At 42.6% G+C, this 144,179-nt stretch overlaps 2 protein-coding genes across 5 annotated transcripts; one reads left to right on the top strand and one right to left on the bottom strand.

The window, feature by feature from the left end:
• The first annotated feature begins 32,757 nt into the window (after positions 1-32,757).
• RAB33B (RAB33B, member RAS oncogene family) lies at positions 32,758-50,226 on the top strand. Its single transcript, XM_052654753.1, has 2 exons — positions 32,758-33,363; positions 48,743-50,226. Exons 1-2 carry the CDS (start codon positions 33,115-33,117, stop codon positions 49,181-49,183), a joined length of 690 nt encoding a protein of 229 aa, XP_052510713.1. The 5' UTR covers positions 32,758-33,114; the 3' UTR covers positions 49,184-50,226.
• A 7,104-nt stretch (positions 50,227-57,330) lies between these two features.
• Positions 57,331-137,537, bottom strand: SETD7 (SET domain containing 7, histone lysine methyltransferase). Of its 4 annotated transcripts, none has more exons than XM_052654877.1 (9): positions 137,066-137,537; positions 136,229-136,361; positions 126,768-126,897; positions 112,153-112,354; positions 107,278-107,467; positions 101,534-101,615; positions 98,989-99,106; positions 97,339-97,496; positions 57,331-57,477 (listed from the first exon to the last, which is right to left on the bottom strand). In XM_052654877.1, exons 1-9 carry the CDS (start codon positions 137,093-137,095, stop codon positions 57,471-57,473), a joined length of 1,050 nt encoding a protein of 349 aa, XP_052510837.1. In that variant the 5' UTR covers positions 137,096-137,537; the 3' UTR covers positions 57,331-57,470. The 4 variants fall into 4 exon arrangements, with proteins under 4 accessions (XP_052510837.1, XP_052510834.1, XP_052510835.1 ...); XM_052654874.1 differs by lacking the exon at positions 57,331-57,477 and adding an exon at positions 85,911-91,541 and having other exon boundaries at positions 137,066-137,536; XM_052654875.1 differs by lacking the exons at positions 57,331-57,477; positions 137,066-137,537 and adding exons at positions 85,911-91,541; positions 136,581-136,676.
• Positions 137,538-144,179: the final 6,642 nt, after the last annotated feature.

Raw genomic sequence — 144,179 nt, 5'->3', positions numbered from 1 at the left:
TATTATCACCCTGCCTATTTAACTTCTATGCAGAGTACATCATGAGAAACCCTGGACTGGAGGAAGCACAAGCTGGAATCAAGATTGCCAGGAGAAATATCAAGAACCTCAGATATGCAGATGACACCACCCTTATGGCAGAAAGTGAAGAGGAACTAAGAAGCCTCTTGATGAAAGAGGCGAGTGAAAAAGTTGGCTTAAAGCTCAACATTCAGAAAATGAAGATCATGGCATCTGATTCCATCACTTCATGGGAAATAGATGGGGAAACGGGAAACAGTGTCAGACTTTATTTTTGGGGGCTTCAAAATCACTGCAGATGGTGATTGCAGCCATGAAATTAAAAGACCCTTACTCCTTGGAAGGAAAGTTATGACCAACCTAGATAGCATATTAGAAAGCTGAGACATTAACTTCGCCAACAAAAGTCTGTCTAGTGAAGGCTATAGTTTTTCCAGGGGTCATGTATGGATGTGAGAGTTGGACTGTGAAGAAAGCTGAGCACCGAAGAATTGATGCTTTTGAACTGTGGTGTTGGAGAAGACTCTTGAGAGTCCCTTGGACTGCAAGGAGATCCAACCAGTCCATCCTAACAGAGATCAGTCCTGGGTTTTCACTGGAAGGATTAATGCTGAAGCTGAAACTCCAGTACTTTGGCCACCTCCTGCGAAGTGTTGACTCATTGGAAAAGACTTTGATGCTGGGAGGGATTAGGGGCAGGAGGAGAAGGGGACGACAGAGGATGAGATGGCTGACTCGATGGACGTGAGTCTGAGTGAATTCTGGGAGTTGATGATGGACAGGGAGACCTGGCGTGCTGTGATTCATGGGGTCTCAAATAGTCGGACACGACTGAGCAACTGAACTGAACTGAAGTCATGTCCAACTCTTTGCCACTGTGTGGACTGCAACGTGCCAGACTTCCCTGTACTTCACTGTCTCCCAGAGTTTGCTCAAACTCATGTCCGATGAGTTGGTGATGCTATCTAACCATTTCAACTTCTGTTGCCCGCTTCTCCTGCCCTCAGTCTTTCCCAGCATCAGGGTCTTTTCCAGTGAGTCAGCTCTTCGCATCAGGTGGCCAAAGGATCGGAGCTTCAGCATTAGTCCTTCCAATTAATATTCAGTGTTGATTTCCTTTAGGATGGACTGGTTTGATCTCCTTGCAGTCCACGGGACTCTCAGAAGTCTCCAGCACCACAATTCGAAAGCATCAATTCTCTGCTGCTCAGCCTTCTTTATGGTCCAACTCTCACATCCATACATGACTACTGAAAAGGCCATAACTTTAAATATATAGATCTTTGTTGGCAAAATGATATCTTTGATACAATGTCTAGGTTTGTCATAGCTTTCCTTCAGAGAAGCAGGCATCTTTTCCTTTCATGCCTGTAGTCACCAGTGATTTTGGAGCCCAAAGAAATAAAATCTTTCACTGTTCTCACTTTTTCTCCATTTGCCATGAAGTGATGGGACCAGATGCCATGATCTTAGTTTTTTGAATGTTGAGTTCTAAGCCAGCTTTCTCTCTCTCTCATCCTTATCAAGAGGCTCTTTAGTTTGTTGCTTTCTGCCATTAGAGTGGTATCATCTGTGTTTCTGAGGTTATTGATATTTCTCCTGGCAGTCTTGATTCCAGCTTCTGCTTCATCCAGCCTGGCATTTCACATGATGTATTCTGCATAGAAGTTAAATAAGCAGGGGGACAATATATAGCCTTGATGTACTCCTTTTCCAGTTTTGAACCAATCAGTTGTTCCATTTCCAGTTCTAACTGTTGCTTCTTGACCTGCCTACAGGTTTCTCAGGAGACAGGTAAGGTGGTCTGGTATTCTCCTCTCTCTAAGAATTTTCCAGTTTGTTGTGATCACACAGTCAAAGGCTTTCACATAGTCAATGAAGCAGAAATAGATGTTTTTCTGGAATTCCCTTGCTTTCCCTGATTCAACCAGTGTTGGCAATTTGATCTCTGGTTCCTCTGCCTTTTCTAAACCCAGAAGTTCTAGGTTCACAGAATGCTGAAGCCTAGCTTGAAGGATTTTGAGCATGACCTTGTTAGCATGTGAAATGAATGCCATTGTATGGTAGTTTGAACATTCTTGGGCATTGTCCTTTGGGATTGGAGTGAAAACTGGCCTTTTTCCCATCCTTTTCATCATAGGGTATTGAAATGCAAAAGTCAAGAGATAACTGGAGTAACAGGCAAGTTTGGCCTTCGAGAACAAAGTGCTCATGTGTAGGTATTATTTTCATTCCTTTATGGATGAAGAGATGTGTCTCAGAGACGTTACATGACTGGCTAAAGAGTATCCAGCTAGTAGTAGAAAGCTGGTTCAATGGACCTGTGTGCATCTTTCCTTGTGTTCCTTCTACCATTGAAATTAGAGCAGAACTTGAGCCCAGGTTTTTCTTTCAAGGCAAACTATAAACTACACAGTATTCCTGAATCACATTATTTTGCTTAAAGAGCTAAAAGTGAAAGTGAAGTCACTCAGTTGTGTCTGACTCTTTGCGACCCCATGGACTGTAGCCCACCAGGCTCCTCCGTCCTTGGGATTGTCCAGGCAAGAATACTGGAGTGGGTTGCCATTTCCTTCTCCAGGGAGTCTTCCTCCTGATCCAGGGATTGAACTCAGGTCTCCTACATTGCAGGCAGACGCTTTAACCTCTGAGCCACCAGGGAAGCCCCTTAAAGAGCTATTACTGAGGTTAAATGCCTTGGGTATTTAGAACTGTCTTAGAAGATAGTTGCTGCCATTTAAAAAAATGGATATTTTTCTAAACTGTGCATTTTTGTACAGTATTTGTTTCTCCTTTTTGCTTTATACAACATATTTTATGTTGACACTGCTTTGTTTCAAACTTAACCTTTTTTCCCCCATAACCCCTTTTTATGTTTGGATTTCCACTCAGTGGGAAGTGAATTTTTAACATAGTGAAGATCTATGTTTACGATCGTTTACCAGTTCCTCCTTTATCCCTTAAGATCCCTTAAGGTCATTTACCAACTCACCATTTATTCCTTAATTTACATGCAGTGAAAGAAACAACTGCAGTTGCTGAGATACCCATAGTAACCTGGCCAAGAGCTGTAAGTTATAGATGTATTGATTATTAGAGATTGTCAGGCTGTCTTGCTAAAGTATTATGATTAAAAACTGAGATAATTGAGTCTATTTTGTCCTTTCACACCAACTACAATATTATACTTCAAACCAAAGAGTGACTCTTCCTGAATAAAATGAGAAAAAAATTACCACTAGTGAAAAGTAGCATAAACTCACAATTCTAATGTTTGTTACATTTTGTAGTTAGGAAGTCCTTCACAAACTTTGCAAAATCAGTTTCCATAGAGTAGTGGGAAGTGAAGCCAGGGAGGGGTTTGAAAAGAAGATGGAGATGGTTTGGAATAAACAGCTGACTAAAGACAAAAACATTAGTGAACAGTGTTAACCACTGAATTGATTTTGGAAATCATGAAAGTATAGTGATTTTCTGATTGTTTCTAGTACCTCAGCTGAATGGCTCATAGAACAAGGCATGTTACAGGACTGACCGAGAACTGTGAGTTCGATGAGGTACAGAGAAGATAGATGAGGATGAAGGGAAGCGGGCTGAGGGCAGTCGTGCCCAGCAAAATACAGCGATGTTCTACAAATGTGTGTTGGAAGAGAGCGGGGAAGGGAACATATGAAGAGGGATTGGAAGCACCAAGTAAAAACCAGTTATGGAAGGAAATGGAATGAAGAATGACCTGGAAGCAAAGGCAGTATTACAGGAATGAAGGTCTTGATGAGCTTGTGGATCAGGCATAGTGAGGGCACTTTGGATGGAAGGATAAGGGTACTAAAATCACTCCGAGCTACTCCATAGCAAAGCAGAGACTGCAGCCCACGGAATGAGGTTGAAGTAGCCCTTGATCTGCGATGTTCGGCTGTTCAACAGACCATCCATACAAATATGGAAATAGGAAATGTTTCATGCAGTGAATTGAAGTTTAAAGGAATAAAATGATCCAGGTATAATGTTATTCTGGAGAATGACCTGGAGATTAAGATGTGAAGGACAAAAGCAAGGCAAAGAATAGCAAAATTGGATGGAGTAAACTTCAAAAGAATGCAAGTTTTTATAGAAAAGTGAAATGCTTTAGAAGGGACTATGGGACAAAAAAAGGGCAATACCAGTTCTGAGCTTTGTGGAACATACAGCTTGGAGAAACTGCCAAGGAGACAGTGTCTTTGAGAAAGAAGTCTAGGAAATAGAGCCTACAAAAAAGGCTGTAAAGATATAGGTGAGTTTACTTATTGCAGAATAGGTTGCCAAGGCCCACACCAAGGGCCAAGGGAGGGTTTTGTGGGGACGGTGGAGATGAGGGGTCAAGAAGGCAGGCTGTCAGGCACGCAGCAGTCAGGAGATGAGAAATGACAGGAAGCTGATGGATGGGTGAGGAGGCTGCCTTTTGAGCAGTGACCAGGAATGAAAAGTTGGGATGGAACTATGGTTTCTCAGCTTTTTATCCAGTTGTTTTGAACAAAACTGGTTAACTGAGGGTCCCAGGGAGTGTTTAGCCTTATCTTTGTAGGAGTGTGGTGTGGTGGTAATTGCTACTGCTTTGCAGGGATTGCTCTGCAGAAAGTTAAGTGTGGAAGTATTTGGCCTAGTCTCTGCTGGACTTCCTTGTGATTTAAAACAAGCTGCCATGGATTTGCCATACTCTGGCTGGTGTGCAGCACCCCATCTTCTAGAGAACAGGACCCCTGGACTTTTTCTATAGGACTGCACCCTCTTTAGTATAAGGATGAGTATCTGTGCTTTACATAATATGCAATTCCCTTTTTTCCTGCTTTTGAAAAAGATTTCATTCGCCAGTCTTTTGGCGAGAGTATGATACAGTAGTGCCAACATCCGCTGGATCACAGAAAAAGCAAGAGCTCCAAAAAAACATCTATTTCTGCTTCATTGTCTACGCCAAAGCCTTTGACTTTGTGGATCACAACAAACTGTGGAAAATTCTTAAAGAAACGGGAATACCAGACCATCATCTTACCTGTCTCCTGAGAAACCTGTAGGCAGGTCAAGAAACAACAGTTAGAACTGGACATGGAGCAACAGACTGATTCCAAATTGGGAAAGGAGTGCATCAAGTCTGTATATTGTTACCTTGTTTATTTAACTTATATGTAGAGCACATCATGCAAAATGCCAGGCTGGGTGAAGCACAAATTGGAATCAAGATTGCTGGGAGAAATATCAATAACCTCAGAGATGAAGATGACACCCCCATTATGGCAGAAAGTGAAGAGGAACTAAAGAGCCTCTTGATGAAAGTGAAAGAGGAGAGTGAAAGAGCTGTCTATTCAAAAAACTAAGATCATGGCATCCAGTCCCATTACTTCATGGCAAATAATTGGGGGAAACAATGGAAACAGTGACAGACTTTATTTTCTTGGGCTCCAAAATCACTACAGATAGTGACTGCAGCCATGAATTTGAAAGACGCTTGCTTCTTGGAAGAAAAGGTATGACCAACCTAGACAGCATATTAAAAAGCAGAGACATTCCTTTGCCAACAAAGCTCCGTCTAGTCAAAACTATGGTTTTTCCAGTAATCATGTATGGATGTGAGAGTTGAACCATAAAGTAAGCTGAGAGCCGAAGAATTGATGCTTTTGAACTGTGGTGTTGGAAAAGACTCTTGAGAGTCCCTTGAACTACAAGGAAATCAAACCAGTCAGTCCTAAAGGAAATCAGTCCTGAATATTCATTGGAAGGACTGGTGCTGAAGCAGAAACTCCAATACTTTGGCCACCTGATGCAAAGAACTGACTGATTGGAAAATACCCTGATGCTTGGAAAGATTGAAGGTGGGAGGAGAAGGGGACGACAGAGGACAAGATGGTTAGATGGCATCACTGACTCAATGGACATGAGTTTGGGTAAACTCTGGGAGTTGGTGATGGGCAGGGAAGCCTGGCACGCTGCAGTCCATGGGGTTGCAAAGAGTTGGCACACTACTGAACGAACTGAACTGAACTGATGATACAGTGGAAAAAGCGACTCATACACTCTTGGGTCTGAATCCTGAAAGCTTCTTAGCCAGTTTACTTAACATTTCTGAGTTATATGTACATCTTGGAGATAATGGAACCTTGTATGTCAAGTGCCTTAAATACAAAAAGTACTGAATGAAATTTTTCCCAGGAGAGCCTTGAGCATGAGGCGGTCAGAGGAGACACAGTCACCTACCCACCTTATCCGTAGTGGGGCAGCCTAAGCCACACTGTGGTAGTCACATTCACACCCTTAGGAAATCTAATTGGTTGGGCCCTTCTGTATGTTTCTTAAGTAGCTATATGAAAGAGAAATTGAACATTGTCAAGAATGATTCAAAAATATTCAACAGCTAGATGGCAATGTTGTCTTTGTGTCTTAAGTGAAGAAATTGATCAAATTTTCTCTGTCAGTGAATGGCCTGGTTTTACATTATTGCATGAGGTAATAACGGGACTGTTTATTCCATTATCTTCTTATATTCTGAATTTAAATATTCCCTAGCATTAATTCCCTAATAAAGTTGAGCAGTTTCAGTCTATAGAAATAAATGTTGTAGACCATTGTACCTTATGCAAGGTATTTAATTATTTAATAGTTAATACCTAATCATTTAAGTGCCTTTGTCCTTTTTCTCATGATTATCTTATCTGGTCTGGAAATTAAAACACACACATACATACATCTTATTAAAACATTACACTAACCATTTACTCAGATTTGACGTAGAGTGGTATAAAAGAGGAAGTTGATGGTCCTCAAAGGGAGGTATATTTTTAAACACAGTTTTATTGAAGTATAGTTTACATATAGTAAACTCCTCTTATTTAAAATATACCACTGACACATGTGCACACCCACGAATCATCACCACAGTGAACATACCCATTACCCCAGAAAGTTTCCTCAGGCCCGTCTGTAATCCTTCCCTCCCATCCGTCCCAGCCCCCAGCCTCAACTTTCTATGTCTGTAGGTTAGTCTGCATTTTCTAGAGTTTTATGTCAAAGATCATCATACAGTGTTTACTTTTTAAAATCGGGTTTCCTCCACTCATCATAATTATTTTGAGAATCATCTGTGTTGTTGTGTGTATCAGTGGCTAATTCCTTTTTAGTGTTGAGTGATAACCTCCTAGAGGTGCTCTAGAAAAAACAAATTTGAGCTGTTAGATGAAGAAATTACCATGAAGCACTGGGGCTTCTGTTTTTCAGACATTTAAATGAAACTTTCTGATCAAAATGGTCTGATACTAATCTGTATAGTTTTTGATTAATTTATTTTAATTGGTGGATAATTCCTTTTCGTATTCCACGACATGAGTCGACCATGGGTGCACATGAGCAACTATATGCCAATAAAATGATATTGGTCTATATTAATATTGTGCCTCATGTGCTCTTTCATCATTGCTCATGAAAGTCTCAGGTTTAGCTTTATTCATCATGTGGTCAAGAGGCCCACACTGGAGGCTTGTTAAAAATAATATGAAAGTTGAAAGAACGGCCCACTTCCATTGTTGTACAGTGTCTTACCCAAGTGGAAACCAGCACGTCATAATTAAAAAACTAGAAATCTGCTTTCTTTTAATCTATGAACAGATAAGTCACTGGATTATTCACGGTTCTGCAAACATTCCCCATGCTTTCCCATGTCAAGTCTTTCCGTACTTCTCATTCTTGCTGAAATGTTCTTTCCTCAGTTACCAACTGAGCAAATTCTGTCCATCTTTTTCTCAGCCAAGTAGAATTTCTTCTCTAATCTTTCTTAGCACATATCATCTTTCTTTTATTCATCTTTATATGTAGTGTTAACTTAAACTTTTTTGACTGTTTATCTTATTTTTATACTATTGTAAGCTCTTTAAGGGCAGAAATTACATTTATTCATCTTTAAATCCCCCAAAGTGTATATTAGATGCCTGGTTGGTACTCAGCATATTGCGATAAACAGGAAAGTCATAATTAGTGCCATTATCAGCCTTCTTGAGGATTGTGCTAGGATTCCAAGGGGAGCATCCATTGGACACTTAAATACATTTGGAGCCATGTGAGCTTTTTACCGTGTCCTTCACCGACATTAAAAACAGAGTGTTGTTGCCATGGTACTGTTATTCCACCATGTCCCAGGCTTGTGGTCTTAGCATTAGAATGGGTACTTTTGATATGACGGACATTTAAGATGAAATCTGTATTATATATATAAGCGGAATTTTGACAGTTGCATACAACATCTGTCATTGGCAACAAGCATAGTCTCGCTTCCTCTTACCTTTGCAATCTGATTTCCCACAACTCTCCTGGTCACAGCTCCCTTCCAGCCAAACTAACTCACACCAGCCTTTAAAGCCGGAGCTTTTGCCCGTTCCGTTCTTCTGGCATGGAGCTCACCGCGCAATTCCCACTCCTTTCCGAGCACAGCACATGTCTCACTTTCTGTGATGTGCCCCTGACCGTGCTAACCCACAGTGACACTCCCCTCCTAGAAATCCAGCTTGACCGTCCTTTCTACTCACATCAGAATATCTGATGTTTGCGTCAGCTCAAACTTATTTAATTCTTATTTGACGTTTTTATTTACAAAGATTTTTTTATTCCAGCGTTTTGTTTGACAGGTACTGAGTGTGATAGGGAAGTGAGGATTAACTGGCCTCTCGAGTCTAGGAAACTCCTATGAAAAGAGTGTTTCAGAACTGGCCCAAGCAAAGGCCTAGGAGGCACAGATTATGAAGAAGGGGACATTTGGCAACTAGGTCTCAGTTCAGTTCAGTTCAGTCGCTCAGTCGTGTCCAACTCTTTGCGACCCCATGAATTGCAGAACGCCATGTCTCCCTGTTCATCACCAACTCCCAGAGTTCACTCAGACTCACGTCCATTGAGTCGGTGATGCCATCCAGCCATCCCATCCTCTATCGTCCCCTTTTCCTCCTGCCCCCAATCCCTCCCAGCATCAGAATCTTTTCCAATGAGTCAACTCTTTGCATGAGGTGGCCAAAGTACTGGAGTTTCAGCTTTAGCATCATTCCTTCCAAAGAACACCCAGGACTGATCTCCTTCAGAATGGACTGATTGGATCTCCTTGCAGTCCATGGGACTCTCAAGAGTCTTCTCCAGCACCACAGTTCAAAAGCATCAGGGGTGCATTTTTTCCTACCCTATGTCAGTAGCGACATATGCTACTCACAGCCTTTATTCAAGCCTCTTTGATTTACCCAAATATGTTGATTAAACATCTCTTGTGTGCCAGGCACTGTGCTAGACTCTGGGTTTGGGGTTACAATGGCAAGAGATTGAACAGCCTCTTTGCACAGGAAACATATAGTCTGAGCTATAGGCCTGTTGAATGGTCTGAATGTTTGTGTTCCTCCAAAATGCTTATGTTGAAATCCTGGCTCAAATCTGTACCAAGGTGATGGTATGAGGAAGTGAGACATTTGGGATTTGACCGGGTCATGAGTGGGATTGGTGCCCTTATAAAAGATGCCCCAGAAAGAGTTTACTTACCCCTCCCATCATGAGAGGATGCAGTGAGAAGTCTGCAGCCTGCAAGGGGGTCCTTGCCTGACCATGCTGGCACCCTGATACCAGACTTTCAGCCTGCAGAACTGCTAGACATAAATTTTTGTTGTTTATAAGTTACCCAGTCTGTGATGTTTTGTTATAGCAGCCTAAACAGGCTAAGACAGCAGTAAATAGATAATTATAATATTTTATATTACAGTAGGGCAAGTAGAGGGTATAATAGGAATATGGACAATGGAGGTGGGACAGGTAACCCAGACTTAGGAAGATCAAGGACTGCTTCATGGAGGAAGGGCTGAGTAAGCTGAGACCTTACAAATAGGTGTGAATTATGAGGAGAGGGGACAAAGGGCAAGAGAAGAGAAAGGGAGTATTGTAGGCAGAGAACAGCATGCTCAGAGTCCCAGAGGCAGAGTAAGGAAGACAGAGACATTGAAAGAAGCCTGCTTCTTATCTTGTAGGGCTGTTGTGAGGTTTAGCTCTTAGAACAGTGTCTGTCACAGAGTATTCCATAAATATAAGAAATCATTACTGGGCCTGGAGCATAGAATTAAGGGTGAGGATGAAAAGAGGTGAGAAATAAGGCTACACAAGTAAGCAGAAAACTATAGATTCTGTACCAGGCATTTAGCCTTAATCCAGAAGTCATTGGCAAACTCACAGATCATAAATAGTGGAGTAGAATTCCTGCATTTTAGAAAGATGGGCTGGGGCTAGTAGCTGGGAGACAAGGCAGAAGACTGTTGTAATCACAGTCTGAACTAGATGTGGATAATGATCATGGGGAAATGTGGGTGGATTTCAAGATATTTGGAAGGTGGATGTGTCAGTTTCCTGGACTACCATAACAAATCACTACAAACTTGGGGAATGAAACAGCAGAAATTCATTCTTTCGCAGCCAGAAGTCTGAAAGCAAGTGTCCGTCGCAGGGCTGGCCATCCTTGTTCCTCCCGGCTTGTGGCCTCATGACTCTGGTAACTCTCTCCATCCTCACACTGGCCTTCTCCCCGTGCCTGCATCTCACGTCTCCCTCTTCATCCTCCTCTCCTTTCTCACATAAGGAGCCCGGTCATTGGATTTAGGGCCCGTCCAAAATCCAGGATGCTCTTATCTCGAGACAATTTTGATCATACCTGCAAAGAGCCTGTTTCCAAATAAAGTCACATTCAAAGCACCGGGAGTCTAGGACATGGATATATGTTTTGGGGAGAGGGGGACACAATTTGACCCAACGTAGAAGAATTAATGGAACCCTACTGATTGGCTGGATGGGGGTGAGGGGTTTGGAGGGGAAGGGGAAACCAGGGGTGACATCCATGAACAACTGGGTGGCGGATGGTGCCGTTTACTAAGTAACAGTGGAGGAGAAACAGGTTTAGAGGAAGAAAGTGACATCTTTATTTTGAGGTGCTTGTGGAAACCCAAGTGGGGTCAGGTAGCGGTTGGTCATGTAAATTGTGAGTCCCGTGGATGGAGAGGAGGGCTGGGCATACAGTTTCGGGTGATAACTGAAACTATGGACATGGGTAAGATTGCCAAGGGAGAATCTGTAGAATAAGAAGAACCCTGATCAGAATTCAGACACACAAGAGTTTTGGGGAGGGACAAGAAGAGTAGCAGTCAGGGAAGGAGTAGAAAACATTAAGAGAGGAAAGCCTCGGAAAAGGCCAGGGAAGAAAATGACGACAGCAGGAGTGAGCTGTTTCTAAGGAGTTTAGGGGAAACCAGAATGAAAGAGGTGAGACGGTGCAAAGAGCAGAAAGAAACATTGCAAAGAGTTTGGCTGTAGGAGCAGGTGAGACTGGCAGGTGATAGAAGATGCAGACAGAAGATTTTTTTCCATTTAATTTTTACTCAAGATGGGGTAGACTTGTGCCTGCTAGCAAGAAAATTCTGTAGGCCGGAGCGTTGAATTAAAGGCCAAGTCAAAGTCATTGAGGAGGCAGGACATAGATGAGACATTATCCGCAGATAAGAAGGAATTCTTTGGCTGTCCAGTGGTTAGGACACTTCCACTGTAGGGGGCCTGGGTTTGATCCCTGGTTTGGGACCCAAGATCCACATGCCCTTAGTCATGGTCAAAAAAAACAGGGAAGCAAACAAATTAAAAAAGGAAAACATCTCTTCTGCTTAGTGGAGGAAGAGGGGAAAGGATGCCTGTAGAAGGAGGTAAGTTTGCTGATCTGATGGCAGGTGGCTATGTTTTTTCATTTATTCATTCAACAAATATTTTTGAATGCCTGGCACATGCCAGGCACTGTTCTAGATGCTAGCAGTACAAAGAGAACAAAACAAGGTCTCCGTCTCCATAGAACTTACATGTCAGGCAAGTGGATACAGAAATACATATGTATGTATTTTTCAAAGCCCCAGTAGTTGGTCATCGCTATGAGAAAACATAAAGAAGCTTAGGGAGGGAGACTTGAAAGGGTATCTGTTTAAATAAGGTGTCTAGGATCAGCCTCTTTGAGGCGGGAAATGAAAAGGCAAGGCATTAAAGGTCTACAAGGGTCATTCCAGGCAGAGGAAACAACAGATATACAGGCTCCGAGGCAGGAGTATATTCGGCAGCATCAAAGAGTAATAGGAAGGAAGCTCTCTGAAACTAATATTGTAAATCAGTTATACTTCAATTAAAAAGAAAAAAAGTAAGGAGGCCAGTACAGCTGCAGCAGAGGAAGGCACGAGAGAGGTATGAGAATGGTAGGCAAGGTTCTGGTCACAGAGGTCTAGTAGGCTTTGGTGGGGATTTTAGACCTTTAGTCTGAACGTGATGAGGACCCTTGGAAGGTTTTGAATAGAGAAGTGACCTGATATAATCTGTGAACAAATAATGGGGCTGCCTGTGCAGAATAGATGGTAGAGAACAAGAGTGAAAGTAGGGAGTTCGGGTAGGAAGTTACTGCACCGTCAGATGAGCGATGATGATGGCTTGCACCTGCACGGTAGTTGTGAAAGGGTAAAAAATCAGTCCAACTGGGAATCTATTCTGAAAGTGATGCCCACAGGTGTTACTGAGAGACTGAAGATGGAATGTGAAATAAGGGAACTTAGGAGCCTCAGACACCTCAGATAGAACACTGGCTAACATAGAATTGATTCCTTCAAAGAAACCCCAGCCCAGGTGTATGAAGAATGTTTGGATGAGATAAGCACATTACGCAGGGAGAAGGGGAGGAAATGTACTGGATATATTTGCTAGATGCCTATACTGTGTGATTTTTGTGTGTCAACTTGTTGAATCCTCCCCATCACCTATGGTAATGTTATTATTCTCGATTTTAGAGATAAAAATTATAATTTAGGTTAGATTTAACAGTTTATTCAAGTCATCTTATTTGTGAATTTTAATTTGATTAACAACTAAGCTCTTGTCACTAACTTAGAAAATAACACTTTAATAGCACTTAGTATTAAATTTAATCAAATTAAAATATTTAATCTATTTTGAGGCAAACTGGTACTTAAGAAAAGTCAGTTTTAATTAGATGATAATTCAAAGGTGTGTATCATTTGGGGAGCAGTTCCGAAAGACTGTTTAGGTTTTCAGGGCTCTCAGAAGCGAATGGCGCTAGTTATTTCACATTTCTAATCTCACTTTCTGAAGAATCATCCCTAGTACAATTTTTGCACTTATTAGGTCATATGCCTTTTTTTTTTTTTTTTTTTGATGCACAAAGATAGAGCTAGAGACCATTTCTCCTAAGAATTTGGGCAAGAGCTAGGAGAGGGCAAGAAGTTCATGAACACGTGCATGTTGCGATGGTAACTCTTCAGCTCTGGTGAATGAAAACTTAAGGGCGGGAACATACCGTGGAGAAAGCTGGAGCAGGGGAACCCAGGGAAGCCTACCTATAGTCCCAAGATTCCTTAGCATCTGGACACTGAAACCATGCAGAGTAAGTCTGTTTCTATCTGGACAGGATTCTTACAAGCAGCTGGGGCAGGGCTACTTTGTTTCTTTATATTGCTCTCCCTTAATGTTTATACTCTTTTTAACCTGGAGGAATTTAACCCTGGACATGTGGGATATAATGGAAAAGGCAAGGGCGATTCAGAGACTAAGATGGCACCTTAGCGGAGGTTTGGGAGAGGAATGTGGACCTCAGAATGCCTGCGCTGCCCCAAATGGGCAACCTCAAGTAGGTAACTTTCTCTGAGCCTTAGATCCTCATTTGTTAAATAGGGATAAATGAGAGTAAAAATAGGAACTACCTCATAGGTTCCTAGGAGACTAAAATGAGTCAGTCTATAAAGTACTTAGCCAAAGGGCTCCACACGAGTTTGTTACTATTAATAAGTTTCACTATCAGTGTGACTCTAGACAGACAGCTTAAACTTTTGCCTTTTATTTCCTCAGCTGTACAATGATCGATAGAACTAAGTGATACTGTAGATTTCTTCACAACTTTATAGTTATGACGTTTGTTATGTATGTTGTTTCTTAGGGTGATAGGAAAGAAGTAAGAAATCTTCCCATGGTAGCCACCAGGTGGCGGTAGTGAGTTTCACGGACGTCCCACTTTGGGGGGGAACTTCCTATTTTTTTCAGTAAACAAACAAAAAAAAGTTTAATCACTCATAATCTCTATTCCCAAGGAAATACCAATAAAATTTTGATGTATAACCTTCCATCCAGGTTATTTCTTCACATATACATGTAAATTATTATTTTTCAATTTTATGAGAAATGGGGTAACATATTTTGTTTTGTAATCAGTTTTTTTTTTAAACACAAAATTATATGGTGAACATTTTCCATAGCAATTGATGTAGTTCTACATCATCATTCTTAAAAGTTCCATGGTATTCCACAGGTATTTGTTTAAACCATAATTTGTTTGAACTATCCTCTACTTAGCAAACACTGATTGGAAAAATTTCCAGAAGTGAAAGGCCTGGGCTGTGCACCCCTTTTCTGTTTTTTTGTTTTTGCATCTGGTAGAGCAAGGTCCTTTATTAGCGCCTTCCTTCAGAATTTAATTGACTATCTAAAGCCTTTATTCTTCTTGATGAAATTTTAAATCTTTTAATCAAATTCTGACCCTCTGTCTCCCCTAAAAATTTCACTGGGATTTTGATTAATACTGTGTTAAATTTACAGATTAATTTGGGGGGGGAATCTGCATCATTCCAATATTTTGCCTTTTGGTGTACTTCTCTAGTCACTCAATTCTGTCAGAAAAATTTCAGTGTTATTTAGTTTTCATTTAGTTTACTTCAGGATATTTTTGTTGTTGCTGCTGTTAATAAACACTATCTGTAAAAATATTTTTCTAATGGCTTGTGCTGGTATGTAGAAACACTATTAATTTCAGGGCTATTGATTCTGTAGTTGGCCATGTTACTAAACTCACTTAATGGGTCTAATACCCTTCTCTATCCTTTCACTCATTTTGTAAATACTCACTGAGTGCTTACAGTGTGCAACGCACTATTCTGGGTCTTGGAAGTAAGCAGTTAAAAAAAAAAACCTGTTCTCAAGATCTTTACATTCTACTGAGAGAAAATACTAAACAAATAAATATATGACAGGTGGTGCTAAGTGCTAAGAAGGTGGGAAAGCATAGTAAGAGGAGGGAAACTGACCATAAAAAAAACACTATTTTGGATAATGTGTTTAAATACGCCCGCTCTGATAAGTTGAACTTTGAGGAGAGACCTAAAATGATGTTGTTTTTCTTGGGTTTTCCCAGTAGATATTTATGTCCTCATATGCCCCCCGCACCCCACCCCACAGCAGGGTCTCCATGCTCCTGGAAGGCTGTCTGTCCAGTGGCAGTGACACCGAAGATCTAGCCTGTGAAGGAGGCTTCTAGGGTTTTCAGTGGCAGTGTTTCGACACTGTCAGTGTTCAAAGATTTAAATAATGGCTCCGGAAGTCTTTCCAGCCGCAACCCCAGGCAGATTTTAGAGGCTCACAGTTCAGTGTGCTGCTGGCCAGTTTACTCTTCCCTTCCCCTCCCAAGTCACGGGATCTACCTGCTTCACCAATATAAGCTGCCTGAGGGGAAAACCCCAAGAGACCATTATTGCAGGCTACAAGCTGTTTGAAAGAACAATCCCAACTGGCTATAATTTCCTCTTTAAAAAAATTAGAAATAATTCCATCATAACTCATTGCCTCTTTTAACAGGTCAAGCCCGTCACATGGAGCTTTAAAGTAACACTTCTGTGTATTTGTCGGCTGTGCGGGCCTTGGCCGCCGCGCGGGCTCTCCTCTAGCTGTGAGCAGTGGCTGCTCGCCAGCTGTGCTGGGAGGGCCTCTCGCTGCGGTGGCCTCTCTCGTGCAGCACAGGCCCTGGGGTCCGCAGGCTCCAGCAGCTGAGGCCCCCAGGCTCTAGGAGACAGGCTCAGTGTTTGTGGCACTCAGGCTTAGTTGCTCCAAAGCATGCGAGATCTTCCCGGATGAGGGATCAAACCCCTGTCTCCCACCTTGGCAGGCGGATTCTTTATCACTCAGCCACCAGGGAAGCCCTTAACCCCATAACGCTTTGTTTAAATCTAGCCTAACTTCCCACTTCCCTTAACCTGTTTTGATTCTTTCATTGTGCTGTTATCAGTCAAATCCCCTATTATCCTTAACAACTTTTCTAAACATTCCCTTTACTCTAACCCCAAACCTAGTCATCTCCTGTAATACTGTTTCCTTGCAATACTCTCAAGTTGTAGCTGTTTTGTTCTGCTTTAAATCCTTCAGGTCCTGCTTGCTCCCAATTCCAAACATTTCCCCTTCCTTCGAAAATCCTAGTTCCTTTGAGGTGCATACCGTTACACGACAGCCTGAATCAGCCCAAGTTGTGTCTGTGTGCTCAGTCACTTTAGACATCTCCAACTCTCTGCAATCCCATGGACTGCAGCCCGCCAGGCTCCTCTGTTTACAGGATTCTCCAGGGAAGAATATTGGAGTGGGTTGCCATGCCCTTCCCCAGGGGATTTTCCTGCCCAGGGATCGATCCCATTTCTCTTAGGTCTCCTGCATTGGCAGGTGGGTTCTTTACCACTAGCAATACCTGGGAAGCCTGCTAAAACAAAAATGTACACATTCTCAATAGAATGCAAGGGATACACAGAGGCTCAAAACAGAAGAATCAAAATGTCCAGGATACAATCTAAAATTACTAAGCATACAAAGAACCAGGAGAATCTCAACTCACATGGGAAAAAGAGATGTCAGTGCTGAGAACACAGATAGTGGACTTACCTGACGAAGGCTCTGAAGCAGCCATTTGTTGGAAGACAGCTCCCCATTGATCTCTTGTATTTCTGCATGTCATTTGGGCAAGGGCATTAACAGCTTTTTCCTGATTTTTTCAGGGATGTTTGTGTAGCAAACATCCTTAAAAGACAGAGATAATGTCTTCCTCTGGGCCCAAGGGGAGATTTGTTTGCTCTCTAGAATAAAAAAGATGAGCTTCTCTCCATTACTCAGTTGGATAGGTTTGCGAGTCCTTTATTACAAACTGGAGTTTCCCCATAAAGTTCCTCTCCTATCAGGAAACTCACTGCATACACAGGTATCACCTAGTCCTCCTGACATTCTTGGTAGGAACTGGGACTCAGGAAACTGTCAGAAATCCTGATATTCTACATCCCACTACTGCAGTGAGTGATAAATTGTCCTTCGTCTCTGATTCAGGAGACTCACACCTTCACCACTATGCATTAAACTGCAACAGCCTAACTTGTTAACTTCTAAGTAAAGTAAAATGCCAGACCTTTCAAAATTCTGAATTCTGTTATAAAAATTCTCTTAACAAGCAATAAAAAAAGCACTTTTGAAACCAATGCAAAAATAAAAAGTATCAGCAAGAAACAGAAAATATAAGGAAACAAATGTTTAGTTTAAAATTGAAAAGTGTAATAGCCAAAATTAATTACAAAAATTCACCACATGGTCTCAGTAGCAGAGGAGATGACAGAGGAAAGTGTCAGTGAAATTGAAAACATCAATACAAATTATCCAGCCTGAACAACGGGGGAGTGTGTGGGGCGTGGGGAATTGAATAAACAATGAATAGAATCTCAGGGACCTGTGGGATAATAGCAAAAGGTGTTGAAAATTTTTTGAATACATAATAAATGAAAAGTCTCAAGTTTGGCAAAAGATATAAACCTATTGATTCAAGAAGCTCAACAAAGCCCAAACATAATGAACATAAATCTGTGTCCAGATACATCTTCATCAAAATGCTAAAAAAGACAAAAAAAAAAATCTTGAAAGCAGCCAGAGAAATGCAACATATTACTCCAGGGTAACATCAGTTTGAATTACTATAGGTTTCTCATCAGGAACCATGCAGTCCAGAAGGAAGTAACACATTTTTAGAGTGCTGCAGTAGAAGAATGGTCAACACATAATAGTATATGCAGTAAAAATATGTTTCAGAAACTAAGGTGAGATAAAGGCCTTCTCAGGTGAAGGAAAACTGAAAGAACTCATTGCCAGTTGGTCTGTTCTGAAAGAATTGCTAAAAGGAGTTCTTCAGACAGAAGAGAAATGATACTAGGAGAAAACCTGGAACATCAGGAATGAAGAAAGAGCACAGGAAATGGTAAATATTTGTATAAATATGGTAGATTATTCTCGAGTTCATAAAACTTATTTGATGTTAAAAGCAAAAATTACACCTTTGTCTGAAGGGCTTTTTGACATGCGTGCTAAGTTGCTTCAATTGTGTCCGACTCTGCTACCCTATGGAGGAGCCTACCAGGCTCCTCTGTCCATGGTATTCTTTTGGCAAGAATACTGGAGTGGGTTGCCATGCCCTCCTCCAGGGAATCTTCCTGATCCTGGGATTGAACCTGTGTCTCTTAAGTTTCCTGCATCGGCAGATGGCTTCTTTACTACTAGCGCTACCTGGGACATATGTAGATGTAATTGATGACAACTAGAACATAAAGGCGGAGAAGGCGATGGCACCCCACTCCAGTACTCTTGCCTGGCAAATCCCATGGACCGAGGAGCCTGGTAGGCTGCAGTCCATGGGGTCACGATGAGTCGGACATGACTGAGCGACTTCACTTTCACTTTTCACTGTGGGCTGCCGTCTATGGGGTCGCACAGAGTTGGACACGACTGAAGCGACTTAGCAGCAGCAGCAGCAACAACTGCTTACATAGCATTAACATTCTATTAGAAATTATATGTAATCTGGAGATGATTTAAAGTGTATGGGAGAATGTATGTATTAGGTTAAATACAAGTACAACTCTATTTTATATATGGGCACTGAGCATTTATGGATTTTGGTATCCTCAGGGGATCCTGGAAACAGTTCCCTGAAATTGAGAGTGTTTTTTATGTGGCATATAGGTAGATTTTTTTTTTTAATTTTAGTTTCTATCTTTGGTAATTTTAATTGTTGTTGTTGAGTTACTAAGTTGTGTCCGACTCTTTGCAGCCCCATGGACTGTAGCATGCCAGGCTTCTCTGTCCTCTACTATCCCCCAGAGTTTGCTCAGATTCACTTCCAGTGAGTCAGTGATGCTGTCTAAACCATCTCATCCTCTGTTGCCCCCTTCTCCTTTTGCCTTCAGTCTTTCCCAGTATCAGGGTCTTTTCCAGTGAGTCAGCTCTTTGAATCAGGTAGCTAAAGTACTAGAGCTTCAGCTTTAGCAACAGTTCTTCCAGTGAATATGCAGGGTTGATTTCCTTTAGGATTTATTGGTTTAATTTCCTTGCAGTCCAAGGGATGCTCAAGAGTCTTCTCCAACACCACAGTTTAAAAGCATCAATTCTTTGGTGCTCAGTCTTCTTTATGGTCCAACTCTCATCCATACATGACTGCTGGAAAAACCATAGCTTTGACTATATGGACTTTTGTAGCAAAGTGATATCTCTACTTTTGAATACACTGTCTAGATTTGGCATAACTTTCTTTCTAAGGAGCAAGTGTCTTTTAATTTAATGGTTGCAGTTACTCACTGTCCACAGTGATTTTGGGGCCAAGAAATGAAATCTGTCACTGCTTCCAGTTTTTCTTCTTCTATTTGCCATGAAGTGATGGGACCAGATGCCATGTTCTTAGTTTTTTGAATGTTGAGTGTTAAGCCAGCTTTTTCACTCTCCTCTTTCACCTTCATCAAGAGGCTCTTTAGTTCCTCTTCACTTTCTGACATAAGAGTGTTATCATCTGCGTATCTGAAGTTGTTGGTATTTTCCCAGCAATCTTGATTGCAGCTTGTAATTCTCATTCAGCCTGGCATTTTGCATGATGTATTCTGCATAGATGTTAAATAAGCACGGTGACAACATACAGCCTTGTCATACTCTTTTCCTAATTTTGAACCAGTCAGTTGTTCCATGTCTTGTTCTGTTGCTTCTTGACCCATAATACAACTTTCTCAGAAGATGGGTAAAGTGGTCTGGTATTCCCATGTCTTTAAGAATTCTCCACAGTTTGTTGGAATCCACATAGTCAAAGGCTTTAGTATAGTCAATGAAGCAGAAATACTTGTTTTTCTGAAACTCCCTTGCTTTTCCATGATCCAATGAATGTTGGCAATTTGATCTCTGGTTTCTCTGCCTTTTCTAAACTTAGCTTGTATGTCTGGAAGTTTTTGGTTCACACACTGCTGAAACCAGCTGAGCATAACCTTGCTAGCATATGAAATGAGTGCAATTGTACAGTAGGTTGAACATTCTCTGGTATTGCCTTTCTTTGGGATTGGAATGAAAGCAATTTTAATACATATATATTTTGATTCTTGATGTATTTAAATTTATTTCTACATCCTTTATGTTTACCTTACTTTTTCTGAGCTGGGTTTTTTTTTTTTTTTTTTTTGCCCTTTTTTGGGGGGATTTTTTAAAAAAATTAACTTTTGTTCAGAGTTTTAAAATTCCATTTTTCTCTCTTTATTTAGAATTGGTATACTCTATGTTTGTTCTTTTTAGATGTTTTCTTGTACCGCTAATTTAACAAAATGTAAACAGTATATTAACCCTTCTTCTAAACAAAACAATGATCTTAGAATCATTTTAACTCCATTTACTACTCTTCCTCCCAACACCTACATGCTATTATTTTTTATTCAGGATACTAGTTCTGTCCATTTTTTAAACCTCACAGATTACACGTTTTTTAGACAGTGTTTAGCCTGGTATGCTGCAGTCCATGGGGTCGCAAAGAGCTGGACACAGCTGAGCAACTGAACTGAACTAGATTGACAAGTTTGTTTACCTTTGATTCACTCTCAGTTCTGTCTTGCATCGCAGACTATTCTAGGATAATTCCCTTGTAAATTTTTTTTAAAGTTCTCACTTTATGCCAGGCTTTGTTCTAATTGCTATTTTTTACTAACTCATTAAATTCTCATAGCAGGTCCCTGAGGTATATACTGTTACTGTCAACATTTTACAAATGAGAAAACTGAAGCACAGAGATGCTAACTCACTCGCCTGATGGCTGAGCAGCTAGCAATGGCTGAGCAGGGGCTCACACCGGTCAGTCTCCATAGTGAATACTCCTAACCTGTTTCAAACACTGATTCCCGTGTATCACTTAGGAGTTCCTTTAATGCGGGTCTCTGAGGTAAACTCTCATTTCTCATTTATCTTAAATATTTCTTTTTTACTCTTGTTCTTGAACAATAGCTTGGGTAAGTACACAATTCTGGCTGACCTATTTTCCTTTAGCACTTGAGAGCTATTATTCCATTAATTTTTGGCTTCCATTGATGCTGAGAAATCCATTGTCATTTTAATTGTTCTTCTGCTAGTGGTCTGTCCTTTGGCTGCTTTTAAAGTCTTAAGAGTTCTTCATTCGTTTACTATGTGTCATTATGCATTTCTTTTTATTTATCCTGCTTTGGTTATGTTGTGACTCTTAAAACAGCAAGTACCTGTTTTCATCCTTTCTGCAAAAAAATGTATATATTTATTAAATATTGTATTATAATATTTGATATTACATGACATTTTATATAAATATTTGATTAATTTAATAAATATTAAATATTTACTATTAAAATTTTAATCTCATTAGGACACTAGTAACCAGTGAAGATAGAGGGTAGGGGTTGACTGACAGGAGGCCTGAGGGAACTTTCTGGGGTGAATATGTTCTGTTTTGCGTTATAGCTGTATATGTGTGTGTGTGTGTGTATGTGTGTGTGTGTGTCTGTGTTAGTCACTCAGTTGTTTCTCACTCTTTGCGACCCCATGGACTATAGCCCTCCAGGCAAGAATACTGGAGTGGGTTGCCATTTCCTCCTCCAAGTTATAACCATATATGCACTTATAAAAACTCACTGAGTGATGCATTTAAGATGTGCATTTTACTATATGTAAAATTTACCTAGGGGGGAAAAAAGAACTATAGAACAATATTGAACGCTAGTAAATGGAAACACTGAAATTTTTAGGGGTGAGGTGTGCGACTTACTCTAAAATGCACCAGAAACAAACAAACAAAAATGCACTGATGGATGGGGAAAAGAATGAATGCGTGCGTGCATGCTCAGTCATGTCTGACTTTTTGCCACCGCATGGACTGTAGCCCACCAGGCTCCTCTGTCCTTGGAATTTTCCAGGCAAGAATACTGGAGTGGGTTGCCATTTCCTATTCCAGGGGATCTTCCCGACCCAGGGATCAAACTGGTGTTTCTTGCATCTCTTGCTTTGGCAGGCAGATTCTTTAAATGATAGAGCAAATGTAACAAAATATTAATTAGAATTTAGGTGGTATATACGAGTGTTCACTCCACAATTCTTTTAACTTTTCTGTGTATTTGAAAAGTTTTGTAAAATGTTAGGGAAGACCACTGCCTCTTCTTTATTCTACTCTATTCTTCTGAGACTACTGCTAGTTATACGACTGACCCTCTCATCCCAGCCTCCACCTCTTAATTATCTCTTTCATATTTTTAGTTATTTTCATATTTTATATTTTAGTTAAGTTTCATATTTTAGTTATTTTTAGTTGGGCAAGAATCCCTTAGAAGAAATGGAGTAGCCATCATAGTCAACAATAGAGTCCAAAATGCAGTACTTGGATGCAATCTCAAAAATGACAGAATGATCTCTGTTCATTTACAAGGCAAACCATTCAATATTACAGTAATCCAAGTCTATGCCCCGACCAGTAACGCTGAGGAAGCTGAAGTTAAATGGTTCTATTAAACCCTACAAGACCTTCTAGAACTAACACCTCCAAAATTTGTCCTTTTCATTATAGATGACTGGAATGCTCAAGAAGGAAGTCAAGAAATACCTGGAGTAACAGGCAAATTTGGCTTTGGAGTGCAGAATGAAGCAGGGCAAAGGCTAGTAGAGTTTTGCTGAAAGAATGCAGTGGTTGTAGCAAATACCCTCTTCCAACAACACAAGAGAAGACTCTATACATGGATATCACCAGATGGTCAATACCGGAATCAGATTATGTCCTTTAAAAAAAAATAGTTGGCAGATAATTGCTTTACAACGTTGTGTTGGTTTCAGCAGTACAGCGGCGTGAAGATCCCTCATTTTTTTAAACATTTGGAACATAGATATTCTATACTTTATCAGTTCTACTACTGTGGCCTTTGGCGTTATATGTCTATTGAATATTATTTCTGCATATACTCACTCATAAAAGGTTGGTTTCTTGGTGCTTGTAGTTCTTTGTAAGCTCTTCTGTTTTTTTTTTTTTTTTTTGGCCATGCCACTTGGCTTTAGGATCTTAGTTCCTCAACCAGGGATAGAACCTGGGGACTTGGCAGTGAAAGAGTGGAGTCTTAAACCACTGGACTGCCAGAAAACTCCCTTCACCTCATTTCTTGACCTTAATTTTGGGAATCCTCTTAACCTAAACTGGGGATGTTTACTTTCAGAAGGTTTTGCTTCTCTGCTCATAGCCAGGGAGCAATACAGACTTAAAATGAATTCAGCTCCCTTAGAGAATCTTGTTTCAGTAAGGACTCTCATGCTTGGCTTTCCACCTGGCAACTGGGCCAGGGCAATGTATCAGCATAACAGCTGATATCAGCATAGGTCCTCATGTGTGGTGGTAGAAGAGATTCCTTAGGACTTTCTTAACTCTTGAAATAATAGAGCATTTCTTAGGCAGATTATACCCATTCTATAGGAGGAGGGCCCCTCTAAGAACCTTACCAGCCATGCTTCTGAAAGAAAATATTTGACTTTATTAGTAAAGGATGTATTCAACTTCCTCATTTATCAAAGATTTTTAAATTAAAAATGGGTGTTAAATTTTAATATCAAATGCCTTTCGGCATCTGTAGAGAAGACAGATAAGATTTTTCTTCTTTAACCAGTAGTATTAAGAACTGTTTTATCTCCTAGATTCATTGCCTGTGCTAAAACTGGAACTATGTTCTTTAAATATTCTTCCTTTGCCAGTTGGTACAGTGTTAAGCTATGTCAGTAGAGAGTGCTGGAAAGAATTTTCCTCCTTAATCCTTGCTTGCTTGTTGCTTGGCACTTGGCCCACGCATAGCTTCTCCTGCACCCCTCATGTTGCAGTGCCTGCAGCTTTTCCTTTGCCTGGCTCCTGCACTCTCGATGGCTTCCTAGTGCCTGACTCCTGCAGTACAAGCGTGTCCCCCAGCACCAGGCTCCTGCAGTATGGGCAATTTCTCCAGCACTCAGCAGCTCTCCTAGATCCCCTACCTTCAGACTATTTTGGAGCAGAGCGGCTCCCACAAGACTCCTACCCGTGAACAACTTCCTCTGGCACCCCAGAGGGTACATTTTCAATGAATTCCAGAAGGCGGATTTCCAGTGTGCCTCACTGGTACAGAAGCAAAGCGAACTGCTTGTCAGTCGGAAGCCATGGCCTTGTCCCCTGTGGGCTTCCCTGGTGGCTCAGTGGTGAAGAGTCTGCTTCTAATGCAGGAGATACGGCTTTGATTCCTGGGTCAGGAAGACCCCCTGGAGGAGGAAATGGCAGCCCACTCCAGGATCTTTACCTGGGAAATCCCACGGACAGAGGAGACTGGTGGGCTACAGTCCATGCAGTCGCAAAAGAGTTGGACACAACTTAGCAACTAAACAACAACACAACAACTTGTCCTCTTGCAAGGTCTGGATCTCAGCCTGGAGTTGGGGCATGGCCCAGGTGTACCATGGGGAATCTATCTTAGCCCTAGGGGTAGTAAGTAATTCTTTTATCTGATATTCCTATAATATTGAGTTCTCTTTACTTTCTACTAGCGAATCTGTTGTTATCCCAGTCTCATCATAGTTATAATTCTCTATATTAAACTGCATGGTCAAATTACTGTGGTTTCTGTTTCCTGATTGGACCTTGACTAGTACTTTCAGTCATTTCTAAATTGACTGAAAATTTAAAAAAATTCTCCAAGTTTATGGTGTATCTTGGTGGAACGTTCCATATGCATTTTGAAATAAATATGTACTCTGCCATTGTTTGATGTAGAATTCTGTAAATATTAATTTGGTCAAATTAGTTGATAAAATTGTTTGAGTCTTCCATATCATTGCTGATTTTTAAAATCAACTTATCTATCGAAAACTGTGAGGTAAACTTTGAAATCTGTTATAATTGTGGATTTGTCTATTTCTCTTTTCTGTTGTCAGTTTTTAATTCATGTAATTTATAGCTTTGTTACTATACCTTCTTGATGAATTGACCCTTTTATTATTATGAAACATCCCTCTTTATCCCTGGTCTTGAGGACAGGCCAAATTCTTTTTTCTAAAGTCTACTTTGTCTGACAATAATATAGGTATTCCAGCTTTATTGTATTTGCACATCTTTTACCATTTTACTTTGAACTTAACCTGTGTCTGTATGTTGATGATGACTTTTTTGTAAGAAGTACATCATATTTTGTAAACAATACATAATTGGACCTTGCTTTTTTATTTGGAGCGGTTTGTCTTTTTAATTGCGTAGTTTAGACCACTTACAATGAATTTAATTATTGATATAGTTGATATTTGTTTTCTATTTGTCCAATCTACATTTAAAATTTTTTTCTCTTTCTTGGCTTCCTTTTTGAGTCATATGTAGAATATTCCATTTAATTACTCTATTGACTGCCTTAGCTACTCTTCTTTCATCATTTCTGTTGTTGCTCTAAGTTTTACAACATGCATCTTTAACTCATCATAGTCTACTTTTATTAATCATACTATAATACATAGTATAATATATCTATATGTTTACTTCTGTTTTTCCCTCTCATTCTTTGTGATATTATGGGCATATATTTTCTTTCTATATGTTATAATCCTCATAGTATACTGCTATTATTTTTGCTTTAAACAGTCAACTCTGAAAGAAATTTTAAAATGAGGAAGGAGTCTTTTAAAATTTATCCAAATTACCATTTCTGGTGCTTTTCATCCCCTTGTGTAGTTCTGCATTTCCACCTGATATCATTTGGCTTTGATCTCAAGAACTTCCTTTAATATTTTACATAGCATAGGTCTGTTGTGACACATTCTCTTGGCTTTTATTTGAAAATGTCCTTATTTTGCCTTTGAAAGAAAAGTTTGCTCCATAAACAGATTCTAGATTGACTTTTTTTTCTTTCAGCACTTTAGAGATACTGTCTTGTTTTTTCTGTTTCTGATATATAGTAAGTAACAATTCTTTGTTCTTATGTTTTATTTTATTTTATTTTCTGGCTGCTTTTAAGAGTTTCTCTTCTCACTGGTTTTCAGCAGTTGATCATAAAGTGCTTTGATGTTTTCTTTTTGTTTATCTTACTTGGGGTTCATGGAGCTTCTAAGATCTATGATAGTATAGTTTTCATCAAATTTGGAATTATTTGTTGCATTGTTTTTTCAAATACTGCCCTCTCTCAGGGGTACTCCAATTACCTGTATATTGAAGTGAAAGTGAAAGTTGCTCAGTCATGTCCAACTCTTAGTGACCCCAGAATATTGAAGTGGGTAGCCTTTCCCTTCTGCAGGGGATCTTCCCAACCCAGAGATCAAACCCAGGTCTCCCGCATCGTGGGCATATTCTTTACCAGCTGAGCCACAAGGGAAGCCCAAGAGTACTGGAGTGGGTAGCCTATCCCTTTTCCAGTGGATCTTCCCAATACAGGAATCAAACTGGGGTGTCCTGCATTGCAGGCGGATTCTTTACCAATTGCGCTATCAGGGAAGCTCTGTATATTGGACCACGTCATATTGTTCCCCATGAAACTGAAACTCTTGCCTTTGTAACTATGTGTTATAATCTTTTTTTTAAATTGTGCTATAGTTTGAATAGCTTCTATTGCTGGCTTCAAGTTCACCAATCTTCTACAGTATCTAATTTGCTGTTAAGGTTCTACAGTGATTTAAAATTTTTTTCATATATTGCATTTTTCATCTCCAGAAGTTGGATTTCATTCTTCTACATATCTTCCATTTTTATCACAATGTTCATATTTAACTGTAAATTCTTGATTATATTAATATAGCTTTTTAAATGTCTTATTGCTAATTCTGTGATCTCTGTCATCTCTGGTTCTGTCAACTGATTTTTGTCTTGGTTATGGGTCAAATTTTGCTGAAGCTTCACATATCTAGTAATTTTTTGTATACTGGTCATTGTAGACATTATTTTGCTGATTGTTGTGTGTGTGTGTGTGTGTGTGTGTGTGTGTGTGTGTGTAAGTGTTGAGTCTTGTTTGGGGAGGAAATTAAGTTATTTTTGGATCAGCTTGATCCTTTCAAGGCTTGTTTTTATATGTTACTAGGAGAAGGCGAGGGCAACCTACTCCAGTACTCTTGCCTGGAAAATCCCATGGACCGAGGAGCCTGGTAGGCTGCAGTCCACAGGGTCGAGATGAGTTGGACACAACTGATCGACTTCACTTTCACTTTTCACTTTCATACATTGGAGAAGGAAATGGCAACCCACTCCAGTGTTCTTGCCTGGAGAATCCCAGGGACGGTGGAGCCTGGTGGGCTGCCATCTATGGGGTTGCACAGAGTCGGACACGACTGAAGCAACTTAGCAGCAGAAGCAGCAGGTTACATCTAGAGTAGCTTTTAATCTAGGGCTAATGTAGCCCTACTGCTAAAGTTATAAGCCTTCAGGTGCCTCTACTTAATTTCTCAGTGTTCAGTGAGGTATTTATTCCAGCTGGTAACTCTGAAGTCATCCAGTCCATTATGAGCTCTGGGAATTTTTCCATTTATAGCTCCCTGGTAATTGTTCTTTTCTTGGTAGTTGATCTTTGCTTGGCCTTGCACAGTATTACTCTACACATGCTCAGATTTAGCATGTGTAGTCACAAGCAGTCAGCCAAAGACTCAAGATTTCTGTAAATCTTCTTAAAGAAGATTCCTTTCTCTCCAGTATTCTTTCAAGCACATTCCACAAATTGCATCTTTTTTGCTAACCACGATATCCTTAGCCACATGTATAGGGCCTGCATGTTATGTGGTAGGTGCTCAACAAAATACTTTTATGAATACATGGGCTTGTATTCTTTTATATTTAAAGTTTCCTTTATCAGAGTCTATCTCCTTTTTCATTTATTTTTCTTGACTGCACTGGGTGTTCATTGTGGTGCACAGGCTTCTCTAGTAGCGGCACGCAGGCTTAGTTGACCTGCAGCATGTAAGATATTAGTTTCCCGATTAGGAATTGAAACCGAGTCTCCTGCACTGGAAGGTCGATTTTCAACCACCGGACTACCAGGGAAGTCCCTCCTTTTTCATTTCTAACATCATCTCTCCTGTGTTAAAATCTTTGCTACTTTTGTTTTGCCATATTTATTTTATTGAACATGTCAAATAACTAGCTCTTTTCTTTTATGATCTGTTCCATATTTCTGGACTCCAATTCACTGTGGTCTACTATGATTATTTTGCCTGCTGTGCCTTTAAACTTTGTGTTTTCCTCATTTAAGATAAAAGGCAGTGTAATGTAGTGGTCAAAGGACTGTGTTTGGTTATTGACTTTATCACTTATTAGCTGAGTGAACTTCAGGAAAACAGTTAACTCTCCGAGCCTCAGATTCTTTATTGATAAAAAAAAGGGAAAATGTTAGTTGCTTCATACGAGTTAATTTTTATAGAACACAACAGTGTCTGACACATTAAGTAGTATATAAGTGATAGGTAAACCATATTTTTACTATGATTTTACTAACATTTACTAATATGATTTACTAATTTTTTTTATATTGGTTAGTATTAAAACGTTGATCTGTGATTTTCCTTTATGTACTACTTAAGCTGAATCCTTATGTTGTTTTATTGTTCTCATTGTCATTACTTTCTAAATAGTTTGTAAATCAGCAATTGTGATTTTTTTCTCCTGAAACAGAATTAGAGATTTTCCTTTTAGCTTCCAAGTATAGTAGATAAATTTTCTTTTTTCCTTCTACTTAAAGAAAAAAGAAAAAGAAAGAATAGCTTGTTTTTACTGCTGTGGTATCAGACAGTATAACTTAAAATTGAGATTTTTCTGTGTAGTTATTTAGAAATAAATGTTTATAAATGTGGATATTAAAAAAGTACATCATCTTCAAGGTAGAGAAAGTTTAATTTTAAATCTCCTAGTTACTTAGATCATCTTCAGAATTATCAGTTGCCTTTGTTATATCAAAAACAGGGAATGCTATATAATCAAACATTCTAAAGGTGAGGAGGGAGAAAGGGAATGAAATAAAGGAAACAGCAAAGACCACCATGACTGGGGCATTTGGCATATATCAAATATTTGTAAGTCTTGCTTACTCATAATTTGTGTTTATTATCGAGAAGAATGGCACTACCACAGGCACACTCACCTTTAACTTATTGTCCACTACAAGAAGACCTTCCATCCTAGCTCCTTGTCAGCCTCCACACTTGAACACATCTAGAATTTCTAAAGTCTTCTCCCCTGCCCCAACCACAAGCACAGTGGAGATATACAGAATAGTTAAATTTCATAAATCCTCAATGATCCTGCTTATGAAGATGTAACTTGAAGAATTCTGAAACACAGAATTCTGAAATTTACCTATAAAATGTTGATGGTAATTTGCTACTTAGATGCTAAAACTAAAGTCCTTTTGTTATTTATAACGTAGTATCTCTCATAAAATATTTGGGGTTACTATTAGCCAGTGATTTGGTAATCTGGTGGAGGCCAACAAGACCAAAGCTATACTTCTCTGGGGAACTGGAATTCTGTCTTTAAGGGAGAGATGATTCCTGATGTCAAATGGGATGGACAGGAAACCAGAATTAGCAGAAAACCCCTTATATTGGCAAGTGATTCTCAATGAAAGTGGGAAAGGGACATAACACCCCTCAGGGGCATTTGGCAATGTCTAGAGTTGATTTGGGTTGTTCCAAGTAGGGGTGGGGTACTACTGGCAGGTAGTGGGTAGAAGCCAAGTATGCTACTAAATATCTTATAATGCATAGGACAGCTGCCCACAACAAGGAATTGTCTGGCTTACTGACAAATACTGCATGATATCACTTATATGTGGAATCTAACAATACAACTGACTGTATATCCAAAACAGAAACAGACTCACAGATATAGACAACAAACCTGTGGTTACCAAAAGACAGAGAGACACGTGAGGGACAAACTACTATGTTTATAAAATAAACAGTAAGGATATACTGTATAGCACAGTGAATTATAGCCATTATCTTGTAATAACCTATAATGGAGTTTCATCTGCAAAAGTACTGAATCACTATGCTATATACTTGAAACTAACATAATAAGTCAACCATACTTCAAAGATTTACAAAAAAAGAATTATCTGGCGCAAAATGTCAGTAGTGCCAATAAAGGCAAGCAGGTAAACTCTCTTTTGTCCTCTGTACTCAGGCCTGAACTTAAACAGGGAAGTTTTCTAGGAGCTACTCCTTGGTTAAGACCAGTTAAAAAATGGCCTCTGCCACAGGGTGGTGGCATCTCTTAATAAATAAAAGTTGACCATAAGTAGTTGTATTTTGTACATAAGAGTACCCTTATTTTGTTAATATCCAGTTTCTATCTCCTATTAGAAAAATACTTTTAAATAAACCATCTTATCCTAAACTATGTATAATATTCGAGTTGTACCATTAAAGGATCCAAATTCAGTCTCTTCTCAGCTGTGTAGTAAAATATGAAGGAACGGAAGGGTTACACGCTTATACTTGGAGGCCAAGTGGTAGTGGTGGCAAGCAGTGAAAAACTCCAAGAACAAATGAATTCTCAGAAAACAGGGCTGCATAATCCATCCACTCTTCCCAACAGTAGCATCTTCTTCAAGAGTCAAACCTGGAGGTTCTGGAATTATTCAATAAAAGGAGAGTAACATACACTTTACTCACACAAGGAATCTCTCAAACTGCAGACTAGAAATACAAAACTCTTCGTAACAATGTCAAGGGTCTTTTCCATCTAAGTGGTGCTGAACTTTGTATAACTGGTAAAGGGTGCAAACTGACAATGCTTACACAAGAAACTTCTCACTAAACTCATTTATTCATCATTTGCTGAGTAACAATGAGCTCTCCGTCAGTAGTCAAGAGCTGACATTCTAGTTGGAAGGCACAACACATAACCATGAAACAAAGAGCGAAGACAGTATTGCTGAGACCAAAGAGCGATACCCCAAAGTGTACTAGATTTAGAATAAATCAAGAACATTCTGAGCTGAAGTAATCAGGAGTGGCTTCTCAGAGATGAGACTTTTGAACTAGGATATGAAATGTGAATAGGATCTAAATAAACAGACAAGAAAGAGACTAAACCAAAAAAAAAAACAGAATACAAAAAATACAGAGCAAGGGTTTTGTGGTGTAGAGACAATGATGCTTTTTCACGATCCTTTAAAATTACCTGATTATCCAGTTTTGAAGTCTTCAAATGTTTTTTGTTATTAAATCTTCAGATGCTACCCTTTAACTGGGATAAGTAGAGTTGATTAGAGGAATATTTCTAAGGCTCTCTAATAGTCTCTGGGACGATTTATCTTTATGGAAATACAGTCACAGGTAAACGATTAGGATTTTCCAGGCCATGTTCTGGTTTCTATAACAGGAAACTGACTAATGTAATTTACTCACCTGGTACACACATTCAGCCAGGTATGTAACCTTCTTCCCCCTAGCTAACATAACTTGGTATATCAGTAACTGTATAAAGTTTTTCTACCGCAACAGAAATTATTGTCGTATTAAAGGCTTTTGCAAATTGCTGCAGCTCGGCATGCTCAGCCTTTACCACTAATTTGCTCTGACCACATTTTCATTTTATGGACTGAAAGGGCTTTTGGTTCTCTGTTGTTCCCCTCATTCTGTTTAAGGCATGCCATGTCTTCCTCGCCATAGACCTTGAATTTACAAACTATGCGCTCAAACCGAAAACAAAACACCCCCAAAACTCCAGTCTTATCAGAAAACAAAACTCCTCACAAAAAGCAGTATTTTTGCACATTTTGGAATTATTCTATGACTTAGTGTATGGTAGGTTTCCTCGGAAAACTCTCAGTGATCCGGAGAATCCTCTTTAAGGCTGGGTGATCTCGTCTATTAATATTTTCCTGAGATATATGGCTGAAGACAACTGTGTGTGCTCCGTAATATTCAACGGCTACATCATCATCACCCAGGCACGAAGACATAACTTGGGCACAGTAGGTTATATACTCTCATGAGAGAGGCCATCTAGTACCAGCTCCTGGGTTCAATGCCACCAAGCGGCCCTCCTGTGATCTTCTGGGCGGGGGCCTTGGGCACCTGAGTCCCGCGGATATCGGAACATTGCTTCGGCGCCTAATGAAATTCTCCGTGCGAAGGCGGCAGGCGGCCTCGAACTCCCGCTTGCTCACTGACAGCCCTGCTCCTGCCGAGACTCAAGCTCCGCGCGGCCGGAGCTGGCCTCTAAGGCTTTCCCGCGCCCAGGCGCGGGCTTCTGGCGGCGCCTAGCGCCCCTCAGCCCCGGTCGCTGTCTCATCTCCAGCGATCCCGAGAGTCCGAGGGGAGCAGGGAACGCGGAGTCGGCCCCCAGCTGCAAGCCGAGGGCCCCGCCTCCACTTCAAGTCCGGGGAGCCCAAACGAGAAGCCAAGGGCAGCGCCGAACCTTCCGGAGACCTCGCACGCCCCCGTCGGGCCCACGCCAGCGTCGAAGCGGCTCTCCCGCCCTCTCGCGAGAGAGTGCCCGGTGGTCCCTCCTTCCTTTCAGCCGTCTCTCCCCGCCCCCAGAGTGCTCGCGCCGCTTCCTCCCGGGGGCGGGAGCCTTGGACGTGGCGGGGCCGGGCCAGCCAGGGTGCCGGGCCCGGGGCGGTCTGCTCGGCTTCTCAGCAGCCGGCCTTCCGCGCCCCCGACAAGCCCCCGACAGGCCCAGTGCCTTCGCAGGTAGACGGGCCCCGGCCGGACGGACGCTGCGCTGGAGCCGTAGGCCGGGCGGAAGGGTCAGCGAGCCTGGGCCGGTGGGCACCACACCTGCGCGGGCGGAGGCCGGCGGGAAGGTGCGCACGCGCGCTGCCTGCGGGAGGGCGGTGGCTCCGGGGACGCTGAGCAGCGAAACCCGCGGGCTGGGCGCGCTGGGTGGCGGTGGCGTAATCTCGCAGCCTCTCAGCGTCTCCTTCCCTCCGCCTCAGTTTGGGGCGGGTCAGGAGAATGGCTTCGGACATAGAGTCGTCGCTCGAGGCGAGCTTCTCATCCAGCGGTGCAGTGTCAGGGGGCTCAGGGTTTCTGCCACCGGCTCGCTCCCGCATCTTCAAGATAATCGTGATTGGCGACTCCAACGTGGGCAAGACGTGCCTGACCTACCGCTTCTGCGCCGGCCGCTTCCCCGACCGCACCGAGGCTACGATCGGGGTGGATTTCCGAGAACGAGCGGTGGAGATTGATGGGGAGCGTATCAAGGTGAGCGGATGGGAGACTGTCGGGAGGAAGGTTATCCCGGGATGACACGTGTGCCAACCCCTTCGTGGGTTAATTGCTGGGGCCCGGTGCAGGGCGTGCGCTTCATCTTTTCTCACGCTGATGTGAAGATGGGAGTTGGAGTTTGGAAGGATTTGTATATAGCAAACTTCTAAGGCAGTGTTTCTCAAACTTTATTGTGCAGGAGATTTACCAGGGTTTGTCCGCGTCCCCCCCCCCCCCCCCCCCCTCCCGCCAAGTAAAGATTCTGATTTGGTCAGGTCTCCGGTGTTGCACTTCACCTAGTCAGTGGAGCACACATCGCGTAGCCAGCGTGTAGGACTGACTTATGGGCCGGGTCTCACGTGTTGGGAGTTGGTGAAGTAAGGCCAGAGGAAATACAGTGAAATTTCTCAGGCATGGGAATTTCATTTAGTAAATATTATTTGTTAAACATTCATTTGAATACTGCCCTAGGTTTTGTGGAAGTAAAACCCCCGTTGCCTTTGAGGAAGTACCTAGGTATTCTCTTGCATGCAGCTTTGTTACAGTAGTTTCCCGATGACATTGAGTTGTCTAGAAAATTATGTTTTCCTGCTGAAACATTCCGTAGTTTGTACTTGGTTCCTCATTGGGTTGCCAGACCACATTCTCGGTGCCACCCTCTTTCAAGTCTGAAGTCTTATTGATGGCTCCTGAGACTGGAGAACACAGTAAAAGTGGAGAAGGTAGTAAGCGCAAGGCCAAGCCTGGGATTCTCAGGGATTGGAATAGAAGCACTGGAGAATAAGCTATCAGTGACCGGATTGAGGCCTAAGGTAGTGTAAACCTTAGACACACTTCTTCACTCTGACTGATGTTCAGCCACCTGCTGATACAATCCCTTAAAACAGGTGCACTGGAGGAACTACTCTGCCTTCCTTATACTGTGTTTTTTAACTTATTTATTTTTTGCTTTAAATTAGGATGTTCATCTTTACCTCAGTCCACTGTGGGGGAAAAAAAAAATAGGCTCACTTCATTCCCACACCCACATTCTTCAGACATGAACAATTTAGTTTTTGGTTCCCCAGTCTAGGGGCTTCCCCGTTGGTGCTAGTGGTAAAGAACCCACCTGCCAATGCTGGAGACATTATGAGAGTTGGGATCGATCCCTGGGTCAGGAAGATCCTCTAGAGAAGGACATGGCAACCCACTCCAGTATTCATGCCTAGAGAATCCCATGAACTGAGCAGCCTGGTGGGCTACAAGTCCATGGGGTCACAAAGAGTCCGACATGACTGAAGCGGTGTAGCATAGCATAGCATAATCTCTGGCCCATCTCCCCACCCCCAGAGGGGTTTTACTGCCAATGATAGGAAAGGAGAAATAGGGTTGAAAAGGCATCAGTCCTCTGTAGGCCCTTTTGCCTTTTAATCTTAGCTTTAATTTTCCATTGTCCCATTCAAGCTGGGAATGGTGGTCTTTTGGATGCATTGTATTAGGGAGTTAAGAAAGATCTGCATACATTGCAAAGAAAAAGGTAGAATAAGAGGCTGAATATTTTCCATCAGAATTAAGTTAGGTCCAGGAACCTCTGGGAGAGGAAAATAATAGGACTTCTGAGGTTAGAGGGGGATTTTGTTTGGCAGAAGGAGTTCTGAGAGAAAGTGCCTGGGTTTTGAAGCCCAGCTGGCCTGGCTCAAATCTGAACCTGTGAAAGTGCTATGTGTCCTTCGTAGAGAGATCAGCACTACCCAGTTTTCAATGTAAAGTCTCACATCGCAGGAACCCTCTCAGTCTTAGGCAAATTGGCGTGGTTGGCTAGTCTAGTGGTTAGGCAGTTTCCTTAATCTTTCAGAGTCTGTTTTTCTCCTCTGAAAAATGGGGATAATAGTACCCCATCAGGCTCACATGAGGGTTAGATGAGAACAGATAGAAGGTACTTGGCTCAGAGTCAGTGATCTTAAGAAGATTCTTCTCCCCTGATGGTTTAACATCATGATTTCTCTTTGGCACCATCAATTCTGTGACTGCACAACCAGAGTGAAACAAAGATAGAGTAGGGCATAGGCAGACAGCTGAAGGCAAGGTGAAAGTGAAAGAAAGGGAAGGTGAAAGTGAAAGAAAGCGAAAGTGAAGTCGCTCAATCGTATCCGACCCTTTGCGACCAGTGGACTGTAGCCCACCAGGCTCCTCCGTCCATGGGATTCTCCAGGCAAGAAAACTGGAGTGGGTTGCCGTTTCCTTCTCCAGGGGATCTTCCCGACCCAGAGATCGAACCTAGGTCTCCCTCATTGCAGGCAGACGCTTTACCCTCTGAACCACCAGGGAAGCCCAGTGGACGCAGGATAGTAGCAAAGTAGAGGGACTGGAGGCAGGCTAGGAATCGGGGTTTAGTAACCCTTTACCTGCCTCCAGGTTGCCATTTATACTTTAGATCACAGATGAATCAGGTGCAAATTTAAGAGATACTTACAGCGTATTAAACATATGAACTATGTCCAGTGTGTAACATCGAAGGCTTAGCTTCCGAGATTGGTGCTGCCGGTGATAAGTGAAGCAGAACCTCAGGTGGGATGAATCTGGGAGCACAGAGTTGATCCTTCTGGTTGAGAGGAGCAAGGAGAAAACATTTTTCTCTGTGATTGTCCTTCCTGAGCTTTAGTCTAACCTCATATGTTGATAGAGCCCCTGAGTTGGTATCCTAGTTGGTAGAGACACTGAATTTCTTTTTCTTCTCTCTAAGGCCTTATCTGTTGACTTGTACTTCCAACTGTAAGATTTGAGGTTTTTATTGTGGTCAAAAAGATTACAGAGATTTCTGTAATAGAAAAAGATATGAGTATTTTGGTGGGGGAAAAGTTCAAGGTGTTTTTTGGTGTCTTTAAAAAAAAATGAGGTGATACAGAACAGCTTTATTCCATATATTGCTGCTGCTTTTTTGTTAACCTATATTATGTCTTTAGTGCTGCTGAGATGTTCATATTATCTCTTTGGAGCATTGTAAGCCTAACCTGAAATGACATTTCTTCTAACTTTTCATTTTGAAGTGAAAGCTGGAAAGCCCTATGTTACTTTATTATTTCTTAGTAAGTAGACATTATTTTTACGTGTTTGGTAAAAGTGAGAGGTTGTGTTAAATGTTTTATGGACTATAAATTTTTCAGAAGATGTATCTTACAGCAGTGCTGTTTCAGAATCACTTAAAATGTTTTATAAAATGTGATAAAGTCTGTTTGCTAATCTGTTCCTAAGTACTATATATGTATAATGGAAAGTGTAAAATCTTGTTTGGAGAATTTTGAAAGTTGGATAAAATTATATAGTTAATTCCTTAAATAAAAATACATTTGGTATTTAAATCAAGGTATTTAATCCTTATGCTCCTTCTGTCTCTGTGTATCCTCACCATGGCAGCTATTTTTCTTGCATATCAGCACGTGACAATGTCAGACACCAACAGAATCATTAAAACCTAGTGTTGGATTTGATCTCTGTCTCTCACTAGGGATCCTCAGTTCCTACCTGAATATTGGGATAGCTTACCTGTCATTTGTAGTGAATGAGATTTTACATGTTAAATGCAAGATGTTAATATTAACTAAAGAAAAATAATCAGGGCCTCTCCCTCCATAGGTAAAGCAAACATTTAATGAGTAAACATTTAATGGAAAGAAGACATTTTGTTAGGCAAAAATAATTATAATACAGTGCAGGAATCAGCAAACCATACTTGAGGGCTAAATACGGCCTGCTGCTTGGTTTTCAAATTTATTTTTCTGTTTTTTTTTTTAAGTGCAATATCGTTGATATACAATATTATGTTAGTTTCAAGGGTCCTACATTGTCATTTGCTATTTGCATACAGTATGAAATGATCACCACCGTAAGTCCAGAAACCGTCTGTGCCCTGCTGCTTGTTTCTATGTGGCCTCCCAGCTGAGTTCAACATTTGCAGATGACTGGGGAAAAAAGAACCAAAAGAATAAGATTTCATGACAAGTGAAAGTTACATGAAATTTAAATTTCAATGTCCATAAATAATAAAGTTGTATTGAAACACAACCAGGCTCATTTGTTTATATATTGTGCTTGCTTTTGCACCACAGTGGCTGAATTGAGTAGTTGTGACAGAGACTGTTAGAACTGTGAAGCCGAAGATAGTTAGTATTCTGACCCTTTACAGGAAAAGTTTGCTGAACCTGATACACTGCATAGATGATTTGCTGTCCTACATAGGGATAAAATTTCTATACCTAAAAATATGATTGAAGGCAGGAGGAGAACGGGCTAACAGAGGATGAGATGATTGGATAGCATCATTGACTCATTGGACATGAGGAAACTCTGGGAGATAGCAAAGGACAGGGAAGCCTGGTGTGCTGCAGTCCATGGGGTCCCAAAGAGTTGGACACGACTGAGCGACTGAACATCAAGCACAACAGAAAGATGACTAGCAAAGCCAGGCAGTAGGTGACTGCCCAGTTGTTTCTGGATGTTAGTGGAGGGCTCATTCTCACTGGAGGGATTTTTTGATGAGTAACATTAGCGGGATGCTCCAGCAGGATTAAAGGTTCCCGTGGAAAAGTGGCAAGTGAGAATTGCATAGGTGTTGGTAGCCACAGTTCTGAAGAGTTTCTGAACAGCTAGAATCTAGATTTCATTTTGTATGTGTGCTAAAAAGTCCAAGTGTTTTAGGAAGATAAATGGGGCAGCGATTGAGGATGAATCCTGAGTGAGCCTGGATCTGCACCTTGATGAACTGGTTTTCTGTCTGCATTCTCTCCTTTGGTGGACTCTTGACTTTGGGTATCACTTCTATGAAGATAACTTCCAAAGCTTTGTTTGGCCCAGCTCTCACTCTTCATCTGTCCCTCTGTGTTCCCTATTGTTTTGTAGACATGGCTATTTGAATAAGCCCTCCCTCACCTCAAAATTCTGAGGTGGGTGCGAATTTCCTCTCAAATCTGCCTCTTCTGTTTCTCCTCTACGTCGTGAGCTACAGGGTCCTGATGTTGTCCTCCTCATCCCAGAGGCCTCACCATTCTCCTAGGCTCCCTAAATCCAGTTAGTTTCTTACATGGATGATTTCTCTCGTCCATTCTTCTTTCAAAATCTTAGTTCATCTTTTTCACCCCCTATGCAATGGAATACTCCTCAGCCATAAAAAGGAACAAAATTGTGCCGTTTGCTGAGATGTGGATGGACCCGAAGACTGTCATACAGTATGAAGTAAGTCAGAAAGAGAAAAACAAATAACATATATTAATACATATATCTGGAATCTAGAAAAATGGTACAGATGAACCTATTTGCAAAGCAAATGGGGACTTAGTTCATCTTTTTTATGCTCTGCTCTATTGTAGCAGTTCAACTAATCTCCCAACCCCAGCCCTCAATTAATTTGTTTTATACATTGTTGCCAAAATGCCAGATTAATGTTGCTCTTTAGGGAGAAGAATCTCCCCTGCCTCAGATGCCCAGAGTAGTTCTCCACTGTACTGTAAAAAGTTCCAACTTTTAAAATTAACATAAGACCTTCCTTCTCTTGCTCCAGACTGCTTTTCTAACTTAACTTCCCCCACTCCCCCCCCCCCCCCGCCATTAATTCCCTCTGAGTACCCTATAGTCCAGCCAGTTATTTGCTTATCCCTATGTTTTCCTGTTGCATTTCCCACTCCTCGCCTGGAATAACTTCCCTTCCATATTTCACCACATGTAGTTCTTCCTGGTTCAGCTCGGTGTGTCTCTGTCGGGAATCCCCCGACCTCTCACCCTCCTTTCTAGTTCTTCTTCCTCTCAGCTTCCTTTAGCACCTTGCCCGAGTCTTTAAGTCTCTGCTGTGTGTACTGTATGTGTGTGTGCCTCCTTTATTAGTCCTTACTCAGTTTTACTCAGGACCGAGTCCATGTCTGATAATTCCATAGGCATCTTCCAGTGTCCAGCTCAGGTTCTAAACTATATAGGGCTCAGATAAGTGTTGCATATATTGGAAACAGGAGATCAGTTGGTAGCCTGCCCTGGAAATCCAGAATTGGGGTGATGAGGGAAGCTCATGGAAAGAAACAGATGACACAAGAGATATTTTGATGATAAAGCCCAAAGGCCTCAGTAACTGGCTTTTTGTGAAGAGGAGGATGAGGATCAGATGACTGAGGTGGTAGGTCTGATTGACTGAAGGTAGGTAGTATCTTTAGTAGAGATAAGGAATACAGACTTCCCTGGTGGCTCAGACGGTGAAGTGTCTGCCTACAATGAGGGAGACCCGGGTTCAGTCCCTGGGTCAGGAAGATCTCCTGGAGAAGGAAACAGCACCCCACTCCAGTGTTCTTGCCTGGAAAACCCCATGGACGGAGGAGCCTGATAGGCTACAGTCCATGGGGTCGAAGAGTCAGACATGACTCAGCGACTTCACTTTCACTTTCATGGAAGATTGATTTTTGAGAGGCTCTGTAAAAAAAATTTTGTGTTAATCATTTCTTTGTTGAGATGGTGTTATATTCAAATGGAAATGTTGGATTGGCAGCTAGAAGTGTGGAACTGGAGGAAATAATCATGACTATGAAGTTGAAGTTGGGGCACATAGGTAGATGAAGACAAAATGCCCAGTGTAGTTAACATGCTGAGAGTGGACTAGAACCTGCCTTCAGAGTGTAATGAAGAGGATATGCCATGAATGCTGAACCCAAATAGAAATCAGATTATTTACCCTTCTCCATTGTTTTGTCTTAATCTTTATTAAAAGTAATCCAATGTTTATAAATCAAAGGATATTTTATAAGACATCTTACACCTTACCTAACTAGAATTAAATTGAGAATTCATCTTAGAAGTGGTGATGTGCAATATTGTAAAGTAATTAGCCTCCAATTTAAAAAAAAATTAAAAAAAAAAGAAGTGATGGTGGTTAGCAAGATACCAAATCGGTCCTCTTGGTTTGATCCGCACTGGAATTCAGTAAATGGGAGTATTGTCAGTTGGGGTACCCTACAAAGGAATCTAAATCTATGACTCCTTAACTCAGAAAACTGGGATATTTGAGTCTGCAGTGGTTTGGTCTTGAGTCCTGTATGGTATAAGCAGTCTCCATTTTCACAGACCTAAGCCATTCCACTATCTGAAGGATCCCAGGAACCAGGCCAGAGCTCCCATTGTTCTTCCAGCCTGATCAGAAGCCTGTGATTCTTATAGCTCTTCTTTAAAAAGTAGCAACATTGGTGTTTGTACTCAGATGTGAGATGTGATGGAATTATTAATTTTCCAGGGATCTTTCATCAGTAGTTAAGGTCTTTTGTTTTAGAGTCTGTGTCAGATTTCTGTATTCAAATTAGCTTAAGCAAAATGAGATTTTTTTTTTCCCATATAGCTGCAAACGCGTAAGAAAGTACTTCTTTTTCTGTCAGTTCTAACACCAGTACTAAAATGGAGACTGGGAGATTCTGCTTGGGGACTGGGACATATGCCCATCCCCAAACTGTGGGGGTGACATGGGTGTGGAAATGGGTCATGTGCCTGGCTGGGGACTCACGTGAATCGAAGGCAGAGGAGGGGTGGTTCCCCCAAGGAAAACAGTACCCAGTGAAGAGCCAACTCACTGGAAAAGACGCTGATGGTGGGAAAGGTTGAGGGCAGGAGGAGAAGAGGGCGAAGAAGGATGAGATGGTTGGATGGTGTCACCAACTCAACAGACATGAGTTTGAGCAAACTCTGGGAGATGGTGAAGAACCATGAAGCCTGGTGAGCTATAGTCCACGGGTCGCAGAGAGTTGGACATAAAGACTGAAAAGCGAACAACAATAAACAGAATTGGGGTTGTATGCTAGACTGGGAAAACCAACACTCATCTGTAATAGAGTCACTCAGCCCAGATTTAAATCCTGGCTCTTAAGACTGTAGTAGTACAGCTCTTTCAACCATCTTGGAACCTGTGGAGGCCCGCTGGGAACAGACTTCTAGCACAACTCTTAATAATATGTCTGGAAGACTGTGGTCCAAGGCCAGATTTGCTGGCTGTAAGCAGGGTCTCTGGACCTGGAGGGAGCATACGGCCCTTTGTAAAATTGAAGATGTTTGTGCTCAAGATGAAACTGAAGTCTGTCTAGGCAAGAGATGTACTTATGTGTACAAAGCAAAAACAACACAGTAACTTCTGGTGGAAAACCTAACAAAAGCAGAGGTATGTGGGGAAAGGTAAGTGGCACTTGTGGAGACAGTGGCATGATTTGTATAAAATTCTGAAGCAACCTTCCTGTTAAGGTCCTTGGATGCAGAATCTCTGTGTTGCTGTACCCATCAAGAATTTAAATTTGTCGAACAAAAAGTAAATAAAAGTGTGGATTTGTTTAAAAAAAAAAAAAAAAGGCTTCATAGCATAACCGAATCACTGTGGTGTGCACCTGAAGCTAACGCAACTTTGTAAACCAGTTAAATTGTAAACTGTACTTCAATTTAAAAAAAGGCTTCATAGTCTCTGTGTCCTCGGGTGAGTTACATAACCTTAGCAAACCTCAAGTTGCTCATCTGCAAGACTGGGTAATTGTTACATTAGGGCCATGTACATTAAATAAGGACTCAGCATGGTGCCTGGAACATGCTTGGGCTGTGCAAAACCCCAGGTAAATATGAGTAGTTTAAGTTCAGTTCAGCTCAGTCGTGTCTGACTCTGCAACCTCATGGACTCCAGCACGCCAGGCCTCCCTGTCCATCACCAGCTGACGGAGCTTGCTCAGACTCATGTCTATCGAGTCGGTGATGCCATCCAACCATCCCATCCTCTGTCATTCCCTTCTTCTCCTGCCTTCAGTCTTTCCAAGCATCAGGGTCTTTTCCAGTGAGTCAGTTCTTCGCATCAGGTGGCTAAAGTATTGGAATTTCAGCTTCAGCATCAGTCCTTCCAATGAATATTCAGGACTGATTTCCTTTAGGATTGACTGGTTTGATCTCGTTGCTGTCCAAGGGACTCCCAAGAGTCTTCTCCAACACCACAGTTCAAAAGCATCAATTCTTTGAGTGAACACTAATACCTTCGGGAGAGATGGTAATAATGGAAAATGCATAGATAAGCAGAGAAAGAATAGAGAGGGACGATAGCTAAGATTGCTGTTTCCAAATTATGTGTATTCTTTACTCTTAAGACCGCAGCTAATGAAAAGAAGATGAGCTTATTATGTTACGTAAATTAGCCCTGATTTTAAGGTTAAAACAGGCTTTTGAAAAGGTGAGTGACTGGATCAAGGTCCCACAAATTGGTGGCTGGGCTGGAATTTACAGCCCAGCTCTTGCTTCCTTTCTCTCCTTGCTGACTTCTTTTAAAGTATTTCTAGTCACACAAAATGTGTCACTTCTCCTTGTTAGGGAAGCTAAAATTATTTTTAAAATTTGCCATGTGGATCTATTTGTCAGATGTACATATTACTACTCTGTACAGTATGCTAAAAGGAAAAAGCTCTGTTACAGTGTTACTAATACTAGTTATGATGTTGATTTACATCATCAAGCTATTAATAGAAGCTTTTATGTAATCATCAGATGATCTCTCATACAGGCTGCTTAGAAGCAAAAATAATAAAAATGTATTCTTTGAAAGAACAGTGCCATGCTTAGTCACTCAGTTGTGTCCTACTCTTTGCAACCCCATGGACTGTATAGCCTGCCAGGCTCTGCTGTCCTTGGGAATTCTCCAGGCAAGAATACCGGAGGGAGTTGCCATGCCCTCCTCCGGGGGAATCTTCCTGCATTGCAGGCAGATTCTTTATCATCTGAGCCACCAGGGAAATCCAAGAAGACTGGGTAGCCTATCCCTTCTCCAGGGGATCTTCCTGACCCAGGAATCAAACCGGGGTCTCTTGCATTGCAGGTGGATTCTTTACGAGCTGCAAGTGAAAGTGAAAATCACTCAGTCATGTCTGACTTTGCGACCCCATGGACTATATAGTGCATGGAATTCTCCAGTCTAGAATAGTGGAGTGGGTAGCCTTTCCCTTCTCTAGGGGATCTTCCCAACCCAGGTATTGAACCCAGGTCTCCCGCATTGTGGGCAGATTCTTTACCAGTTGAGCTCCAAGGGAAGCCCAAGAATACTGGAGTGGATAGCCTATCCCTTCTCCAGGGTATCTTCCCAAGCCACGAATCAAACCGGGGTCTCCTGCATTGCAGGCGGATTCTTTACCAACTGAGCTGTTACCAGCTGAGCTACAATAAAAATGTGGTCTTTGAAAGAATAGGGGAAGAGGAAATTTGATAGCTGATCAGAGAAAGAAAGATCATTTGGGCTAATACTTTTATCTTTAGTCAAGCAAAAAAGTATTAAATCAGTTTGCCAGATCATTTCTCATTTTGGTAATAAAGCTACTAAAAAGAGCTTTTACGAATAGTAAGAAACTTCTCAAGATTTAGCAAACAGGTTGCCGTTTGTATTGGAACTTGATACTTGGATTTAAAGTAGGGATTCATGAAATATTTTTAAAGTATATTTTATGTTGTCTTTATAGTGTCTCAAACGGGAGAATATCTTGTAAAAGCACATTTGAGTCATTCTCTTTCCTAAGAAATTAAGTATTAAATTGGGAATAATTGCTCTGAAAACACTTCCTAACTTAACATCTGCCAGATATAAGCATGTCACTTCCTTAGTTTCCAAAGTGTCATTTTCTCTTCTTTCCTAAGCATTGTGAACCACTGCACTCAGAGCTAAACCTAAAGATTTTTCTAGGTTATCATAAGGTTTGTTCCCCATTGGGGAGCTTTATCTGTCTCTCAGTGATGGTTCTCTCTAGCCTTCGTGGCTGACGGTTTTTATCCGTCGTCCTGTCCTCTCTTTGCCTTCACCTCATTGCAGACCTGAGAGGCACCAGACAGCCTAACAGTGTGTCCAAGGCTTTCACTTGTTCTTGTAATTCAGTGAGTGAAATTTTGAAGCTTCCTTTTAAATTCAGTTGACCCTCTGTATGTATGGGAGAATATTTGGGGAAAAAAAATTCCCCAAAGCAAAACCTGAATTTGCCCACTGCTGGCAACTGTTTACATAGCATTTACATTGCATTAGGTATTATAAGTAATTTAAAGATGACTTAAAGTATGTATACAGATGTAAGTTAAATGCAAATACTATGCTATTTTATATAAAGAACTTGAGCATCTGTGGATTTTGGTGTTAGATTTTGGTAGGGGTTCCTGGAACCAATCCCCCATGGATACTGAGAGACAGCGGTATTTCTTTGTAAGTGACTCACTAACATAGTATATACTTTTAAGGCTCTCCGGTAAAGTGTGAGATGTTATTATCCCACACTTCTTGTTTCCTGGAAGTCTTGATATGATCAGAATGTTTTGAGTAAGATTGATGGGAAGAGGCTTATTGTTGGGTCATTTCCTAGCTTAAGCAGTTTTCTTAAGGATGAATATCCTCATCATCACCACTTGCATTTATTGAGGACTTTCACAGTTCTTTGAGACAGGTCTAAATTCTGCATTTTTTTTTTTTAACTTTAGTTTGTTAAAACAAATGTGTTTGTTATGGAAAACAGAAAAGTAGAAATAAAGGGGGGAAAATTTGCCTTAAAAACCATTTAAAAAATTACTTTTAATTGGAGGATAATTGTTTTACAGTATTGTGTTTTTTTCTGCCTTTTATCAGTATGAATCTGATACTGATGCTGCCTTGGGTAATATATATGTCCCCTCCCTCCTGAACCTCCCTCCCACCTCCCACCCCATCCCACTCTAGGTTGTCACAGTGTACTAGGCTGAGCTCCTGCACTATACAGCGACTTCCCACTAGCTCTCTGTCTCACACATGGTAATGTGTATATTTCAGTGTATTTCAGTCCTGCTCTCGCAATTCGCCCCACCCTCTCCTTCCCCTGCTGTGTCCGTGGGTCTGTTCTCTATGAAAGACAACCATTGTTCATTGTTCACGTTTTGGTCAGTTACCTTCCTGTGTACTTTTAATTTTTTTAACTTAAATATGTCCTCTGGTTAAAACATTATAAATCATTATTATTCATCGATGAAATGAATTTTGAATACTTGAGCTGGGAAAACGTTATTAAAAGAGGAAGAAGTCAGTTCCAGTTCTTTGGACGGCTTTTATATAGATCATCCAAAATATCTTTCTGAATGTTAAAGATACCGTTTGAAGTGGGATTTTTTTTCATTCTAAAACACTGAGATATTTAAGATTTGTGCTTTGAAGATAAGCCATTCAGTGGTTTTTAGTGTATTCACAAGCCTGTGTCACACCATCACTTACGAATTGCAGAACATCTCACCAGTCCCGAAAGAAGCCACTTATCCATCATCAGTCACTGCTCATTCTTCCCGTTCCCTCAGACCCTGGCAGCCACGAGTCTGTTTACTATCTCTGGAGACTTGCCTTATGGTGGATGTTTCCTATCCATGGCATCTTATGATGTGTGCTCTTTTGTGTCTGGCTTCTTCATCCATGTTGTAGCACGTGTCAATATTCCATTCCTTTTTATGGCTGAATAATGTTCCATTATTCCCTGGTGGCTCAGAGGATAAAGCATCTGCCTGCAATTCGGGAGACCCAGGTTTGATCCCTGGGTTGGGACGATCCCCTGGAGAAGGAAATGGCAACCCACTCCAGTATTCTTGCCTGGAGAATCCCATGGACAGAGGAGCCTGGTGGGCTACAGTTCACGGGGTCACAAAGAGTCAGACACGACTGAGTGACTTCACTTCACTTTAATGTTCCATTATTTCCTTCTCCAGGGGATCTTTCTAACTCAGGGATTGAGCCAGGGTCTCCTGCATTGCAGGTGGATTCTTTACCACTATAGTGTAAACGTAATTTTTATATGCAGTAGGAAACCAGAAAGTTCATGTGACTTGCATTATTGTGATATTTGCTTTATTGCAGTGGTCTGGAACTGAATCCACAACATCTCCAGGATATGCCTTATATTATATTTCTATCTTGAACAAAGTGAGACTTAGGAAGAAGGGGAGACTATTTCAAAAATGGATACACTTGGACTGAGAACAGCTACCATTAAAAAAGATGAAAAAAATAAGAACTGAAAAATTAAGATAGCCTGAGAATGGTGATCAGTTTTCCATCTCTAACCACATTTTTAAAGTGTATTCATTAATTCATTACATCTTAATTGAACACTTACTGCCATGTTTCAGCACTTCCTCTTTTATATACTACTTACTTTGGGGGTCATCTACAGTATCCCCTCAGTTTTCCTCTCCTTTGGTATTGCTTTCAGTTCACTCATTCAGTGATGTCCGACTCTTTGCCATTCCATAGACTGCAGAATGCTGGGCTTCCCTATCCATCACCAGCTCCTGGAGCTTTCTCAAACTCATGTCCATGGAGTCGGTGATGCTATCCAACCATCTCATCCTCTGTCGTCCCCTTCTCTTCCTGCCTTCAGTCTTTCCCAGCATCAGGGTCTTCCTTTCTAATGAGTCAGTTCTTCACATCAGGTAGCCAAAGTATTGGGAATTTCAGCTTCAACATCAGTCCTTCCAATGAATATTCAGGACTGATTTCCTTTAGGATTGACTGGTTTGACTGATCTCCTTGTGGTCCAAGGGACTCTCAAGAGTCTTCTCCAGCACCACAGTTCAAAAGCATCAATTCTTTGGGGCTCAGCTTTCTTTATAGTCCAACTCTCACATCCATACATGACCACTGGAAAAACCATTGCCTTGACTAGTTAGACCTTTGTTGGCAAAGTAATGTCTCTGCTTTTTAATCTGCTGTCTAGGTTGATCATACCTTTTCTTCTAAGGAGCAAGCATCTTTTAATTTCATGACTGCAGTCCCCATCTGCAGTGATTTTGGAGCCCGAGAAAAGAAAGTCTGCCCCTGTTTCCATTGTTTTCCCATCTATTTGCCATGAAGTGATGGGACCAGATGCCATGATCTTAGTTTTTTGAATGTTGAGTTTTAACCCAGCTTTTTAACTCTCCTCTTTCACTTTCATCAAGAGGCTCTTTAGTTCCTCTTTGCTTTCTGCCCTGAGGATGGTGTCATCTGCATATCTGAGGTTATTGATATTCTCTAGAGAAGTCATCTATTTAGGCTTCCATACTTGGAGTATCTATAAATAATACAAGTCTTTCAGTTAAAAATTATCTAAGGGACTTCTCTGGTGGTACAGTAGATAAGAATCCTCCAACCAGTGCTGGAGACACAGGTTCGATCCCTGGTCTTGGAAGATCCTACGTGGGTCAGAGCAGCTAAGCCCATGTGCCACAATTACTGAAGCCCGTTTACCTAGAGCCCATGTTCCACAACATGAAGCCCCCACTTGCTGAAACTAGAGAAAGCCCATGTGTAATGATAACCCAGTACAACCAAAATTAAAAAAAAAAAAAAAAGCTGTCTGAGCATCTCTGTCCCTAGTCTTTTCCATTGTGATTAGTACTCTCATCATTTAATTTTTCTTAGGAACGAAGCACAGGCACAATAAATTCCATGTTTTAAGAGAATCATAACACATGACTTGTATTTAGCTTTAGATATCATTCCCCCTCTGCCACCCTGTATTTCCATTGGGAGGTATTGGAATCTTTTTATTGGTAGAGATGTTTAGGTAGATGGTAGAGATGTTTAGAATAGATAAGTGATTTCCTAGTCATTTAAATTTTTTTAAAGGGGCCTGGATTTTGTCAGATGTATATATATGTTGATGTGGGGGGCCAGACCTCATGACTTTACACATCTATCCTAATTCTACTATTTTAAATTACATGAGTGAAAGGCAGGGAAGGGCATGTTGTAACCAAATTTGTGGAAATTAGACACTTAACATGTTTTTAAAATCTAATATCTGTTTCTTTTAGCATTTTAAAATCAATTTTTGAGGTATAATTTTTCCAAACAAACTTGACTTACTGAATTAAAGTGCTAAATTGAAGTACTTGTTCTGACGCTTGTGTTAATCATGAAGTAACTGGACTATTATCATGACATTTAAATCACATAAATAACACCAAAAAGGCATTTTAGAAGGGAGCAACGGAGAAGGCAATGGCACCCCACTCCAGTACTCTTGCCTGGAGAATCCCATGGATGGAGGAGCCTGGTGGGCTGCAGTCCATGGGGTCACTAAGAGTCGGGTACGACTGAGTGACTTCACTTTCACTTTTCACTTTGATGCATTGGAGAAGGAAATGGCAACCCAACCCACTCCAGTGTTCTTGCCTGGAGAATCCCAGGGACGGGGGAGCCTGGTGGGCTGCTGTCCATGGAGTCGCACAGAGTCAGACACGACTGAAGCGACTTAGCAGCAGTAGCAGCAGCAGAAGGGAGCAAAATAGTATAAGCGAAGAAGTACAAAGGGCCGTGCAAAGGTAGTGAAATTTTTCTATGTGTGTAACTGGATGAAATTTTCAGTTTTTCTCTTCTTTTTTCCACTTTCAGATCCAGTTATGGGACACGGCGGGGCAAGAACGATTCAGAAAAAGCATGGTCCAGCACTACTACAGAAATGTGCATGCTGTCGTCTTCGTGTATGATATGACCAACATGGCGAGTTTTCATAGCCTGCCGTCTTGGATAGAAGAATGCAAACAGCATTTGCTAGCCACCGACATACCACGGATTCTTGTTGGAAATAAATGTGACTTGAGAAGTGCCATTCAGGTACCCACAGACTTGGCACAAAAATTTGCTGACACACACAGTATGCCTTTGTTTGAAACCTCTGCTAAAAACCCCAATGATAATGACCATGTGGAAGCTATATTTATGACCTTGGCTCATAAGCTTAAGAGCCACAAACCCTTAATGCTTAGTCAACCCCCTGATAATGGAATTACCCTGAAGCCTGAACCAAAGCCTACAATGACATGCTGGTGCTAAATCACAGTCTTTATTACAGTATCTAATATTGACTAAAGAAATACTTCCGAAGTATGACAGTGATAAGTCATAGAATTTAATCTCAGATACAATGGATCATCCTGACACGTTACTGTTTATCATTGTCATGCTTATTTTTGTATTTTGTGTCTACTTAATCAAGTTTGTCACTGTGACACCGCAAGGAATAAGTTGTTCAGGTGAGGTTGAAATGAAGCAATATTAGGATGAATCAGAACATCTTTGCGTTGAGAGCTTAAGGAGGAGGCTTCATTTGAGAGCATAATGGGATTTTAAGAGTCAGTGATTGTTTAATCCTGTGTTCCTGAAATTGAAAAAATATGTTAAGGGTTTAGGACACTTACTGGTATGTCCTTTGAATAGGAAGTATTCTCAATAGGATAAAACTGGTATTTGCCTCTCCATAGAGTTCTTTCTTTGTATTGTTAGTATATTAACTGCATTATTACTGGTACATTTTAAGAGCCAAGACTGCAGATCTGGTGGAAGAAGACCTAGAATGTTTTCTGGTTCTCAGCCTAGAAAGAATGACTTTCCCAACAGTTCTAGATGTTTGATCTTTGTAATCAGTGTCAATCAGGTCTATAAAAATATTATCATCATTTTTAAAAAGTAATTCTATAAAATATGCAGAAGTAAATCAGATTTTAATGCAAATGAAATGATGTCATAAGGTGCTTTATACTTTACTTTGATATATTTAAATAGTAAAAAACTAACTGAAAGATTTGAGAAAGTTATAGTTGAGGGGAAATAAGTAAACACGGCTCCTGGCTGCCACAAGACACCTTCCAATCCCTGGCTTTTAGTCATTTCAAGCTGTGTATCTGACATAGGATCTCATGCTCCCCCCATCCCCAGTCAACTTAATGCCTAAACACATTCATCTTCTCTTCCATTTGGATTGTAACTCTGAGGGCATACCTATAATTGCTGTTGAGTCTACATTTATTTCTGTAATAGAATTGTGTCATAGTATACTGCTGTTTAAATCTTTAGATTTTATGGTCACAACAAACTACTCCTCCTCAGTATGAAAAATAAATTAGGTATTAAAAAATACCTAGTCAATCCCTCAGTGGTGGAAAGAATATTTCAGAAAGTATTTTGCCCTAAATACTTTTGTTTTGAATGTAAGACTTTGCACAGAGGAAATAATAAGCTTGCATATGAAGCTATTACGTGAATGGAATGTAAGCCATGAACTCTAACTGAAGTGTGCACATTCACTAATTTTGAAAGATTGCTGAATTTACCATTTTAGAGGAAATTAAACCGAAAGGTGATTATACTTAAAATATTTTCAGAATGTGGGAAACCAATGAAATATGTGATCTAATCTAGTTTAGAATTTTTTACTTAATCATCATGGTGGTCCTGGCTGAGTAATTTAGTTATAAAAACAAGATAATTGTATTAAATAAACTAACTGAAAATAATAATTAGAGGAAATAATTATCCTATTTTAAACATGAGACCTTAAGGAAAGAGAAGTTGTCTTTGTTTTTAATGGGATTAATCCATTTTTCTTATGCTAGAATTAAAAGTGGTTTGACTTTATCTAAATTGATATTAATTTGTAACTATTTTTATAGTAAAACAATGACAGCTGTTACAATTGTTGTGAGTGTTAACAGTTTTTTAAAGAAGGGAATCTGTTTATTGCTTATCAAAACATTTTCTAAAGTGGGGGAAGAAAGTTTACAGACTTTCCAAGCACATTTATGTTTTTTCAGTGCTGTTATTAATAATTTTTTAAAAAGTAATTTAATTTCATTTCTTTTTGTAAGGAGTTAGTAGTAAATATCCTTTAAAGTTCTCTGAAAGGACTTATTTTTTCCACTTTAATATTTATTAATTTAAAAATATTTGTACCCCATTGGTGGTGATTTGTTGTTTTAATTTTTTCGATACATGTTTTCATTTTTTAAAAGAACATATTTATCAGTTGAATGGGGATGAAGCTTTTAGATATTTTCCAAAATATTTATAAAACACTTCACCAACTATTGACAAATCACTTCCAAAATGGTGGCTATTATTAATTTTTAAAGCACAAATCACAAGTTTTATAACTTCAATGTGAGTTTATTTTAACTGTGTCCTATAGTTAAAAACCTCAGCTATGTTTTGGAAAAGTCATAGTTTGGGAGAACACCAAAGGAAGCTAATCCAGGCTGTAATAAAGTTAGTTCTTAATGACAGTGCTTTATTGACAGTATGTTGCTAATACATTTCTTCATGAAATCTAAACCAGAGTTAAATAATTTTGTTGTAGAGTAGCGTCACTGTAATTTTGCCCTCATGAAGTTCAATAAACCAGCTTTGACATAAGGAAATTGTAGCTTATTTTCTTTCTTTGGTTGAGTAGAAAATAAAACAAAAAAAAAGTTTCTTTTTTTTTCTTTGGCTTCTAGGTAATGTGTAATATATTAAACAAACAAAAACATTCGTTTGAAAATTTATTTGGAAATGCATTCAAGGTTAAAGAAGTTTTCAGGTAAAATCCCTAAATTTTAAAATGAGCTGATAGGGTAGCTTTTTTATTTGTGAGGCTGAGTAGTCCACCTTGTTCAAGAACAAACACTTCAGTGCAATTGGCAGATACCACAGGAGTGATTGACATTTCTAGATTTAGAGGCCAAAGGATTTAGAAGAGTGAATAACTATAAAACCTGTGAGAAAGAAGATGTGCCAAGTGTGAAATTACAGTCTCTGTATCAGATAACTGCTTTAGGAGAGTGTGGCCTGGGGCTTGGGGCCTCTGCAGCTCATACTGCTTTCCCTGGCCAGTTTATCTCATATATGTTCCTCTTCTGTTCAAACACAAAATTGCATTATTCATGAAAGACTGCTTTTTTAAGTGAATAATAAGACAGTAGGTTGGTCTTTTGGGGGCAGACTTACTAGAGCCTGTGTATGTGATCGTTCAGTCACTGGTCGTGTCCGACTCTTTGCGACCCCCTGGATATTGTAGCCTGCCAGGCACCTCTGTCCGTGGAATTGTCCAGGCAAGAATACTGGAGTGGGTTGCCATTTTCTCTCCCAAGGGATCAGTCTTCCCGACCAGGGATCAAACCTGAGTCTCCTGCCTCTCCTGCATTTCCAAGCTGATTCCTTACCACTGCGCCACCTGGGAAGCCTCTGTGGCAAACGCTAACACTGCGTTTGCTGAAATAACCTGATTTGTCTAACGTTTGTCAAGTACCTGCTATGCACTTTCCAGTTGTGTTAGGCGGTGAGCTGCATTGATAGACAAGATTGTCCTTGAAGAACTTAGAAAATAATACATAAACCAGTAGGAATTCTACAATGTCGTGTGGTAGATGTAATTAAAGAGGCAGATACAAAAGGCAGCACAGAAATGGCATGACCTTGTGGCTCTGGTGCAGAGGAGTGAGTGTGTGGTGAAATGAAGGGGTGGTCGGAACACTGGGAAATGAAACCAGCAAGGCAGGGTGTGGTTGAACCTCCAAGTTGCCATATATAGTGGAATTAGGACTGACTTGGGTGCAGGTATCAGAAGCTCAGTTCACATCAGCCTGCTGCTGCTGCTAAGTCACTTCAGTCGTGTCCGACTCTGTGCGACCCCATCCCTGGGATTCTCTAGGCAAGAATACTGGAGTGGGTTGCCACTTCCTTCTCCAATGCATGAAAGTGAAAAGTCAAAGTGAAGTTGCTCAGTCGTGTCTGACTCTTAGCGACCTCATGGACTGCAGCCTACCAGGCTCCTCCGTCTATGGGATTTTCCAGGCAAGAGTACTGGAGTGGGGTGCCATTGCCTTCTCCACACATCAGTCTACAAGGGTACATTTATGGCCAGAGTCTGACTTGTCTGACTTTGGGTCAAGCTGCATCCTTGTCCTGGAGTCTAAAGAAGAGCTGGGATGGAGCAGTTTCCTATCTGTGGTCTCAACTTGCTGCATACCTTCATTCTCTCTCCATACCTTCATTCTCTCTCTCCTTTGTTACTGGATTTCTCCACTTTTCTGGTTCACTTGGCAGAAAACATGGCCACTGACAGCTTCTGAGCTTTTGCATGCTGCAGAAATCCAAAGAGAAACTGACTGTCAGTCCCAAGTTAAAATGTCTAGGATGACTTGGCTAGATTCAGGAGCCCAGCGTTAAGACCAGTAGCTAAGAAAAGATCAGTTAGCAAATTTCCATGTTTGGGGAAGAAGGAATTTTGGAGAACTGAAGGGAAAAAGCCACACAAAATCATTTGAGCTTTACTGTTGAGACAATGGGTTGTTCAGTTGCTAAGTCGTGTCTGACTCCTTATATCCCCATAGACTGTAGCACGCCAGGCTTCCCTGTCCTTCACTATCTCCCAGAGTTTGCTCAAACTCACGTCCATTGAGTTGGCGATGCTATCGGTAGAAAAAGCATTTAAACATGAAATGCTTAAGAAAGCATGAAAGCATTTTAGCAAGGAAGTAAGTAAAATAATCAGATTTATGCCTAAAATTCCATTGGCAAGGGGAACATTGAGAATGGAGACACGGGGGCCAGTTTACTGTAGTAGCCTAGAAGAAAGAACTTTCAACTGGGATGTTGACAGAACAATATGCCATACAGCACTTATCTCCCTCTGGCTGGCTTATTTCACTTCGCACGAGGCCCTCCAGATTTATCCATGTTGTCTCAAATGTCCTGATTTCCATCTTTCTAAGACAATAATATTCCTGCATGGGAGTATATGTATCATATTTTCTTTATTCATTTGTCAGTGGGCACTTAGATTGTTTCCATGCCTTGGCTATTGTGAATTAAGGATCCAATGAGTATGGTAGTACAGATCCTTTTGAGATAGTGATTTTTTTGCTTTGTATACCCAGAAGTGGGATTGTTGGATCATATGGTAAGTCCATGTTTAATTTCTTGAGATATCTCCATACTGTTGTCCACAGTAGCTGTAGAGTTTACTTTCCCAGCAGCAGTACACAAAGGCTCTCTTTTCTCCATATAGTCCTCCTAAGAGATGTGAGGTGATATCTCACTGCGGTTTTGATTTGCATTTCCCTGATGATTAGTGATATTGAGCACCTTCTCAGGTACCTGTCAGCCTCTGGTATTTCTTCTTTGGAAGCATATTCAGGCTCTTCTCCTACTTTTACACTATTTACTTACTTTTGCTATTGAGTTGCATGAGATTCTTGTGTATTTTGGATATTAACTCCTTACTGGATATGTGGTGTGTAAAGTTTCTGCCATTCCACAGGTTGTCTTTTAATTTGTTGATGGTTTCCTTTGCTGTACAGAAGCTGTTTAGTTTCAGGGAGTCCCACTTGCTTATTTTTGCTTTTGTTGTCATGTAGTCATTTGCTTAAAGAAAGGGTCAACCAAAGTAAAATCCACCAAACAGAAATCAGGTCTCCCCAAACCCAGATACTCATCTGAAGTGGTGTGTTCACTCTGCGGGATGCTTGAAACACAAGTGGTTCATCAGTGTTCCTAGCGTTTATGTCTGCCAGTCCCGTTCCATCACGTGTCCTCTAGGTTTGGCTTACTGACAGAGAGCCTCCAGTTTCTCAGGCCCGCAATTCACAAACTTCTTAAGCAAATATAAGATTAGTAAATGTTATCTGCTTTGTGGAGTCTATTAGTTCACTGTATATCCACAGACGCTGTACTGCACACAGTTAAACGTTCTGAAAACTCTGGGAACTTCATCACAGAAGGTCACGTGTATCATAAACGGGACAAGGAGGCACTCCCTAAGCCTTCGTCCTTCTTGCTCTTCTCTTCTAGCTGAACACCCTTTCCCTTTATGAGCTCATCTTCAGAGGGCTCTTGATTCCCCAACCCACTTCCAGGGCCTTGACTTGGCCCCTGAATTCCTGTGGGCCATCTTCCTTTTAGGGTACCAGTGAAACACGCAACTAGATATGTCAAAATCCAAACTTATAATCCCCTGCCCTAAACTTTTCCCCTGCTATGTTTCCTCAAAACCCCCAGGCTCTGTTTGAGGCGTCCTTTCCTGCACCTCTGGTGTCTGGTCCCCCACCAGGATCCATTGCTCAATGAGTTAGTATGTGTGTTCTCCAGTTGTTGTATAACAAATGTTTCCGCAACTTAATAAAACCACACTTGTGTGTTACCTCTCACTGTTCTGGTGAGTTAGGAGTTGGGGAGATGTCCAGCAAGGCAGTCCTAGCTTGGGTCTCTCATGAGGCTGTAGGCATCTAACAGCTGGGGCTGGAACAGTTGGCACTCCCCAGACATCTCCTTCTGTCTGGTATCCCCACATGGTGGCCTCAAGTTAGCCAGACTTCTGCTAGGATGGCAAGAGTTACCCTGAGCAACAGCCCCAGATATACCTGCAGATGCCCAGGGTCTCTTCTCACTTAGCTCAGAAGTCCTGCTCTATTGTCTTGATCGAGGAAAACCTGCTGGGGAAAGAAGATCTAAAGAAAGAGAAAGAATGAAGATGGATTAGAATAAGAGCTGACTCATTGGAAGGGACCCTGATGCCAGGAAACATTGAGGGCAAGAGGATGAGATGGCTGGATGGCATCACTGACTCAGTGAACATGAGTTTGAGCAAATTCTGGGAGACAGTGAAGGACAGGGAAGCCTGGCGTGCTGCAGACCACGGTGTCACAAAGAGCTGGACACGACTTAGTAACTGAACAACAACAAAGAGAATAAAAGGGAGGCAGGGAAGGGAATAATAGGAATCCTAAAGGACAAATATAGAGGATAAAATGATGAATCAAAGAGGCACTGGTGGAATGCTGTAAAACAAAAACCCCACGAGAAACCTGCCAGGATTGAGTGTGGGGAGACATAAACTCCAACTCTGCACGGAGGCCTGTCAGGACACCTGTGGACCTTTCTTAAAACCATCGCAGAGAGTGACCGTGAGTGTTTTGTTCAGATGACTCCCTGCGTACCTCATGGCAGTCTTATTAAAAGACTGGGACTGAGATGTGCTGTATGTTTTCTGTCACAAAAAGATACGATCCAAATTCCTGGCCATTTCTATAATGATGAGTGTCTGGAGTGTATTTCATACTAAAGAATATGCTACCTTAATAGCTGTTTTTAGAAAAGCACTATTTCTTCCTAGTGGGTGTCTGAAAATGTTTTTATCTGACGTGCTTTTATTTCTAAAGTGTGTGTCACCTATAAAAATTCTATCTGAGCATTCTGAAAGTTAGAATTTTCCATTCTGTTTAAAGTTCTTCCAAACTAAGACTTTCACTAGACTTTGGATCTGTTTGTTAAAATGAAATAATTAGTTTGCAAGAATGAATTGGGGAGATGGATATCTAGCAAATGGTTTCCAGTAAAAACCTTTGCATATCTGGTAAGTGGAATTGAGAACTCAGCATCAAGGTTTAATTAGGCCTGTGAATGATGTTCTTCTATTTGGACCTAAGGATCTTCATGGGTTTTTAATTTTTTTCTTAACTTTGGTAGTCATAAAATGTGAGTATCAATGTGGGCTCAGTTTATAAATAGACTTTTGCCATGCTTTATGTTGAAGTATTAAAGATTTTCAAAATAATGAAGCATATTTAATCCTACCACTTTCACTGAAAATTATTTTCAGCTAAATAGGGCTGTGTGAGAGACAGAATAAAAAGGCTCTTTAAGACTATGTGAAAAATACAATAATTGTTTAAAACTATACTTCATCTCATCTCTTAAATTTCTATTTTGTGTGTTTCTTAATCTCCTTAAGGTTATCAGTACAGATTGTAGTTACAGTTTTTTAAATTAAACAGTTGCAAATTCCTTTGTTTTGTTTTTTTTTTTAACATATTTATTATTTTTTGACCATGTGGTGTGAAGGATCTTTGTTCCCTGACCAGGAATTGAACCTGTGCCCACAGCAGTGGGAGCATGGAGCTGTAACTGCTGGACTGCCAGGGAAGTCCCTTGATTGTGGCTATCGTTTTAGGGGAACCAATGGATGGTCACTGGAAGTGTTACCAAAGCGATCTTGGGTGTGCTCGCCCACGTGCACACTAAAGCCAGTTTACCAACACAAGGCTGCGGTGAAGAAAAGTGCAGTGTTTAGTGCAGGGCGCCAAGTGTGGAGTCCAGGGTAGCTAGTATTTGAAAGACTCACACTCCCCAAAGGCTTTCAAGATTTTTAAAGACATAGTGAGAAGGGGATTGTGGGGTTTTGATCAACTTATGGACATCCTTCTGACTCGTGGTGAGAGAGAATGTCATCAACCTTCTGGTTCCAACTGGTCTGGGATCTGTGTTCTTTCTCTGGGGTCAGTTGACTTCTTCCCCCTGTTGGGGGGTTTCAGTATCTGCAAAACACATCAAAGGACATGACTCAGAATATTGTTTATAACCCTTGAGGAGGAACTAAAAGTCCTTGGCTTGGCTTAATGGCTAAAAAAATTTTTCTTTTCCGCCTTGCTTGACTGTTTTCCTTTTTTTCCCCCTGCATTTTCTTACTTCTCCGATGAAGTTTTCCTTTGACTAAAGTTTTTTTATACAGACAGAAGGTCAGTGGAGGACATGGGGGGAAATCTATTTGGGGAAGGCCTCAGCAGATCCTGCTTAGTTACGGAAGTGCTGGTCACACACTCTTTCTGATAAGAGTGTCTGGTCTGAAGAGTTTGAAGACCACTGAGGTGCACACTTCCATCAGCATCTGTGAAACACCCTGAGCTGCTGGCACGCATGTCCTCCTGCACTTTGTGGATCTGGGCTGTGTCTCTCTATGAAAGAAGGCTGAACACCGAGTAATTGATGCTTTTGAATTGTGGTGTAGAGAAAACTCTTGAAAGTCCTTTGGACAGCTAGGAGATCAAACCAGTCAATCCTAAAGGAAATCAGCGCTGAATATTCATTGGATGGACTGATGCTGAAGCTCCAATTCTTTTTGGCCAATTGATGCAAAGAGATAACCATTGGGAAAAAAAAACCTAATGCTGGGAAAGATCAGAGAAGGCAATGCCACCCCACTCTAGTACTCTTGCCTGGAAAATCCCATGGATGGAGGAGCCTGGTAGGCTGCAGTCGATGGGGTCAACTAAGAGTTGGACATGACTGAGTGACTTCACTTTCACTTTTCACTTTCGTGCATTGGAGAAGGAAATGGCAACTCACTCCAGTGTTCTTGCCTGGAGAATCCCACGGATGGGGGGAGCCTGGGGGGCTGCCATCTATGGGGTTGCACACAGTCGGACACGACTGAAGGGACTTAGCAGCACCAGCAGCTGGGAAAAATTGAGGGCAGGGAGAGAAGGGGATGACAGAGGATGAGATGGCTGGATGGCATCACCGACTCAATGGACATGAGCTTGGGTAAACTCCGAGAGTTGGTGATGGACAGGGAGGCCTGGCGTGCTGCGATTCATGAAGTCGCAGAGTCGGACATGACTGAAGCAACTTCGCAGCAGCAGCATCTGGGAAAGACTGAGGGCAGGGAGAGAATGGGGCAACGGAGGATGAGATGCTTGGATGGCATCACGATTCAATGGACATGAATTTGAGCAAACTCTGGAAGATAGTGGAGGACAGAGAAGCCTGCTGTGCTGCAGTTCATGGAGTCACAAATTGCTGGACGTGACTTAGTGACTGAACAGCAGCAACTCTCAACGACGTGGGAAGAGGCAGGAGCCACTGGCTGGGGATTTGTGCTAGGCATACTCCCCTTAATTCATCCCTCCCTAGGATATCACAGGGGGAATGAGAAGGAACCACTTGCCTTAATTCTGCTGATGGTAGCCTTGATTATCTATAATAATCTCCGCATTTTCACAGTCAGCATCTAGTCTTTGAATGTCATTTGTTTCCTCCACAGTCACCCACTTTCCCGAAGTGCTCGCCATTTGAAAATCACTCATATTCAAACAATTCTTCTTGATTCGTTAATGATTTGACTCCAAGGGCTTTCAAAAGGAAAAAATATTCCTGATATGATGGTTGAGTCATGCCTGGTGAAACGAGCAGTTCAAGCCCGGCACGATGCTAGAGCAATACTGCATTCAGATTTTGGCGAGAACATGTGTCTTCTGGGAATTTTGTTACATGAAAGTAAAAATGAAGTCACTCTGCTTTTAACTCCTTTGCTAAGGTAAAAAAACAAAAACAAAACAAAATCAAAGCAGGCTTTCTTAATGTTAGTAAACTTAAAAACCCTGAGGTCCTCATGTTTATCTCTTGTATTGTGATGGCAAGTGAGATCAGGTTCTGCCAGCTGAACCTGGGCAAGACCCTACAAGCCGTGTTACACGTCCCTCAGCTTCAGTTTCCCCATCTGTAAAATGGGGCCAGTAACAGTCTGTAATAATACCTACTCCCTTTTATGCCTTAACATAGTTGTTATTAAATCTATATATGCTAATGAAATCCTCTTAGAAGTGTAAGACTTCTTTCTTCTGCTGTTGACAAAGTTGTTTCTGATACAAACTTCTCTGCTTTGTATTGTATTTTGTCTGGTGCGAACCATTGTCCCCACATTTCCTACAGCCAGAGTCTCTTTTAGCCTTATGAATTGAATTTAGACCAGATACTCTTGATTTCTGCAATGGATATCCTCCACTGCAGAAACGGAATGAAACAAACAAAAAGCCATCAGACTCTTCCAAACTGGTTGTGCCAGTCTGGAGTTCCTGACCAGCACAGAGCCTTGCTCATATTATATCTGGTTACTGGTTGTTGGTTTTTTTTTTTTGGTGTATGTGGTATTTATTTTTTAATTTAAAAATTATTTATTCTTAATTGGAGGATAATTGCTTTACAATATTGTGTTGGTTTCTGCCATACATCATCACGAATCAGCCATAGATAAGATATATCTCCTCCCTGTTGAACCTCCCTCCCACTTCCCGCCCATCCCATCCCTCTAGGTTGTCACAGAGCACCAGATCTGGGCTTCCTGTGTCGTACAGCAGACCAGCACTGAAACATACATTACCATGTGAAACTAGGTAGCCAATGGGAATTTGCCCTATTTGGCTGCTGTCTTAAAGGCTGTTTTCCTCGGAGGTGGCTCATTAACACTGGACTGCATAGGCAGGAATCTCTCACCCTTGCCGCCCTTGGAAACTCAGGACTTCTTTCTTCAGCCCAAGTTTTGGAACTTGTGCAATGGCAGCTGTCTCAGGAGGAGGGACTTCCCAGGCTTAAATGGATCTCTGTTTTGGAGGCCCTTCGCTGAGTCACCCATTTCTAACTCCTGCCTCCACAGGCTCTTTACTCTTTAGGCAGCCACTAAATGGAGCCTAGGACAAAGAGCTTTCTGAAGACCGATGACAATTTTTGAGACCTAGAAAAAAAAGGGATTGACCCCAAAATATAAAATAAAACACAACTAAGAATCATTTAATTAAATGTCTACAAACTAATAATTAGGCTATTAGCAAAATGTTAATATTCAAAAATCATGATAATTTTAAAAAAGGAGGGTAGATTATTCCCCTTCAAAAGGACCATGTACCATGCTTGCTGAGAAATTGATTACAAATGAAATGGCTGACTTGTAGCTAAATTGTTAAAACTTTTTTATCTCAGAAAAACAGTACTGTAGGTGCATTTTAATATATTTGATATGATGTAGAGGGCTTGGGAATTTGAATGAAGACTGTATATATATACTAGATGGCATTACAGAATGATTGTTAATTTTCTTAGTTGTGATAATGATATTAAGATTAAGTGGAAGAATCTCAGGAGCTACTTATGGAAGCATATTTAGGGGTAAAGTACCTTGATATTAGCAACTTGCCATCAAAGTGTACTGAAAAATAATAACTATATGATGGGAAGAAGGAAGCACTAATTCCATTTCTTCTGCTTATGGGTAGCCTTGATTATGGATAAAAATGTATGTATCTTTGTGGTCAGTATCTTTTATTTGAATGTCATTTGTCTTCTACACAGTCATCCTTTTCTCTTCAGTGTTTGTCATTTGAAAATTACTCAGCATGTCAGCCACCCACTTTCAAAAGTTTCTGAAAAATGATAATAGGAAGTATATGTGTGTTTATATACACACACATGTACAGGATAAATGCGGTGAAATGTTAACAAGTGTTCTGAAGACTAGAAAAGCAGGTTAGAGGAATAAGAAGGACGGAAGCCGAGGGGCATTGTTTGGATAGCGCAATTAGGAAGCCTTTGGGAGGAGTGACATCTGAACTGGACCTGAGTCAGATATGAATGAACAAGATATATGAAGATTTGAAGGAAGTATTTGTTGTTGCTGCTGCTGCTAAGTCACTTCAGTCGTGTCCGACTCTGTGCGACCCCATAGACGGCAGCCCACCAGGCTCCCCCGTCCCTGGGATTCTCCAGGCAAGAACACTGGAGTGGGCTGCCATTTCCTTCTCCAATGCATGTAAGTGAAAAGTCAAAGTGATGTCGCTCAGTTGTGTCTGACTCTTAGTGACCCCATGGACTGCGGCCTCCCAGGCTCCTCCATCCACGGGATTTTCCAGGCAAGAGTACTGGAGTGGGGTGCCATTGCCTTCTCCAATGCATGAAAGTGAAAAGTCAAAGTGACGTCTCTTAGTTGTGTCCGACTCTTAGTGACCCCATGGACTGCAGCCTCCCAGGCTCCTCCATCCACGGGATTTTCCAGGCGAGAGCACTGGAGTGGGGTGCCCTTGCCTTCTCTGGAAGTATTTGTCAGGCATATGCAAAGGCCCTGAGGCAGGACTTCAAAACACCTGAGACTGTCCAACAAATTTTTTGCTGTTGTTAATCTAATGACAGTAAAACAGACTTTAATTATTTTAAATTTGTATTTCCCTGTTTACTAATAAGACATTTTTAGTATATTTATTTTCATGTGTGCTTCATATTTTTTGTGAAATTCTTATCTTTTGTTTATTGTTCTATTGGGTTGTCTTTTTCTTATTGGTCTATAATCCTTATATTCTGGATAATGACTCCTTTGCCCATTATATGTGTGGCATTATCTTCTTCCTATTTATGAATCTTTTCTGTCTTTTTAGGGCATCTTTCAAGGAATAGGTGCTATTAATTTTAATTCCACTGAGTTTATCAGTCATTTGATTTATGGTGTGCATTTTTGTGTCTTAATTAAGACCATTTTTCTTACCCTGAAGTGAAAAAAGATGTCCCACTAAGCTACTCTAAGTGTTTTATGATTGTTTTTCACACTGATGTCTTTAATCTGCCTAAAATTGATTTTTATACAGTAAAAGATAGAACCCACTTTTGTATTTTTTCCATATTGAATATCTAATTTTTCTGGCACCATGTATTAAGTAGTCACTCTCTCTCTAATGATCTGTAGTGATCACTCTTTGTCAATAAGGGCTCCATATATTCTTGGATCTGTTTCTGGGCTAATTTTATTCCATTCATCTATTTGGCTGTTACTGGACCATTAAGACTACCTGTCTTAATTTCTAGAGCTTTATATCTTGATATTTGGTGAGGCAAGTCCCTTGCCTTTATGCGGAGTCTTGGTTATTTTTTGACCTTTGTTCTTCTACCTAAAATTTCCATTCAGCTTGCCAAGTTCTATGAAAAGCTCTGTTTGGATTTTGATTGGAATGCTCTGAACTTAAGGGAATTGACATCTTAACAGAGTTGGGTCTTCAGAACGGTACGTCTTTCTATTTACTTAGGTTTTTTATTTTTTAAAATTTATTCATTTATTTGGCTGCATTGGGTCTGTAGTTGCTGCGGGGGTGGGGGGGGGGCCCTTCTTTGCAGTTGGCAGGCTTCTCTCCAAGTTGTGGGCTGTGGGCTTAGTGTTGTGGCACACCGGCATAGCTGCTCCAAGGCATGTGGGGTCTTAGTTCTCTGACCAGGGATTGAACTTGTGCCCCCTGCATTAGAGGGCAGATTCTTAACCACTGACCCACCAGGGAAGTCCCCAGATGTTTCTTTAGTCTTTCAATAATTTATAATTTTTTTCTTAAAGGACTTGACAGGTCTAAGAACTTCATTTTTTTGTTATTTTTTGAAGGTTATCTTTACACAGCTTCTAACTGTTTTTTGCTGTTGTTTGAAAATGCAACCGATATCTGTGGATTGATTTTATCTAGGAACCAGGTAAAACAATAATTCTAATTATTATAGATTCTTTTTGGTGTTTTACATAAATAATAACTTGCAAATGAAAACAACCTTTATCATTATTTCCAATTCATATACATATTTTACCTTTATCTTTTTCTTATTGCACTGACCGAGATGTCCAACACAATATTAAATAGGGAGGTGACAGCTGACATATATGTCTTATTCCTGATCTTAAAGAAAACGCTTCAGACATTTCACAGAATATGAGGTCTGCTGTAGGTTTTTCATGGAAACTTTTTCTAATGTGTGTTTTCCAACACCACCAAGCAATTCTCCAATTCTCAGCAGACACTGACAAGTTGTCCTACAAATTTAACTAAATTCTGACATTCTCAATCTGGAGATAGGTCTCACAGGTTAGGAGCTCAGTCTCTGAAGACAGCCCCCACTTCACATGCCAATCAGAAGCAAGTCCAGGTTGTTACCTGTGCTTCTGGCCAACTGGCGGTAAACTGGACATTCCCATGACCCCTCCTCGGCTTCAGTTAACTTGCTAGAGACACTCACAGTACTCAGGAAAACCATTTTACTTTCTAGATTACTTTCTAGTTTATGACAGGATCTTAAAGGAATGAAGAGATACATGGGGTGAGGTCTGGAGTGTTCTTGAACACAGGAGCTTCTGTCCTGCGGAGTTCAAGATGGGCCAGCCTCTGGTCACATGGATCCATTCTGATTCACCAACCCTGAAGCTCTCTGAACCCCATAGTTTAGGAAATTTTATGAAGGCCTAATTACATAAGCACAATTGATTAAATCGTGGACCATGGGTGATTGATGGTGAATCAATCAGCCCCTGTCTCCTCCCTGGAGGTTAGGGGATGGGCCCGAAAGTTCCAACCCTCTAATCACATGGCTGTTTCCACTGGGAACCAGCCTCCATCCTTAGGTGACCTCCAGGTGTCCAGAAGTCACCTTGCATTGACATAAACGTACATGTGGTTAAAAGAGACTTGTTATTAATAACAAGACACCAATTTTACCTTTGTTGTTTAGGAACTGAGGGCAAAAGATCAAATATTATAACAAAAGATGCTCCCTCTGTTTTTATCACTTAGGAAATCCCAAGAGTTTGGGGATCTGTGAGCCAGGAACTGGGAATGAAGACTGAATATACATTTCTTGTTATAAATCAAACATCACACATTTTCCCCCTTCTTTTCCTCATTAAATTCCCTCCAAGGTCACCTGTTTGTTTTCAGTTTATAACTTTATTATTCTGGTCCATCCTCAGCCAGGTGCTTTAAGTATTATTTCCTTCAATCTTGACAATAACCCTTATGAGGTAGGTATTATTCCTTCTCTTAGAGAAGTAACTTTCCTAAAACTATATGCTACAAGGGGATTGATCGAAGCTTGTCTAACTTTGCAGGCTCTTTTCATCCCAGAAATCTTTGCTACCTCTTGAGTTGAAATTTATTCAGTACAGGGAATCCCAAGGAGATGAATCAGAGCAGTTGGTTTGAACAAAGGAGGCCTATTAGGAGGGGAAGTAAAGAGGAATGGAAATTTAAACGGACAGTGAATGACACCTCACAGGCATGTGATGCTGAGTTTGCCAGAAGCAGGCATTTCATTTTGACTGGCTGGGTCACCTTCACTTCCAAATGTCTCCTCCCAAGAACCCCTGCGGTGCTCAGAGCTGGGGCAATCCACACAGCTATTGGGCAACACTGTAAGCCATCCATACTTCAATTTTTTACGAAAGTGAAAAAGCAAAATCAAACAACAATCAAAAAACCCAAACAGATATTGGGCAATGAGAGTAACACAGTATTTTTTTTTACTACATTCCATTCTTGGCCAATCACAATTGTTCCCTTACAGTTTTGGGGGTTTTTTGGCTACCAAACTGGCTTCCCTGATTATCCGTTCCTGGAGTTCATCCAGTGGTTATACATGTTCTGTGTTAGGCACTTGTTATTCCCACTATGAATTGTTAGCCCCACGACTCAGTGGACGTGAATTTGAGCAAACCCTGGAAGACAGTGAAAGTTAGGGAAGCCTGGTGTGCTGCCGTCCATGGGGTCACAAAGAGTCAGACACGACTTAGCGACTGAACAGCGACAAGTGAATAGAAGATGGAGATGGATAGGCAAAACCCATTCACTTATTCAGCAAGCACTGAATGAGTGTCTGCTATATTTCATGTACCAGGCAAGGAGCTAAAGACACAGCAATAAATGAGACAAAAGGCTGTACCTCAGGAATGCCTTTATTCTAGTGATAGAAGACAGACAACTAACATAAGCAAAGAAACAACATAACTGGGTTGGGATACTAGATAACAATGAAACAAATTGGGTCGGGAGATAGAAAGGCTGAGTGGAGGAAGGCATCTCAAAGGCAGACCCGTGAGTGAAGGGCTGACGGGTTACACTAGCCGCGCAAAGACCTGGAGCAGCGCACTGGGCAGAGGAATCAGCAGGTGTCAAGGCCTCGAGCCAGGGCTACACTTGGCAAGTCTGAGGGACAGAAGGCCCGACTGGAGGATGGGAGCGGGGGAATGGGCTGGCTGATACTGGGGGATGCAGAGGGAGCCAGGCCAGTGTGCATAGTTCGGATTTTACTCTAAACGCAATGGAAAGGGATTCAATAAGGCAATGGAATGACCCACATCACTACTTGAAAAGCTCGTCTCTGGTTGCTGGGTGAAAAGTGGAGAATGTTAGGAGTCCCTGGTGGCTCAGAGGGTAAAGAGTCTGCCTGCAATGTTGCAGGCCTGAGTTCAATCCCTGGGTCAGGACGATCTCCCGGAGAAGAAAATGGGAACTCACTCCAGGACTCTTGGCTGGAAAATCTCATGGAAGAAGGAGTCTGGCGGGCTACAGTCCATAGGGTTGCAAAGAGCCAGACACGAGTGAGCGACTTCACTTTCACCTCAGGAGATGAAGGCAGCACGCCTGCTGGAGTCTCTTTCTTTCACGTAGTTTCCCAGAGGCTTGACTCACTGACTCACCACTCGCCGCCAACATCTCTTGGGCCAGAACTGGGTCTTCTGGCCAGCCCTAGCTGCAAGGGATTCTTTTTGGTTTTGTTTTTAAATTTATTTTAATTGAAATGTAGTTGATTTACAGTGTTGTGTTGGTTTCTGGTGAGCAGCAAAGTGAACGTATACATATCTACTTATTTTAAGTATTGTTTAGTCACTAGGTCGTATCCAACTCTTTTGTGACCCCATGGGCTACAGCCCACCACGCCCCTCTGTTCATGGGATTTCCCAGGCAAGAATACTGGAGTGGGTTGCCATTCCCTTCTCCAGGGGAGCTTCCTGACCCTGGGATCCAACCTGCTTCTCCTGCATTAGCAGGTGGATTCTTTACCACTGAGCCACCTGGGAAACCCATATACATATCTGTCTCTCGACATCAGTTCAGTTCAGTTCAGTCGCTCAGTCGTGTCTGACTCTTTGTGACCCCGTGAATTGCAGCACGCCAGGCCTCCCTGTCCATCACCATCTCCCGGAGTTCACTCAGACTCGCGTCCATCGAGTCTGTGATGCCATCCAGCCATCTACCTAATGACCTGGGGAGTTCCTATTTCGGTATCCTATCATTTTGCCTTTTCCTACTGTTCATGGGGTTCTCAAGGCAAGAATACTGAAGTGGCTTGCCATTCCCTTCTCCAGTGGACCGCATTCTGTCAGACCTCTCCACCATGACCCGCCTGTCTTGGGTTGCCCCGCAGGCATGGCTTGGTTTCATTGAGTTAGACAAGGCTGTGGTCCTAGTGTGATTAGATTGACTAGTTTTCTGTGAGTATGGTTTCAGTGTGTCTGCCCTCTGATACCCTCTTGCGACACTTAAAAATATGGAACGCTTCAAGAATTTGTGTCATATATTTTGTATTATTTTTCATCATGGTTTACTAGAGAATATTGAATACAGTTCCCTGTGCTATATAATAGGACCTTTTTGCTTTTCCATTTTATATATGACAGTTTGCATCTGCTAATTCCAAACTCCCAATCCACTCCTCCCTGTTAGCAACTGTAAATCTGTTCTCTAAGTCTTTGAGGGCTTCCCTGGTGGCTCAGAGGTTAAAGCATCTGCCTGCAATGTGGGAGACTTGGCTTCGATCCCTGGGTCGGGAAGATCCGCTGGAGAAGGGAAAGGCAACCCACTCCAGTATTCTTGCCTGGAGAATCCCATGGACGGAGGAGCCTGGTGGGCTACAGTCCACCGGGTCTCAAAGAGTTTGAAGGATTATTTCCTTTTTTCTTTTGGAATTGCCATAATAGAGCATTTTAATTTTTTAATTTTTGTTTTATTGAGGTATAGTTGATATACAATATCATATGTTGGAAGTGTACAGCATAATAATGTTTAAAGGTTATGATAGCTTACGGTGGACAGCGTCGGATTTGTGATCGCCAAAGAAGAAGATTTAGCTTCGGGACCAGGGACCAGTCTTGATCACTCAAGAGCTTTTGAGTAGCAGAGTTTTATCAAAGCATGAAAAGAGACAGAGAAAGCTTCTGACATAAACATCAGAAGGAGGACAGAGAGTGCCCCCTTGCTGGTCTCAGCAAGGGAGCTAAATACTTTTTCAATTGGTTATGACAGTAAATCAAAAGAATGTCTCAACGTTGTAAAGCTCTTACCAGACCCACTCCCACAACTTACATTTTAAGATAATGGGATTAGAAATAACAATAGAAAGATCTTACCAGACCCACTCACATAATATACATTTTAAGATGACAAGGATTAGTCAGAAGTTCTCAAGGAGAAACATGTCCTCAAGCAGGATACATTGTTGTTATATAATCATTGGTACAGAGTTTAAGGAAAAACACATCCTTGAGCAAGATGAGTTAGTTGTTTTGTTGTTCAATCATCAGCTCTGGGCTTGAGAAAAAGAGGTTTGTCCTTTTCTCTTCCTTGAGAGCCCCAGACCCCTTTCTCCTCTTTGGGGACCCCAGACTTCTTATCAATCTACCTAAGAGTTGACTCAGTTACAAACATTTGAAGGTTATATTCCAACAAAATATTGGCTGTATTTTCTGGGCTGCATAGTATATCCTTATTACCTGTTTATTTTATACACAGTAGTTTGTACCTCTTAGGCCTCCTATCCCTGTTTTATCCCTCCCTCCTTCCTTCTCCCCACTGGTAACCACGTTTGTTCTCTATATCTGTAAGTCTGTGTCTGTACTGTTATGTTTGAGTGTTTTACTTTTAAGGTTCCAAATATAAGTGATACTATACAGTATTTGTTTTTCTCTGACTTATTTCATTTAGCATAATACCCTCCAAGTTCATCCATGTTGTTGCAAATGGCAAACTTTCATTCTCTTTTTATGACTGGGTTGTATCCCATTTTTTATACATAGGCTACAAGTTCTTTATCCATTGCTTGGTTTATGGACATTTAGTTTGCTTCCACATCTTGGCAATTGTAAATAGTGCTACTGTAAACATTGAGGTGCAGAGGAATTCTTAAAATATGAGTATTTTAGGCACAAGAAGGCAAGGAGGGAAATGGCTTGTAAATTACTTTTCGGTAGCCATTCTAGTCTGTCAGTAGGGTCATCTGTATTATTCCTAAAAAGAGCCTGTGAAATAGGTGGGGCAAATTTTTTTTTTAATAAATGTGGTAGACATCCTTTCTTTGTTTGTCACACGACACAACACTCGGGATCTTAGTTCCGCAACCAGGGACGGAGCTTGGGTCTTCTGCATGAAGAGTGTGGAGTCTTAGCCACTGGACCACCAGAGAAGTCCCTGGGTAGGCCAGTTTTTATTGGACTCATTTATAAAAGGAAGACAGCATTAAAAAGCACAAAATTCAAAAGGCTCGGATCTCGATCTTCGGACCTCAAATTGAACGTGCTGTTTTCAATACTTTTCATTATTCTGGGCCCCATAAATGACTGAACCCAGTCAACACATGTCCTGTTACAACTCTGTCCATTGTCCCTGAGCAATTATCACAGCTGAATGGACACTGGAGGGAGATCAGTTCAGCAAAACAAATTTTTGAAATGGAAAGAAACCTTCTAAAAAAGAAGAAAGAAAAATAAAATAATAAATAATGTCTTCTGTTATATTAGGAAAAATTGTCCCACCAAACAGAATGATCAGGTGGAAAGAGCACACGCCCCGGGAGATGTGGGATGCAGGCCACTGGAGTGTGGGAAGGACACTGAGAATTTTGTGTTTGCATGAATATAGATGATACCCCTATAGACACAGGAGTTCAGTGTTGCTAATATTTATTTATTTTTATCAGGATGCACTGGCTCCTAGTGGCAGCACGTGGCTCTAGCTCAGGCCTTGAACCCGGGCCCCCTGCATTGGAAGCATAGAGTCTTAACCACTGGACTACCAGGGAAGTCCCAGCATCGCTAACATTTAATACATGAATTGACACTGGGTGTCAGACAGGCACATGCCTTACACATGTGGGATTCAAATCACATCCTTATTCTACAGTCTATACTATGGTGAAGTTAACAGCAGTACTCTCACTGTTTATTTATTCACTGTCAAAGGATTGTGGCAGCAGGGGTTGCCAAGTGCCTGATTATGTGGACTTACTAGTAATGTTGTCTTAAATGGTAAACTCTTCATATATTTTTTTAATGAGATGGAGAGTTTCAGTGAAATTATACTTAGGAGAACAATGCTTAACAATCATCACATATATATACATGTATATAGTTACATATAGCCAGACAATCATTATGGATTATATGCAGTAAGAATTCAACATAGGTATGTCATATACACAGGTGTGAATGTAATTACATACCACAGTGTTTTCTACTATGAAAATTAAGACAGCTAACAGAAAGCACCTTGTACAATGCCTGCCTAGTATGTATTTTCGTAAACATTCAATTAATCAAGAAAAACAATCACAAACTGGCTAGAGTGTTTTTCACCTGGCTGGCCTCTTAGTGGATACATCAGAAGATATTCCTTGGGAAGTTTTCCTTGGCTTAATGCTTTTCCTGGGTTCAGACCCTGGATATTTTGTCAGCAAATTATTAATAGCTTCACCTTTCAGGACAGATTAATTACTCAAGCTTACAAGACCAGAATCAAACCCAGAATCTGAGTTTGCTTACATGCTCAGCCACTAAGTCGTGTCCAACTCTTTGCAACCCCATGGACTGTAGCCGGCCAGGCTCCTCTGTCCATGGGATTCTCGAGGCAAGAATACTGGAGTGGGTTGCCATGACCTCCTCCAGGGGATCTTCCTGACCCAAGGATTGAACCTTGTGTTTCTTGCATCTCTTGAATCCAAGTTTAGTGACGGATAATACGACTGTCATATGGATTGTGAAGTGATGCTAGCATGATCAGAATATTTTCTCCCTGAATGTGGACTGACAATCGAAGAGCGCTTGGTGAAGAACAAGGGGAGCTTTCACTTATACACATGTCCTGTTTAATGCCCTGATAGATCCATTTCACAATAGGGATTAATTTGCCAATACACTCAGGAAATTCAAGGCAGGCAATTCCTTGGACAGGATCAGGGCAGGTAATGTGTTTGCCTCTGTGGCACTTGATTTTGAAATTGTAGGGGAACAAGACATGCCACCCCCAAACGTGTCTCTTTGGTATATTCATTATATTAAATTGGTTATTTTCTAGGAAACATCAGACATAGGAAAAACTCTGAAAACCAGGTAGACGTTACCCTTTGGTAAGAAACACTCTGATTTATAAGAGAAATCTCCAAGTGGAAGGGTGTTTCCCTGGCTGTACCAAGATGAGAATGACCAGATCTCTAGACACTTCGATGAACAGAGAAGACAACGACTTAAATCTGCGTAAGAACCTTACACTCGCTTACTGTGCTTTTCCAGTTAACTCTCCCTAACTGACTCTTCCCACCCTCTTGTCTTTAGCAAGGGTGATATTTAGGGTGAGGGATTCAGCAATTTCTTTTGGTAAGTCACTCAGTCCCCCTGGGTCTCTCCCATGAACATGTCTGCTCAGTTGCTCACTTGTGTCTGACTCTTTGTGACCCCCTGAACTGCAGCCCACCAGGCACCTCTGTCCATGGAATTTTCCAGGCACAAATACTGGAGTGGGTTGCCATTTCCTCCTCCAGGGGATCTTCCAGAGCCAGGGACAGAACCTGTGTCTCTTAAGTCTCCTGCACTGGCAGGTGGATTCTTTACTACTGAGACACCTGGGAAGTCCCCGTGTATACATGCTATTAAACTTGTTGGACTGATTTTTCTCCGGTTACTGTCTCATGTCAACTTTATTCTTTAGACCAGCCAGAAGAACCTAGAAGGATAGAGGAAGATTTCGTCCTCCTTGACAACATGTTTATGATTAATAACATTCTCTTTTTCAGTTCCTTTTTTCTCCTTTAACTCTTTATTATGGAGATTCTGAAATATACACAGTGTAAGTTAATGAGCCGCATGTACCCATCACCTAGCTGCAATCTCTATTCACACATGCTCAGTCAGTCCGGTTTTATTTACATCCTCACCCATGTCTCCTAACCTTCTATACTGGAATTTGAAGAAAATTCTAAACATCCTGATTGGTTTTAAAGATATGTTATTGAATCAAGTTCTGCTGGTTTGAGCACCATTTTTATTTTTTTTCTTTTTCTGGTGACTTTAGTTAATCTCTGCTCCGATCTTAAAGTGCCTCCCAGAGAGAGAGTATTTAGTTCTCAAGGGAAGCTTAAGGTTCTGAAAACAATTACCATTATCTTTATGCAGGGTACATTCCACTTACTTTTATCTTTCCTTAATTACCCAGAGATATCACTCTGAGCATCATCTTTTAGGATTTGAAATAGCTCACCTGGAATTCCATCACTTCCACTAGCTTTGTTCCTTGTGATGCTTCCTAAGGCCCACTTGGCTTTGCATTCCAGGATGTCTGGCTCTAGGTGAGTGATCACACCATTGTGGTTATCTGGGTCATGAAGATCTTTTTTTGTATAGTTCTGTGTATTCTTGCCACCTCTTCTTAATGTCTTCTGCTTCTGTTAGGTCCATACCATTTCTGTCCTTTATCGAGCCCATCTTTGCCTGCAATGTTCCCTTGGTGTCTCTAATTTTCTTGAAGAGATCTCTAGTCTTTCCCATCCTATTGTTTTCCTCTATTTCTTTGCACTGATCACTGAGGAAGGCTTTCTTATCTCTCCTTGCTATTCTTTGGAACTCTGCATTCCAACAGGTTTATCTTTCCTTTTCTCCTTTGCCATTATCTTCTCTTCTTTTCTCAGCTATTTGTAAGGCCTCCTCAGACAACCATTTGCCTTTTTGCATTTCTATTTCTTGGGGATGGCCTTGATCTCTGCCTCCTGTACAATGTCACGAACCTCTGTCCATAGTTCTTCAGGCACTCTGTCTATCAGATCTAATCCCTTGAATCTATTTGTCACTTCCACTGTATAATCATAAGGGATTTGATTTATGTATACCTGAATGACCTAGTGGTATTCCCTACTTTCTTCAATTTAAGTCTGAATTTGGCAATAAGGAGTTCATGATCTGAACCACAGTCAGCTCCCTGTCTTGTTTTTGCTGACTCTATAGAGCTTCTCCATCTTTGGCTGCAAAGAATATAATCAATGTGATTTCCGCATTGACCATCTGGTGATGTCCATGTGTAGAGTCGTCTCTTGTGTTGTTGGAAAACGGTGTTGGTATTTGCTATGACTAGTACATTCTCTTGGCAAAACTCTGTTAATCTTTTCCCTGCTTCATTTTGTACTCCAAGGCCAAACTTGCCTGTTACTCCAGCTAGCTCTTAACTTCCTACTTTCGCATTCCTGTCCCCCATGATGAAAAGGACATCTTTTCTTGGGGATCTTCTTAGTTCTAGAAGGTCTTATAGGTCATCATAGAACTGTTCAACTTCAACTTCTTCGGCATTAGTGGTTGGGGCATAGACTAGGAATACTGTGACATTGAATGGTTTGCCTTGGACATGAACAGAGATCATTCTGTTGTTTTTGAGATTGCACCCAAGTACTGCATTTCAGACTCTTTTGTTGACTCTGAGGGTTACTCCATTTCTTCTAAAGGATTCTTGCCCACAGTAATAGATGTAACGGTCATCTGAATTAAATTTCCCCATTCTGGTCCATCTTAGTTCATTGATTCCTAAAATGTCTGTGCTCACTATTTCCATCTCCTGTTTGACAATTTCCAATTTACCTTGATTCATGGACCTAACATTCCAGGATCCTATGCAAATCCTAAAAGATGATGCTGTGAAAGTGCTGCACTCAATATGCCAGCAAATCTGGAAAACTCAACAGTGGCCACAGGACTGGAAAAGGTAAATTTTCATTCCAATCCCAAAGAAAGGCAATGCCAAAGAATGTTCAAACTATCTCACAATTGAACTCATCTCACACGCTAGCAAAGTAATGCTCAAAATTCTCCAAGCTAGGCTTCAACAGTACATGAACCATGAACTTCCAGATGTTCAAGCTGGATTTAGAAAAGGCAGAGGTACCAGAGATCAAATTGCCAACATCTGCTGGATTATAGAAGAAGCAAGACAGTTCCAGAAAAATGTCTACTTCTGCTTTGTCGACTACACCAAAGTCTTTGACTGTGTGGATCACAACAAGTTGTGAAAAATTCTTAAAGAGAAGAAAAAACCAGACCACCTTACCTGCCTCTTGAGAAATGTGTATGCAGGTCAAGAAGCAACAGTTAGAACCAGACATGGAACAATGGACTGGTTCCAAATTGGGAAAGGAGTATGACAAGGCTGTCTATTGTCACCCTGCTTATTTAACTTATATCCAGAGTACATTATGTGAAATGCCAGGCTGGATGAAGCACAAGCTGGAATCAAGATTTCAGGGAGAAACGTCAATAACTTCAGATATGCAGATGACAACACCCTTATGGCAGAAAGTGAAGAAGTAAAGACCCTCTTGATGAAAATGAAAGAAGAGAGTGAAAAAGCTGGCTTAAAACTCAGCATTCAAAAAACTAAGATCATGGCATCTGGTCCCATCACTTAATGGCAAACAGATGGGGAAACAATGGAAACAGTGACAGATTTTATTTTCTTGGGTTTCAAGATCACTATAGATGGTGACTGCAGCCATGAAATTAAATGATGCTTGCTCCTTGGAAGAAAAGCTATGACCAACCTAGAGAGGATATTAAAGAGCAGAGACATCACTTTGCCGACAAAGGTCCATTTAGTCAAAGCTATGGTTTTTCCAGTAGTCATGTATAGATGTGGGAATTGGACCATAAAGAAAGCTGAACACAGAAGAATTGATGCTTTTGAGCTGTGGTATTGGAGAAGACTCTTGAGAGTTCCTTCAGCTGCAAGGAGATCAAACCAGTCAATCCTAAAGGAAATCAGTCCTGTATATTCATTGGAAGGACTGATGCTGAAACCAAAGCTCCAATCCTTTGGCCACCTGATGCGAAGAACTGACTCATTGGAAAAGACCCTGAGGGAAAGATTAAAGGCAGAAGGAGAAGGGGATGACAGAGGATGAGGTGGTTGGATGGCATCACCGACTCGATGGATATGAATTTGAGTAAGCCCCGGGAGTTGGTGATGGACAGGGAGGCCTGGCCTGCTGCAGTCCATGGGGTCGCAAAGAGTCGGACATGCCTGAGCGACTGAAGTCAACTGAACTGATCACTCTGAGCATCACTTACTGGACTGCCTGGCAAAGCATACATGCCAGACGTCTGCGCTTTGCCCAGGGGACTGGATCCACATGCAGGGTCTCTGAGAGCTGGGTCCAGGAAACTGCATCCGTAACGAATTCCCAGGTGACTCTGCCCTTGAGGTTGGAGAATGCTGTCAGAGTTTGCTAGCGCTTCAAAGGACTTAGGTTTCCAGCCACGGTGCTGAAAAACTGAAACAGACTTTTAGAAAACCAGCTGCATTTTTCTGGTGCTTCCTTCTTCCTTCTGTTGCTAGTTGTCACACCTCTTGGGTCAGAGGCCCTGAGGCTGGAATCTATTCCTTGGTGGCTGTGCCAAGGTAGTTCTGCGGAGCAAAGTGCATGAACTTCGAAATAGCGATTGGCTGCTTAGAAATCCCTGATTTCAAGTTCCTGGCTGTGTCCTACGTAGCTGTGGGTGCTGTAGGTCTTACCTAGGTAAGTGGTGTTCCTTGGTGGTAAAGTATCAGCCTGCCAATGCAAGAGACCTGGGTTCGATCCCTGGGTTGGGCAGATCTCCTGGAGGAGAAGCCTGTGGACAGAGGAGCCTGGCACTTTACAGTCCGTGGGGTCACAAAGAGTCGGACACGACTGAGCAACTGAATACACATACAAACACACACAGGCTGAGTACTAGATTTGCTTTTTAAAAAAAGTGAAGTATTGTTGATTATTAATGTTGAGGTAGTTTCAAGTGTACAGCAAAGTGATTCAGCTATATTCTTTTTCCTTTATTTTCCACTATAGTTTACTATAAGACATTGAATATATCTCCTTGTTCTATAGGTCCTTGTTGTTTATATATTTTATATTTAGTAGCATGTATCAGCTAATCCCACACTCCTAATTTATCTCTCCCTTCAGCCCCTCACCCTTCCCCTTTGATAACCATAGGTTTGTTTTCTCTGTCTGTGAGGCTGTTTGCATTTTGTAAATAAGTTCACTTGTATCATTTTTTAAGATCCCACCTATAAGCGATATATGATATTTGCCTGTCTCTGTCTGATGTACTTCACTGAGTCTGAGAATCTCTAGGTCTATCCATGTTGCTGCAGGGGGCATCATCTTATCCTTTTTTATGGCTAAGTAACATTCTATTACATACATGTACCATATCTTCTTATCCATTCCTCTGTCGATAGACATCTTGGCTATTGTAAATAGTGTTGCTATGAACATTGGGGTGCATGTATCTTTTCAAATTAGAGTCTTCCCTGGAATGTGCCCAGGACTGGGATTTCTGGATCACATGCTACTAGAGTGTTATATTTTGAATGGTTCTCCTATATAGCACCATTTTGAGAAATTTCTCTAATATCTCGGTTCTCCTGGGATAAATTTTCCTTTGAGTGACCAGATTCAGTAGCATGGGATGAACACTCATACTCCCCGAAGTGTTCATCCCAGTCCTGACTCTGTTTTTTATTTCAAGCTTCTTAAGATTTCCTTGTTTTGGAGAAACTATATTCCTCTGTAGACTCCCCGGTGGCTCAGTGGTAAAGAATCCGCCTGCAATGCAGGAGACTCGGATTTGCTCCCTGGGTTGGAAAGATCCCTTTGAGGAGGAAATGGCAAGTCACTTCAGTAATCTCACCTAGGAAATCACATGGACAGAGGAGCCTGGTGGGCTACAGTCCATGGGGTCTCAGAAAGAGTGTAGTTTGTGCAAGTGGATGGCTGGGAGATAACTTCCCCTGCTGATCCATGACCCTCTCGTGACACCATGGGGTGACTCATTAAAAAAAAAAATAAAAAGATATGTCAGGGAAATACAAGATAAGATTGATTTAGGACGAATGAACTCACAACCCATATTTTGCAGAAAACAGTGCTTTTAAAGAGCTATATGACCTTAAAATGCTTTTTAGATTTTGTTTTAGTTTGAAAGGAAAATAAGCTTTGCTCAACATAGTTTATTGCGAGTTCCAAAACTGCTATTCTGTGCTTAGTCAGTCAGTCATGTCCGACTCTGTGACCCCAAAGTCTGTAGCCCGCCAGGCTCCTGGAAATTCGTGCGGATTTTCCAGGCAAGATTACTGGAGTGGGTTGCCATGGTTAAACCCAAGACTCCAGCACTGCAGGCAGATTCTTTACCATCTGAGCTACCAGGGAAGCCCTTGCGTAATTTGGGTGTATTTAAAAAATAAAAAAAGCCCTGGAAATTGTGTCTTCATTTGTCTGTTCAGTGTTCAACCTGATGATGGGAATAAATATCAGCTCAGTTTTCATGTTTGTTTTCAAAATGTATTAAATCATCTTCTTGCTTAAGTTCTTTCTGTTCTACAGCCTCAGGTCAGAAACAGTATGAGAATACATCCTTACCACAAGAGGGAGCTGGATCACGAAGAAACTAACGGGTTGTTTTGGAAATAGAAATAAAAACTGGGAGAGTGCTGGTGTTTCATGGCAAGACCGTCAGCATCAGCAGTGGTGACAGAAGCGATTTTCACAAGCGATTATTTCATTCTTGTAGTTGTTCAGACTGAGAGCAGAGTCGTCCTTGATTTCTTACTTCCCAATGAGTTAAGAGTGTCTTTCTCTTCTGATGCTGTTGACATCTGAGGCCTTGCTGAGCTGGGCCACCGATTCCTTTAGCAAACAATTTGTCCTTTCATATGCAGACCAACCCATCCAGAGCCCATCCTGCAACCCGCTTCTTCGTCTTATTTTTTAATCCATAAAGATGCTCATTGCAGTGTTATTTATAATTCCATAGTGCTAAGCAACTTGAATATTCAATAGGGGATAGGTTAAAGAAATCATGCTACTGTCATATAATATAGTACAGTGTAGCTTTTAAAAATTATGCCTGCGTGCTAAGCCACTTCAGTTGTATCTGACTCTTTGTGAACCCATGGACTGTAGCCCACCAGGCTCCTCTATCCATGGGATTCTCCGGGCAAGAATACTGGAGTGGGTAGCCACACCCTCCTCCAGGGTTTCTTCCCCACCCAGGGATAAAACCTGGGTCTCTTTAAGTTTCCTGCACTGGGAGTTGCGTTCTTTACCACTAGCGCCATCTGGGAAGCCTAGAACCCAAATTTTTCAATGGAAATATATTTATGATATATGTTATTTTAAAAATTTATTTAAATTAGTTTTTATTGGAGCATAGTTGCTTTACAAACCAGCTTTCTTTTTGGCTCTTACACTCCAGACCTCCATCACCCCAGGGCCAGGTACTGAGCAACTAAAAGCACCCCCGACACTCCAGAGCCTGTTGAAATTATTCAAACTTGTTTAGTTGCTAAGTTGTGTCTGACTCTGTGATCGCATGGACTGTGGCCCACCAGGCTCCTCTGTCCGTGGGATTCTTCAGGCAAGAATACTGGAGTGGGTTGCCATTTCCTTCTCCAGGGGATCTTCCGGGTGTTCTGCGTTGCAGGCAGACACTTTATCCTCTGAGCCACCTGGGAAGCCCCGTTTGTGGAATACTCTGTGACAGACACTGTTCTAAGAGCTAAATCTCACAACCACCATATAAGACAGGAAGCAGCCTTTTTTCCATGTCTCTCCCTTTCTTACTCTGCCTCTCAGACTTTGAATATGCCCTTCCCTGCCGAAAATACTCTCTCTTCCCTTGCTTTTTGTCCCTTCTCCTCATAATTCACACTTACATGTAAGGTCTCCGCTTATTCAGCACTTTCTCCATGAAGCAGTCCTTGATCTTCCTAAATCTGGGTTACTTATCCCACCCCATGCGTGCTTCGCATTGGCAGGCAGATTCTTCACCGCTAAGCCACACCTCAGAGCCCACTGAAATTATTCAAAATAGTTAATTCTAAACCTTCCGTGCCTGTTCCTTCCCCCAGAAACCACGGTCCAGCCTCTAGTCCCCATTTTCCCTGGTCCTCTCTGCCTCCTGATCCACCCTGGGTCCCCCCCACCTCCAACCCCCGCCGCCACACACACACCATGGCTTGGTACCCCCTCCCCTTGGGAACTGTGAGTTGACAGCACTGATCAGTTGGCCTCATCACCTGAGTGATAATAAAACCAACACCTTAAAATCTCTAACCTCGCATCTCAGCAAATCCTATTGCCACTGTCTTTACGGCATACCCTCAAGTCAAGCCCTCCTCATCATCAGCGCCCCTTCTGTGTCTTGTTCTTCCAGCTCCCACCTGGGTCCCCCGCCCCCCCTTTAGTCTGTTCCCCACCCTGTGTGCAGTTAAGCTGAACCTGTTACACAGGTAAGGCCAGTCTTATCACTCTTCTCTTTGGAGCCCTCCAATTGAAGGGCTAACCGCAATTACAGTTTCAACAGCATTTTTGGAACTGTCAGCTACAAATGGGCGCTTGCCAAGATCGTCGCCAGAGGCTGAACAACAACAAGGGCACTTCCATCTGCCTCTACCGAGACTGAACCCTGTGCTGCTGCGCCTGCTGACCTTTGACCCCCCCTCAGGGGGATTCAGGGCAGAGAGCGAGGCACTCTGTGCTCTCGGGAAATTGATGGAACAGGTCTTTAGATAATTAGATATTTTCCGGAACTGATTTCATGACCCCAATCCTTGCATCTCCTCATATCTAGAAAATCACTAAATCCCTTCTTGCTGACATCAGCTCATTGTGACTAGCAGAAAACCTTTTGTAAAGTAAGCACTTGATTGCTTTGAACTCCCCTTTCTCAAAAACCTTATATATTGACCTTCCACCACTGCCTCTTTGGAGCAGTCTCTCTGAGGTGCTATCTCCCAGGCTGCAGTTCTCATCTTGCCCGGAGGAAAACTTAACTCCCAACTCTCAAGTTGTGAATCTTTTAATTGATAGAACCGTCAGAAAACTAAGATTGGAAAAAGCTGTTTTGTTTTTTTTAAAAAAAACACAGAAGTAGTTTATGTCATTGGTTGACTTTTCATCCATTCTGAGTTAAAAACCAAGTCCTTAAAATGACTTTGGGGGCCCCTATAGAACTGGAAGACAGAGTGGCTGGAGAGGAAGCAAGAGGGTCAGGGGAAGAAGAGGGCTTGCAAAGGTTCAATCTTCACAACCTCCGAGCAACTCTGTGCCACAGGTGTTATCCACTTTTGCTAGAGAGCAGTCTAAAGTCCACTGTCCTGTGGGCAGAGCTGATACAAACCAGTCTAACTCCAGAGCCAGGTTCCCCCCACCTCATAACTCTCCCTGCTGCCACCACGGAGAGGCGGGAATAGTGAAACATCCCTAAGGAAGCTTCAGGTAGTGAAGGTGAGGAATGAGAAATAGGCTGGGGTGGAGAACTGAAGAAAGTAGGGAAAACCACTAGACCATTCAGGTATGACCTAAATCAAATCCCTTATGATAATACAGTGGAAGTGAGAAATAGATTTAAGGGCCTAGATCTGATAGACAGAGTGCCTGATGAACTATGGAATGAGGTTCGTGACATTGTACAGGAGACAGGGATCAAGACCATCCCCATGGAAAAGAAATGCAAAAAAGCAAAATGGCTGTCTGGGGAGGCCTTACAAATAGCTGTGAAAAGAAGAGAGGCGAAAAGGAAAGATATAAGTATCTGAATGCAGAGTTCCAAAGAATAGCAAGAAGAGATAAGAAAGCCTTCCTCAGTGATCAATGCAAAGAAATAGAGGAAAACAACAGAATGGGAAAGACTAATGGCACCCCATTCCAGTACTCTTGCCTGGAAAATCCCATGGGCGGAGGAAAGATCTCTTCAAGAAAATTAGAGATACCAAGGGAACATTTCATGCAAAGATGGGCTCAATAAAGGACAGAAATGGTATAGACCTAACAGAAGCAGAAGATATTAAGAAGAGGTGGCAAGAATACACAGAAGAACTGTACAAAAAAGATCTTCATGACCAAGATAATCAACGATGGTGTGATCACTCACCTAGAGCCAGACATCCTGGAATGTGAAGTCAAGTGGGCCTTAGAAAGCATCACAAGGAACAAAGTTAGTGGAGGTGATGGCATTCCAGTTGAGCTATTTCAAATCCTGAAAGATGATGCTGTGAAAGTGCTGCACTCAATATGCCAGTAAATTTGGAAAACTCAGCAGTGGCCACAGGACTGGAAAAGGTCAGTTTTCATCCCAATCCCAAAGAAAGGTAATGCCAAAGAATGCTCAAACTACCGCACAATTGCACTCACCTCACATGCTAGTAAAGTAATGCTCAAAATTCTCCAAGCCAGGCTTCAGCAATATATGAACCGTGAACTCCCTGATGTTCAAGCTGGTTTGGGAAAAGGCAGAGGAAGCAGAGATCAAATTGCCAACATCCGCTGGATCATCGAAAAAGCAAGAGAGTTCCAGAAAAACATCTATTTCTGCTTTAGTGACTATGCCAAAGCCTTTGACTGTGTGGATCACAATAAACGGTGGAAAATTCTGAAAGAGATGGGAATACCAGACCACCTGACCTGCCTCTTGAGAAATTTGTATGCAGGTCAGGAAGCAACAGTTAGAACTGGACATGAACAACAGACTGGTTACATAGGAAAAGGAGTACACCAAGGCTGTATATTGTCACCCTGCCTATTTAACTTATATGCAGAGTACATCACGAGAAATGCTGGACTGGAAGAAACACAGGCTGGAATCAAGATTGCTGGGAGAAATATCAATAACCGAGGATATGCAGATGACACCACCCTTATGACAGAAAGTGAAGAGGAACTACAAAGCCTCTTGATGAAAGTGAAAGTGGAGAGTGAAAAAGTTGGTTTAAAGCTCAACATTCAGAAAACGAAGATCATGGCATCTGGTCCCATCACTTCATGGGAAATAGATGGGGAAACGGGAAACAGTGTCAGACTATTTTTATGGGCTCCAAAATCACTGCAGATGGTGACTGTAGCCATGAAATTAAAAGACGCTTACTCCTTGGAAGAAAAGTTATGATCAACCTAGATAGCATATTGAAAAACAGAGACATTACTTTGCCAACAAAGGTCCGTCTAGTCAAGGCTATGGTTTTTCCAGGGGTCATGTATGGATGTGAAAGTTGGACTGTGAACAAGGCTGAGCGCCGAAGAATTGATGCGTTTGAATTGTGGTGTTGGAGAAGACTCTTGAGAGTCCCTTGGACTGCAAGGAGATCCAATCAGTCCATTCTGAAGGAGATCAGCCCTGGGATTTCTTTGGAAGGAATGATGCTAAAGCTGAAACGCCAGTATTTTGGCCACCTCATGTGAAGAGCTGACTCATTGGAAAAGACTCTGAAGCTGGGAGGGATTGGGGGCAGGAGGAGAAGGGGACGACAGAGGATGAGATGGCTGGATAGCATCACTGACTCGATGGACCTGAGTCTGAGTGAACTCCGGGAATTGGTGATGGACAGGGAGGGCTGGTGTGCTGCGATTCATGGGGTCTCAAAGAGTGGGACACGACTGAGCGACTGAACTGAACTGAACTGAACTGGAGAAGCTACGACAGGAATCCAGGCAGAGGATGTGGAAGTTCTGGATCAGGGCAGAAGGTGATGTGTGTAAAAGCATGGGAAGTTGGTCCGGGTATAGATGCCAAAAGCTCAGCTTCTCTGTACACCAGTGCTGAATCAAATCAGAAACAAGAGTTTTAGGTGAAGCGAAAAAAGGATAGTTTTATTGCTTTGCCAGCTGAAGGGGGATACAGTGAGTTCCTGTCTTTGAAAATCACATGTCCCAATCCAGGAGGAGTTTTACAGCAACAGTTCAAGGGAGGGGTTGCTGACAAGATTAGAGTGTGTGCAAGGTCTCAGGTGGTTGGTCTCCTAGTCTTGATGAGCTTCTCAGACTCCTTTAATCTCTCCTCAAGTAGCTGCTTCTCCCTCGGTTAGTAATGGTTTGAATCTGCCCTTTGGAACACAGGGAAGTTCACGGAGGCTGGAGTACTGCCTATAAAAAAAGGCCTCCTTGCCTGGGAGCCCCATAGGGCCCAAACTTGGTTTCACTATTGCATGAATTGGACCAAGTAGGTCCTGGGTCCTGGGACATCAGTTCATCGGGCGGCTAAGTAAACGATCAAGGGGATAGAAGCTGGCTTTACCCTGTGGAGAGCATGAAGAAGTGAAGGGCAGAAGGAGAAAGGAGCTCCTTCTGTATGGTCTGGAAAGCAGCCTGGAGCCCAGCGGTCTGGCTTCATGCTTTGCCTCTGCTGCTTCCTTGTTAGTTCTGTGGCTGCTTACTTAACTGCAGTTAAGTAACATCTCTCAACATAGAGATGTTAAGGTAACATCTCTCAACATAGAGATGTTAAGGTAACACCTCTCAACATAGAGATGCTACGGTAACATCTCTATGCCTCGGTCTTTCCTTCTCTAAAATGGGGTGATTAGCAGTACCTATACACATGGCTGTTTGAGAAATAAACGAATAACCTAAATATTTAAAACTGCCTTATAAACTTGACCTACATGTATCTTTGTAGAACCTCTCCCACACCAGTCACTGGAAAATTCTGAGTTGATTTGATTAATTAGAAAATCCATTTGGGGATTTCCCTACTGGTCCAGTGGCTAAGAAAACATGCTCCTAGTGCAGGCAGCACGGGTTTGATTTCTGGTCAGAGAACTAGTTCCCACATTCAAGTAAAGATCCCACGTGCTGCAACTAAGACCAGGTGCAGCCAAATAATTTTAAAAAAAGAAAGCAAAGAAAACCCATTTATTTATTTGAAGAGACTAACCTCCTTTCTTCTCGGAAGAAAATAAGACAAAATCTGTGTTGCAAAAGAGACAGACACTGTGGGTGGTCAGCCCAACCCTTATTTCTCTTTCCTTCCTTGCTGGGAGAATCTCAGCTTTGTTCAGGCCCTGCTATCCTTCCCCTCACAGCTATATGCTTCCCTCAGATACTAATGATGCTCCTAGGGTCCTCCCATGGAGGACCAAGATTTCCTCCATGGTAGAGACCATACAAGAGACTTACCTTTTCACCCACTGTATATTGCAAAATCTGGCTGTGATGTTTGGAACTGTGACAGCCACTTTGTGACCATAGGGTGAACTGGCCCCTAAAGGCAAACCTGACCTGCTAAGAACTGCAAAGCAGAAAGACAGAAATTTTGTTAGAATTAACCAACTCCAGGGCCACTCAACACTTCTTGTTATGTGAAAGAGTAAATCTGAATTGCATCAGCTATATTGAGGCAGGTTTTTATGTTTCTTGAAGCTAGAAACATTCTGATACTTGCAAAAGTAAAAATTTGGTAGCAATGTAGATGGAGCCATTCATCCTTTTGTATGTATATTGTAAGAAGTGAAGCTCTAAATTAAAAATCATGGCTTTTGGTTTCACACCAATACGTTGCAGGGGAGTTTGCATCATCTTTTTATATGTTGCTTTCTAAAATACATGGGGCAAAACTTTCTAGTTGAACAACCCCAACCCCCAATCTTCTGAATGACTGTTATCTAATTCTAGTTCTAGAGATGACCCCTGAAATAATTTCAAATTTGGTATGAATTATCAGCCTGAGTGATCTGGAACATTAAAGCCCCAAAGTAGATATTTTATAAGCAGTATATGTGGGGCGATTACTGAGCATAAAACAATTTGGTCTCAATCTTCCTCACAATCCCTTATTCTACAACCCTTTAGCCCACATCCATCTTAAACCCACAAAAACTTTGCCTGATCCTTCACTTTTGAGAGTTTAGCTTCTTAGATTTATTCCAGTTTTATTCATTTTAATCTCATAGTCCTCTTCCTCACACACAGGAAGAATACTGTGCGTTGGTGAGCAAAACTCTGCCTTAAGGAGCCAGGGTATGGATGTGTCTTCATCCAAGTGGTAAAGCTGGTCCAGGGCTGGTATGGACTGAGTCATCTCAGTTGCTTCAATGGAAGGAAGTGTGATAAGAGCTAGGAATGGGCAGCCAAGGGGGCTAAGAGAAAGCAGGCGTGCTCACGTATTGCTTTAGTTTGACACCCAACTGACTCACATAGCTTGGCCCAACTTGCTGGAATTCACTGCTTTGGGACCCTGGGCAGATGGTGCAGTCGATAGCGAAATACTATTTTTATCCCCTTTGTCACTGGCTTTTGTGCTTTGGGGATGTTGTAGGGGAGAATTTGGGGAAGTTGATTGTGATTAGGCAAAAATAAGGGGTTCCAACTGAGTGAAATAAGTCAGAAGGAGAACTACTGTATGACATCCTCCATATGCAGAACCTGAAAAGATATGACACAAATGAACTTATTTACAAACAGGAACAGATGCACAGATGTAGAAAATGATTTATGGTTGTTTGGGGGGGGTGGGCAGGGAGAAGAGTTAGGGAGTCTGAGATGGACATGTATACACTGCTACATTTAAAATGGACACCCAACAAGGACCTGTGGTATAGCACAGGGAACTCTGCTCAATGTTGCGTGGCAGCCTGGATGGGAGGGGAGTTTCGATACATGCATCAGTTCAGTTCAGTCGCTCAGTCATGTCCGACTCTTTGCGACCCCATGAATCGCAGCACGCCAGGCCTCCCTGTCCATCACCAACTCCCGGAGTTCACTCAGACTCAGGTCCATTGAGTCAGTGATGCCATCCAGCCATCTCATCCTCTGTCGTCCCCTTCTCCTGGCTGAATCCCTTTGCTGGTCGCATGAAATTATCACAACACTGTTAATTGGCTATACTCCAATTTAAAATAAAACTTTTTTTTTTTTAAAGCAATAAGGGGCTCCTGGCTTCCTTGGCTCAAAGCTATCCGTAGATCACCAATATCTATCATGACATCTGACAATGTTCCTGTATCTTAACCATGAGTTTCCCATTCTTCTTACCTTTTCCCTGATTTTTCTCTTTTCTGTTCAATACTCCTAACGTTTATGGAGTCGATCAGGTATATTTGGCCGATGTTGCTAATTTTTCTGGATTCATGGGTGTATGTGGTATTATGCCAAATACACAGCATGCTTCTAATCTTTCCATAGCCCTCTCTCAGTTCTTACTACAATGCTTTGAAAATGGTAAAAGGTGAATACCATTTTGAAACGAGTTCAAATGTAAAGTTTGCACAGTAATTTAAATATATAGAGAGACATGGCATGAGAAATGTTACCGCTTTTCTGTCTCAGGCAACCAAAGGAAGACGATGACAGGTGATTGTATATTTTGTTTAATACTTGCATTGTTTCTATAGCGCAATTATAGCAATCTTTAAATTGACTTCTCATTACAAATATTTGTCAAGTTTTGTTTCAGAAACATTTTTCCTACTCTCTTGCACATGCACCCAGACACACTACAAAAAACTCATTCATAACACAGTAAGGGCAAACATTATTCATGTAAACATCTTTCATTAATTTCCCATAATTTAAAAAAACCATAGAATTATAGATATTGAATAAGGCTCATAGATTTAGTTCAAATTCCACAAAAGACCAATCAAAGATGCTCATTAACTGTGATGAGGTTAACTTTTGGTTGCAATAAATGCTGAAAGCATTCCCTTGGCTTCCAATCCTTAAACATACCTCACAACCTAATTGATTTGTTTCAGGATAAAAAGAGAACACAGAAAACGCAGGAGAAAAAACTCTTGAAGTAGGGAGCTTGGAACCATGAACCCAACTCTCTTCTATGATAAGTAGACACGATGTAGACCCTGTAGCTTTCCAATGCATGAATCGAGATGAGTGACAGTCATCCAAAATGTAACCAAGTTGTATATTAAGATACATCAGTATGTGTGTACATATTGCTAGTATACACAGTGAAAATCTGTCATCATATTTATCATTTCATCCAGGACCAAAGTGGAAAAAAACAAAACCCACTCAAACCGACTGTCATTATAAAGGAGTGTTCTAGTTAAGAGTCAGGGCAGTTGGGAGGTATGTCCTAGGGAGGTGACTGGTCTTGATGTTAAAACGACTTCTAACGATGGTGTGTCAAGTCACAGACAGAGGAAGCAATGATCTGCATTATCCAAGGATGTCTCTCTCTGGTGGAAAGTTCGGTGCTTGGGTGCATAGTCGCCCAGAGCCGAGACAGGAAGTGGACTGTGCTGAGAAATGGGCCCTGCCTTGCCAGCAGGACCCTCCTCCATCCTCTCTCGAGGTGAAGGCCCGGAGGCAGGGACTGCTGGCAAAACCGAAGAAGCCCCACCCGGGGGATCTGAACCCCAACTCCACTGAGGGCAGCCTCCCTGACGTGTGTGACTAGGCAGTAAGGGTGGCGGTGGATGGCGGCCAGAAAACCTGTTCCAAGGTTCCCCCGGCCACGTCTGGCTTCTGATTCTGCTGCCCTGCAAAGAAATTGTGCTCCAGATAACTGCACCGGTGTCTCTAATGCCTCTGAGTCACTCCCCGGCCCCTGAAGGCCTGGAGTGATGTCACTAAAGGGTGGACACAACTCCACGAGCACCTAACTTCCACCAGGAAGCGGCTGAGGCACTGGGGAAGCCTACGAGCTCTCTCCACGTCGGGGGCAACAACGCGGGGAAGTTGCCACGCGTCAGAGTTATTCGTAGGCTTTTGATTCTTTAAAAATCAAAATTGATCTGCATTATATCTCAATAGACTCAGAGAATTCTCACCAAAAATTTTTGCAATTTGTTTAAATAGCACTGGAATAATTCAACTTCATTTAAATATATTCATTCTACCATGAAAATAGTTCATACAAACATCTATTTACATACAAACACATTAAAATTTGTGAAAAGGGTTTCCATCCCTGTGGTTGTATGGCTTGAAATCGTTTTCATTGCTTTGAATATGTCTGCACACATTTGGCAAAATAAAACCTTAACAATTTAGTATTTTTTAAATAAAAACAGACACCAAAGTTCCAAATTCCTGAAAGAACAGAAAAAAAAAACCCAAAAAAACTATCAAGGTACCTCAAGTAGATGTAAAAATTTCATATATTTTGTGAACCTTTGATCTGCGGCAAATAAACATTACCACTATCAGTCTTGCAACATAGTTTTGCTTGTTTTACTAAAACAGAAGATGTCTGGATTCTAAATCACTACTCTTAAGACAGAAACTTGAGGCAACTGTTTTAAAACAAAGCACAACAGAAAAACGATACCTTCCTGGAAGATCTTAAATGCAGTTTGCATTGAGTGATTTAAAATTTCATAGATTAAAGGAAAGTTACTAAAGTGCCACATATGACTCACGGAGAAGACAACCCTTGAACTCACTGTTCACAGTTACTGCAATTTTATGGTTACAACTAAATATCGTCAATGGTTACACTTGGCCTTCACGCTGGCCTTTTTCAGGTTGTTGGTGATGAAGAAATTGTTTTTCAAGTGTGAAGAACCCCCAGAGGGCAGATAAGTTTAAAGACAGCCTCAGACAGGTTCAAAGGGGTCTTCAACAACAAATTTTCTCCTCAGTTTCTCAGGGAGACCAGGGATGAAGCAGGTTAAAATAAGAATAGGTACTGCAAAACTCAAGTCTTCCATGCCAGTTGCTTTTTAATCTCATCATTCCTTTTTCAGAAATTCCGTCCTTACTTTTGTTTTTTTTCTGAGTCCATTCAAATGCCCATTTGGGGACATACTCCTACAGATTAGTTCCTATTCCTAACTCTAACACAAGATAATATTTTGTCATAGAAAAGCGGCTAAGGAAAAATCTAGTCATGCAGGAGTTGGACTGAGATGGCTCTGAGTGAATCTCTTGGGGACCATGGCATCACACACCCATCTCAGCGCTGGCCCTTTTTGGGGAGCCAGAAATTTACTCCTCTATCCCCACTACATGGATTCTTCCACATTTCTGTGCTGTTGCTCGTGAAACTACCTGCTTCCTGACACAGCTCCTTCCACAGCGGATATCAAGACTCAGTAGAAAAATACATCCCTCAGCTTTGGCTCAAACAGGGAAAAAACACCCTTATTCCCCCAGCAGTTCATTTCCTAGGGGACCCCAACCCCCTTGGCAGTTTTGTCTACCTACAGAACACAGCGAATCTTAAGGCGCCCTCTGACCCCACCCTGTGACGAAGTCTTACATTTAGGAGTGTGCCGGGGGAGGGCAGGGGACAGGAGGAGCGGTAGATTCAGATATGGATGCAGAGTGATGGAGGGAGGTACTCCTGGAGGGAAAGACAGACAGACAGGTCCCCACGGGCGCACACAGAGGGAGCAGGAGGGGGGGATCAGCTGGTGGGAGGGGGGGATCAGCTGGTAGGTTGTTATGTAGGCACACTAGGGCATTCTCACAGATGACAGAGAGAGAAGAAAGCGGAGGGCAGGAGAAAGAAGAGCCCGGAGATGCAGAGAGGCTCGGGATGGGGGCACTGCCTCCTCTGATGTGTCTGAATGTCACAGACACACTGCTGGGCTCTGAACTCAAAATGTTGTCATTCACGATCTCATCTGAAAAATGGATTTGTGCTGGCTAATCACTACTATTTAATTCACTTCAATAGCTTTTATCAAAAGAAAAGAGAAATTCCATTTGAAGGGGGTAGCCCATTGATATAGAAATGACACCCCAGGGCAGCCTGAAGTCCTTGCTGTGGGGTCGGTCCTGTGCCAGTCTTCCCCCTGACCTCACTCCCAACGCCACCGACCAGGGTTAGTTCAAGCCATCTTTCTCTGGAGACAGTCACTCACTTTGGGACACGTTTGAATGAAAGCACCTGTCGGAATACAAGTCCCAAGACTCCGTCCGTCTGTCACAGTTCACTGAATGATCTCTTTCTACAGAATAGAAGCGATCCTATCCTGGTGCCTTTTAATCTGAAAACTTCTCAGCTCCCTTCCTGGAAGATCTTTCTGGCAGCCCTCAGAACTTCTCACAAGCGAACCAGCAGCATATCTCCCTGAAACCAAGGCCACTTAGCCGCTCTGCCAGGGGGGACACAGGGGCTCTGGGAAAGCCTGGCCCAGGGAAAGGCTGAATCCTGTGCCTGGAGCAAACTGCCAGAACTGAAAGCTGTGAGCAGCCCTGGTTCAAGCACTTCTGTGAAGTTCTTCCCAGAGCACGTGTAACTGACACAAAACAGAAAACTTCCTCCTGCCTGTTTGTCTTCTGCTTTCTGAGCCTTCCCTAGTTACAGGAGCTACAGCGTGGAAGGCTTCAGCTTTCAAGACCAGACTGACTTGGTGACAGGTGCCCCACCGCTGACAGCTGCGACTTGGAACAAATGTTAATCTCTCGACGCCCAGCTCCACAGCGAGGCATCTAGGGAAGGCATAGCTGTGGCATGCGGCGAGGGCGCTTGCCATAACCCCCAAACTCTCAGACTCCATTCAGAGCAATCCCAGTTAAATTACACACCTAATTAGCTAAACTAAAAAATAGGGGGGTTTTCTCTTTATTTCTGCAGTTGTGATTACACATGGCTAGCAAAATGACTGAAATGCTATCGATACTGTTGCTTTTAAACTATACAGGTGTTAATCTTAATTCACAAGGCTTAGAAGCAGGTAAATGCTTTGAAATTACAATGATGAAGAGTTTTAGCGGTTAAGGTTTGATTTGTACCTAGTGATCAGTACGTCTCTCTTAATAGTAGCGATTTAAAAAGAAACGAAACAAAGGACTTTCAAATTCTGGATTAGAATTCAAGTTGGCTATTTGACTTTTGAATTCAATGCACTGCGCCACAAGCCAGACTGCTCTATGTTATGTACATTTAATGTGTATCTAAGGAGAAAAAAAATGACTAGCACTATTGAAGATACTGCAAAATTGCCACAGTTACTGCTTAGAAATACTAATTTCCCTCTCTTCTTCCTTAAAGTATATATTACAACTCTTCCATAACTTAATGCAAACAAAGTAAATTCATTTCTTCTCACATCTTAAAGCAAAGATATCTTTGTTTACATGCGAGAATAATAATTCTATAATAATAGCCTGGCCCTAGGAGCCAGGTCTCTATATCAGGACATAATAATGAAACAATGACAGATCGATAGAAAGAGCCAGAGAGACCTACACACTGGCGCTGACACGAAATCTGTTTGGGAGTTTTCTCTTGTGAAAGATACCTAAGAGAGAGAAGAGGACTAAGGGGTGAACTGACCCAAAAAGTGGGGTTCTGTTCGCTAGGGGGGAAAAAACAAAGCCATTCTATTGCAAGAGACAGATCAAAGGTTAAAAGGCAAATTATACCACATTTAGAGAATAAAAATGTAGTAACTCTCCCCTTCCTACGGCACACATGCAAGTGTGGCAGCACAATTTGCATTGGCCATAGAAATAAACCTCATGGAAAAACCACTGACTAAAAATGACTGAAAAACCCCCTTATTTTCCCTTTTTTCAGTCTGATCATTTGGCATCTCTGAAGTGGTACAGATTTAGACTTGAACCACCCAAGAACATCATGCTGTCTTCTGTCAAGCGCTCGACAGTACCTCTCAGGAGGCTGTTGTTGCGAGGCTAGCTAATTTTAAATCTGGTATGAGTAATACAGTCAGACCTAGTTAGTATTCGAGAAAGTCGTAGCGAACGCAGAGTGAGAGGGTGTGATGTCACAGCATGAGCAGTCCCTGGTTGTCCCGTTGTCGGATAAACGTAGTGCATAGATCCAAGTTTCTATTCCAGGTCCCCTGAAGCCCGGAGCCAGGCCTTTCACTTCTGCTGGGTGGCCTGGAAGGCCTTCAGCTCCACCTGGTACCACTCGGGGGCTTCTGGCCCGCTCTTCCCTGGGGGGCTGTGGTCGTAGCCGTAGGCAACGGTGAGTTCCTCGTCGGCCTCCACGGCTCGGAGGGTGCGGATGCATTTGATGGGCCCGAACCGGGGGTGGACAAACCTAGACATCAAGATGCAGACAGTCATTCCCGGGTGGACCAGAAGGTCAGACGCAAAGCCTAGAAGGGCTGAGACGGAATCACCCACATGCTGTGGCCTGGACACCAGGGGCAGGTCCTTGGGGTGAGGGTCACAGAGGAGCCAGCATCAGCGTTCCCTGGGAGCTTGGTGCTCACGGTGACACAGGCTACCCCACCCAGACCCGGCAGCGGAGTCTGCATTTGCACACCACCTTCCCCTCCCCAAGCCGACTCTAATGTGCGCATGCTCAGTCGCTCAGGCATGTCTGACTCTCTGTGGCCGCATGAACCGTAGCCCACCAGTCTCCTCTGTCCTTGGGATTCTCCAGGCAAGAATGCTGGAGTGGGTTGACATTTCTTCCCCCAGGGGATCTTCCTGATCCAGGGATCAAACCCTCCTCTCCTGCCTCCTGCACTGCAGGCAGATTCTTTACTACTGCATTGCCGCTTAAAAAGCATGGCCCTGGGACTTCCCTGGTGGTCCAGCTGTTAAGACTCTCTGCTTCCAATGCAAGAGGCTGAGTTGGATCCCTGGTTCCAACTAAGATCCCACCTGCCATTTGGGATGGCCAAAAAAAGTAAGTAAGTAAATAAAAAGTATGGCCCTATCTTCCTTTTTGAGCATATTTGGCACTCTGTATTTATAAATCAACAGCCAGATCTACCCCCAAAATCTGTCTTTAATGAGAAATCAGATTCAGTGTAGTCTGTCAGCATTTCAGCTCATCCGGCCTGTGGCATCAGATTACTTGGCTGTGTCTCAGGACAAGGGCACTTCTGGAGTTTTAAGAGAGAGCCCTGTGGGTTTTCAAAAGCAAAAAATGCTGTATTCCATCTTGTACTTCTTGAGGAAGCGTTATTTTGTAGTTTTGAAAGTAAATGAAGATTTCTTTCCAAGAGGGAAGTCCTGCCATCCTGCTTCTTTCAGATTTCCCGCTGACCCATGCTGTGAAGGGAGAGGGCGGGCTCATGCTAGGATCATGCTCATCTGCCGAAGGCTCCCAGCCCGGCTCACCTGCACAGCTCCCTGCAGGGGAGCAGGGGCTAAATAAGTATTAATAGATTTGTGTCCTCTAACAAGGGATTCCCAAGTGGTGCTAGTGGTAAAGAACCTGTCTGCCAGTGCAGGAGATGTGAGAGACCTGGGTTTGATTCCTGGGTTGGGAAGATCCCCTGGAGGAGGGCATGGCAGTCCACCCCAGTATTCTTGCCTGGAGACTCCCATGGAGAGAGGAGCCTGGAGGGCTGCAGATACATGGAAGGCAGGGCCAGAAAAAATCTTCTGTTTTTGTATGCATATGGCTGAGTCTGTCTGGTTCACTTATAGTTACATTTTGAACAAAGGGCACTGACAGATCGCAGAAGGTCCTAGACCCTAGGTTAGACGGCACATGGTGCATGACGGCGAGCACTTGGTGGGAGAGGTGTGTCTGCGGCGCATGGACATACTTTGTGTGGGATGAAGAGGAACAACCGCACCCTCACTTCAGGGCCTCAATGTCTATCCGTCCTGGGTGTCCGGCTCCCTGGCAACCACACTTGATTTGGGGTTGAAGACTCTGGTGTGAGTCCTGGTTCCACACGTTGTTCCTGCCTCCTTCTGGAAATTCACCTCTGCACCTCTGAATCTCACTTTCCTCCTCTGCAGTCATAAGACTAGTGATTCTTATCCTCCAAGAGTTCCTGCGGTGACCAAGTGCTGAGCTCTGCTCAGTCACTTCAGTCACAGCTGTCTCTCTGTGACCCTCTGTAGCCCGCCAGGCTCCTCTGGTCCATGGGATTCTCCAGGCAAGATTACTGGAGTGGGTCGCTATTTCCTTCTCCAGGGGCTCTTCCTGAGCCAGGGACTGAACCTGCATCTCCTGTGTCTCTTGCACTGGCAGGCAGGTAGGTTCTTCACCACCACATGTCCCTGGCACGACTGAAGACTCTCTTCAGTGACTAAGCATGTAAGCTAGCCTGTGGATGTGTGAGATTGCGCACATGCACAGAATTCTCGAATGTGCTCTGGCACAAAAGATATTCCTGAACCAGGGAATGTGGGAATTACTTATGAAAATCACAACCCTTGGTCTCTAAAATATTTCACTAAAAAAACAATACTCCTTACAGTAGAATATTACTCAGCCATAAAAAAGGAAGAAAAATTGCCATTTGCAGCCGTGTGGACAGACCTAGAGATTATCATACTAACTGAAGTAAGTCAGACAAAGACAAATATCATATGATATTGCTTATACATAGAATTGAAAAAAATGATACAAATGAACTTAATTTACAAAACACAGACTCACAGACATAAAACAAACAAACAAACTTATGGCTACCAAAGGGGAAAGGTGGGGAGGGAGGAGGGATAAATTAGGAGTATGGGATTAATATTAATAAATACACACTATTAATATTAATATCAATAGATACACACTACTATGTAGAAAAGAAACAATAAGAACCTACTGTACACTACAGGGAACTATATTCAATATCTTATAGTAACCTACGAAGGAAAAGCATCCGAAAAAGAATACATACATACATATATATATGAATCATTTTGTCCTACACCTGAAACTAACACAATATTGTAAATCAGATACTTCAAAAAAAAAGAAAAAAATACTCCTGAAATGGAGCTCTAGTTAACCTTGTGGTACACCAAAAAAAACCAAAAAAATCCCACAAGAAGCCTGAGATTTCTCTTATTATCCTCTTGCATTTTCATTTTCCTACTCATTTTCATTATTTTCAGAGTAGAAAATAGACTGAAAGGAAAGAACTCAGTGTCAGGTGCCGATGCTTCAAGGCAGCCCTAAAGCACAGAGGTTAAGAGCACTTCACTTTGACAAGAGCCCTGTGTTTCTTGCCCCTGATCTGGGACACTGGTAATACTCAGCAGTAATACTGGTGGCCCCACGAAGCTACTGGGAAGATTGAATGACATCGTGCACAGAAGCCTGTACCACAGTACTGGCCTGGAGGAAGCGCTCAGGAAACAATGGGCAAGACCAGCCCTCAGACCAAACCTCTGACCACGCAGTTCGGCTCCCTGTTGATGAGTAACCTATATCTACAGCAAGGGAAGCAGTTCCTGTCTGTCCATCTGGCACACTGTACTGGACTACAGGTAAAACAGCTTACAGAAGTTGTTGTTCTGTGTTAGAGTGTGCTAACAGTACCAGTGATTTTAGAAACCAATGAATCCCATGCACTGGTATCTGAATGTTCTATCTGATTATTACTCAGGGAGTCTCTCCCGGGGCTTCTCAGGTGGTGCTCGTGGTAAAGAACCCACCTGCTAAGGCAGGAGACATAAGAGATGCGGGTTTGACCCCTGGTCAGATCCCCTGCAGGAGGGCATGGCACTCCACTCCAGTGTTCTTGCCTGGAGAATCCCGTGGACAGGGGAGCCTGGCAGGCTACAGGTCGCAGAGTTGGACACACCTGAAGTGACTTGGCACAGTCTCTCCATGGCCCCAAATAATTAATCATTCACATTGGGCTTGAAAAAAAATTTTTTTTCTGAGGAGAGACTTGATTTTGCACAAATGGTGCCTTCTCTTTTCTCCTATGCTCTCTTACTTTTGATGAGAAGAGTCATATCCTTGCCATGAAATCACAAAACTTGTTCGTTTTAAGGGGTAGCATTTATAATCCTTCATTACCACGGGTTTAAATGGTTGCTGTTCAGCTGTGTGCAGCCTGGAACGATGCTTTGGCCTAATTTACATTGGCCACGAAAGCCTTGGAGTTAATAACAGTGTCAGTTTCATTTCACATGACGCATGTCCTTTGCCATTTCTACTCGCCCTTTAAACAGAACTTGTAGCTTCAGTGCTTGGTACTGGCTGCTAAGGAGAGCAAGCGACTGCCAGAACAATTTTAAAGCCATCTCAGGGATGCAAGAAGGGACACTCGAATCCTGGCACTGCTCCTACAGATTAAACGCACATGATCTGATCCCGCTTATGTTAAGCAAGAGGACCAAGCACAGCAAACTACAGGTGAGCAGGAAAGACTGCACACGGCTCCTGGCTGCTAGGAGGAACTGTCATCCTCAGGCTGAGCTAGAGACAGCAGTGACATGGAATCTCAGTTATCCCTTTAAGGAATAGTCAGAGATGCTTGACTTTGGGAAGACAGTTTGGGAGCGCATGAAAATTACTATGATGTATGTAGGACTACTATGTGGAAGAGACATTGACATTGTACACAAGCAGAAAAGGGATAATTAGGGCCAAGGGCTGGAGAGTACAGGGAAACCCACTGGGGCTCAATAGAAAGAAACTTCTAGTCACCAGAGCCCAACAGCTAACTCCATAGTATGTATTTGTTTGTCCAGACAGCTGCCTTTGTGGATAACGGTAAGGTTCTCCATGGAGGTTTCCAAGAGGTTCAGTGTGCCATTGGAAGGGGAGGCTCAAACTGAAAGAGATTATTTGAAGTTTTAAAACTAATGACTGTGGTGAGATGTAACTCATGCTTCATAAAATGTGCCCATTTAATGTGTACAATTCAGTGGTTTTCAGTTGTGCAACCACAGCCACTAACTTTGGAAGCCTCAAAAGGAACTTCCCACAACCTAAATGTCTATCAACAGAGTGATGAATAAAGAAGACGCAGTACATATATACAATGGACTGCTGGAAAAGAATGAAATAAGGTCATCTGTAGCAACATGGGTGGCCTGGAGATTGTCATAGTGAGTGAAGTCAGTCAGACAGAAAAAGAGGAATATGATATGATATCACTTACACATGAAATCTAAACAGGTGATATAAATGAAAACTTATTTACAAAACAGAAATGGACTCCCAGACTTAGAGAATGAACTTACGGGTTACCAGAGGGGAAAGGTGAGGGGAAGGGATAGTTAGGGAGGTGGAGATTGCCATGTACACACTGCTATATTTTAAGTGGATAACCAACAAGGACCTGCTGTATAGCACATGAACTCTGCTCAAGGTTATGTGGCAGCCTGGATGGGAGGGGACTTTGGGGGAGAATGGATACATGTATATGTATGGCTGAGTCCCTTTGCTGCCCAGTTGAAACTACCACAACCTGCTAATCAGCTATACTTCAATATAAAATTATAAAAAGGAACTTCCATGCTCATTAGCCATCAACTTTCGCTCCCCCAACCCTGGCCCCCAGCTCTAGGCAAGCACTGATGGGCATTCTGTGTCTGGGGCTGTAGCGGACTATTCATACAAATGGAGTCACACACCACATGGTCTTTAGTGACTGGCTCCTTGCGTGTTTTCAAAGGCTCATCCATATTGTTGCATGTGGCAGTATTTCATTCCTCTTGGCTGTCAAATGATAGGGACTCTGATTTTATGGGGTTTTGTTTTGTTTTTTTTCCTAACACCGAGACCTCATGCCCTAGGTTTAGGATTTTACAGTTCTCCTTCTTTTCACATCATAAAAGGATTCCCTAATCTCTACAGTGCAATTTCAATTTGTCCTATTACTTCCAATGACACTATCCTTAATTTTCCAGAATGAGAGAGCTGAAGAACAGAAAAAAAAATCCACAATAAAACAGCAACCATGAAGTATAGTGTATTCCGATGAAGTATAGTATTTCTACAGCATGTCTACACTTTGAAGCACTTTTCTATTTCTGAGTTTCAAGCAATAAGCATGAGTAGCCGCCTGGCAGAGAACCCTCTGATATTGTGAGGGAGCCACCTTCCTTGGGGTGGGATAACACCTCTGAGGTGCCCTCCTCATTCTCGGGGCCCCGCGGCACTGGCAGCTTGGTGTCCTACTCACATGTCATAGATACAGTTTGGAGTGAAGGAGTGATTTGCCTTGTGTCCCAAGGAGGCACAGTACTTGGATACATGGTTGTAGGGCTCAGGCACATCAATGACCGTTTCCTCGTCAAGGGAGAGGGTGTTCCCGTTGAGAGCCCAGTCCCTGCTGTCAACCTGCAGAAAACAAGAAAGTGAATGTTGGAAACGAGCTTCCTCCCAGGAACTCAAAGGACACTGAAGATATTAACTCGTTTACCCCTAACCTCATGAGTGCCACGTATATGGCAAAAGCCCATGGCAGCGGTCCCCAACCTTTTTGGCAACGGGAACCAGTTTTGTGGAAGCCAGTCTTTCCATGGGTCAGAGTGACGGGATGGTTTCAGGATGATTCAAGTGTATTACACTTATCGTGCACTTTATTTCTGTCATTATTACAGCAGCTCCACCGCAGATCATCAGGAATAGACCCTGGAGGTCGGGGACCCCTGGCCTAAGGCATCCCTTGCACTTTGATGGTGCATACTGCACACACTGATGGTAGGAAGGGCATACATGAGCAGTGCAGGGCAGCTCAACTTACTACTTATTTTTTAAGTAATTAAATTGATTGACTGATTGATTGATTTTTGCCTGTGCTGGGTCTTCGCTGCTGCGAGGGCTTTTCTCTCGCTGCAGTGAGCAGGGGGTTCTCTCCAGCTGCGGTGTGCAGGCTTCTCATTGTGGTGGCGTCTCTTTTTGCTGAGCACAGGCTCTAAGGCAAGCGGACTTCAGCAGGTGGGCACATGGGCTCAGCAGTTGCGGCTCCTGCACTCTAGAGCACAGGCTCAGTAGTTGTGGCACCAGGCTTAGTCATTCTGTGGCATGTGGGATCTTCCCAGATCAGGGATAGAAACCTATGTCTCCTGCATTGGCAGGTGGGTTCTTCACCCCTGAGCCACCAGAAAGTGAAAAGTGAAAGTGTTAGTTGCTCAGTCATGTCAGACTCTTTGCGACGCCATGGACTATAGCCCACCAGGCTCCTCTGTCCATGTGAATTTCCCAGGCAAGAATGCTGGAATCGGTTGCCAATCCCTTCTCCAGGGGATCTTCCCCACCCAGGGATCAAACCTAGATCTCCTGCATTGCAGGCAGATTCTTTACCGTCTGAGCCACAGGGAAGCCCATGAGCCACCAGAGAAGTCTTCAACTTACTATTAATTAACTTTCCCCTATCTTATATAAAAAAGGAATTTGGAAGGTGTTTAGGTCATGGGGGCAGGTAGAGCCTTTATGAATAAGACCAGAGTTCTTATAAGAGACCCCTGAGACTCCCTCATCCCTCCTGCCATGTGTAGTTAGAGCAAAAAAAGGGACATCAACAAAGCAGGAAGCAGGCTCTCACCAGACACTGAATCTGTTGGCACCTTGATCTCTGACTTCCTGGCTTCTAGAACTGTGAGAAAGAAGTTTCTGTTGTTCATAAGCTACCTAATGTACAATGTCTTTACTATAGTAGTCTGAGGTTGGCCATAGAATGATATCTGACCAATTTTATAAAAAGCCTAGTCTTTTGTTCCTTTATATTCTTAGTGAACATTAAAGTAAAAGGACTAATGAGAAAATCAAGGGTGCGTGAAACAAAGCCCTTTAACCAATCAAACTGAGTTCCCACTTCTACCCCACTCACCTCTTGGTGTGTAATTCGGACTCCATTGTAAAAAGACATAACAGTATTGGGTCCTGCAGCTACCTTTGAAAATAGTCCTTCTCCAGCACTGGAAATGAGAGATTCAGCAACATAAACCCTAAAAAGAAAAATAAAAAAGCAAATGATCTGTTTTAGTTTGATGATATCATCCCTTACTAACCACCCAAATACCGGCATAGCTATAGAATCCAAAATGTCAGTTCATAGTAATCCAATGAGGAAGAAAGAAAAAGTGAAATACAGATTTTGGCACTGAAAACTGGAGAATGGTGTATACTTATGACTCTCATTGCTCTCTAATAAAGGGATTATTAGTATACATCCACAAAGTAACTCAGTGCTTGATATAAGGTTTTTAAAAATTTGTATGTTTTAATTAATGACAATTTCCACTGTCTTCTTGGACTAAAACATTTCTCAAAGCTAACTAAAGCTATACCCAAGGTTACCAACCCTGAGATGAACCTTCTACATAAAACAGTGACAAATAATTAATAAAAGATACTCAATAAGTACTTCCCAACAAAGGAGTTTATAACAGATTAGCTAACTCTGGCCCAAGGATCAAATCTGGCTGTTGTCCGTTTTTGTAAATAAAGTTTTATTGGGACATACCCACACCTATTTGTTCAGTATTATCTATGACTGCTTTGAGGTTACAAAGGCTGACTTGAGTAGCTGCTGTAGAAACTCACAAAGCCTAAAACATTGACCACATGGTCCTTTACAGAACAAGTTTGCCAAATGCTGGTTTTAAGAAGATAGAACTCATGATTATAGAACAAGATTTATTAAGAGAGTGAGGGTGTGCATGTTAAGTCGCTAAGTTGTGTCTGACTCTTCATGGAGCCTGCCAGGCTCCCCTGTCCACAGGATTTCCCGGGTAAGAATAGTGGACTGGGTTGCCATTTCCTTCTCTAGGGGATCTTCCCGATCCAGGAATCGAACTCACATGCCCTATGGCTCCTGCACTGGCAGGCAGATTCTTTACCCCTCCACCACCTGGAAAGCCCCTTATTCGGAGAATACATGCCCCAATCACATAATTTCAATTATTCCAGCCCTTGTGGTGGATAAAGAGTCTGGTGGAAACGGTCATTTGGGATTTCTGTTATGTAGATCTTCTGCTTATTAGATGGCCTGGAAGGCTGAATTACTGCTTCCACCTCCCGACTCTCTCCCTGGGACAGTCAGTCTGATTCTTGGTCACGTGACTGCCCTTCTGCTTATATGGAGGATAATGTCCCTGCCTGACTTGGTCCTGGCTGTGTGATCTGCTTTGTCACTAGGCAGAAGTGACTGCAAAGCTAGGTCTCGGGTGTTAAGGAGCATGGCAAGTTTCTGCCAGCTTCCTTGAGCTTCCATTCATCTCCACAAGGAGAAGATGCCCCAGGGGGCTGTTGTTTGCTTAGCCTGAGTCTTGGAATGAAGGCATGTGAGACAGACTGGAACCCAACTTGAAACCTGGATCACAGCCTAGTCCAGCTGAGCCGAGTGGAACCCAGTCAAAAGTGGCTGAGCCTCAGCCAATCTACAGAAGTATGAGCGCAAAAGAAAATATTTGCTTTCATAAATCGCTGGTAGTCTGGGGCCACTGTTAGGTGGCATTATCAGAATGACAGTAAGAAAAACAGACAGATCCATACGGTTAGGGGACTGTTGTGTTTGGGGGGCTAACAAAGACCAAATCTTTCTCTCTGCAAACAGGCCAGAGCCTCATCTCAAGAAAGGGGCCATTCATTCATTGTGACATTGTAGTGTCAGCCCTGTCAGTTACACCAGGGAAGAGGCCTTTTCTCAGATGCGGACAGAAAAGAAATGGAAGGCATGATTACAGAGTGAGGCCAAGAGAAAGTCAAGTGCAGATGGCACTCTTACCCACAAACAGGCCAGTCACTGGGGGATACGAACCGCAGTCAAGAGATGAGAGAAAGCCATTCCAGGAATCCAGAGCTAGAGTTTAGCTAGCATGTCAAATGGAATGGGGCTTGACACTCTAGAACGGAGCTTATAATAGAATTGTAGTTTGTAAGCTGGAATGTTTTTATGCTTCTTACATTTTATTTACTCCTATCTTCCCGTAGTGAATAAAGAAATTATCTTGTGCTCCAGACCCTCTCAGCTGGGCTAAGTAAAGCAGCAGACATCTGGTCCTGCCTCGACTAGAGCTTTCAAGAGTGTGAAATGCTCCCAAGGGGCTAGTAGAGCCTCCCACGCCAAGAGCCCCAAGAAAGCAGACACCTGGGCAGGGTTATATTGGGCTGCCTGACCCAACTGCTGTCCCTTTGTAGAAGCTTCATTCTGGGACCGACACACAGGCTGTTCTGTGCTTTATGGACAAAGAAACTCTCTTACAGGGACAGATGCTGTATGACCATAAAAACTCTCTTTCTCAGAATATACATTTTTTTTCTGCTAGGGAACTCAGCCTGAGTAGAGGGCCACCAAGGAGCAATAATTCCCACCACAAGAGTTATTTAATCTCACATAAATGATGCCATTAAACCCACAAGGGAACAATTACCTCTCTGATTCATATGGGTCTGGAAGAAGAGCATTGGTAGAAATGCAAGATGAAGTTGACTTATCAAAGTGGTACACCGAACCTAAAAAACAAACAAAAATTTCAGTACAGGCCCAGAGTTAGGGAAGCGCATCAAGAACATTTCTCTCATCAATGGGACCAGCATAAGTTAAATAATGCGAAATGGTTTACTCAAGTTAGACCAACTAGAATGAAATTCTTCAGTATAAACGGAGAGCTTTTTTAAAATAATAGTTTTTCATGATAAGAAAGTTTACTTATTCTGAGTGTGCAAACACAATAAAATTCTTAGCTTCATTCTCCATCATATTCATTATGCATCTCTTGGTGACTATAATAACATTCATTATGTTTAAGATAATTTATTAGTGAATACATAAATCCCAACCCATTTTGTCACCTAGTAAAAGATGCACATACGGGGTTTCTTTCTTTTGCTGAATATCCAAGTGGAAAAAATACAGAGATACTTTGGAAAAAGTTAATCTTAAGTAATAATTTTTTATTACTCCTGAAATGCTTTCGTTATGTTCAGGAATATAATAATGAAGATGGATACCATGTTACAAAGCATAATTAACTTTCACTCTTTCATTCTTTAAATATCTGCAATTACATGAGTGACCTACGTCTAAGCATCATCCAACCCATTGGTAGAACTCATGTTATACTTCTAAGATCATTCCTGATTTGAGAATCGTTAAGTATAACAAATATTGTTATAACATCAAATATTCCTATACTAGGGGATTAAAATCTGATGGTTCGTTTGTTGAACTTTGTGATGCTGAATTGAGTTGCTAAAAGATATTTTTCGGTTATTACTGAATACAGCAATTGGATGCTTAGTAGATGGCATGGGTATAGGTGATAATGTTAATTCTAATTAAAATATGTGATAGGATGAAATAGTTGCTGGCTGGCTAGATAACATGCTTCTTACAAGCAGGTTTACACCAGTAATTACAAACTGCTGTGCAAAATATAAACGGTTAGTTTTCCGATTTGCTCTGGAGTTTTGTTATCAGGTCTTCACAGCCATCAGGAATATCTCCTAAAATTCCATTTTTGCTTTTGATTCACATTTTTCTTTATTCACATGATTTAAAAGCTGCTTGTGTAATTAAAATTTTTAATCGAGAAAAGGCTTTGTCATGAAAACTTGAGATCTCTCTCTGGTTGGATAAGATTGGATAATAGTTTTAAATTTTCCTTGTGGCTTTTTTCACACTAGACACAGTCTGTAGAATCCAACCACCCACCCTTGGCAATTGTCTCTTTCACTAAAAATAAACATTCAGCCTCACTAGAATTAAGGAGAACAGACTGCTTTTGATAAAGCATTAACAAAGTCATCTTATTTCTATTAAAGTGGTTCAGAAACCAATTAGTCATTTATTTCAGAAATGAAGGCACACAGCCACTCTAGAATTAACATTGCTGCTAAGCTGCTAAATCGCTTCAGTTGTGTCCGACTCTGTGCGACCTCATAGACGGCAGCCCACCAGGCTCCCTTGTCCTTGGGATTCTCCAGGCAAGAACACTGGAGTGGGTTGCCATTTCTTTCTCCAATGCATGAAAGTGAAAAGTGAAAGTGAAGTTGCTCAGTCATGTCTGACCCTCAGCGACCCCATGGACTGCAGCCTTCCAGGCTCCGCCATCCATGGGATTTTCCAGGCAAGGGTACTAGAGTGGGGTGCCATTGCCTTCTGTGAGAATTAACATTACTTCTCTGCAAAGAATTAGCCTCCAAGAACCCTCCCAGAGCACGAGGAAGACATACGGTGTTCCAAAGGCTAATAAGTAAAGAAACAAGTTTACTCCTGAAAAGTCAATATTTTAGGCACTAAGGCATCATAAATTATCCATTAAGCAGTTCCTAAGTAGTTACCAATGGTCACTGGGTCCTCTTTCTTTCTTTCTTTCAATACAATCAAAACCCAAATTAATGTCTCAGACTAAAAGTCTGAGATCAGTCCATGTCACAGACCATTTGAGTATTTTCAAGAGAGAGAATTTAATACAGGGAATTGGTTACACAGAAGATAGAAGAGCTGAGAAGCCAAAGAAGGCAATGAAGAGCCCAGAAACTGTCAAGAGCAGAAAGCCATAACCCTGAGTCACAGGAGCAGTGTTAGTCACTCAGTCGTGTTCGACACTTTGTGACCCCATGGACTGTAGCCTGGCAGACTCCTCTGTCCATGGAATTCTCCAGGCAAGGATACTGGAGTGGGTTGCCATGCCCTTCTTCAGGGGATCTTCCCCACCCAGGGATTGAACCCAGGTCTCCTCCATTGGCAGGCAGATTCTTTACCGTCTGAGCCACAGAGACATTCCTGGACCTCTGGAGCTGGGGGAGCCCAGGGAAGCTGGATCCGAGGGGAACCGTCCTCCTAGGAGATGGAATCAGAAGACAGGCCCCTGCTGGGGACTCTACGGGACACACCGAGGGCTTCTCCCTGCTCCTGTCCCTGGTCTGTGGCCAAACCCAGACAGAAGCTGGAGGCACGGAGCCTGGGAAATGCACCAGGCAAGGGGCAGACACCCCCGCCTGCAGTAAAGCAGGGCAGGGAAGGCTGAGAACCAGCACACAACTGATTAAAGGAAGTTCAAATAAGAAAAGAAAAAAAAAAAAAAAACCCAAAACCTCACATTCCCAAACCAAACATTTCTGTGGAACAGGCATCCTATTGTGCACAAATTCTCCTAAGAACTCTCATCTCCTTTCCTTAGACTAAAACTTTCCTCACCAATGTGCTAAGTGCCAACTACACATAAAACACCATGTTGGGGGCTGTGCAGATACAAGCAGGAGTCATATCATATCTCTTCCTGCTTTCAAGGAGTCAATGTGTCTTCTCCAACGCTGAGCGTCCCTCCCTCTGCTCCCTTAGACAGGCTGAAGGCACCCTCTCCTCCCTCTATTCCCCTGTTATTGGTACTATGACCTGGGACTGCAATTCATCCATTCACTTGACGAACATTACTTCTAAGAGGGGAGCCAAGCCATAAGCATGGAACAGGCAAGGATTTCCCTTGCAGCCCAGTGGTTGGGACTCTGCACTTTCACTGCCAAGGGCCCAGGTTCAACCCCTGGTTGGGGAACTAAGATCCTGCAAGCTGCATGGAATGGCCAAAAAAAAAAAAAAGAAAAACTAGTAAGGACCTATTGCATATCACAGGGAACTCTACTCAATACTCTAATGGCCTATATGGCAAAACAATCTAAAAATGAGTGGATATATGTGTGGGCATAACTGATTCACTTTATTGTACACCTGAAACTAAAACAACACTGTAAATCAACTATACTCCGATAAACATTTAAAGAATTAAATTTAAAAGATGAAACTTCTGATTTAATAGTCCTGAAGGGGGCCTGACAACCTGCATTTCTAAGAAACATTCAAGTGATGCTGATAATTGCACTAAAAAAGAGACGGAACAGGCATTAGCCAGGGAATGGAATTGCCATGTAAAGAGGAGAAGAAGAAATGAGGAGAGAAGAAATTCCAGGCAGAGGCACAAGGAAACTCAGCAAGAAGCGTGGAGAGAGAGAAGCAGTTTGTTGACCCGAGAGCACAGAGTCAGGAGAAGGCAGTGAGGGGGATTTGAGGTGAGACACTTGCATTCTGTTTGCCCCTACCACAACCACTGGGCCAGAAGCCGCATGACCTGAAAGCCCTCATCTGTCAGCCAGTCGGCGGCTCAGTACTTGTAAGTGGAAGAGGAAGGAGACAGAAACGAAAGGGGCGGAACACAGAGCAAAGACTGGGCCTGGTTCCTCTCAGCCACCCAGAGCAACTGTGCCTTCTGACCCTTTTGAGACCCAAATTGCTCAACCCAGCCTTAAAAGAACTGAGGCCTGCTGGAATCTTGCCAATAAACCCACCCCTCCTTTTCTGGTCTTAAGTGAATTTGAGGAAGGTGCTTGCTATTTGCATCAGGAGTTCTAAGAAAAACCATAATTCCCCTGAGACTGATCACCCTCACTTTCCAAAATGTGTTTCATACTTATACCAAGAAGAGTGTAATAACCACAATAACTTCCCTGATGGGGCTTTATGGTAGGTGCCAACATCTGTATTTTATAAGGAAGAAACAGGTTCTAAAAGGATAAGTAACCTGCCCCAAGCCACAATACAGTAAATGCTGGAGCCAAGACTCCAAGGAGGTGACTCTCAAGTTCAAGACTCTTGTGGCTAGAAGTGTTGCCAGTTCTGAAGTTTTAAAAACTGCATCACCAACTGGGATCTCCCCCTGGCCGGAGTCTCCTCATTTCTAAACATTGTAACACTGTCTCCTATTGAAATGGACATGAAGAGTGCAGATATTAGAGTTTAAAGTTCAAAGATAACCTTCACACTGAAAAAAAAAACAAAACACTTCATTGTGGAATGATTTTAAATTTACATAAAAGTTGCAAACATAGTACAGAGAGCTCCTGATGCCCCTCACTGTTCTCCTAATGTTAATTTCTTATGTTACATGGTACATTTGTCCAAATTAAGAAACCAACATAGCATTACTATTGAGTGAACTCCAGACTTTATTCAGATTTCACCAGTTTTTCCACGAATGTCCTTTTTCTGTTCCAGGATCCAATCCAGATTCCCATACTGCATTTAAAATGCCTCAGTTTTTAACTTAAAAAAACAAAAACGGAGACATTTATAACAACCCAAGTTGCAGCTAAATGTAAAGTGCTAGCTTTCCTATTTTTGGACAACCACCCTTTGGAGAATCTCCTTCCAATCCACAGAGCTAAATATTATCTAGGCCTAGCAATGCCTAGATGCACTATCTTTTCTACTTTATTCTTCTTATACCTTAACTTAGATTGGAAATGCATATATGTCGGGAAGATCCCCTGGAGAAGGAAATAGCAACCCACTCCAGTATTCTTGCCTGGAAAATCCCATGGACAGAGGAGTCTGGTGGGCTACAGTCCATGGGGTCGCAAAGAATCAGACATGACTGCGCACTTGACTTTACTTTCATACATTGTTTTCTCAGGAATCAGACCAATTTAGCTTTCTTAATATTGTGCCACTCAGAATACAAAATGTTGATTTCTTTCTTTGTATATTTTCCAGATTTTCTACAGTAAATAATTTTGTAATAAGAAATAAAGCTTGGTGCCATCCTGTATTTCTAAAAGGAAACAGGACTTTTTCTAACATAGAGACCAACAAGTTCATTTGTGCGTGGAGTATGTCTTCCAAGAAGATGCTAGACCTTCCCCTCCCCCCTTTTGCATCGCTCAGCATGTGAGATCTTAGCCAATCAGGGGTTGAACCCATGCTCGCTGCAGTGGAAGTGTGATTCACGGGGTCTCAAAGAGTCGGACACGACTGAGTGACTGAACTGAACTGAACTGACTCCAGTGTTCTTGCCTGGGAAATCCCATGGACAGAAGGGCCTGGTTGGACTTCAGTCCATGGGGTCGCAAAGAGTCGGACACAACTCAGCAACTAAACCACCATCACCACCACCGAGCTGACTAGAAGCCTGGAGTCGCACCTGGCCTGGCCACGTCCCACCTGGACCAGTTGGGTACAGCTGCTTATCAGACCTGTGTTTGCTGCTGTAAACCACTGAGGTGCTGAGGTGTCTCATAAGCAGCCAAGCTGATACAGCAGACAAGACAAGGACATTAACTTCTCCCCAGTAACAACCTGTTTTGGAATGAAAGCAACCCATCCGAAGCAGATTCAACTTACTTCCAGGCATCAGTTCAAAGTGAGGCCTTCCTTCTTCAGTGGACAGAAGAGTAGCCAGCTTCCCTTCTATCATCTCTCCATCGATGAATTTTCCATACAGGGCAGTCCTTTCATCAGGGTACACGTAGGCTATCTTCTCTCCCGTCATCTCCCCATCTTCATTTACTTCTCCTACAAGGCTGCCTCCATCCTGATGGGAGAAACCCAAAACCAGAAAATATTATATTATAGTATTTATCTATAGGACACGACCAGTATTCTTGGGCTTCCCTGGTGGCTTAGCTGGTAAAGAATCTGCCTGCAATGTAGGAGACCTGAGTTCGATCCCTGGGTTGGGAAGATCCCCTGGAGAGTGGCTACCCACTCCAGTATTCTGGCCTGGAGAATTCCATGGACTGTATAGTCCATGGGGTCCCAAAGAGGCAGACACAACTGAGCGACTTTCACTCACTCACTCATATGACACGAGTTCAAGATATTTCTCTTATGCACGCCCACTGTTAGTAGCACTAATATGGATCATAACAGTTTAAGAACTCAGCTTTTCACATGAGCATGAACAGCATGAGGCATATCATCCCTCCCCACCCAGCCCCCTATAGCACAGGGAGCGTATAAACCTGATTTACAGAGTCAGAGATGGAGCTGTACTTTATAATCCTGGACAAGTTACTGATTCTTTCTAACTTGGTTTCTTATCTAAGAAACAAACATGCTGTATTTGTGCGTGTACGCATGCTCAGTCCCTTCAGTCGTGTCTGACTCTTTGTGACCCCGTGGTCTGTAGCCCACCAGGCTCCTCTGTCCCTGGGATTCTCCAGGCAAGAATGCTGGACTGGGTTGCCATGTCCTCCTCCAGATCGTTCCCACCCAGGGACGGAACCTATGTCTCCTGCGTTGCAGGCGGATTCTGTACTCACTGAGCCACCCATTTGTAATATGTCATAAACATTGAAAGGAAATGTAACAAGGGTTACTCTGGGCCAGTATAAAATGTAATGAGGATCTGTAGCAAAACGGTCTTACTCACTATGCTTAGAAATTCGCTTTTCAAATATTGAATTCTGAATTTCTGGTCTGTTAAGAAAATCTTTAGTCCAAAGATACTTAAGAATTAGTTCAGTGTACATGAGTAGAGAGTTGTCTGTGTTTTCTAAGGAATAAACAAAAGAACTTTGAGATACTGTCTTTCTGAGAGTCCTATACCATGGTTTTTTTTTTATTTTATTTTTTTGAGCTAGAATGCAAAGTGAAAAAAGAACAACTAAATTCTCCTCCTTTGCCCATCACTTCTCTCTTCCCACTCTTCTTTATTTACTGCTCCCTTCTGCCTCCTTCCAGGAGAGGAGCCAGCTGTGCTTCCTTTTCACTGTCACTTGCTTCATTCCCAAGGGCCCGTAAATGCTTTAGGGCAGAGGCTATCGTAGAATTCTGTGTCCTGGTACCAGTGTTAGGGACACAGGAGGTGATATAAATACTCTGTAAATTGTATTGGGACACTAAAAATAAACCAATAGTTAATTATTATTAAATATTATTAAATTACATAAATAAATATTATATATTATTAAATAAAAAGAGTTAATTTAAAAAAAATTGAACCTAGGGTATAAGATATGTTTCCTTCTTTTTCCTTTCCATCTAGCGGGGCCTCATGGTATAAATAGAAATCTAAGACCTTTGTGGGTTTGACCTAAGGTTAGTAAGGCCATGACATCTTCTAAAAGCTTGGTTATTTCCTCAACTGAAAGGTTCTAGAAGCAGCTACTCAGAGTCAGTGGTGTGGGATGACTTCTGAGTGATTTCAAATGCTGTTTACTGAGAGAGAGCAGGAAGAAATAACCACCAGGTACAGGATCTCCACAGTTCACTGTAGTCTAATTGCTCTTTGGAGAAAAAAAAAAGTTATAAATTTAAAAATGAATCACAGCACTTCCATAGAAAGAAAAATACTTGGAAGCATTTTTCCCGGATAGAGAGGACATTAGGGATGTATTATTGCTCTTCCTCCTCCCTGAGTTAATTCTTAATAACCCAGCCTGAACAGAGATGTATTTTCTGCAAGATCTGCCTTCAGACTTTCAGTGATGATGACAGCTGAGTGGTGTTAGAGCACATGCGCTCCTCACACACCGTTAACTAATTAAACCATCAAGATTACTATTTATTCAGCATTCTTTCTAGGGTCTCAGGTTTTCTTCCCCCTTACGTGCCTTAAACTTCGTTTTGGGGGCAAGTGATTTTATTTGTCTAGAACAATAAAGCAGAGATTCTTCTTTTATTTTAGGAAGGAATTGGTGGTTTTAGTTGCTAAGTCGTGTCTAACTTCACGACCCCATGGACTGTAGCCCTCCAGGCTCCTCTGTCCATGGGATTCTCCAGGCAAGAATACTGGAGCGGACTGCCATTTCCTCCTCCAGGGGATCTTCCCAACCCAGGGATTGAACTCGGGTCTCTTGCATTGCTGCAGGCAGATTCTTTACCGACTGAGCTAGCAGGGAAAGGAGTTATGAGTTTTTAATTAAAACTCTCCATCACTGTTCCAAGGTAAACTTTTGAAAGACATAAACTACCCTTAGAATGAGCTTACAAATCCTGCATGGAGGATCATTATTTTTCGCCTCGCTTTGTTCCTACTTTGACCTCATGTCACAAACACTTCCTTGTTGGCTGAACCGGGGGAGCAGAGGGAAAGCTGCTCCCCTGTCTCCTCTGCTGAGTGGCTCCCGCTATGGGAAGAGGAACCCTTCACTTGGTTGGTGAGAAGGCAGGATCTGACACCCATCTCTACCGACAGGGGTTAACAGGATAAAGCTCTCACATGTTCTGCACTTTCGCTCACCTGTTCTGAGAATTGGCAGTGCCCATGGGGTGCTCCTGCTCCCCTCTCACCCTCTCTTCTCCTTGGGGAAGCTCCCCCAGCCAGCCCTACTCCCCAAGGGAAACCTGCAGCTTTCCAGCTGCGCTGTGGGTGCCTGGCCCATCTGTTTAGTTCAGAGGGGCAGAAGTAGAAATCCACGACACCTCTGCATTCTAACTCTGCCATAGTGAAGTCCTGATCCCTGACACCTATGTCCATTTCTCAACTGCTCAGTTGAGTCTGACTCTTTGTGACCTTATGGACTGTAGTCCTTTGGGCTCCTCTGTCCATGGAATTCTCCAGGTAAGAATGCTAGAGTGGGTTGCCATACCCAGGGACTGAATCTGGATCTCCTGCAAGGCAGGCAGATTCTGTACTGTCTGAGCCATCAGGGAAGCCCACTTCTTAATTGATTCTCAACCCGGAGATCAGAGCAGCGGGATGTGATCACCAGCCTCGTGCCTGGCCCCAATGCCAGCAGATACTCTACACAAAATGTCATCAACCAAGTTGATTTTGACAGCTTGTAACTCCCCAGTGCTTCTTCCTTCCTAAGGTGGAGTCCTCTCCTGGTGTTTAAAAGGACACTAATTCAAGCTGAAGGCTAAAAGGCAGCTGCTCATTTTAGGCTTCAGACTGCAACTGCATTGAGTGAATCAGGTCCATTCACCTTAGTGCCTCTTTGATCTCCTCTAGGGACTTAAATTGATCATAGTTACAAGGAAAATTACAAGTAGTGGGAGAATCTTGTAATCCATTACATTTCCCTCATTTCAGCCCCCAGGAAGAATGCCACTTTCCCTGACTTCAAGATTCACTGTGCTATGGGCAGCTCCCTAGCACGGGGCAGTAGGAAGCTTATCCTGCCTAGTGGCGAAGCAACAGAAGTTTCAGGCTTCCTAATCTGGTAAGTACCTCCACCTCCCCTCCCTCTGTGATAGAAACTTCTGAGCTATTGCAGATCCTACCAAGAGAATGTGTAAATGCTTTAATAATTATTAAAAAAAAATGTTTCACAATCTTTTTCTTTGGCTAGAGTATAACTTATTTTTCAGCAACAATAATGTGTAAGTAAATTTTCCTGGCATTACTTTTCTTGTTATACATATAATAGCGACTTTATTTTTATTGATACTTTTAAATCATAAAAGGAAAGGATTAAGAGTAAGAAAAAACATATTTTGACTTAAGCTCCGGACAAAATAAAATATTAGATAAAATATTTTTGCAGGTCTATTTTCTGAAACATTTTCTGGAAACTCACTAAGAACAGATGGGGTATTTGAAATGCAAACACAAATTACAGCATTAATTCCCAGCCATGGGTTTTTGCTGCATCTTTCCGCTCTAGTCAACTCCAGAAAGATCATAAAATATTATCAAATATTCAAAGGCTAGTTAATTTTAATCACCTTGATTTAAGCAATATAAACCAAAAAACGGGGAGGGGGATTGGAAAGTCAAGTAACAATAGTGTAATAAGTCCCAAAAGATGTGAAATTGTTGGAATCATTCTTACATATGAGAGAGAATAAAATTGCAACAATGAAATATTCCAACATTCTTTCTATATCCCAAATAAATATTTTTTAAAATCAATGTATTTCTGTTATTATTGGTGGTACAATCAAGCCAGTTTGTCTCAGTTTGGTTTTAATTTTTTAAAAGATATTTACTGTGGGATCAAACTCAGGTCCCCTGCATTGGGAGCATGGAGTCTTGGCCACTCGACCACCAGGGAAGTCTCCTCCATTTTGTTTTAATTGTGACTAATCATTTCTTTCCAAAGCCACCCTGAAGAGGAATTTACAGCAGATCGGAGGACAACTTAAGTCAACTGTTTCACCGTGAGAGGACAACCCCCCTAAGTTGTTGGCTTCAGCTACTGGCTCTCAAGTTTTCACAGCCTCACGTTTTCTAACATAGAGAATACATTTTATTCTTCACTGGGAAGACTCAAAGCCTTGTCTTAAAACATACTATTTTTCAGCAAAATGAGCAGTGACAAGACTTACTGGGTAGTATATCCAGCACACTCCATGCCGAATGTTATCTTTGTATTGTCCCTTGAAGATCAGTCTCCCATCTGTGTCGTACTCCTGGGCCGGTCCATTCAGCTCTCCGTCTACATACGTGCCCTGGAGAACTCCTCCATCCTCATAAGTGTAAACTCCCTGGCCCTGCAGGGCATCGTCCACATAATATCCCTCCAGGGTGCTGTGAAAGAAGGGAGAACAAAAGAGGAGAGTGAGACCGTGACTCAACTCTCCGAAAAGAAAGAATCGTATCATGCCCACCTCTGTTCCAATGCCCACCTGCATTCAGTACATCTTCCTGAGTTCTCTGCGACTGCTAGGGGAAAATACTCCTGAGATATGGGTAGGATTAGAAACAGAGGAAGATTTAATTCCTAATCTAGCTCCTATTAAATCTAGTTTCTCTACTCAAAGAAATGTAAGAGAAAGAAACCACAAGTGGAAACCAAATAAGCCTCATCTAAGTTATGTTTCCTGGGGCTTCCCTGGGGGCTCAGATGCTAAAGAACCCGCCAGCAGTGCAGGAGACCTGGTTTGATCCCTGGGTTGGGAAGATCCGCAGGAGGAATGCATGGCAACCCACTCCAGTATTCTTGCCTGGAGAATCCCCTTGGACAGAGGAGCATGGTGGGGTCACAAAGAATAGGATACGACTGAGTGACTACGCACACGTGTTTCCAAGCCTAGATGCTGACCAATACCAGGCAACAGAAATGCTGGTGTTACCCTTGCCACACATGCACCACTCCTGCTTAACTTCCCTCAAGAGTGGCTCAGAATTCACTGGGAGTTCTCAAGGGTCTTTAGATGGCCTGTATAGAGTGGTCTCCAATCATACAAACGTGGTTTAGAAAGTGTAGATGTCTACCTATCTGTCTTGCACTATTAATGCATTATTTATTGGTGACAACCATGATTAGTATCCAATCAAAAGAATCCCCTTGCATCTCTTTGGAAGATATATGGGGAGGTACTTGTGTGTGTGTGTCTGTGTGTGATGTGTGTGTGTAATCATGGGCAATGGGGGTAAAGGATGGAAGATGGCAGGCTAAACCTGACTAACATCAATTGCTGTCATTTAGTCCCTTTAGTCATGTCCAACTCTTTTGTGACCCCATAGACTGTAGCTTGCCAGGCTCCTCTGTCCATGGGATTCTCGAAGCAAGAATACTGGAGTGGGTTGCCATTTCATTCTCCAGGGGATCTTCCTGATCCAGAGATCAAATCCAGTTATTTGAGTCTCCTGCATTGCAGGTGGATTCATTAGCAACTTGATAGAAAGTTTGAGATCCATAGTCCCAAAACTGAAGAAAGCTCACAGGGGTGTTTATGGTGATTTTATAAGAACCTTTTTTTCTCTCCTCATAAAATACTTTTTGGATTTCATAACATATTTTGAGTGTCAGCCTTGCAAAGGCCATTATGCAACAAAGCTAACTTTATCCAAAAACTCCTTCATGAACTGAAATTTGGGATAAAGGGAAAGACCAACTCAAATTATTATTATTTTTTTACAATTAAAACATAAGATGCTTAGCAACAAAGAGTTTGATTATTTTAACATGCACAGATAACACTCATTCATTAATTCAACTAACAGATATTTATACAATGCCTTCAGGTAGTGAGTACAGTTGTATGAGGATCTAGGAAGCATTATGAACAAGACAACCATGAAACCAGGAGACAGATACTGGGGACAGGAGGGAGCCATGGGACGGATGCGGCTGCACCTGACTCTGCCCGGAACAGTCTTATCTTGCTGTTAATGAATGACAGCATGATCTGTAATTATTAAAAGAAAAGCACAGTTGAAATAACGATACCCTCTGATTACAATGTAATTAGACTATCTGTAGTCTCCCAAAGAGATAAATCATTCTCTTTCAGTTTTGTTTGTACGATCAATGATAAATAGGCCTAGTAAATTCACGTAGAGACGAAGGTGTACTTCAGCATAGCCCTTGCATCAATAATCAAAATTCTAAATTAGTGAGGTTGGAATTAATGAGATTACACTGTCCTTAGATTCCAACCACGAAAAAAAAAAAAAAAGAAAAGAACAATCTTGGTGAAGGATAACTAATCAACTGATATAATGACGCAACAGACAGGACAAAAAACTATTTAATTATCCATTTGGACTTGGGGAATTACCAGATAAAATACAGGATGCTCAGTGGAGTTTCAGATAAATAACAAACAACTTTTTTAGCATAATTATGTCCCCAATATTGAACAGGACATAGTTATACTAAAACATTTTTTGCTGCTTATCTTTGTATGTGTGTGTGTGTATGTGTGGTCAGTCATGTCTGACTCTTTGTGACCCCATGGACTGTAGCCTGCCAGGCTCCTCTATCCATGGAATTTTCCAGGCAAGAATTTTGGGATGAAGAAAAAAAAAGAAAAGAATTTTGGGATGGGTCGCCATTTCCTATTTCAGGGGATCTTCCCAACCCAGGGATTGAACCCAGGTCTCCTGTTTTGCAGGCAGATTCTTTACCAGTGAGCCACTTGGAATACCATTTTAACTGGGTGGCCTGGATTTTTATTTGTTAAACCTGGCAACCCCATTGACTGAATTCTCAGTGGCATTCAAAATGTTACTGTGTGTGTTTGGGCAGAATTATCCCCTGACAGACTAGTCTGCCAATATTTCTTAGGTTTATGATGAAATCTATAAGGCATGGGTCTCAAGAATCAGTTAAACGATCATGTGGATTTGCACAGATTTCCCCCGGTCATGTCCAGTAGCTTGTCTCCCCCTCCCTTACAGCAGAGCCCACCCTTATTAGTATCATAATCCTAAGAACAAACTGCTATTTCCTGTAGCTCAATAAACCCGAGATTCCCGAATGCAAAGTCTCAAGATTTTGGAGAGCAAAACTTACTGCATTGTTTTCCAGCCCCTGCCTGAGGAAACAGCTTAGCTTCCTTGGTAAATTTTTTTGATAACTTGGGTGGAATCTGATAACAAAAATGGGACATGTTATCATAGGAACTGTGATCTCCAAGGCAATAAAAAATGTTAAGGCTCTGAAATCCTCTGTCACTGAGGAAATAAAATAAAAAAACTTCTTAGTCTGGTGTTAAAGGCACCACTTCTTTCTCTAACTTTTTCCTCCTGAAGAGGTTGGCAAACCGTAGCTGGCTGCCTGTTTTCGTAAATACAGTTTTACTGGAACGCGGCCACGAACATTCCTTTCCGTATCCTCTGTGGCTGCTCTCATATCACAACAGCGGAGTTGAATAGTTGCAACAGAGGCCATATGTGGCCCCAAAGCCTAAAATATTATCTCCCCCTGGGCAGAAAAGGTTTGCCCGACTTCTGCTCTAGAAGCCCCTGCTTACATTATTCACTGGCATCAAGCACACCTCTATGGATCTGAGCTTCTATACTCTGTTTTCCTTGGTTCTTCCCTTAAAACATATGTAACTAAACTTTTAAAATTCCTGAGGATGCCTTCAGGAAAAAAAAAAAAGTTATGGGTCATATTTGCCTTTTTATCATTCAAAACAAAAATAACTTCGGGAAAAGAATGAATATTCTCCAACCTCTGGTCTTTTTCTATTTAAAAAAGAAATAAACTATGAGAAAATGGCATTATGTTGCACTCGATTGTTAGTATCTGGTCATATTTGAGAAGTAGCTATGGAGGGAAAACTTTCTAATCTTTCTTGCTGAAATGGCACAGAGAAGGGTGCCATTCTCTAAATGCTATAGAGAAGGGTGCTCATCACTGGCCTCCCTGGAGCCTACCCTTCCGCCACATGGAGCCCTGCTTCCGAAGGAGGCTACCTTGACCTCTGCAACCACAGTCACCGGAGCCTAGTCATGGCCTAGTACAGGATGTGCCACATGTTATCCATGATCAGCTTATGGGTCCTATTTCTCTAAATAGATTGTAAGCCCTTTACAGGAACAAATCAGGCATTATGTATTTCTCCCCTCACACATAAACACAGCATATCTTCAAGCACTGTTTCCTAAATGAAAGAGTGGAACTGGGATAGTCTTGCTCTGAGAAGAGACAATTGAGAGGGAACATAACCATGTTAAGAGTATTTCTCAAGCGCAGGGAGAATTTTTTATATGACGTGTATGTGCATTTAAAAAAGAAATCAACTATAAGAAAATGGCATTATCTGGTAGCCACTCAATTGCAAGTGAGGAAAGTTTCTTAAACTCTGCGGTTTATTTCTCCATTTGTAAACTGCAGCTACTCATGAGGCTATTCAGGATTACAAGGTTTTATACATAGCAAGTGCTCAGAAGATGTTAGGACATAATGACTGCTTGAATAACAACTAATATTATTAAGCATGCACTTTCATTTATATGACGGTGAGCTTTTTACTGAGAAGCTTAGCTTAAAACAGCAGCACTAGGGAACTGGTTATGAGACACTGGAGTAGACAAAGAAATTAACAACACTGCTCTAGATTTACTTTTAAAAAAACCAGCTAGAAAGAGTCCTCTCTGAGGGAAGGATGGAATAAATGCTTCTTTAAGTGAAAAAAGTAAAACATATTCATTGTAAAATGAACAAACAAACATAAAGCAAATCAAACACTACAAAGATGTGGAAAGCAGAAACCCCCCGGACTCTTCCTCAGTTCGGCATATATCATTTAAGACTTTTTCCCGTTAATACGTTATGCATTTTCCAACCTTGCGTGGTTGCTGTTTTAACAAAAATGGGATCATACCATACCCAGTGTTCTTGACTTGTATTTTCTTAAAATTTCTTTGAACACTTGGCAGATATTTTAGTATGTTAAGAAGCTACAAAAGAATGGTTTGATGTATCTGGTACCAGCACTTGAATCAAATAACTTGAAAACATGGAGAAAATTAAAAAATCAGTTTTAATGAGATTTCTTTCTTCCCATATACACACAGACCATTTTTTATCTGTTTTATCAAAGCTCTTGTACTTAACTTTCCAGTATTAAGTTAAATGAGAAAACCTAACTTACAAAGAAATGAAAAAATTTTATGGCTGTTTACCTAGGCAGATACATCTGCAATCTATTCAACTATTTTCACTGAAGAATTCTCTTTAATATCTGAATACACAAAAGTGTTCTTAGGAGACTAAACAGCTTTGGCTTTCCCTTCACATTTTGGGCTCTAGAAGGTTTGGGGGGCATAAGCTCTGCTCTCTCCAGCACCATGTTCCCTTCCTTCTGTCTGGTCCAGAACCTAGAGGGAAATTTTATTTTAAAACTTATTTATTTATTTTTTGGCCATGCTGGGTCTTGGTTGCGGCACATGGGCCCTTCAGTTGCAGAATGGGGGGGTCTAGTTCCCTGACTCGGGACCAAATCTAGGAGCCCTGCATTGGGCAACCACTGGACAACCAGCGAAGACACAAGAAAGATACTTTAAATGAAGGGTAATTCTACTTTAAACTCCTATCTCTAACTAAATTAAATTGTGACTAAGTATTAAAACATTGTTATATGACAATACATATTTTTTTAAATGCTCTTCTTAAAAAAATTGAGATATCACCAGCATACAACATGATATTACATATTATCTCTTAAAATATTGAGAACTAAGTAAAGAAGAGCAGCAATAAAAACCCCAGGTCATCTGATAGGGCTCTATCCAACCTCCTCCAGGATGTAACAAGCAAACTGCACGGAGCTCTGTCACACTCCCATGTAATCCTGTTCTATCTTCAGAATTTCTTACCTTTTAATAGAAGATCTATGAGTCTGTAGCTTCTGATTGTTATAAAGTTTCAGGATAACAGTAGGATATGTGAAGAGCAATCAGTGAAATCGAGTTTTGCTCTGTAAAAATAAGCCCTGGGAAAACCCTGCTGGTCACTGTTAACTGATAATAGTAACATCAGTAATAAAATATAATAGTAAAAAATCATAACAATAATAATCCATCCTCGCTCTTGAGGGCATTGTGTTAAGTAAGTCAGACAAAGACAAATACTCTATGTCCCCATTCATATGTGGAACCTAAAAAAGCTTAACTTGGGACTTCCCTGGCAGTCCAGGGGTTAGGACCCCTCACTTCCAATGCAGAGGGTGAGGGGTCAATCCCTGGTTGGGGAACTAGGATCCCACATGCCTTTTGGCATGGCCAAAAAATTTGAAATAAAAAATAAATAAAAGCAGAAAAGTCTAACTCCTCGAAACAGATTAGTAAAGAGTAGTGGACGCCAGGGCCTGGAGGGTGGGGAAGCGCGGATAGGTTGGTCAAGGGCACAAACTTCCAGTTATAAGAGGAGTAAGTTCTGAGGATATACAGCATAGTGGCTATAATTAACAATACTTTTATACTCGAAAGTTGCTAAGAGAGTAGATCTTTTTTCTTGCCCATGCCGCATAGCTGTGGGCTCTCAGTTCCCTGACCAGGGATTGAACCTGGGCCTTGACAGTGAAAGTCTGGAATCTTAACCACTAGGCTACCAGGGTATGTGTATTATCACCACACACACATACACAAAAGGCAATGATGTGGGGAAATGGAGGTGTTATCTGATTGTGTGGAAAAAAATGCAGACACAGAGTAAAGGCAAAAAGTAGGGAGCTTCTGGGTTGGTGAGCTTGTGAAGACGCTGGGAGAGTGATGCCCTTGGAGGGGGTCTGGGAACCCCATGCCCCTTCCTCTTACTTTGCTCAATGCATCTCTTCCCTCTGGCTGTTTCTAAGTTTGGTTGCTAAGTCGTGTCTGACTCTTTGCGACCCCATGGACTGTTGCCCGCCAGGCTCCTCTGTCCATGGAATTTTCCAGGCAAGAATATTGGAGTGGGTTGCCATTTCCTGCTCCAGGGGATCTTCCCGACCCAGGGACTGAACCCAGACCTCCTGCATTGCAGGTGGATTCTTTACTGACTGGCCACCAGGGAAACCCGTTATAAAGGGTTATAACCTAAACTGAGTTATATCCTTTTTTTAACAGACTGGTGATCTAGTTTTTAAAAAATTACTAGTAGAGCTCCTTCTAGGTACCCTCCTAAGGTCATTACAGGTTTTTTTCACTCAGTCTTCACAACTAGGAGAAGCTGATAATAATTATCCCCATTTTTCAAATGAGGAAACAAGTTTAAGGAGGCCAACTTGCTAAGGCAGGGCTCTTCTGAGGTGATTCCTCAGGAAAATCTCCCGTCAATGTGCCCAGCTCCCAAGTTGTTTAAGCTCCTACAAGAAAGTAACTGAATTCACCCCAGGACTCCTTTGAATTTTCCACAATTAAAGCTAATGAGTAACCTCAAGTAAAATGAAGGCATGGAACAAAGACTGTCAGGATCAGACAGTCAGGATCAGACATTGCCTTTTTTTTTTTCCCCTTGGCATGTGGGATCTTAGTTCCCTGACCAGGGATTGAACCTGGGCTCCCTGCAGTGCAAGTGTGAAGCCTTAACCACTGGTCTGCCAGGGAAGTCTGGAGCTATATCCTCGCTTCCTGTGAGAGGAAGGGTGCAGATTCAGGGAGGAGAGGGGTGGCTTCGGAATTGAACTCACCTTGGCTTGACTCTCAGCTCCAGCTCCTACCGATGAGGTCACCTCAGGCAGGTCACTTCACCTCTCTGTGCTTTAGTTTCTTCACAAGTAAAAAAGGACTATGAAACCTACTTCACAGATTGTTGTGAAGGCTATGCCCAGTGCTGAACAAATGGTAGGTATTCAAAGTTCTCCATCTCATTCCCTCTCCCTTTCTTCTCATACATCACAAAACACTTTGCCTCAGTCAGAACTGTTCCTTAGAATACAGATGAACGTATTTGTTGAGCCTGGTTCCAACAAAAGCAACATAGGAGGGACTTTTGCCTTGTGTGGGAGGTTGGGATACATGACTTCGGAAGCCTGTTCCAACTCCAGTTTCTCTGAAATGCAAGCAAGTGCTTTCTGAAAACCAAACAAAAGAACTCCTCTGCGGACCTGTCACCTGGAAAATATCACCCTTCTCAGTGGCTCATCAGATGGGCAGCTTCTCTTAAGTTATCTGGTCAGTGATTAACTACAAGGAGCCCTCTTAGCCAGATTCATTAGGAACAAATCAACATCAGAAAATGACTTTGGCAGAGGAGGATGAAGTCATGGAGTAACAAATAATACTTTGAAATCTAATTGGCAGGTCAGGAGGAAGCATCAATAATGTTAAAAAAAAAACTGAATGAATTCACTTATCTCTATTTCATAATCAGGCTAAAAACCACATGATGTCCTAATATCACACAGCCCAAAGCCACTCTACATTGAAATATCTTTTTCTTGTTACCGTTCTAAGATTTCAAGAAGTTCTGCTAAATTGTCTTTACATCCACAAATCTTGGTCGAGATGAGAAAAATTGGGACATTAAGATGTCCCAGAATCTGGGATTATTACTGTATAAAAATCAGAGATGTGTATATTGAAGCATTTTGCATACTAAACATTTTGTAATCCCCTACAGTACTCCAGCGAATTACTGGTACCAGAGAGACTCCAGAACCACACCAACAAAGCCTCAAGACTCCTTTCTCCTCACCACATACATACCTTTGTGTCAGGACCAAAGCAGATGTTGCTGCTGCTGCTAAGTCACTTCAGTCGTGTCCGACTCTGTGCGACCCAATGGACGGCAGCCCACCAGGCTCCCCCATCCCTAGGATTCTCCAGGCAAGAAGACTGGAATGGATTGCCATTTCCTTCTCCAATGCATTAAAGTGAAAAGTGAAAGTGAAGTCGCTTAGGGAGTCCCAATTACCTAATCTTAGGACAATCCTCTTCTTTCCATTAGAAAGGGGGGAAAATGGGGAACTGCTTGGTAGCCCAGTGGTTTAGGACTTGGTGCTTTCATGGTGGGGCTTGAGTTTAATCCCTGGTCAGGGAACTAAGATTCTGCAAGTAGCATGATGTGGCCAAAAAAAAAAAAAAAAAAAAAGGCTGGGGCGGGGGTGGGGGCGGGAGGGGCAGACTGGAAAACAACTGCTGCTTGAAAAGACAGTTTAAAAAATCAGGTCAGTTTTCTCATTCATTCCTCATTTGTGGGATAAACTATCTGGTTGGTCAGACTTTAGGTTTCTGACATAATAAGCCAGATTTAACTTAAGAAAAGACAGGTCAACTGTTTGTTAAGACCTCAAAACTGGCGACAATTCTGAAGCCTCTGAAGCTAAGACAGCAGTAAAAATGTACATGTTGGCTATTTATATTGATTCAGATAGCTAGTTTCTGATGTCTCAGACGGTAAAGAATCTTCCTGCAATATAGTAGACCTGGGTTCAATCCCTGGGTTGGGAAGATTCCCTGGAAAAGGGAATGGTAACCCACTCCAGTATTCTTGCCTGGGAATTCCCATGGGCAGAGGAGCCTGGCAGGCTACAGTCCATAGTGTCAACATGACTGAAGCAACTGAGGATATTCACTTTTTACATTTCTGTATTTCTTGAAGTTCTTTTTTCCACCTAGTATTTGCTATCTATGTAATTTAAAATCAAAATAAAATATTCTGCTTCTATTCTTCCAGGCCATCTTTCCTGGCAATCTGCACATTTAAAATTCTTATTCAGATTTATCATATTCTGTGTAACGGGAAAAACTGATTCCAGACCTTTCTTGGTATAAGTTTTTATTTGTTTGAAACCGTCTCATAAATCACACACCCAGTCTATGGCACAGATTGTGGTGATGGTTTCATGGATGCAGACTATGCCAAATTCAAGTTGTGTACGTTAAACATGTACAGATTTTTGTATATGAATCATGCCTCAAGTTAAAAAAAAATCATACACCCAGGTTCAGGTTTTATATAAGATTAAAAATGCATCAAGCGAAGTCTTCTGTCACTACTCTGGAATTTTCCAAACACAGGCTCCTGTAACTGCAAACAAAGCCTTTGATGGGAACATAAGCTAGTACTACAGGTTTGCACAACTTTAAAAACTTTATCAGAAACCTTTTGTTTCCTCAGTGGTTATTTCCAAACCTTAATTTCACCCTTTTTGGAGGAATTTTTCCAGACTAAAGCCTCCTGACTGCTAGTAAAAAACCTTGAATGCCCACTTTATTTTACTCAATACATCAGATCCCCAAAAATTGGAAGCAGTAATAGGGAGAATAATTAATAAAGCAATGTAAACTAAGGTGCTGCTCCAGGTAGAAACTGACTTCTTTATGACCACTTCCTGCACCTCTCCATTAGATCTAATAGATTACATAGCATTTTATTTCAGTCATAAGACTCACTAATTTTTCCACAAATTCTTTTTTAATTTTAGTTTTAACTGGAGAATAATTACTCTATTATTACAGTATTGGAATGGTATCCGCCATACATTAACATGAATCAGTCATAGGCATACATATGCCCCTCCAGCCCGTCTCCTAAAGCACCCTCCCACCTCTCTCCCCATCGCCCGCTCCAAGTCATCACATTGCACCAGCTTTCAGTTCCCTGGATTATACAGCAAATTCCCCTTGACTGTCCACTTCACATATGGTAACATATGTTGCGGGACTACTCTCTCAAGTCACCCCACCTTTTCCCTCCCCCACCATGACCATAAATCTGTTCTTTCACACATCCTTCTAATAGATGTTTCCCAACATGATCGTTATTGGGCTTAACAAAGAAGGTTGATTATGACCTTTTGAGAACCTGTCACCACACGACTTCATCCCATGTCACAAAGGCAGTGAGACTGACCTTCTCCCCTCAAGGGATTACCTGCCACGTGCACAAGGCTAACAAGGGTGAGCTTTCCAGGTCCTTGCTAATACCATCATTCTTTGAGTCTCCCATTGGACCTAAGTCTCTTCAGTTGTTTGAGTGGTAGGTATAAAAATCAGTGAATTTGTGCCCCCAAAAGAAAAAAAGAAAAAAGTGAATTTCTTTCTATTCCTGAGATAGTTACTGACCTAATGCTTCAGCCTTACCTGGTGCTCCAGTTTGCCCTGGTCTGGACCCATAGGCAGAACGCTGCATTAGTAAGGCACACTGGAGGAACTGCATGAAGCTGGTCAGAGCTGGACGTGACTAGCTTGACAGAAGGAGGGATGCGTCTGGAAGTCTCAAGGTCCCACTCGGCACCCCAGGCCTCATTCCTGGCACACTGGTTGGGAAACTTAGCCTAACTCTTGAGTACAGATCAAGCCCATGTGCTCAGTCACTCTGTCATGTCAGACTCTTTGTGACCCCACAGACTCTAGCCTATCAAGCTCTTCTGTCCATGGAATTCTCCAGGCAAAAATACTGAAGCAGGTTGCCATTGTCAAGTAGATCCCCTGGGATCAAACCCAAGTCTCCTGTGCTGGCAGGTGGATTCTTTACCACTGAGCCACCTGGGAAGCCCAAAGCAAGCCCACAACCAACACTAAATTCAACCAAACCTGCTGGACTGTTTTCCCAGAGTCAATCAATTAATTAGGTATGACCTTTAAAGTTAGAGATTTAAAGCATTCTTTAAATACTTGTGTGTGTGTGTCTATGTGTGTGAGAATTCTACCCTCTTTTTCATCTCCTATGCTCATTCAGCAAGAACTTTTTTCCTAGTACCAAATTAAGAGAAAGTGCTATTAAGCATAGAAGATGAAACAGACACAGATTTTGTCCTCAAGGAAACCTCACTTCTGTAGGGGAAATAAGACTCATTTTGGGCTGCGCTTGTTGCTTGTGGGATCTCAGTCCCTAACCAGGGATTGAACCTGCACCCCGTGCACTGGAAGTGAGGAGTCTTAACCCCTGGACTGCCAGGGAAGTCCTTGGAAATAAGACATTCATATAAATATATATTTGTTGAATGAATAAAAGTATAACTGCATGAGGTAAACAGTGACACTTTCCAAAAAAGAGTTATAGATAAACTCTGTGGAAACAAGGCAGGAAAAATCTCCCTCTGGATGGCTTAAAGGGGTTGTGAGAGAGAAAAGCACTGATACCAAATCCAGTAAGAGGCCACTACAGGCTTTGGGTATCCACCAGGGCAGAAAAAAGGAAGGAGAATACTGATGAACACGAATAGTTTGGAAGCCAGTTTCTGCTAAAATGAGGTTGAGTGTGGGGCTGGGGACAATGGGAAAGAGAAGGTTGGAGTTAAAAGTTTACAAAAGTTCTCTGAGGCTTTTATTGCTTTCCTCACCCCTCCTTATTTGAGATAATTGAGAGCCTGAGGACGTATTAATATTTTTTTAAAAAAGCAACTCACTCCACCTACAGAAAAGGGATGGGATGCTGCTGGGTCACAAGCCAGTGTCTATGATCACCCTTCAACTATCAGCTTAGACAATTTCTCTCCTGAAGGAATTTCAAGGTTTGTGGAAGCTTCAGCTTATTACCAATGTCAAGAATTTAGCAAGCGGTGCTATGTCTGATACTAAGCAGGACCCTGTGGGGCTCCTGGGCAGACCTTTCTGCGCTCCCATTTCTTTGATTACAGGCAATAACCTTCATTCAGCCTCCATGACCTCCCCTGAGTTTCAAGGGGCAGATTCAAGCAGTTGTTAATTAGGGAAGGGAGGGGATGCAAGACCAGGGAGAAACAGTCCAGAGCAGCCTTGGGGCAAAGTCCTATTTTCCCATCAACAGATACAGGTGACAGACAATATCTTTGAGCCATTCTGCAGAGACTGAAACCCCCTCCAGGTGGGAGAAGTTAGCGATTAATGACAGTATGCTGCCCACAAGCAATGTAGACCCCAGACCAGTTGGACCTGAAGGCTGACCATATGGACTCCTACTTATCTCACTGCCAACCCATCAGAAGAATATCTATGAGTTGGTCACGCCCTATTTGAACAATTAAGATAAAACTTGTCACTGTCTTCCCCAAGCTGGGACACTTGGTTTTGAGGGCATTAGCCCGCTGTGTTCCCCTCTGTCTGGCAAAGCAATAAAGCTACTCTTTTCTAGTTCACCCAAAACTCTGTTTCCAAGATTTGATTTAGCACCGGTGTACAAAGCTGAGCTTTCAGCATCTTGTCCCACAGAATTTTATAATCTGCTTTAGCTAAATCCACTTCTGGGGTCTTCCCTGGAAGTCCAGTGGTTAGGACTCTGAGCTTCCACTCAGGGGGACGTGGGTTGGATCCCTGTTCAGGGAACTAAGATCCCACATGCAGTCAAAAAAAATCCATTTCTGTATTACTCAGTCAAGTGGTACGAAAAGAGCCGGTTCTTCCGTGCCTCTGAATTCCTCTAATTGCTGGAGAAATTCACCCAGCCACTCCTCATTTCTGAAGATGACATGGCTTAAAAGTCACTACTGGCAAGCTGGGCCTGTGTAACCCATCTCTTTTGAAAGAGACTAGTCCTAGCTATTCCCACCTATCTCAAGAGGGTGAAGAACTTCTGCCTCATGGTGTTCTCATACAGGAGGTGAAAGCAAAGTGAAAGAATCCTGCTGAGAAAAATATTTTAACTAGAGGGAGAACATAGGAAACACTATTACAACGTCAGCATTAAGGTATCACACGCAATGTCTAGTCACCCCAAAGACAAGCGTTTACAACATTGGGCCTGGAGCTGGCCCTGCCTATGTTCACGCCTCTTACTGCGAGAACCATAATGACGGGGCTTTGAGGACCTCTGCTAAATATTCTCTTGACTAATCTCAGGAGGAGAGAGAATACGCTGAGAAAATGATGAAGCTGCAGGAACAATGGGGTGGCTGAAGCTTCTTTCAGGAAATTAAGAAACTGGACCATGATATCTGAGAATGGGCTGAATGTAACAGAGTAAGTGTGCACTGCACTCGAGAAAGAGCGTGGATCAGTCACTACTGGGATGGCACACACTGGTCCCTAACGAACGATCCCCACTTGTGTAACTTTATGGAGACGCATTACCTGAACAAACAGGTGAAATCCATCAAAGACCCACCAACCTGTTTAAAATGAGGGCCCCTGAATCTGGCATGGCAGAGGGTGTCTTTGACAAGTGCACCCTCGGAGGCGATGATGGCAGAGCTGAGTCTCAGGCCATAGCCATGGTGGGGGGATAACCAAGCAGGACCCTATGGGATCTTCCCGGGACAGACCCCTCCCCCATATCCTCTGCGGTAGCTCCCCTCTGAAGTACCTGGATAACAGTACTGATGCACATTTCCCAAGTTGACTTACAGATGCTAAATCCCTCACCAAATGGAAGAAATGGACCCCTTGATGACCATGAGCGAATAGCCCCCAGACTTACTGGCGCCTCTGGGTTGGTAAAGCTAACCCCTGTGACACTGCCCATTACCTCACCGTCAATCAGAGAATTGTACACAAGCTCATTACATATCCTGGGATACCCTGGCCTTACCTTGTCTTTAAAAATGCTTTCCTGAAACCCGTGCAGGAGTGTAACAGGCAGCACTAGGTGCCCTGGACTGCTTGCTTGGTGCCCTGCACAAAATACTTTCCTTCTCCACCACCTGGTGTCAGCAGACTGGCTTCACTGTGTGCAGGCCACTTGAGTTCTGTAACAGGGGCTGAATTCCCTGGGCCCCAAAGCAGTACATGCATGTTGGGCTTACCCTGACCTTTTCTATACATTGTACTAAAATACTGAAATCCTCTCATTCATATCATTCTTCCAAATCGTTTGGTACCTACCTCCTACCCCCAAAACGAAACAAAACCAAACCGTGAGTGCTACCTGCCATCAAAGAAGAAGAACTTGCCCCGTCCATTCTTTTCTCCGTGAATGAAGTTGCCCTCGAATCTGTCCGTGGAGGAGTAGGTGACTGTGCAGAAGCCGTGCGGCAATCCATCGTCGTCCAGGTGCCCTGGGAAAGGGAAACGCGAGGCAAACCTTAACATCTTCCATGCTCCCCCACCCTCAGGTCTGTGCTTAGACGCTGCCAGCAAGTGCCCTGAGCAGCCTGGGGGTCCCTTCCTTGCTCAGGGAAGGGCGAATGCCAAGCTTTCTCTGCCTGCATCAGCACCATCAATTCCAGTCAGATACTCTTTCAAAAGGACGGGTCCACGATAGAGCACCTTAGACACATGTAAGAATAAGAACCCCAACCACACTCATATTTTACTAGGGATTGAAAGTTATTCTCAGTAATAACATCTGCAGTGTGAGTTTCAATTGATTCAGTACCAAACCGCATGGTACTCCTCAGGTTTGGAATTAATGCCCCTGAACGGTCATGCTTAACCGAAATGTGGTTGAGATGGCACATGTGTGATGTGATTCTAGAACCAAGCACAATACAATTTTATACATCATTATATGGCTATGGTTTTTCCAGTGGTCATGTATGGATGTGACAGTTGGACCATAAAGAAAGGTGAGCGCAGAAGAATTGATGCTTTTGAGCTGTGGAAAAGACTCTTGAGAGTCCCTTGGACTGCAAGGAGATCCAACCAGTCCATCCTAAGGGAGATCAGTCCTGGGTGTTCATTGGAAGGACTGATGTTGAAGCTGAAACTCCGATACTCTGGCCACCTGATGTGAAGAGCTGACTCATTGGAGAAGACCCTGATGCTGGGAGGGATTGGGGGCAGGAGAAGGGGACGACAGAGGATGAGATGGCTGGATGGTATCACCGACTCAGTAGACATGGGTTTGGGTGGACTCCAGGAGTTGGTGATGGACAGGGAGGCCTGGCGTGCTGCAGTTCACGGGGTCACAAAGAGTCAGACATGACTGAGTGACTGAACTGAACTGATACGGTCTGATGTGGAGCTCTGCTGGCCAAGCACCCTCTGAAAACCCCCCTGTTCTTTGTTACCTTCTGACAACAAGAGCTCGACCCACTTAGTTTCTACAACTGTCCTAACGTCAGCACCTCATTGTAGAAACACACAAACTCAGAGTCCTTCTAAGCTTGAACTTAAGCTTAACATTGAACCTACTGCTTTACCTTATAAAAATCTTTCAGCTTTCAATGTTCAGTAATAACCTTGTCATATACCTTCTGCCCATTGGGTTCAGAGGGTTTGTGCTTTAAATGTAGCCAGAAGTATCCACATGACCATTTAGGCAGTGATTTTGAACATCAGTAGCCATGATTACACTGTGATCTTTAAATTGCTGGTTCTTCTCGCGTCACCAACTGGTATATTTTAACATTTATGTTTCCAGTCAACATTTAGGTTTCTTATTATTATCCACATATTTCACAAAACCCAGGAGTCACCACCTTGGTGTCTCCCCAGTCATTTTGCTGAGCTAATTTTGCAGAGGTGGGTTGAAAATAAAGGCAGCAGTTAATCTGCTGACTTTTTCCTGGGTTAATGACCTGAGTCATGGATGAAAAGGTATAAAATAATTAAATACTGTGCAATGCAAGGACATTAAACACATAAATATGGCTTCCAGATGGCTCACAGACATTAAAAAAAAAAAAGGAACACAGACCATAACACCACAATGAATGCTTTACTCTCCTAAAATAATTTCTTTTAAAGTGATAAAAGAATATCATCCCTTAGAAGGGATAGTAAGCAAGCACTCTTATGAAGAACAGAAAAACCTGTTTATTTGTATTATTGATTACATAAACATAAAATACAAATGAACAAAGACGGTTTTATTGCTATATCTCATTCTGTATAGAATGAATTACCTAGAATATATCACAAGAAAGCATGGCTATTTAAATAAATCACAATCAATAAGGATCCTTTTCTCTTAACACATTTTTTTTTTTTTCACCAAGGGCCAGGAGGTTAATGATTAGGAGGGAACCAGGCCACATTTGCTTCCTTGCTCAAAAACCAAAAACTGTATGTGACATGATTCAATGACACTTGAATCATATGATATAATTTGGACAATTATTTTCTAAATATCTACTGATGACATTTTTCTCATTGAAATAAATTAAATCTTTTTCTTTTTTCATAAAAAACCCCACTCAGTGTGTAGTTAAAAGCTTTTTTTAATGAAATGTTGCTCAGATCAAATTAAATTTAGCTGTTAGCATTCCTACGAATGTAGCACCCCACTTTTGATTTAGGTATAACTATCAGAATAACCATTTTAGCCTTATATTGAAGTACCTACTAATTTGTTGAAAATGCTTTCTCCATATAAAACAGGCCACATATTTCAGACATTATAAAACTAATGTTTGATGAAATTAGTGATTCTGCCTCATTTTTTTTTTTTAATATATTTAAAAACTTTATTTGGCCATGCCGGGTCTTGGCTGTAGCATGTGGGATCTAGTAATAGTTTCCTGACCAAGGATCAAAACTGGGCCCCTTGTGTTGGGAACACAGAGTCACTGGACCACTGTGGAAGTTCCTATGCTACTTTGGATCAAGAGAAGTATTATGATAAATATGAACACTAAGGGGAAAAAAAAACGCAGTGTAAATTCATTTCCACTTTTCCTCAGTTGCAATGGTCCTGTCCTATTTCTGAGCAAAACATTGCAGGTGCACCCTCAGCAGCGGCATTTAGATATTAGAGAAAATTGGAAGCATCACAGAACACAATAAAAACACCTGAGGGACAGTCCTGAATCCTACTGAGATGAAAGCGGTAACATCAACCACGCTCCATGAAGGATGCTTGCCTCTGTGCAGGCCAGTGGAGAGAAGTCCCATGGCCTTCTTAGTCTCTAGGGAGAAAGGAACAGAGGGGCTGCTGAATGATGGCCATTTTTCTGGTGATACCACGTGTCTAGGAAGAAGGCTGGGACGGGTGACCCTTTATTGCCTTTCCAAAGCTGTTCAGGTTGCGTGCTCGTGCTGCGAGAAATCTCTGAAATCGCCTTCTATCAGATCACAGCAGGGTCCCGTGGTTGGCTTGTCTGTTCTCTCCTCATCCTTCCAAAAGCAGGACGATGTGATCAATGACCAGGATGTGATCAATGACCAGGATCAATGAAAAGGAGCTAAAAGTTAATACGGCTTATGATCATTCAAGACTTCCATCCTGAATATTTAATAGCCTGGGGTGGTGTTTCTGGCAGCAGAACTTTACGTTTAAAACAACACCCACAACCAAAACAATAACAGTTAAGAGACTTTCCAAGAAAAGAAATGTCAGGAAGAGAAGAGGCTGGGTTGCTATGACCTCACATCTCCTACCAACTAGCGCTACAGGAGCTTCTGGTACAACTCTTGTTCCAAAGCCATTTGGACAATTAGATCATGTACTATTTATCTTGCCAGTAAGTCAATTTAACGGAGAGGGAGACTGAAACACAGAGATGAAAAAAACATCTGTATACCTACTATGCATCAGGCACTGAGTTATGTAATTTCCTATTATCTAAATTAAACCTCACAACCATCCCTTGAATTCCAGTCTTACAGATGAGAAAGTCATCTTATTGCCCAAGAAGCACATTAACAAGTACCCTGAAGGAGCTAATGGATGCTAAGAACTCCTTCCCCCACTCTTTCTATCCTGGGATAAGAGCAAACTGGCAGGGTATCCTTTCCTGCCAATGGCAGAAGTGGTGACCTCTAAAGAGAGGTGTCTCAGGTCCCAGGCAGAGAAATGGAAGAGGCCTTCAGAGTTAAGAGAGTTCTCACAGCACCAGCATATCCTGATGGCAAATGCCTGTCTCTTCCACGTGTCACCCAATGCAAAGAACAACACCAGTCCTGCCTGCTCGGACTGGGGTCAGCCTGTGCAATGTGCCAAGTCAGCCGACAGCCTTCCAGGCCAGTTCCCACTCAACAGAGGTTGAGGGCCAGACCCAAACAAGGAAAACCCGCTTGAACGACAGCTGTGTGTTGCGAGAGCAGCCCCAGCTCTTGTGTTGTATATCTGTCTGCAGCACGGTGTTCAAATATTGACAGAAGTTAGAGAAAGGGGAAAAAAAGGAACCGTCTCACAAATCTACTTTTTCACTTTGCTCTCAAGATCATTATCTACTGAACAGACAGAAGTTCAATTTTTTTTCCCCTCGGGTTCCCTCAGAGTTTTTTTCCTGAACCTGATGAGAGCGAGGGCTGTATTTTATGCAGTGATGGTTCCTCTCAGCAGAGGAAATTCCCTCTGGATCAGACACTGTGCTGCTTACAGCCGCAGGCTTTCTCACAGGAGATCTGAGTGTGTATGTGTGTGTGTGTGTGAGAGAGAGAGAGAGAGAGAGTGTGTGTGTGTGTGTTCCTCTCAGAACCAGAGACCCTTACACGCATTGTTGGTTTTGTAGAACAGAACTATTTTTAAAAAGGTAATAATCATTAAGAAGGCAAACTTATTCTGTTTAGTGCAAGAATGTGCCTTCATGATGAAGCACTTATGCTTGTGGTTAAAAACACAATTTGATTTTTGAAAGTTATCCTTTGCAAGAGCTCAGGTATTAGTTGTGAGGGTCATAGTTTTAATGTGAGGCCCACATACAAAGGGTGTTACCAGAACACCTCGCCTGTATTCTTCCTAAGTTCAGAGCATCAGCAGTCTTGTTAGAGACAGGTAGGATAAGTGATTAGGAGGACAGTTAAAAATACTCTTAATATTTGAGAGAGCAGCATGGAAGCATGGGACTTCCCATGAAGAATCCACCAGCAATGTGGAAGACCTGGGTTCAATCCCTGGATCGGGAAGATCCCCTGAAAGAGGACATGGCAGCCCACTGCAATATTCTTGCCTGGAGAATTCCATGGCAGGCTACAAGTTCATGGGGTCGAAAACAATCAGACACGACTGAGTGACTAAGCACACACACACCATGGAAGCATGTACATTAACATATGTAAGATAGAGAGCAAATAGAAATTCGCTGTATGACTCAGGGAACTCAAACCTGGGCTCTGCCATGACCTAGAGGGGTGCGAAAGGGTGGGAGGTGGGGGGGAGGTTTAAGACGGAAGGGATATGTGTACACCTATGGCTAATTCATTTTGATGTATGGCAGAAATCAAACCAATATTGTAAGGTAATCATCAATCAATTAAAAATAAATATATTTTAAGGGGAAAAAAATCCTCTTACTATTTGAGGGGACTGGGGCAGTGAGACACGGAGATTCTTGTTTTCATTCTGGCTTCTTCGTTCTAGTGATGCTGCTCTTTCCCCTTTTTTGCTTCCTCCATGTCGCCTTTATGCTTCCAGGCCTGTCTGATTTTTCCTGCCCTCATAACTGCTACTTCAAAGAGCCTTCTAGATGATCGCTTCACCTGCTCCCCACTGCCTGTTCATCCTCCCAGAGCAGAGCGCCCATCCTTCCACTCTGAGCTCTAAAGAGCCTCTAGGACAGTTCACAGTCTGGGCCTGTGACAAGACTCCGTTCCTGTGTTACCCTCCACTTTTCTCCTCCTCGACCCTCTGTTATAGTAGAAGCCAGCGGTTCGTCTCTGAATGTGCCTGCAATAATTCCACTCTCCCCCTCTCTTTTTTCTTTTCCTTTTTTGTTTTGGTGCACCTGGGTTAACATTTGATTAGCTGAAATTCCTTGATGATACTAATGAATCATACATAAGTCCCCTTCTTTGCAGGATGATACTAGTCTTATTGAATTTTGCCAACCTAATTAGAGAAAACCTTTATCTCAGCATTTGCATTTGTATTTATTTAGTGAAGTTGTTTCTTTTCAAATGCTTGTTGGTCATTTGTTTTCTTTTTCCCTGTGAATTGTTGTTTCGTTCCACACCTCTTTTTTCTCACAAAGTGCCTCTTTCAACTGGACTTAATTCCACACCAGCTCTTCGGGGAATTCCTTCCCCAGCTACTTCCACAAGCTGTATGCACTTCCCACTTGCTCTCAACCACCATCACTCATCTGATTAGATATGATATATTTATTTCAAATTACATTAGGGACCACCTTGTATTCATCTTTGTGTCTACTGGCAGGCAAAGAAATAGATGTAATAAAAAAAATTCTATTCCCAAAGCTAAACATCACCCTTCGGTGAACCAATGAGCCTCAAAGAAAAAAAACCACAGCAAGGGGACTTTCTTGGCCGTCCAGTGGTTGAGACTCTGCGCTTCCAATGCCAAGGGCATGGATTTGATCCCTTGTAGGAACTAAGATCCCGCATGCTGTGCAGTGCAGCGAAGAAACCCTTTAAAATAATAATCATATAAAAGAATAAAACCCACAGCGGGAGCTCAGGTGATGTTTGCAGGCCTGCTGAGGCCCAGGGCAGCCTTCCCAAGGAAGCACAGCCAACATCATAAACAGAAACTCCCTCCCCTCCACCCACCTGCCCTCAGGGATTCCTCCACCAGAGCTTAGAACTCCACCTAAGCTGCAGTTCCACCCTAACAGAAAGGCAACTAAAAGATACGACAATCAACACTCAAACTTCAGTCCTGAAGAGACCAGTTTCTTCCCCAGAGTAAATTTCCAAGGAGGAAGAAAAAGGATGTCGCTGGCAGAGGCTATAAGTTGAATTCTCTTTCCCCAAATATATTTTTTTCTGAAAGTCACTGAACTCTTTCAGAACCAGTCTCTAAAGAGTGACACTGATAAAGAAGGACACTGACACAACATTTAACTGTTGCTTTCAAACTCAGCTACCAACTGTTTCCTATATGTGACTGGCTCATTAAGAAATAAAAAATAAGAAGGGTGGAGGAAGACTATCTGGAGAAGCGAATGGCAATCCACTCCGGTATTCTTGCCTGGAGAATTCCATGGACAGAGGAGCCTGGCAGGCTACAGTCCGTGGGGTTGCCAAGAGTCAGACATGACTGAGCAATTCACACACACACACACGGGAGACAATGTAGTATGGTGGAGCAGGGTTCTGGGGTCCCAGCCTGTCCCCTGCATGGCTGAGGGTCCTTGGATCAGTTCTTAACTCCTCTAAGCCTCAGTTTCCTCCTCTGTAAAATTAGGACAGTATGAGTACCCACATCATGAGACTAAATGCATAATGTTTGTGTGATACACTTAGCACAGAGCCTGCACATGGTAAGAACTAAATAATTACAGCAAGAATGATAGCTAAGACAACGAAATTACAGAGAACACACGCTCTGTATATGGACAGAGGTAGGTTAGCTGGTTCTTCAACACCAAGATGCTCAGACTAGCCTTTTACCAGTCCCCCGTGTGTGCGTTAGATCTTGACACTATTACAGACAGCACTTTAAAAGGCCAGGAATGGCTGGAAAAAAGCCTACTTATACACATGCATGCTCTAGACACTGTGTGAGTCCGAGCCTTGTGCGCCTCTAAGGACTTAAAGACTCTGCGTTACTTTGTTTACTGTTGGTATTACTGAGTAACCATGTATCCTGGATTGCTCCAGACATTCAAGGTTTAAGCCAGTTGTGCCAGCATAAGTATTAAATAGTGACCCTTCTCAAGTATATTCTGACTTTGGATACAATGTCTATTAACATACCCCCACATTCTATATAACAGAAACTTCCTTGCTTATATACAGAAGTTTCTCTGCTTCCACCCATTGAGCAATCTCAAAAGCATCGATGTATTTCTAAAGCGGCTTGTTCACATTCTGCAAGGAGCCTGGGACTGTGGACAACTGAGTCTTAGGTTTCCAAACAGCTTCAAAGTGTAAGGTAGTTTAACCTTGGGAGCACTGCCTGTGATCAAGGGTTTGCATTATTTTTAGGAGTCTAAGTAAACTTTGAAGAATGAGAGCAAGTCCTAACAATATGAGAGTAGCATTTTTCAATTATCTTTCATAACATGAAGGCATACATAGTCAATAATTTAAAGAAGATTACCAATCAACGTCTTTGGGCCTCAGGAAGTTCCAGCATTGGCTTTACTTAGAAATAGTTCAGGGCATTGTGAATTTAAAACAAAACCAACACTCCTTGAAGCACGATAAAGAACTAAGAAGCTTCAACACTTACATGAAGACAGCTTTTAGAGAATTCAAAAATATTATCCAACTTAGTCTCTCCCTAAGACCTTGGGAGCATTGCAAACGGAGTCAATTATGCTGATATAAAAATTGATTTTTTTTCCTCCCAAAGTAGCAGTAACTGCATTCTCATGAGTCTGTAAGCCTTGTCACTTTGTTTTTCTTTACCATTTCTAAGAACTTGTTTATACAAATTAGATAGAAAGCAGATTCAACCAAAAGCTAAAAAATGTTTACTTAGCTGTTTGGTTAAAATATTCTGGAATAATACCACGCAACACTGCAAAACATCACGACGTACCGTCCAGGGTAGAATCATAGAAATAAATAACGCTAACGTGTATTTTCCAGTATTCACTGTTACAAAATCATAACGTCTCAGGATACAAACAACTAGATTGTATAACGTCCCCACCTCGTTTTTTTAGAACTAGCAAAAAAAAAAAAAAGAAAAAGAGGTGGAGAAACTCAGCAAAACAAAGTGGCGAGAAAAGTCGGGGGAGGGGCGCTGGAAGCGAAGGGGCGGAGAAACACGACACAGAGGCGGTGATATCACCCACAGCCAACTGCATGGAATTCAGAAAGTTAAGTGTCACCCAGCAATTTGGGTCCGGGCTTGCGGGGCGCCTGCACAGCGTGGCGGCGGCGGCAGCCGCCGGGGAAGCAGGAAGGGGGAGGGGCGGTGTGGCCGAGTGCGCTCCGGGGCAGCGGAGGCCAGGTCGGCGTGCGTTCAAGCCCCGGGTCCGGAGCCTTGTCCCCGGCCCTGCAATGATTTCATCTTTTCGGAGGAGCGACCGCCCGAGCCGCGGCTGCCACGTGCCTGGTCCAGCCCTGTGCGCTGCGCCGGGGGACGGACCCGGACGCGACCGCGGTCACCGCGGATCGCAGCGGCAAGCCGAACGAAAGGGCTGGCGCCGGGAGAGGGGCTCAGGATTGCTCCGCCGAGATCGCCAGCGGCGGCGGGGGAGGGGGCCCGGGGGGGGGGGGTCTGTCCTCCTGCGCACCTCCATCCCCCATCCCCGAAAAGGGGAAGGCCGGAGTGCCGGGCAGGTTTTGTAACTCCGAGGGCGGATGCAGGCGGCGGCCGGGCAGGATGGAGCAGCCGTGCCCCTCTCCTGACCCCCCGGGGACCCCGGCCCAGCTGAGCCCCGTCCCCGGCCTGCGCCCCGCCGCTCAGTGCGCGTTCCCGGTGGCGTGGCCGTGGCCGTCCGGCCCCTGCGCGAACCCGGCCACCCGCGTAGGGGACAGTGGCGGCCGCTGGGGGCCCGCAGCCGCGCCGGTCGCAGCCCGCCACTCCTTCCGCGTCCCGTGCCCCCTCCGGCGCCTCCTCCCGGGGCCCCACAGAGACGCTTGTACCTTCCACCGCCTCCTCCACCATCTCGTCGTCGCTATCCATGGCGGCTGGGGACCCTGCCCAGCTCGGGGCCGCGCGGCTGCCTCGCGTCCCTCCGGGTGCTCGCGGCGGCTGAGCGAGCGCTGGGGCTGAACCCTGCGAGTTTGGAGGAGGAGGAAGAGGAGGAGCAGTCGGGGCTGGCTCGCACTGCCTCCCCCTACAGCCCTTTCAGTTCCTTGGCCTTAAGCTGCTCCGTCGGCAGCCGTCCCTCCTCCCTTCGCCCACTGGCGCCCTTGCCTCCCAGGCTCCGGGGTGCCGCGGTGGCCGCCGCCGCCGCCGCTGCAACTTTCTCCTGTAATACCCGCTCTTTGTTACCGAGCAGCTGATCCGCTGACATCACCCAGCGCCGGTGCGCTCCCTCCCTCGCTGATTGACAGTTCCCTGTCCCTTCCCAGAAGTAAGGCTCCTTAAAACGAAAGGCGCTCCCGGTCCGCGCTGGCTCTGCGCCCCACCCCGCCAGTCCCCCGGCCCATTACGGGTTTAGCTTTTGCTTCTGCGAGGCTGGGTGCGCTCCGAGGGCTCTCCTCGCGGCACTTGGGACCTCCGGGTAGCCACCCTTGGGGGTGGGGCGGGCTCAGAATGCTCGACCTCCAGCTATGCCAGGCACCCGTTGGAAGTCCGCGTTCAGTGCTCGCCAGCCGCAGCAGCCCTCCCCTCCCCGCCCCGGCTCCTCGGGACAGCCTCCAAAGAGCCGGGCAAGCTAAGGCAGTGTTCTGATACTCCAGCGCCTCAACTTCCTCTCGCCCTCGCCCCCACTTCATCCCGTTTGCCACCCGGAGCTGCACGAGTGCGGCACGCACGGGAGCGCAGGTGTCCCCGCGTTGCAGCATCACATCCGCGAGCAGGTTTCCCAGGCGCCAGGGGGTGACATCCAGCCCGGATGCCGCCGGACTGCGGCTCCCACCCTAGCGCGCTGCGTCCCCACCCTCCTCGGGACCATCAGGCGTCTCGTCTCGAGTGATTCAGAGCTTCAGCAAATCCAAATGGCAGCGGGCTCTTTATCAGGCAGGAAATAAGCCGCGCGGAAGGCCTGGCAGGTCCCTCCTCGCGGTGGTGGTAACGGAAAAGGAGCCACCGAGTGGAGCTCCCGAGGAAGGACCCTCCGTCTGGCGCGCCTCCTCCTGTCGCCTCCCGCCCAGTACGTGTGATGTCCCCAGCCGTCTCTTGGTTTCTCCAAGTGCCAGCCCTTCACAGATTCCTGCTCTTGAAGTGTAGAACATCACGGGGCCCCCGCTTCCCGGCCCCGCCACTTAGTGTCATTACGGCGTTGCCTCTTACAGGTGGCGGTAAAGGGCGGCTGTAAATAGCTGGTTAAATGGATGCAAATGTACACAATGTACCGTGGAATTACCGGGTGCCGCTTTGGGCATCTGCCAAGAACAGCTACTGCACGCAGCGGGCGAGGGCGGGGAGAGGAGAGGAGGGAGCAGAGAAAGTTGTTCTGTTTTGTTTTCTGAACCACGAATGAGACTTGCGGATTTCGGAGTACTTCCAGTACCCGGGAGACCACGTCTTGTTTTGGGGCTTTGTGCTTAAATGCCAGGTATTTTTTTTTTTTTTTAATCGAGTACTGTGTTTCTTCTTAAACTCAGTTTTTATTCTGTGAAAAAGAGCACAATGTTAGGGACATTTGTCTCAGCACTGCCAGAAATTTCAGTCCGTTTTGACTGAGAAAGAGAGGGAAGGCCCCCTGAGCCAGGGGTTAAGAAGGTTGTGTCCTGGTGATGCTCACCTGCAGAAGGGCTTGGGCAAGCCACCTTTTCACAGCTTGAATTCCTCCCCTAGGAGATAAGAGGCTTAGGCTACACTGGTATCAGGTCTGCCAGCTCAGGCTAGACTGATCAGAGGTCCTTCAGCCTAGTCTATACTTTTCTAAAGTCTTCTGGCTTAAATATAACCTTCTTAGAGTCCTCCAGGGCAGACACCTGGGCTCCAAAGCTACACAGAGAACCAGTTTCTGCAGTGGAAGATGAAAGAGCCACTTTGGATTACACCATTTTCAGACATGAACTGCAGAAATAGGATTTTATTTCTGATATTAAAAAAATAAAACCATCAGGTACTGAGCTTGGTCAAGCACTAGTTTTGAGTTGTATGATTTTTTTTCTTATTTCCCCTTTTAAAACATATCATCTCCTCTCTTACATATTAAACACTGATGCACAAAAACACACAGATACTCATCTTCTTCAGTTTCCAGTTTATTTTCGGGGGGGTGGGGGGAAGATGCTGAAAGCTAAAGGAAACACAAATAATTTATTTATTTACTCAAAGGGGGTTGAAACAGGGGCATAGTAGGTTAAAAGAAATCTTCCCTCAAAACACACAGGGCGAGTCAACTGAGACCCAAGTTCGAGGTGGGTGGGGGTGTGTGGTGGGGGGAGGGGAAGGAATCATGTTGCAAGTGTCCACAGCTTGAGGCTTATAAGGAGGATGTCTAACTGCCCCTTGGTGCTGGGAGGTTTTCCCAACTCCCATCACTTCAGCAGACCTCCTCTGGATGTAAGGGGGGTGGGAGTGGGGGGGAAGCAACCAGGGTCTTCCTGCTAAAACCTTCCTCAGGTTTGCACAGGAGGCAGGCAGCACCCAGGGCCCAGTCCCAAGCCCTCCCTGCCCCACTCCTGCCTACTGGCTCTGGGCCCAAAGTTTAGGCAAAATGTTTTGATGACTCCCCTAAGAGCCATTTGCATTTTAACACCTCGTTCCGTGTGTTTTCAATCCCCTTCTCTAGACTGACTGATTCTTCTTTCTAGCCTCACAACCCAGCACAGTGCCCAGTACAGAAGGGAGGTTAAGCCTTGTCCGTGATGGTTGTGCAAAGAGGAATAGTCTGCTTTATACAAACAGCGCTGAGCCTTTCTCATACACTGGATCCTCTTCCTGTGTTTGCTAAAATGCTGTGTTCTTAGTTCGAGTTTGAAGAGCATTTTTGAGTTGTTCTGCTTTCCCACATCTACTGGCCCCAGATCTGCTTCCATTGCATTCTTTCCCACAGTTTTCTTCATTGAGAGCTCACTTCATAAACCCTCTTTCCACTTGGCTTCCCGCCAGCCTCCTCTGCCATACTCTGTCCCCACCAATGTGGTCATGGGCTAGAAAATCAATCACCGAGCTCTTAATCACAGTGCTGGGCGGCAGCAGCAGCAGCCAGGCTCAGTGCCTCACTCAGCAGATCCCAGCGCGCCAGAACAAGCCCGACCTGGGAGGAATGGCTGGCTCGGAACAACCATCGACCAGGCCTGGGGGTTGGGTTGGGGACTTGCTCCCCTGCTCACACCAAGGAATGACTTTTCTACGCTACTCTGCCTTGTTCCTAGGCATCCAAGGATAAATCCCTCTCTTCCCACTCAGCTTGAGAAACAGAAGTCCCTCTTCCACTGCAGCAAACAGTCAAAATACTGAGTTATTTTATTCATTTTCCCACCCATGCCTTTCCCCAGAGAAGGCTGGTGCTTTCTTACAAGACTGATATAACTTTTGCAATAAATATATTTTCACAGGCATCATGTATTTTATGCATCTTCCTACACTGAGGGGGAACTTTTCTGTCAGTTTACTGCTGTGTGTGCTGGCTAATAGTGAAAAGCCTAGTGGATGTGGGACTCGAGTGGAGTTCATTAGCCTGGCTGTCTCTGAGCCCTCGTCTTGTCCTGCTGAGCTGGGCTGGAGGGGCACAGGCGGTCTTCAGGGTCTCCAAGCTCCTAGGAGGCGGAGCCTCCCCAGGTGTCCCGGTGGGTCTATGACTGGTATGCATGCTCTGCTTTGATCTTTTGCTTGCACTGCTGGCAGGGAGACGAGAGCAGAATGAGTGAAGGAACTCTGAGGTAATCATCAAGTCTTGTCTTGGCACTGCTCACCCCTTAATAAGATTTTTTTTCCCCACCAAATCTGCCACTATACTTGAGTTTTCACCCCATTTGTTTTGATTCCTCCAAGGGCTAGCCATGCAGCTGCTCAGTTAAACCCTCTGGACCTTGGTTTTCCCATCTGTAAAGGAGGAGGTTGGTCATCCATCAAAATCCTAAACTTAAACCTTCTCTGTCCACCTTTCCTGGGGAAAAGTTAAATAGAGCGTGAAGAGCTCCAGGGACACACACAGAAAAAGAAAAGAGAAGAAGCGTGGCGGGGGGCTCAACTTGGCAAATGGAATCTTCAAGGCCCCCGGTCATCTATTACTGAATGGTACAGAGATCTGGGGGTGATGGACTTGATCTGACTCTGAAAAGAGAAGCAGAGGCCTCTGCGGAGAGCTAAGGTTCTTGGCTTCTGAATCACTGAGTTGCTAATCAAGTGGCTAACTGTGTTAGTGACAATTGCAGAAGCTGGAGGGAGGGGCAGAAAGCAGCCCTGGGGGAAGGGTGTGGGGGAGGAGATGTGGATGAAAGGGGAGCTTTTACAGCCGTGTGGAGCTCAGCGAAGAGCAACTGGGAACATCAAGGGCACCAAAATAAAGGTCCGGGAGCAAAGGAAGAGATGGAGAAAATTCATTCTGCTGGAAATAGACATGACTGCAGTTGTGAGGAGGACTCACAGATTCAGGGTGACCTGATTTGATCACTGCAACAGGAAGTGCAGGGGAGAGAGGGCAGGATAACCTGACCCGAGGAAGTGAATTAAATAATGGAGAAGACATCATTGTTGCCATGGCATTTAAATATCTCGCACCACATTAAGCTTCTTTTTCTCTCTTTGGCTTGATTCTTGTTCTTGCAACATGTTAATGTCATTGCAGTATATACGGTAAACTAAATTTAGACCTTTTGGAGCATGGAGGAAGGGAAGATGAAGCCCAGGTCTCCCTGTCTGGGTCCACTCTGAGCACATGGTCTTCCTCTGCCGTGTGCCTAGTTCTTTTGGTCTTTGCATTATGGGTTATGAAAACCTTTGTCAGTCTTGGGTTCTGTGAAGCTGCTGAATGACATAATTAAAAAAAAAATTGAAACGATTTCAAAGAGGTGACTGCTTTAGAAAATACTTTAGAAAAATCAATAAGGTGCAGGAATTTGAAAAATAACGACCATCAAAACTAAATGGGTTTTCTTAAGTATCATGTTATTGTGTTGCTTTTTAAAAAATATTTTAGTGGGCTGCAGTTAAGGTTATTGGGTCCCGTAATCAGTCATGTGCAAATGCTAACATTGCTGGGCGTGGGTACCTTGTGTATCTTTTAACATTACTGTCCACAGAGTGAATGGAAGGGCATTTCCAGTTGTCTTATTTACCACAAACGTAACAACATTCATCAAGGCCCAGATTCTGAAATTCCTCAAATAAGCTCACATTAAACAGACCCCCAGAGACTGATGTACATACCTGAATTATGAGCAACAGACCAGAATACTCACGCTGCCGTGGCAAGCACAGTCTCTATAAATAAAGATACTTGAGAAGACAAATTCTATCCAGATGTTTGGTTAAACGGGATAGAGAATAAATGAAATTAGTTGTATGGTCACAGAGAAATACCCCTGACACAAGTCCCTGAAAGACTGAGGCAGCCCACCCACCCCACCCATACTTGCTAGATGGGCCTGCCAGCTTCTGAGAGTTTAGCCTTCCTTTCCATATGCACGTGTCTCTTCAAACCAGTTTCTCCCACACAACATCCTATATGGCCAACTAGGCGGAGTTACACTTTTAAAGTTATAATCACATTCCGTGTTTCAGTTCAGTTCAGTTCAGTCACTCAGTTGTGTCCGACTCTTTGCGACCCCATGAATCACAGCACACCAGGCCTCCCTGTCCATCACCAACTCCCAGAGTTCACTCAAACTCATATCCATCGAGTCGGTGATGCCATCAAGCCATCTCATCCTCTGTCGTCCCCTTCTCATCCTGCCCCCAGTCCCTCCCAGCATCAGGGTCTTTTCCCATGAGTCAACTCTTCGCATGAGGTGGCCAAAGTACTGGAATTTCAGCTTTAGCATCAGTCTTTCCAGTGAACACCCAGGACTGATCTCCTTTAGGATGGACTGGTTGGATCTCCTTGCAGTCCAAGGGACTTTTAAGAGTCTTCGCCAATACTACAGTTCAAAAGCATCAATTCTTTGGCACTCAGCTTTCTTCACAGTCCAGCTCTCACATCCATACATGACCACAGGAAAAACCATAGCCTTGACTAGACGGACCTTTTTTGGCAAAGTAATGTCTCTGCTTTTGAATATGCTATCTAGGTTGGTCATAACTTTCCTTCCAAGGAGTAAGTGTCTTTTAATTTCATGGCTGCAGTCACCATCTGCAGTGATCTTGGAGCCCCAAAAAATAAAGTCTGCCACTGTTTCCACTGTTTCCCCATCTATTTCCCATGAAGTGATGGGACCGGATGCCATGATCTTCGTTTTCTGAATGTTGAGCTTTAAGCCAACTTTCCCACTCTCCTCTTTCATCAAGAGGCTTTTTAGTTCCTCTTCACTTTCTGCCATAAGGGTGGTGTCATCTGCATATCTGAGGTTATTGATATTTCTCCTGGCAATCTTGATTTCAGCTTGTGCTTCTTCTAGCCCAGCGTTTCTCATGATGTACTCTGCATATAAGTTAAATAAGCAGGATGATAATATATAGCCTTGACGTACTCCTTTTCCTATTTGGAACCAGTCTGTTGTTCCATGTCCAGTTCTAACTGTTGCTTCCTGACCTGCATACAGGTTTCTCAAGAGGCAGGTCAGGTGGTCTGATAGTCCCATCTCTTTCAGAATTTTCCACAGTTTCTTGTGATCCACACAGTCAAAGGCTTTGGCATAGTCAAGAAAGCAGAAATAGATGTTTTTCTGGAACTCTCTTGCGTTTTCCATGATCCAGTGGATGTTGCCAATTTGATCTCTGGTTCCTCTGCCTTTTCTAAAACCAGCTTGAACATCTGGAAGTTCACGGTTCACGTATTGCTGAAGCCTGGCTTGGAGAATTTTGAGCATTACTTTACTAGCATGTGAGATGAGTGCAATTGTGCAGTAGTTTGAGCATTCTTTGGCATTGCCTTTCTTTGGGATTGGAATGAAAACTGATCTTTTCCAGTCCTGTGGCCACTGCTGAGTTTTCCAAATTTGCTGGCATATTGAGTGCAGCACTTTCACAGCATCATCTTTCAGGATTTGAAATAGCTCAACTGGAATTCCATCACCTCCACTAGCTTTATTCATAGTGATGCTTTCTAAGGCCCACTTGAGTTCACATTCCAGGATGTCTGGCTCTAGGTGAGTGATCATACCATTGTAATTATCTTGGTCGTGAAGATCTTTTTTGTATAGTTCTTCTGTGTATTCTTGCCACGTCTTCTTAATATCTTCTGCTTCTCTTAGGTCCATACCATTTCTGTCCTTTATCAAGCCCATCTGCGCATGAAATGTTCCCTTGGTATCTCTAATTTTCTTGAAGAGCTCTCTAGTCTTTCCCATTCTGTTGTTTTCCTCTATTTCTTTGCATTGATCACTGAGGATGGCTTTCTTATCTCTCCTTGCTATTCTTTGAACTCTGCATTCAGATGCTTTTATCTTTCCTTTTCTCCTTTGCTTTTCACTTCTCTTCTTTTCACAGTTATTTGTAAGGCCTCCCAGACAGCCATTTTGCTTTTTTGCATTTCTTTTCCATGGGGATGGTCTTGATCCCTGTCTCCTGTACAATGTCACGAACCTCCGTCCACAGTTCATCAGGCACTCTGTCTATCAGATCTAGTCCCTTAAATCTATTTCTCACTTCCACTGTATAATCATAAGGGATTTGATTTAGGTCATACCTGAATGGTCTAGTGGTTTTCCCTACTTTCTTCAATTTCAGTCTGAATTTTGCAATAAGGAGTTCATGATCTGAGCCACAGTGAGCTCCTGGTCTTGTTTTTGCTGACTGTATAGAGCTTCTCCACCTTTGGCTGCAAAGAATATAATCAATGTGATTTCATTGTTGACCATCTGGTGATGTCCA

Source organism: Budorcas taxicolor, chromosome 17, assembly GCF_023091745.1.
Source record: "Budorcas taxicolor isolate Tak-1 chromosome 17, Takin1.1, whole genome shotgun sequence".
In the NCBI taxonomy this organism is placed as follows: domain Eukaryota; kingdom Metazoa; phylum Chordata; class Mammalia; order Artiodactyla; family Bovidae; genus Budorcas; species Budorcas taxicolor.
This window is presented reverse-complemented; position numbering and strand designations above follow the sequence as displayed.

Excerpts from the sequence above, each read along its gene's own strand:
- RAB33B (XM_052654753.1), top strand. The coding sequence starts at position 33,115 with ATGGCTTCGGACATAGAGTCGTCGCTCGAGGCGAGCTTCTCATCCAGC. Across the intron at positions 33,364-48,742 it reads TTGATGGGGAGCGTATCAAG|ATCCAGTTATGGGACACGGC; the intron begins GTGAGCGGATGG and ends TTCCACTTTCAG.
- SETD7 (XM_052654874.1), bottom strand. The coding sequence starts at position 137,095 with ATGCTGCAACGCGGGGACACCTGCGCTCCC. Across the intron at positions 112,355-126,767 it reads TTCTTCTTCTTTGATGGCAG|CACCCTGGAGGGATATTATG; the intron begins GTAGCACTCACG and ends CTTCTTTCACAG. Across the intron at positions 91,542-97,338 it reads CCAAACTGTATCTATGACAT|GTTTGTCCACCCCCGGTTCG; the intron begins GTGAGTAGGACA and ends CTTGATGTCTAG.